Source organism: Rutilus rutilus (assembly GCF_951802725.1).
Source record: "Rutilus rutilus genome assembly, chromosome: 10".
In the NCBI taxonomy this organism is placed as follows: Eukaryota; Metazoa; Chordata; class Actinopteri; order Cypriniformes; family Leuciscidae; genus Rutilus; species Rutilus rutilus.
In genome coordinates, this window is record NC_140215.1 from 33,312,624 (window position 1) to 33,442,650 (window position 130,027).

Here is a 130,027-nt window from a genome sequence, read left to right on the forward strand (position 1 = left end):
TACCATAAGAACATGAATGATAAATTGTGACGTGTGGACGAGCCCTACATACACACAGTGGTGCCCTACGGCATGATTTTTTTTTCTTTTTTTTTTTATAAATCATTTTTATGTTAAGTCACCAACACATTTGACATACCTGCATATTTATAAATTATATGCAAAAACATCTTTAGCACAAAAACACCTTTCCTCTCCATATCTGATGGACATTTTAAAATAGGTACAGGTGTGGCTTATCCTACCTCACAGAAAATAATTTCAAATTTACAGAAATAAAATGCCATTGCCAGCATGTATTTTGCATTCGATTAACTCTGACTTGACACATGCACAGAGCTTTCCTTTAGAAGGCCAGTGGGTGGCGCTACAGACTGTTGTCAGAACAGCAATTCACATCACTAAACCAAATACAATGCAGTAAATGGAGCTTCCTGGCATTTATTTGAAATTCTTTTAACAGGACTGTACAATTTATACCCAAAGTACATTATACAGCGGTTTGAAGAAGAGCAACATCAAAGCAGCAAAATCAAAAAACACACCAGGAAACCAAATTTACAAGAAAAAAAAAAAAAAAAGAAAAGAAAAAAAAGGGCAAAATGTTAAACCTCTGTGCAGGATGAATCTGCTGAAAGTTAATATCTGAAATTAAGGTCCTGTACAACAAATATACATGAATTCTCCAGAGGGGATTCTTTTATTTTGTCCTGCATAGGATTCTGTACATTGCCATTCATCTACATTTGGTTATTTTGTGCATTAAACATTAGTTTGCTGCCTGGGCCTAGTGTGCCAGTAGCCTCTCTGTATGCTAGAATTACATTCTCATAGCTAGTTGAACAAAGCAAGGAAAGCTAACACTGTTGTCTGTACCACATAACATTACTACAGAGTGAAAAATGAAACCTTTGCACGCCAGTTACAGTAACTCTGAATGTATGCTCTTCAAAGAAATCCTTAATTTACTGAAACCCAGCCGAGACCATGGGAATTGATAGTGGTTTTCCAGGACTCTCCTCTTTGAACTTGGAGGCAACCATGGGGAAAAACCAAATGACAGTAGCTGTGCCCTATTGAGTCCTTAGAAGGCATTATTTTTCTTCAATGACTTTATTGTGACATTCTCTAGATGTCTAAATATTCATGCTTTATTTTTCTTCATTTGCTTCCGAAACACTTTTCTTAGTAAACCCAAATCTCGCTGCTGCAAAAGCACAATAATTCATCACAAACTTCCTCAAGCTGAGGGAAGCCAGCTTCTTTTCCTTATGGCTGCCTGGAAACGTTCCCAGCCCTGCTCTCGGGTAGGGAGATCAGACGCTGGCCAGTCGGGCTTGTCAGTCGAGAGCGCTCAGTGCAAGTTGTCAATAGGAGGCTGAGTTTGGGGGCAGGGTTCCTGACGAACTGGCCCGTCTTATGTGAGGCAGCAGGTAGGAGTCGCTGCCCAGCTGGTGCACATCAAACCGGTCCTCTTTCCTGTAGGCTAGACACCGGCGGATGAAGGCCTACACAAAACAGTAACATGCCATTGATTACATACGCAAAAACTCAAGGACACCATGACTTTTTGTACAAAATAATGTGAAAACATGCTGATTAATATAACATTATTATATTTTGCCACAATAGCAATTAATGGTTTCTCAAACAGGCTAGTATGTCACATAGCTCAGCAATTTATGATGAACAGTGAAAACTCTTGTTTTTGTTTATTTAGATCCCACACGTTTTCCATCATTTTTTTATTATAATTTTTTCCAAACTCTTATTAGATGTTAAATATGGTCTGAAAAATCTACAATGTGTTTACAAAGGTGTGGTTTTTTTTTGCTTTTTGCTTTAAAACGGCGTTTACACGGTTGTCGAGGCTGGTATGTTACTGAGCCGTTAAGAGAGACAGCGCCGGGCTGCGTTTCACATAAGCATCGATAGCCTAATTGATCGCAGAAACCATTAGTGGCAATTGTTCTACGATCAACTTAGGCTTACAATGCTTTTGCGAAACGCAGCCCTGGTCTGTTATTGCCGTGTTCTGCTAGCGTAATGTGGGCAGGCATGCCTTCGTTTTCAAAAGTCTCCGTTTTGGTGCGTTGACACTGAAACACAACCCCACAGTTTTCAAACTAAAACAGGGTCTGCAGCGTTTTCGTAAGTATCGCATTCGAGGTTCGAAAATGAAAAAGTAGTGTGGACGGCAGGCATAACCGTAGCAAAAGTTATGCGTTTTAAAACAAAAATGCACTAGTGTAAACAGGGCCTAAATTTCAACTGTTAACATATCACATTCTAACTATGTATGCTATTATACTGGCAAATAATTTGCCAGAATACTGTAGCTAGGGATCTGCTGCTGTTTTGAGTGACATGGAGGCACACACTCGTTCATTTAGTGAAGTTCAAAAGAGACTTGCTTACGGTAAAAGTATTTTGTAATGACTATGTGCCTTGAATTCATTCAGTTGTGTAAAATGATCACTAAACCTTTGGCTGCACTGGCTGACTGCTCCCCTTGGCTTGTATGATACATTTATTTTTAGAAATTATATTTTAGAATTGGGGCAATAGTCTGGAAACATACACTGATGAGCCAAAACATTATGATCAGTCAGAGATGAAGCGAATATCAACAAGGCCACATATTAAGGTCTGGGTAGATTAGATGGTAAGAAATCAATCAGTTCACGTAATCGACGTGTCGGATGCAGGAGAAAAGATCAGACAAGGGCCAGATTGTTATGGCAAGGCGACTGGGTCAGAGTGTCTCTGAAACGGCAAGGCTTGTGAGTTGCTCCTGGTCAGCAGTGGTGAGGATTTACCAACAGTGTCCAAGAAGGGACAAACCACAAACCGGCGACAGAGTGTTGGACGCCCAAGGCTCATCGAGGCTATCCCGTCTGGTCCGAACCGACTGAAAGTCTACTGTGGCATAAGTCTTAATGATGGTTATATGGGAGGAATGTGTCACAACACACGCTGCGTTTGAGGCTGTGTAGATGTCAGAGAGCCTATGATGACCCCTGTCCACCATCAAAAGCACCTACATATGGGCACACGAGCATCAGTACTGGACTTTTACATCACTCGGACGGCCGTGTACATGTGTGCCGTTTACCTGGGGGAGTAATGCACCAGGATGCAGTGTGGGACAATGACAAACCAGTGGAGGGAGTGTGATGCTCTGGGCAATGTCCTGCTGGGAAACGGCCATTCATGTGGACACATGCCACCTACCTAAAGATTGTTGCAAACTAAGTACACCCCTTCCTGGCAATGGTATTGCCTGGTGGAAGTGGCTCTTTCCACAGGATAATGCACTCTGCCACACTGCACACACTGTTCAGGAATGGTTTGAGGAACATGATGAAGAGTTCAAGGTGTTGAACCGGCTTCCAAATTCCCCAAATCTCAATCTGTCAATCTGAGCATCTGTAGGATGTGCTGGACCAACAAGTCCGATCCACTGCAGTTCCACAGCATACAGGACTTGAAGGATCTGCTGCTTAAGTCTTGGTGCCAGATATCACAGGACACATTCAGAGATCTTTTGACAACACACGGAAGACCAACAGCATATTAAGCAGGTGGTCATAATGTTTTGGCTCATCATCGGTGTATATAGCAGCAACACACAGCGAAAAAGCAACATTTGATCTCGTTCAATTTCATAGGAGAAATGGTGAATTCCGGCTGAATGGGTGACAGTGACTGTGTGTGACAGGATGAAGGCAAGTCCAGAGACACAATGTTGAGAAACATATAATTTTATGCAAAAGAACGACGACTTTCGTGAGCGACATCCAATGTGTCAGTGGAGCTCAAACTTCACCTATCTTGAATGCAGATAAGACAGAACAGAGAATTTACGAGCAATTTCACAGTTATATATGATTTATATGATATCTGAAACCAAACACATGGATATAATATAAATATAATTTTGGCAGTCTCAGTGAGTTTGATTCATACATTGATCATTCTTGTTGATTATATGATGCAATGAGCGGTTCAGTGATGATAAAGTTCATATTATAATGTTCATTATTGGGGCAAAAAAAAATATTATTTGTATGATTTGAATGACGTTTCGAAGTTTTTCGGCAGAATGAGTTTAAATAGTATTCTGATAGAGGGTTATGATTTAAAGCACTGTTTATATAGCAAAACTCTCCAAAAGCAGAATATTACTTTTTTTAGAAAACTAATTCCAAGTCAAATCTCAGTTTTACCATCAATATATCTAATTTGGGATCACATTTTTAAAGAGACATGTGCAGTCTACCAAAAACTATTGGAGCAAAAACACTTGGAACGGCCATTTTAGACCCTGTAGTGACAAAGCCCCTGGTGGGGCTGGTGAATGGGGCTTTACTAATCTAGCACAACTGCATGTGGATAATTGCCAAGTAACAAGAGACATGGACATTTCATCAATACTTTAGGTGCTGTAACTGCTAACCATTTCTCACCATTTTTAAAATCACCTTTCAGTGTAGACTAATTATTAAAAGCACTAATATTCAATAGTGTCTCTCAGTTAATGTCAGCTAATAACAACTGCAAGCATAATAATTTATAAAAATTGTTTAGAATAGTTCTAGATCAGTGGTTCTCAAACAGGTGGCCGGGGTTCTCTAGGGGGCCTCAAATAAGACAATACAAGCAATAAAATAGGCAAAAAATAATAATAGTGATTAATAAAATCTCATAACTCCATGGGCATTTAAAAAAAGGATATACAAATTATGTGTAAAATCTATTTCAACAAAATAATCCTTCTCACAAAAGACTGGAAAAGGAAATTCATTGGTTAAAAAGTTGGAAACTGCTGTCATACTATTATAGTATGTCAAACACCCATAAACCTTCAATCATTATTAATTTACTGATTATTATATTACTGATTACCTTGGCTTCGTTGCTGGCAACAGGTTTGGAAGGGAACTGGACCTCTGTGGCTTTCAGGATGGTGTTCTCCTGCAGGATGTCCTGCTGGGACTGGTTATGGCCAAATGGCTAGAAAAACAAAATCAAATTTGCATGGTTATGCTAGCTTGTAATAACATGACCTAGTTCTACAGATGGAAAATTACAGGTATTCCCCCTATTACTCTGTAACTTGTAAATGGTGCTGATAATATTCCCATTTATTCCGAGAATTGCTCCTCACCTTTCTTCCATAGAGGCACTGGAAAAATATGACCCCGACGGACCAGACGTCCACCTTATTGGAGATCTTTGGAGGCTCTTTACCCACCACAAAACACTCAGGGGGGAGGTACCTTACAGCCACAACAAGACACAACTGAGCTACATACTTTAAAAGGCAAAAGCCGGAATATGAGTGTATTTGCGAGCGTTACCAGTAAGTGCCTGCCCCTTGTGATGTCAGGTCCATTCCATCGACTCCGTAGTTGTCGTCGTCCATGATTTTAGACAGTCCGAAATCTGTGATCTTAATCTCTCCACATGCAGTTCCGTCTACCAGTAAAATATTCCCTGTACACAACCACACAAAGATAAAAAACAAGAACATAGATGCGAATTATTTAAAAAATATACGATAAAGGTTTTCAACATCGATAAGAAATGTTTCTTGAGCATCAAATTAGCTATATTAGAATGATTTCTGAAGGGTCACGTGACATACAGGCAGAAAGTCAAGCATATCTGAGTGTTAGAGAGCGAAAGACAGAGAATGTGTGTTCACCAGGTTTGAGGTCATAGTGAATTATGGGTGGCTTGATCTCGTTCAGGTATCGTAAAGCATTAACGATCTGCATGACGATAGAGCGAGCCTCTTTCTCGGACATCAGCTTGTGCTGTTTCAAGTAGAAATCCAGGTCGTTTCCTTCACAGTATTCCAAAACCGTACAAAACCTGCAGGAAACAGACAACCTAATGTAACTTGGGTCCAACCTCACTGATGCGTTTTGATAGTTGACTGGTGAAATTTGCATGGCTGGAACTCACGTGTCTGTGTCCAGTGAAAAGTAATCGTACAGTTTAACTATTCTGGGATGATCCAACTGTTTATGTATTCGGTATTCCCGACAGGCGTGTCTGCGGAGAAGAGAGGCACGGGTTACCATGGGCAACAGAGGTGAGACCCAGGCGATCAGCGTCATGAGAGACAGACGGACTAAATTTCCAGACATTTCAAGTTCTGCACAGAATACCAATAGGCATGGAGAAACACCCTTACATGTGTCCCCACACCCCAATATGAGCCTGCCACATATCAATCGCACATACAAAATAAGAGATAATTGGCTCTAAAAATAAAGCAATCCTTAAAGGAATGATTTGGGTTAAATGCAGCTTAAATATGGCATATCTGAACGAAAATGAGGCTGTAGACGTACAGTCCGTTAAATGTCGTTTCACAGCAGATGTTTTCTGCATCGTTTTGTCGACTGAGAATGTTTTGGAGAGATGTATTTTCCTTTCCATCAAATTAATCATGTCAAGCCTGTCTGTAAAGTTAAAGTGCATAATTCACAATCTGAAATCCACTTCATTTCTTGCGGTGATGCACAGCATGCCACTGATGTATTTAACAAGAACAGCATCAAAGAGGAGGAACGTACTTGTGGTAATTTTCTTTCTTCTCCTCTCTCCAGTTTTTGTTGAGCTGATGAATCTTCACAGCAGCGTACCGTTGCTCAATTAAGTCAAACGCCTGAAGAGCAGAATGATGAATTCAAATGATCCGTTTCTTTCTCAAAGGTCAGCATGAATCAGGCTCTGTTATAAATGAGGGGGTAAAGATACCTTGTAGACCTCACTGAAACCACCCCGACCGAGCAGATGTAACAGCAGATAGCGTTCGTTCAGGGTGGGATGGTCCTTGAATCTAAGAAAGGTTTTTAAAAACAACAACAACAACAGAGAGAAACAGGAGAAAAAGGAAGGGTTGGTGGAAAATAATCATGGAAAACCAATAAATAAATGGACAACATTTTAGAAAATGCAACAAAAGTGTAGGAAACGGGCCCTTTACAGGCAGTGAACTCATGAAACTGCTGTTAATACGAGGAGTCAATGTCCACTTCAAAAGACACAAAATGGAAGGAAATACGAGATCAGAGGCTGATGTCATCAGTGTCGGTACATACTGTGAGCTGTCCTCATTGTTTATTCTTTTCAACTCTCGGATGTGAAGATTTCGCACCCTCTCCAACCTCTCCAGCTCTGCCTGAATCTCTGCCTCCTCCTACAAACACACAAATACACACAAAAAAAGAAAGTCATGTGTGTCATTTTGTTTCCATAAGATTGTCAAATGTTTCTTGAGCAGAAAATCAACATGCTAGAATGATAAAGACGTGATGCTGAAAATTCAGCTTTGATCACAGGAATAAATTACATTTTAAAATATATCCAAACAGAAAACAGTTATTTTAAACAGTAATAACACTTCCCCATATTATTGTTATTTTATTTTGATCAAATAAATGCAGCCCTGGTGAGCATTAGAGACTTCTTTCAAAAACATTAACAATCTTACCAGCCCCAGATCTCAAGTAAATGAATGAATTCTGGCACCTTCATAATTACACATTAAAAGATGACTAATGTCTATATTTTACAATGCAGAAACAAAGACAGGCAGCATCTTTTCTTTTTAAAATGTTTTAACTAGTGCTATCGAATACAAAAATGTATTAATCTAAATTGTTTTGGTAATTAATTGCGCTTAAGCGCACATAAAGTTTTTAATATATTTTATATTTCACTTTTAATCTCCAAATTAGTGTAGAAACAACATACAGTCTATTTTAAATATTTGATCTAACAGGTCGGAAATATCCTAGCCTGACGTCGTCATACTCAGATTCTAGTCAGAATGTGAGTCTGAGACTGCTCCATAGAGATTTGATTATGGGGTGTGTCTCAACCGAACCAGGAAAAAAAAAAACTCTGCACTCAATTGGATAGACCTACAACCAATCAGAGCAACGGAGTAAATGACGCATGTTCTTCATTCATATTTTCAACCAACAAAATGTCGCGGCTCTCTGTTCCTCTTTTAAAATGAATGCGCTGTGAATATCTTCTATAACAGACGCGATGGCGGAATCTACACATGATTTTTAATAAACAAAGTTCGGGAGGAGCACGTACAAATAATCAATCCAATATCAACTTGTCATCAAACAATACCATGTCTAACGTTACCCTATCTATCAGCATGAGGAAGCATATTCACTCTGTAAACTTACCTAACACTCCTTGACAGTTTTTCAGCATCCCTCCACCACCCCGAATCCTCACTCTTGTCTTGTTCTCTCACAACCAGGAATACGGGGGGAGTATGGCTACCGAGCCCACAGCCCTCTCCTCGGACAGCACGTCATATACGCATTTATTCTATCGACTTATTTGTGTGAAATCTTATATACGCATTTATTCTATCTGACTTATTTGTAAATGTGAACTCGTGAAATCTCAATTCTCCAGCAGCAGTCGTCTTTGTTGTAAACTAATTCAAATCAAGCGCTCTTTGGTGACGTGGATGATTACGTTACCGTTGCTCATCTGTCCATCATCGTATAAAGCCCGCCCTGACAATTTGATTGGTCCGAACAATTTTTGTTCGGGCATAATAGCTCCTCAACGGAGCGAGTCCAGACCGAACTTCCCGACCAAAAAATTTTGTGGGCGGGGTTCGGGCTGGCACCCAGGCTAGAAATATCCAGCAATTGAATAACAATTTACGGCACATGATCTGACACATTTGCATGAATAAGAGCGCGCTAAATGCTAGCTAATGGATGACACAAAAAACAGATGCTGCCTCAACTGCGTTAAATATTTTTAACACATTAAATTGAAAAAAATGAATCGTATGCATTAACATTAATTTTGACAGCCCCAGTTTGAACCTGCTCTGAAATGCAGGAGGATCTGAATCATACAGGAGCCACTGACCTTTTTGAGATGGCCGAGTCTCAGTTTGAAGATCTCCTCCTGCTCGTGGTACTCAGCTAATGTTAGCCTGCAGGAACATCAGAGGAACAGGACTTAAAAAAAAGCCCCTCCTTACATGCACTGGGTTAGGATGCTCTGACTGTCAAATGAGTTTGAAACAAATCACACGATTCTGAAGAAGCTTATGAGATCTCGCCACACTGCCCACTTAACAGGCTATTTTTCATATTGTGGAAAGAAATGTCTTCAAACTTACATTTGGCTCCTAATAAATCATGTCCTGCCATTTTTCAAACTATAAACAATACTGCTGTTGATTTTAAAATAATTCAGATTTTAATAATTATCAACAAAACAATTTTCAAGCATTTTAACAGAATCATTTAGATCAAAAGAGATCTTCAGAAATATGTTAGTCAAGTGTGTCCAAACTTTTGACTTATTCTTGGTACATCTGCTTAAGGATCATTTCTAGAAAATCAAATCAGCGACTAGTTCGTGTGAATGTTAGTGAAGCATGTAAAACATGGAAGGCCGTTGTGTGTGTGTGTGGATAACAGAGGTTGTATTGCATCACTCACAGCTGTGGAAGGCTGGGTTTGAGGAAGGGGTCATTGTCAGAACCGTTCACAGCCTTGGTCTTTCGTTGTTTCGGCTCAGAGTTGGTGCTGGGCGACTGTGAGCTGCTGGATGCTGGTGGTTTCCTCTTAGCTAACAATTTCCTCTGTCTTTCGATTTCTTCACGTTGTTGAATGATCCATTCCTGCTGTCTGCATACAAAAGTCAATAAAAACATTTTCATATAGGCAATAGTACAACTTAAATTCTGTAATCAAGTGAAATCTGTAATGGATGGACAGATCTACAAGAGACCTGAGGCCCGTTCACACGAAGAACGATAACAATAGAGATAACTATAACAACTATATTTGCGTCCACACGAACGGACGATAATGTTCTGTTTCTTTGTAACAGTTGTGCTGTTTGTGGTTTGAAATGCTCAAGCTCTTTAAAGGATTAGTTCACTTAAGAATTCATTTATTGATAATTTACTCTCCCCCACATCATCCAATATGTTCATGTTTTTCTTTCTTCAGTCGAAAGAAATGAAGGTTTTTGAGGAAAACATTCCAGGATTTCTCTCCATATAGTGACTTCAATGCGGTCCAACAGGTTGAAGGTCCAAATGTCAGTGTCAGTGCAGCTTCAAAGTCTCTACGATCCCAGCCGAGCAATAAGAGTCTTATCTAGTGAAACAATCTGTCATTTTCTAAAAAACAAAACAAATATATATATACTTTTTAACCACAAATGCTCGTCTTGCACTAGCTGTGATGTGCCACACATTACGTAATCACGTCGAACGATCACGTGTGACGCAGGCGGAAGTACCAACCTAGTGTTTACAAAGTGAACCTGTTTTTTTTCCACCCTACCCTACCTTTTTGAACCAGAACCCAAGTGACCTTTCAACGTGATTACGTAAAGCGTGGCGCATCGCAGAGCTAATGCAAGACGAGCATTTGTGGTTAAAGAATTTTTGTACATTTTTTTTTTTTAAATGGCCGATGGTTTGTCTAGACTATTATTCCTCGGCTGGGATCGCGTAGAGACTTTGAAGCTGCACTGAAACTCACATTTGGACCTTCATCTTCATCAGTTGGACCCCATTGAAGTCACGATATGAAGAAAAATCCTGGAATGTTTTCCTCAAAACATGAATTTCTTTTCGACTGAAGACAGAAAAACATGAACATCTTGGATGACGTGGAGGTGAGTAAATTATCAGGAAATTTTAATTCTGAAGTGAACCAATACTAAGTCAGGTGGATTCTGATTGGCTGTCAATTTTCTTATGGTTCATCAGCTGGAATTTTTTTCAAAAATTCCAACCATGTTTTTTCCTCTGTGTTGTTATCTTTAAAGTTTTGGTGTATTCCTTTTCCCAATGAATAAGACCAATTATAAAAACTTAAGTTGTAGTTTTCGTCCCTGGTGTGAACAAGCATTTACTATAGAGATGGGTGAAAATGTGAGTGAAGACAGACAAAACTGGGGCACTTTAGCCCAAAGTATACTTCTTTTTACAAGTCAAGTTATCAGAGCACAGATCACCTATTAGTATTAGATTATGTGCTTATGCTGTCAAACTTCAGTAAGTGTCTTACTTGACGAGGTTCTGGAAGGCATATCCGTCTGTCCACTGCTCTGTAAACGAGGCTCCGTGTCTCACAGTGGTAAAATGACCCAAACGCAGTCGATCCTGCATGCTCTTCTCCCGACACGCCTGCTTCTCCTGTGTGCTCTGGACAAATACACACACTTTTATAAAGATCTGAACCACTTCTTACTCTTTGTACCATTTTCAAACTATTTAACTTTGAAGCTTTTGGTTAAACGATGCCATTACACAGCAACCCTGTAGGTTACACACAATCATTTTAGATATTGAGGTAATAAGACATGCAAATTTAAATACACACACACATATTGAATAATTGACATGTAATAACAGGCCAGCACTGGGTCATTGTTAGAATGCTACAACACTGATTTCTTAAATATCACAAGGATTCTTCACCTTCTCAATCAGAAGTTTCTTGCTCATGGTGATGCACTTGTTTAAACGTTCTTTGTATTTTTCTAGAAGCTTTTGTTGTTCATCAATTTGTCGTCTAAGATCACAGTTTGCCTGTGGAGAAGAGGAAGAGAAAATGCATTAAGAAAAAAATCTGACTCTGCTAAGCTGAACTACTTTAGCTAAGCTGATTTCTCATAACGTCACAAAAACAATTTGATACATAATTTTTGATGAGATTAATTATTTTGTCTCATGTTACTCCTTCCCATCCCATCTTTTTCTCTCTCTCTCTCGCTCTCACCCGCAGCAGATCGTCTATCCTGCCCTCCTTCTTCTCCAGGTCCAGGTTCTTATTGCTCTCTATAGTGGCCAGTTTTACCACCGTCAGGTCAGTCTGCAGAAGAACAGAATACAAACAAACAAAATTCAAGACAACTACACATTTTTATGTTGTTTTATAAATGTGTTTCTTCAACAACAGTAATTCTAAGCTGCAAGGTTCATTTGTATCAGAACAGATTTCACTTTTTTATTTATTTCTGATATATGAAGATCAGACATAAAACAGTCAAGGAAAATTGACCACACATTAGTCACTTATTTGTTCTACTTTTTAAAATGCCTTTTATGTTTAGATTTTATTATTTTATCATCCCAGAAAAAAAAAAAAAAAAAATTCCAAAAAAAGGCGAAATAAAATGTTTCAACATTTATTGAACTATTTTTACTCTCATTTCTACCACAATCAACACTTTTTGCCCTTAATGAAGCTTTCACCCCTCTTTTCAAAAGTAACCATACTTGTTTAACAAGGAGAGTGTCAAACTCAGTTCAAAATCATCAGATTAATTGATTGTTGTAATCTACAGTTTTATTCTAAGATGATAGCTAATGAGATTCTGGTTTCTTGAGTGCAAGTGCATTATGACAGTCCCACCTGAATACTCTTGACTGCCATCAGTCTAGAAGAAATCACAGAGTCCCCAAAACACAGGCTGGTGGGAGACGAGCTGCTTTGCCGGGTCTGATCAAACACAAGATTGTACATTATTTGATTAAACTGCATAGTAATGAGAGGCACAAGTAGACAGTTTGTATCGTGGCTGAGCTGAAACTATACAAGTGTTGTGACATGTATGTGTGTGAGTCGTGATTGATTATGATACACAATTAGTGAAATGAACAGAGTCAGAGCGAGGCCCAGTTTACACTTACACATCACGGATGCAGTGTTCAATTTGACAGCAAATTTTGATTTAGTTTTTAGTCATAGTCTTTTGGCTTAAAATGCCATTTAGTTTTAGTCATATTTAGTCATCTGAATTGTTTTATTTAGTCTACTAAATACCGCTGTGTCAATATTGCTGCAATCGGGCGCAACACAATCTTCGCACTGAAAATGGGAGAAGAGATTTGAGATGTTTACACTTTTGGATGCAAAATGTGTATTTTAGTCAGAATTATGGCATTCCCTTTCTATTGTGCTCGGTCTGTTTGACATGCATGCGCTCTTTCAGTGAAGGTTGTGAAGTTTAACAGAGACTTGCATGCTTTTATTTTCCTGCCATAGCTCACACTGCGTCCACCGCTATTTTTCAGATGTGTTTGCAGCATAGGGATGGGCGATATGGCAAAAATATCACATCACGATTTTCTTCAGGAAAATCACGATTCACAATTTTATCACGATTCTTTTTCATGTTGGTTTTACTATTTTGCAAGTGACTGAGCATTACAGCCAAACTAATGTCCCTATTTTAAAGACATAGCCTTACAAGGTAACACAATAAAATAATGGCAGACATTTAGGCCAAAGTGGCGAAGATAAAAACATTTGTCATTTTCTTTGTTATTAAAAAATAAGAACAAAGATACACATTACACATTACACATACACAACATACAAATGAAATGTACTGTAGCTGAAAAAATAAAGCGTTGTTTGTGTATTTAATAATAGCATTCAAGAAATTAAATGAAAATTGTACAAATTAAATGAAAAATGATAAAAATAAAACACTATGTGACATATAAAACGTATAAAACACAACTTTACTGTATAAATTATACACTGATTAATTCTTATTAAAGCTACTATTAAAGTTCTCAGTCAAAAGTTTTCTCTGCGTTTTGTTGTTTTATTAACATTAAAGGGATAGTTTCCCCAAAATGTAAATTCTGTCATCATTTACTCCCTCAAGTTGTTTCAAACTTAAATAAGTTTCTTTCTTCTGTTGAAAATGAACGTTACTTTGAAGAATGTGGCTCACCAAACAGTTGCTGGTCTCCAGTGACTTCCATGGTATATTTTTCTCCTACTATGAAAGTCAGTGGGGACCAGCAACTGTTTGGTGAGCCACATTCTTCAAAAATATCTTCTTTTGTGTTCAGCACAAGAAAGAAATTAATACAGGTTTGGAATAATGACAGAATTTTCATTTGTGGGTGAACTGTCCCTCAACCCGTGCGCATCCTTATGGACATTTCTGTCTTTTTCAGTGTTATTTTTTTGATAATTTTGCCCGTGTAAATGCCAACTGCATAAGTGTTGGCACAGGTGTGTATTTTTATTGGAATTTTACTATTTCACCCCCATTTCCTTCAAATCTTTTTTTGCACTAGGTACACAGAATAGTTCTCAGCAATCTCAGCAGCTTTTGGACAAAAATTGAAAGCCATTAAACATGCAATTTTTAATCCCAGGGCCATTTAACTATAAAATGATGCAATATTTGTTAAGAGGCTTTTATTCTGTTGGCCAGGCTTCGAAATTGAAATTTTTACTATTTTTTATTTACCAGATGGTGCCATTTTTTTCAGGTTTGGCCTACAAAGCAAATACTCGCTTTATTCCTGTTTTCTACTTTGGCATATTATAGAGGCAATTGGATAAATTATGAAGCGATAATTGTGTGGGTGTGTTGGTATGGATGTCAGAGTGTGGTTTGTATGTGTGTAATAAAAAATGTTTTGCGTGTGTATGCTTGTAATATTTGAGAGAGAAAAACTCGACTGCAAATCACAAATCCAACCACTGTGTGACCAGTGGAGTTTTGCTGGCATCTAACGGGGAAAATTTGGTACTGCGGCCAAACAAGATCTTACTGAAAGCTCATCTTTTGAGATATCAACCTCAAATTTGGAACACAACTTGCTTAGATTTATGGCTTTGATTTTCTAGCAGTTTTAGAGTTCAACCTGTTTCATAAAATATTAATTTTATATAAAATAATGTTCATGAATCATTTTCATAAACTTAAACCTCTATAACTTTTGGTTTTGGTTTTACTTTTTCTTTTCTTTTTACTTCAACAATAACCTGCCACGGGTCTTCTTTAAAATGAGACCAAACTTAAGTCTGTGCACCCAAGCTTCAAATGTTTATGACAGTTTTTTAACATAGACATTTTTGTCCACTATGGACCTGTGTGTAACTTTTTTTAATTGATGCACAAGGGTTCAGGACAAGCAGCAGCATGCTAACTATAAGGCTACTGTCACTTTAAGACACACGTCCACATTACTCTCAAATGTTTGCGTTTACTTTAGACATAACCAACTGTGTTTATGTAAACCTTGTGTGTATTTGACAGTATTAGCGCAATAAGACTCTAAAGATAACTTAGTCCAGTAACCAGGCGCTGTTTGACAGGCTTTTATTGCTATTTTTTACTGTTTTACGGTTAGAACAGCGCATCAGCATGCGAATGAAATGTTTAACCTGCAAAGCACATACAAATAATGAACTTTTGTGAATTGCAGTGTCCCGTGAGTGTAACTATACTCTTTTGTTAACATGTGATGTGAATGTACGTCGTGTTGTTGAGACGGAGGCACCAGAACTGCAACTGATAGAATGTGCGCTGTAGCACGATACCACAATATTTCTTAAAGCAGATTAAAAAAAAATCGTGATATCGCACACCCCTGTCGCAGCATCAATGTTCTTCTCAAACAGCACTATAACATAATGGTGAAATCAGAGATCCGCCTTTTGAAATCTGATCACAAGTGTTCACAGACGCATGTTACTACTGGGAAAAACAGCCGTCTGTCAGCCTGTGATCAGATCAGTCGAGACAGCTCTTAATACCAGGTGTAAACAGGGTCAGAGAGTGTGTGTGTGTGACGTACGCTGGATCCAGGTGCAGAGTGGGAATGTGAGTTCTGGGGTGAACGGATGACAGGCGGTAAACCTCTTACTGGACTGGACCCATTACCACCCTGAAACTACAGAAAGAAGGAAATAAACAAATCATGTCGCTTGAAATCATGATCTATGTAAGCACATCAAGACACCACTCCACTTAACACCATATGAAGAGGAAGTGGAGAAAAAAAAATGTGCACAAACCTTCGATCTCATGTGCATCGTCAACACATGAGGTTTTAATGTGCATAATATCAATGAGATTTGAGATCTGCGGCAGAAGGCAAGATATTCAGAAGACTTGAAATTTATTGCACAAGGTTGTTTTTTTGGGGGGGAGGGGGTGTGGGGTGGAAAGCCACTGGTCATTGTATGCTTTCACTGCATGGAACAGAGCAGCTTGGACATAGTGTTCAATTTTTGCTCCCAATATAGCAAAACTGGCTCTAATTTGGATCAGACCCATGGCAGACAGGGAGTGAGTTCGGGAAACCTTGTTTGAAAAGTTTGAAATATTTTTTGCAATGCCACTTTATGTTGGTAGCACAAAAATTATACATTACTACACATACAAAAGACAGAATCAAATTAAAACTGACACCATTTATTTCATTTTCAATAAATGTAATTTGACTAATAATAAATTGTTGTTCTTACTTTGTCTGACTCATCAGTTTGTTATTCTAAAGAAATGAAAAACCTTTCATTAATGAAACGTTTCTCCACCTCTAAAATGACTTTTGATGTAACAATACCGCTTGGGTGGTAAAATAATATTAATTGTATTTTAATAATAATAATATTTTTCACAATCCAATCAAATCACAAATATAAATAAAAAAAAAATCAGGTCTACCCTACATTATTTTGTTCCAAATTTTCAGTTTTGCTTGAAAATATGTAAAAAAATTCTACAAATGCGTTCACATTTTTAACCCTCTGTTTGCTGCTCGCAAGGTGGTCAAAAATGTCTGATTTTTTTTTTTTTTTTCAATGAAATGAATGTACTACATTTTAGTTCATAATGTTTTTTATTTACTATTTTGAATTTTTAGGTACATTTTATGATAATTCATATTTATAAAATAGTTTTATTTATTTATTTATCCACTAATAGAAATAGTTTTCATTTCATCAATTTATTACCAGTTAATCACTTCTTTAGTTTGGTCTCTTTAAAAAAAAAGAGATTTGGCAGATTATAGTTGAAAAAAAAAGTTATGGAAATTTAAGTTTATTATGGAAATTGAGTCATAATACTATTTTCCAAAACATATTTACTCTAAAACTGTGAGGAAATCAAAGCCATAAATCTAAACCAGTTGTGTTTCAAATTTGAGGTTGAGATCTAAAACAAATAAAAAGTGCAGTACCGAACATTTCCACTAGATGAAATTCTCTTCCCATTCGTTTCCAATGCGGTCAAGTCAGTACAAGTGTGACTTTTTTTTCAGGACCATTTAACCTTATAATCATGTCAGTGATTGTTGTGTTGTGTTCACATATCAAGTGCCAACACGTTTACCAAGTTTCGTACCATTACGAAAAAGAAGGACATTTTTCAGTCTAAAATGACTGAACAGCATCAGAGGGTTAAAACAATATTGTCCAAGTTGCAATGACTTTATGTCAGTTCCGCTCTCATTAAGCCAATGCCAAAGATGTATCATACGTTTCCCTCAAATTACTGGCAGATACTCACATCAAAATAATCACTAATTTTCGGTCCCCGAATGACGGTCTTCCCTATTAGAGGGAAAAAAAAGACATGAATAAGCATATTGAGCTACATGTAAAGAACATACTAGAAAACACACACATGTAGAGAGAGAGAGAGAGGAGAGAGCGAGAGAGCGAGACAGAGAGAGCGAGAGACAGAGAGAGAGAGAGACAGAGAGAGAGAGAGAGAGAGAGACACACACAAGCATTTACCCTGACTGCTTTCTGATTGGTTGTCAGCAGCTTTCCTCTTCCTGCCCCGTGATGATTCAGAGTGCTTCTTTTCAGGAGTCTATAAATGAGAGATATTACATTCATACGCCATTTGTTATGAATTTATTCAGGTCTTCTTTTGCACTCGATGCACGATAACGCTGGCCTCAGCAAAGCACTGAGCACCACATTTAAATTCATAGTCTCCTGAGAGCAAATCGTACAATCTTTGAGTATCAGCTCATGGTAAAAAGAGACACATTGTGTGTCTCCGAACAGTATTTAATGACTCTCGAGTCTAAATGACTCTAAGAATATCTCTAATGTGAGAGTGCATAATCCAGGGCCTGGACCAATAATCACAGTCTATTTTCTCCCTCACCAGGGATAGGATGCAGAAATATCCTGCTCTTTTCAGCACAGACAAAGAGGGGTGAGCTGCCAAGGGCATCTTTGCATTCTGATCAGAGAGCGGTTCTTGCTCACTGGCTTGGACTGAAACCTCCACATCTGCCACCAAACTCCAGCAACAGATGAGAACCCACACACACACCGATGTAACGCTATTAAGAGATAAACGGTGTCCTACACACGCACTTAATATATAAAAAGAAACGCTGCCTCATCTGTATGTTGATTAAAATGCTAATCTCTTTATAGCTGAGAGACGGAGAGAAAGAGAGTTTCCAAAATAGATGTGGTTAAACTCCGCCCTGTATATTATACATGGCTTCATCATGTTAATTTCACAATCTAAGCTTAATTCGAGGTTATTGTAGAAATGATAAACTCTCATGTGGGCTAGACCACTGCACTTTTGGAAACCACGTCATATCCCTGCAACGAGAGGACTGTTGATTTGACTGAACCGAGAGCCTCCAAAAGCATCAGTTATGTCTCGAATCAATTCTCACATGACTGGGACAGAGAGACTTACTGAATACGCAGGAGAGCTTCCTCTTTTCCCATCTGATCCCTGCAACAAAGAAAGAGGAAGAGAGAATGAGAGGAGAGGAAAAGAAAAAAGAAAAATAGGAAAGGACAGAAATGAACGGAAACAAACATTATATATATATGGGTAGGAAAAGGATAGGAAACCTTTATTTTCCTATAAAGGATAGGAAAAGGGAAAAGGACGGAAAGGGAAAAGGAAATTAGAGAATAAAAGGAAAAGGAAAACAAAAGAGGAGAGGAAAAGAACAAAATAAAGATGAGAAAATAGAATAAGGAAAAAGAAATGGGAAGGAAAGGGGGAAATAAATGAGCGAAAGAACAGGAAATGGAAAAGAGGAAATGAAAAAAAATGAAAGCGAAAGGAAAACAAAAAGACCGAAATGCAAGGAAAATCATAATGATAATGTGAAAATGAGAAGGAAAAGAAGCAAAAGAAGAAAATATTAGGAAGAGGAACATGATAACGAGAAAATCGGATAAAAGAAAAAGGAAATGAGATAATGAAAAGAAAAGGAAAACAAAAGCGGAAAGTATAAGGAAAAGGAAGAAATAAAAAGGAAAATGATAAAGAAAATAATAAGTATAAGTAAAAGGAGGAGGAGGAGAGTGTGTTTCAGATGCGAGTGGGTCAGGAGCTGAAGCTGGTGTTTATAATTAGCCCTCAGTGACAATGACAGAATGTCACGGTGGCCCTAACGAGCTGCACAGCCTCATATTGATGTTCTGCACGCTCACAACTGGCACTTCTGGGTCACAATGGCCACCAGCTCAGAACAAGAACGTACAGAAGCACGCTCACCATCACTGCAATGCAATTACTAAAGCTCAAATTAGAAGAGCCTACAGAGAAACAAAGGCAAATTTCATTCAATGCATCAAAAAAAAAAAAAAAATCCTTCAACCAGAGAACAATCCATGCACTCTCTTCTCTGTCTGTCTTCGTTTGATAGACACTTCTGCGCATGAAATGTTCTGAAATATAAAGATTACATAATCTTCATTCCTGTCACTGAAAATATAATCCGTGATACATATATTCAAATCCATCATGAATATGCAAATCACCCTGCATTAAATGAGTCATGTGCTTCAGGCTGCAGGTGTTGGAGGCTGTGATTAGTGTTCAGGGGATTATGGGTAATCTAGTGTATATAGTCTGAGGTGGGGCCTTAATGGAGGTTTTGGTGCCGTGTTGGGAGTATGTTGCAATGTGAGTGAAAGTCTGACAGTGGTGTGTGTGTGTGTGTGTGCGTCAGCTCTAATGCAGTGAGAGCATGTGTGTGAGACAGGTGTGTGTGTGTGTGTCTACAGTATCTAGGTGTCTGACATCTGGCATAATAAGCAGCTCACAGCCACAAGAGAAGTTTATTCTCAACCTCCCAGTTCACTTTCTCTCCCTTCATAACTCGCTTCATTGGCTTCCTCCTCCTCTTGCTCTGATTTATGTCACAGCAGGTGTGTTGTGCAGGGGGAGGGGAGGACAATTCATCTTACTATGATGCTGTGTGTGTGTGAGTGAGAGTGTGTGTGTGTGTGTACATGTGTAGTGCTTTGCCTGCTGATGGTTTAACTATTGGGGGTTATGACAGATGCCAACCCAGCTTGAGTCTGCTACAAAACCTAAACACACACACACACACACACACACACACATACACAGTGACACAGCATCCTCTATGAGGCAGAAGCTCAACCCTCAGCACACACAGAACTAGAGCTTCATTACAGGGAACATTTCCCATCGGCCTGAGTCACACACACACACACACACACGTGCGCATCAATTTCTCTGTAACGCTTTGATTCAAAGAAAACACAGCAGAACGTCTCTGCACCATCTGCTGAACTATGAACAGAGTTATTAACAACAGCTTTCATCAGGACTCAACCGTGAACAGTTTAGAAAAGCATATCCATTACAGATCTCAGTTTGGAGCAAATGCTTCACTGCATCAATTAACGGTTTACTGATCATCTATTTATTTCTTTGTCATTCACAGTCCTTTTGGATAAAAGCTGTACAGATACAAATCACAGATAAACTTCTAGAGTGGCGAGCTTCACCGATTACAGGAGCAGCGCCACACGTCTTGACTGGCGAGAAGACTCCAACAGCACAAATGCCTACATGGAAATTAGCATCCTGAAGGCTGATTCTCATGATCTAGTTGCTATGATGAATGAAGAGAGACAATATTTTGTGCGCGAGTACTTTGAATAAGTATTTTCTGAGGTGTTCACCAAAGATGAGTAACTTCAAAACAGGATGGAGTCCTTCTTTATTGGGAATATACCTTTTTGACCTGAATGAAAACAAGGCCGTGTTGGATAGAAGTACAGAAGGACCCATATACAGTGCTTGCCATTATAAAGACTTATGGCGCTTTTCCATTACCAGTACCAGCTCAACTCGACTCGCCTCGCTTTTCGCTCCGTTTTCCATTGCAGATAGCCACAATAGTACCTGGTCATCATAGCGACGCCGCAGGAAACTGCCGTGACTTAATCTTCTACGCGACACACACCCGCTACCCACACACACAGGACAATGGAGGAAATCGAGTGTATGCTGTTTTTGTTTTTGCTGTTTTTTTATTCAGGATACTCCGTCTGGCGCGTGCAATGATGACGCAGTGAATAGTGACGATTCTCTCTGACCAATCAGCAGTCTGCCGTGTTTTCACGTCACATTTTAGTATCGCCTCAGCTCGCTCAGAACCTCGCCGGAGGTGATACGAAAAAAAGTACCTGGAAGCAGGTACAGGTAACTCTTTTACACAGTGGAAAACCAAACAAAGGCAAGGCGAGTCGAGTCGAGGCGAGGCGAGCTGGTACTGTGTAGTGGAAAAGCCCCATTAGTCTATCCCTCACAGTCTTATTTTCATCCGTTTCATTCTATATGACGTCAACCCCCTGAATAAGGTCTATTACCAAGAATAAAAGCCATGTTCATAAGCGTTACTCTTGAATGCCAATGAACACTTATTTAACAAATACTTACTCAAAATTCACTAATAAAAGATTCGAAAGCAGAAAACGGCCATCAATTGGCCTTTCTGACTAGGCCAGGGTTTCTCAAACTCGGTCCTGGAGGGCCACTGTCCTGCACAGTTTAGCTCCAACCCTGATCAAACACACCTGAGCAAGCTAATCAATGTCTTCAGGATCACTAGAAACTCACAGCTAGGTGTGTTTGATCAGGGTTGGAGCTAAACTGTGCAGGACAGTGGCCCTCCAGGACCGAGTTTGAGAAACCCTGGACTAGGCCAAATGACCAACTTCTCTAAAAAGTAAAGACAATTTACTCACCCTCACGTCCTTCCAAACCCTTTTGTATATAAATAATATACGGCACGCAACACAAATATAATATTTTTAATGAAACCGGAGAGATTTCGGTTCCTCCATTGAAGGATAAAAAGGTAAGTGCAGTGGACTTTCTAAGACATTGTAAAAGTAATGTTACTCCAAGTCTTCTGAAGAGACCCAGTCACTTTGTGATGAACAGATTTAATTTCATCATCATCATCATCATCACATATGGTAAACAGAAGCTCAACCGTACTTGCTTGACATGAGAACAAACGCCATTGGTTCTTGTACATTAAGCAAGCACGTTTGAGCTTCTGTTTACTATATTTGATGCTACTGATGAAAATAAATCTGTGCTCAATGTATGCGAGTTGATGAATGTTTATATCTAAATAAAAGCCTAAATTTAATCTGTTCATCATATAAAGCATGTCTCTCTTCAGAAGACCGCTCGATTCACATGGATTACTTTTACAATGCCTTTATGAACTTTCTGAAATGTCAGGTTTGGTTACAGACTTTTACTGAAGGGACAGAAATCTCTCAGGTTTCTTTACAATTATCTTCATTTTAAGTTCTTAAGATGAATGAAAGTCTTGTGAGTTTGAAATGACATGACGGTGAGTAAATGACAGAATTAACATTTTTGGCTCAACTATCATTTTAATTGGCCAATAAGTTATTGGCTAATGCTGTTAATCTTAAAGGTATAAAATATCAACAATAACATCAGTCTATCGCTAACTGTAATGAATCATGATGTGTATTGTCTTGTAACATCCAGGACTAATTGTTTCCCAATTAATATTTTTTTGTGGAAATATGCCACAATATATAACAGGTATTTGGTTTAAAGATTACGATCATACATAAAAAAATAAATAAAAAAAAAGCACTACTTACCTCTGACTCTTTATCACTGGAGGAGCCCAGACTACCAAAACTGTGATTGGAACATTCGTTGTTTGTCAAGGTCTGCACAGGAGAAACACATTTACATGAATCAATGAGCCAGCTGAGAGTAAAGGCAGATGAATGTGAGGTATTCATGCAACAGGTGTTATGAATTAATGATTTGACAACTCAAAGGAGAGGACAGTTGTACAAGCAAGAACACATCAAACAGCGAAAGAGAATTGTGTGTTTCAGTGTGAAGTCCACTGTAACCTGACATGAACCTCACGTTCAGAATGTCATTTCTTCAAAAAGCTCATCATTACGAAAGTAGGAAGACATGAGTCTCTTCCATGAACATTTAAAATGCTGCCTTATCAAGCAGAATCCAGAGGAAAGGAGCCACGCCTGCATCCAGATAGGGATGCGCAGATATGAACATTTGGCCTGATACGATAATTCTTTATATTTGAAACCGGAAAACCGATATATTGTGCGATAAATCTAAATCCAAATTTTTATATCATTTTTGAGAGCCTGATTACAAAAACAAAAGTCTCAACATTAAAAAGCATGTCCCAAGCACTTCAACATAAAAGAAACATATACAGTACAGCCTAGTTTTAACCTGTGCAAGTTGTAAAAAATATGGCCAAAAAAATAAGATAAAAAAAATTATTGCCTTACAAATAAAATAATGAAATTTACAATGTTTTATTACAATACTGTTCTCATTATAATGATATGTAATGTGTCAGTCCTGCATTGCTGTTTTGAGCTGCATGAGCTGAAGCTAAAGATGATCACCGGTGCGCTTTACTACCATGTTAATTCTTAACCAAACAAAAGAAGTATATGTTTGTGTTAGGTCGGTTACCTGTGTTGGAAGTGTGCAGTAGACACACCTACTTTAACAATTTCCATATATTGATTTATCCGTTCCGAAAAGACCATAAACATTACAGATAACATCTGAAGTAACAATTCATTTACATGTAGCCTATATCTAACTCCTTTGCGACCGATACGCTGCAAATCGGGTGGTTTTAGGTCAATGTTTTGGCTGTAAATCAATGATGCCCTCTAGGGAAGAGTAAAATAGCCGCTCGAACACTTCTGGAGGCGGTTTAGATCCAGTCATTTATCTAGATCAGTGATCGATACAGATATGTTTCTATTAATCTATCAGTCTGCATTTACATCACGCGTATCTATTTTGACATGCAATTTTTTGTCCCGCTCTAGTTATCACCATGTCAATTGCTATTAGTGAGTTCATTATAATTAGTGTTATTATGTAGATGTCACTTCTGATATTTTGCAGTGTGTAATTGGCCGTCTCTCCTCTTAGCAGCATATATATATAAATAAATCTTCAATGGATTACATATAGCCACGAAAGAGTGCAAATACCGCTCCCTTTACAATCACTGAAAAAGCTGTCACTCATCTCAGTTTGCAATCTCACAAAGTTCCATTAAAATCAATAAAGTAGTCTACACTGCATAATGAATAGATTATTTACGTCTTTGTTTGTGAATGAGTTAATGCGTTTTGAGCGGTGACTGGATTCTGACTAAATTAAACATCTCTGATTGGCCACTGCATTCAAGAGATCAACAGATATGACTGTTATTGGTTACATTTCTCACTGCTGCAAAAACAAAAAAATTGTTTTAATAAATAGAAACATCTGACGTTCTCCAGAGCACAAACACAGTGACGTTTCGCCAGTATGATTTTATGTTCTTTTTTTAAGGGTGCTTATATTTAAATTCGACTTTGTGATGTTATTTTTTACCCATGTATTAATTCAACAAAAGTTTGTGTAATCGAACATTAAATCGACGGACCCCTGGATGAAAACCCTCGGTCTATTATATCCCACAAGGCTGTGTGCACAGATTGGTGAATAAAAATGGTGTCTGAAGAACCAGTTAAAACAATAGTAGTCAATAGGCATTAGTCAATATTTGCTTGGTGAGCTCTAAACTGTCCTTGAATTTGTTCTAGATCAAACACGAGGCATAATGGTGCCTTTCATACGAACACGCTACCTTCTCTTTAGACACGACCATTGTCTGCAACACATATACAGTATAACACAACACATTACCACAATAACAGTCCAGTGATAAACTCGGCTACTAACTTTGGTTCCTCCGCTAGCACTGCCAGTGCTGCCCACTGTGTTTCCACTGACTCCACCCAGAAATCTGGCCTCCAGCAACTCCTGCCGGCGCGGGTCCAAACTGTGCAGCTCCTCCATAGCACCTGAGTGATACACACACATACATAGGTCATTATAGAGGTTTGTAAACCGCTTTCACTTGGGCTCACTTCATATAGGTAGACAGAAAAAAAGCACATGAAGCCATATGTAACAGTCTCCTGGGTCATGTGTTCACAAACACACAGGTACCGCATTCCCCAGAGCTTACATAGTACTCAAAACTAGATCACACAAACAGGTTAAGCCTCATGACCTGTGTCTTACAATCAGAGACACAAAAATATCCAGTCTGTGTTGAGTGGAGATAGTGCATGTTAACATACGTGACTTCCCCGAGGAAGACTATAGTGAAATGCTGCAGCACACCCAACACAAGCACATTAAAACTGACATTTGAACAGAAATACCATTGTTCGCATGATTACTGTCTATGCACACACACCCCATCCCTCTTTACCACTTCTCCCTCTGTTTTTCCCTTCAAATCACCCACTTCCTCCTGCTTGTCACTCCTTCCCTCACCCTCAGTTCTCTCTATCGGCCCCTGAGGCGTGGAGGAGCGAGAGTCGCTGTGAGGTTTCTCTGGGCGTTCTCGTCCGGGTGGGCTCCTCAGGGCTCACCCTGCTGTCATTATCTCCATCTAATGAGATGCCATTATGGCTCGACTTCAAGCACAGCAGCTCAGTGCAGGAATCACACAGGAGCTCTACCACAGGGAAATACTCATATACTGCTGAGAGTAGACCAAGAAAATCCATAACAGTTCATTATAAGGTGAAACTTGTATATTGTTAAGACTGCAATATGCAAGTCTTACATCCTTACAAGTCTTACATCCTCCGCTTCGCGTCGGGGCCTTCATCACCCTGTTGGGGTTTATTCTGAGATAACAACCGGCAGGATATACATTATCCCACTTATTACACGGTTACTTGCCAAGTCAAGTCACCTTTATTTATATAGCGCTTTTTACAATACACACTCTAAAAAACGCTTCGTTGGCTGAACAACCATTACTTATAAAAGTAATTAGATTAAACACAAAAAAACGTAGTATTCATAACTTTTCAACCTCTACTTAACATATATAGTGTGTGTAACACAAAAATATAAGTTACCAGGTGAACTTAAATGTATGCATAAACAAAATGAAAAAACACAAGTCAAATCAACTACTATAACAATTGCGTCAAAATTAAGTAAATCTAGCATAACATTTTAAGTAACGATACAGCCACGTGAAATGCAGTTTCCCGTGATGCCTTTCCAGGCGAAAATTGGAGCCATTTTGTGAAGCACATGTGAAGATGGTGAAAAGGTAAGCTTAACTTTCTATAAACTTAGTAAAATATTAGATTTTGAGGTTGTTTGAAAACAAGAAAACCTTTGTTATATGTACTTATATTTTTAAGTAAAGAATGTTGCGTGAACTGAAATATTTAAGTACATATAACAAAGGTTTTCTTGTTAATTTTAAGTAAAATTATTCCAAGTTGGGATTACTTAAAAAGTGTGATGCAAAAATGGTGCATATATATTTTAAGTAAATCCAACACATTTTTTAGAGTGCAGATTGTATCAAAGCAGCTTCACAGTGATAACATGAAAATAATACAACAAAGTTTGTTTCTAGAAGAAAATTACGTCATCATCCACCTGAAGTAAGGCAGATCAATAATATTGTTGAATATTAAATGTCCCCAACTAAGCAAGCCAAAAGCCAAGGCAACAGTGGCAAGGAACCAAAACTCCATCAGGTGACAGAATAGAGAAAAAAACCTTGGGAGAACCCAGGCTCAGTCGGGGACCAGTTCTCCTCTGGCCAATGAGCGAACAGTGTGTGATTATGATTCAGGCAGCATTACAGGTCAGGTCAGAAGTCAGATTGGATCAGTACATTCAGAATATTTATCCAGTACCATCTGGTTGGATGTCGGAGTCATCGCGCCTGTATGGAGACGAGTTTGTTGAGGATCAGTGCCGATGGCTGTTGTGTCGATGTAAATAATAAGCCACGAAATATTGATCTGAGTTGAAATATTTTATTAGGTCTTTAAACGCAAAGCTTCTGCAGAGAGAGCAAATGCAGGGGCAAGTTCAAACTAGACGGACATTTAAGGGATACGGTACAGTCATACCACTTATTACACAGCATTTCGCCACATAAATAATTATGGAGATAAGAGATATTGATTTCAGATTAAACTTTTAAAATCGTACCTGTTTGTTGCTTATAATCCAACAGTGTTCAAAACAATAGTCACAAAATGGCAGCAGCTGCATTTGAAACGAAACAAGAGAGAGCCAGTCCACGATACTGGATGGCATGATTAAATAACTGTACACAAAATGTTGATTTGACTGAGTTTTAATGTTTTATTAGCTCACCAAACGCAAAACTTCCACGAAGAAAAACCGTTCCTAGCAAGCATTTAGCGCTGCTGACTTCAGTGACCTAGTGTTGTTTTTGGCAGCCTGTTTTAATTTTAGTTTTAGTCTAGTCTTTGTGTCAGGCTGTCATTTTATTTTTTATTAGTTTTAGTCACATTCATACTCTTTTTAGTCTAGTCAAGTTTTAGTCGACGAAAACTGATGACATTTTAGTCTAGTTTTAGTCAACGAAAACTGATGACATTTAGTCTAGTTTTAGTCGACGAAAACTGATGACATTTTAGTCTAGTTTTAGTCAACGAAAACTGATGACATTTAGTCTAGTTTTAGTCGACGAAAACTGATGACATTTTAGTCTAGTTTTAGTCAACGAAAACTGATGACATTTAGTCTAGTTTTAGTCGACGAAAACTGATGACATTTTAGTCTAGTTTTAGTCAACGAAAACTGATGACATTTAGTCTAGTTTTAGTCGACGAAAACTGATGACATTTAGTCTAGTTTTAGTCGACGAAAACTGATGACATTTAGTCTAGTTTTAGTCGACGAAAACTGATGACATTTTAGTCTAGTTTTAGTCAACGAAAACTGATGACATTTAGTCTAGTTTTAGTCGATGAAAACTGATGACATTTAGTCTAGTTTTAGTCGACGAAAACTGATGACATTTTAGTCTAGTTTTAGTCAACGAAAACTGATGACATTTAGTCTAGTTTTAGTCGACGAAAACTGATGACATTTTAGTCTAGTTTTAGTCGATGAAAACTGATGACATTTTAGTCTAGTTTTAGTCAATGAAAATTGTATTTTAGTCTCTTTTTAGTAATGCGATTCTATTTAACCCAGTCAATATAGAATTTCAAACAAGGCTATCTTATAGGCTATTTAGTAGGCCTATATTTAGGGCTGTGACGGTGGCAGGTTTTTTTTTTTTACCACCGCGGTAATGGACCAACTACCGGCGGTGGTTGGGGGGTTATTTAAAAAAAAAAAAAACTTGTTTTATATTTCCACACAAAGACGCGTGATATAGGCTACACTCTGCGCTTTGAGAGGGATGTGGGACACGAGCAGGAAAACACGAAGATATCGATCTCTTTATGATATCTTCGTGTTTTCTACTTGATGTAAATTGGTTTGAAGAGCGAATTTTATCCTCCACAAGGGCGAGATATTTAGGCTATGTTTGAGATTGCGCTGCCAGAGAAAGTGAAACTAAAAATCACCCGCGCGTGTGAAACGCGCTTTACAGCTAAACTCGCGCCCTATGTCTAATATAACAAGCACTGTGTTAAAAAGAATTTGACATGCAAGTACAAATGTAGGCTATCTGTCCTACAGCGTTTTTCTACTTTACCACGGTAAAGAATACGAATATAATAGGCCTAATTAAAAGCGAACCAAGAAACGTTTATAATACCTTTAGAAAATGGGTGAATGAGACTGAAGATTTGGGAAAAGAAACAAGATATTCCATGCAGGGATGAGTCACTATTTTTTGATATTCGATTAGTTTATTTAATTATAGAATATTGAATAGGTTGTGCGATATTCTCTAAAATAAAATCTCCATGTTCTGGTGCTGATGCGATGACGTGTTCATGTAACCAGAGACGCTGCCAATAACATACAGCTTTCACAAAGAACCGGCAAAAGTAATGATTATGAATGTGTCAAATATATCAATGAGACATTTTAATAGAATAACTAATGGAGTAATATATTGTTAAATTCGCTGATCGGGTGACCAGATCGCAATCCAGAATTTAAAGCCGACAAAGCTATGGGTTCACGCACAACTCTCTCATTCGTCGTGACGTTATAACATTTCGTCTCGTCTCGTTTTGGTCAACGAAAATGAAGAGACATTTTAGCATAGTTTTTATTTTTTAAACCACATTTAGTCTCGTTTTTATTCGTCAACGATATTGCATTATGCATGTATTTTAGTCATCGTCACATGACCATGCATTTACGTCTAGTCTCGTCTCGTTTTCGTCAGGTGATAACGGTTCGTTGACGACAATATTTCGTCATAATTTTCGTTGACGAAAGCAACACTACAGTGACCCGGATGAGCCTGCGTTATCTGTTTTCAGCGGTTGTTTTCTGGGAAAAACATACTGTCGGATGGCGAGATTGACCAATCAGAATCAAGTATTCCACAGAGCCGTATAATAATGCTAAATATTCCCAGACAATTGCGCTGTTCCAAAATCTCGTGAGATGCAATAGACAGAACTGTAAGGAATATGAATCAAAGGTACGCTCCTGACATGATGGCTGGTCCAAAAGGCATCTTCATTACACTGCCAAATTCTAAGGCTACGTTGAAAAAGACAAAGCATGTGTAGCCTTACAGTATATTGGATCCATGTGCATCAGGTCTTAAAGTGACAGCAGCCTAATAACCCTGCTGTCTGTCAATTTTAATCACAAAAAGAAAATCACTCACTGCTCTTGAATAACTTTAATTGTAAGGATTAACCTTTTTGTTTTGTTTTTACAATGAAGATTTTGCAGAATTATAACTATTTTACAATTGATTTATTACATTTATTTTAACCTATTCATCAAGTAAAGTAGTCGTGTCTCTACAGTAGACTTAAACTGCTTTATTCATGTGGATTACTGTTACAATGTCACATACTTTAAGGATTCAATCTTGACTGCATAGAAATTCAAAGGATAGACAAAAAATATATTTGTGTATGAAAATATTTGTATGGCAGATATGACCGTTTTTTTCCTGTGATATCGAAAACGGCATAAAATACAGATATTTTTCAAGGCATCGTATCGAAGTTATAAATTCCAGTATCGTGACAACACTGTGCTAAACATTACAGTTGAACTCATTTATTTTGCATGAATTAAGCAACCAGTATTTAAACCAGTATTTAATAAGTCTGACTAAAAATGTCAAATATTGTTACTTATGTGGTGTATTAAAGCTGTAAAGACATATCACTGGTCTGCGTTATATTTTTTAGACTTTAAAATTACGTACATTTTATCATACAAGTAAAAAAAAAATTGCCTGAAATTTTAATGGGCTTTCAATAAAACGTGCCTATACAGTAGAAAGAGAAAAATGTGAAATCAGTGCTACCTGACTAGAGAAAACAGAAAAAAGGCTGTTGCCTTCCCTTTTGCCATCCAAGGCCACTACCAACAGTCTGACTTGGATACAATTACCAGAGTCAAATAGCCTACCGTCTTGTTTTATTTGGAAATACTTCCTTAGCAAACTTTCAGTCATAATGATGTCGACTTGCATTGTTCCCGGGAGCAAGAATTTCAGCATTTCAGCAGGTGTGAGTTGCATCTGGTTTCCAGTAAAGGATCCAGCGTGATGTAGGCAGTGGCTAAAGTCTGCAAAGAATCGTAAATGCGGTGAGAACGCCGAAACGGAAAATCTGAAAATGTTTGTAGTCGAAATTTCAAGCTGGATGACCACGAACACACTGTTTTAGGCCAAACGCAGGGGGAAAAACACTGAAAGAAACTGCCATTCTCCAAGTTCTGCTCAAACCCCAAAGCAAAACACAGTCCCGTACAGTTAAGAAAGCTGTTGCCCAGCCAGCGTTCCTAAAACTGCTTCACTACATTCACCGGTCGGGCAGTTCTACCAGGTGTCAGAAAAGGACAATAAATTTGCTGTTAAAGTTGTGAGATTTTAGTGCATTTCTTTCCTTCACAGCTTTCGTTCCTCCCTAAAAGCTCAAACTTAACGTCCAAATCAGCTAGATCGGTGATGGTCGTAAAATACAGTCTACAGTTGCTAAACTACTTGATAATAAAAAGAGTTATTAAAACAGCATTAAGCCGCAAAAGTGATAGTTCTCCAAGCGGCATTCTATCTTTTTTTTTTATTATTAGCCTATTACTTATTTATTTCACATGAATGCTATATTTGTAAGCTCTAAGTTGTTCCTGATCACATCTAAAAGAGGGAATGGATTGTTGCACATGCCGATAATGAGTTGATAAGTTGATGTTGGATAATGACTCACAATAAATGATGAGTTGTCAATTCATTCTTTCTTATCTCGAAACTGTTGTTAAGAATAGTTGGCCTATTTATTCTGGTGATTGGTATCAGTAATCAGTATCGGCCAATACTGCTTCCAGTGATCGATAATCAGCCTGATTGGAGCACCCTTAATTTCAGTGACTAAAATGTGAGTAAAATATGACTAAAATGTCAGTTTATGTTGACTAGCCTAAATGGTTTTCTTTGACTAAGATAAGAATAAAATGGGGAAAAAACAGATAAGGTTGACTAAAAACTAACGAATAAGGACATTTGATACAAGACTAAATAACAAAATTGCTGACAAAATTGACAATCAAATTTGTTGAATATTTCTTAAAAGGTCACAGATTTTTTGGTAACGCCAGCCTGTTCCACTGGCTCCCACCACAAGTATGTTGTAATACAGGAGTAGAGAATCACATTAACTATCAACATGATCCACTGACACTGGTGGTGACACTTAATGGAGAGATGGGGACGTTCACAAACACAAAGTGTCTCAATACTGTTTGTCTTCATTTTAAACAGCATGACTCATTTAAAACCCATCAAACATCTTTTTGTGAAATGTCTTATAACACTGACCAGTAGTAATTACTTACCCAGTAATTAACCAGCAACCACTATTGACAGTATTCATATTAGTGGTAAAACATTATGAAATGTTCTTCACCTTGGTGGCATCACATCACTCCAGAGTACATCACCCGAGTCAGATAACATCTTTATGAGTCCCCACATCAACCACAAGCTAGAAAATGAAGCAGCGCATCGTTCCTCCACTGGGACTCGTCTACACCCTTGAGTCCTTTTTACATAACATAGATGCCCAAAAGAACACCGTATACTCATTACCATAAAATTCACTTCTAATAATTCACTTATTATGATAGAATTGCTCAGAAAAAAGGTAGGAAGAGATAATTCAGTGAGTGCAATGTCAAAGTAAGCATGAGGTGGAAGTGACTGATGGCACTGCTGAAACAGATGATACATGTTAAAACTGACCAATGAATGACTCTCGTGTGGAATAATGTTAAAATAAATAACCACATCAAGCATGTGAGAAACGGATACAGGTCCTGATGCCACACACAAACATTCAGATTCAGCTTTTCGCTCCTTCTATGAGATCAACACAAATATAATAAGGAGAGAACACACAACACAACACCCCTGAGACATACAGGATTACATCAGGGAACACAGGGAGACACATGCAAGAGAGAAATGGATACAGAATTATGGCCAGTCTCAGCTTGCTACAAACTAAAACACACAAACATTAATTCACTGTGTGTGTTAATGACAAGAACGGTGTTAAACAAACTTTTTAACACTGCAACACATCATGACATAATATCTCCATAAGCCTATGTCACGAAAAAATTGAAGACCGGAAGTACGTCTTTTAGTAGGGATACGGCTCTTCCGGTTAGCTTTTTAGCTTCCGGAGTCCGATAGATACCGCTGGACCAAACCTCTCCGCAACCTGCCTGAAGTTACATATGACGATGTGGTTCGTAAATGAAAACTCTCAAGTGGAAAAGCGTGAAAGCTGAGGTATGGCTGTCTACGTCCTGACGCAGAGCAACCCGGTGCACTACAACAACAGCGGCGGGCCGTTCGCCAGTAAGGTAAACGTTTCTATGGTAACAGCAAGTTGGACCAATCAGCAGACATTGCTGCTACGCTTAGGATTGTGGGTAGTGTAGTTTTTTTTCATAAGATCGCGGATAAAACATGTTTTTCTTAAAACAAGGTTGATTTCATACGAACTGATAGCTTCTACAGGAGCAAAAAACCTTTGTTTCACAACCTCATAGCTCGTGGTCAGTCTACCTCGGATGGTTTAGACATTATGGCTGATAATCTAAATCCTTATCGAGAAATACTGTTGACCGGAAGTTCTGAATCCCTACTCCGCGTTCCGGAAGCAGGAAGTGTGACATAGGCCTATTACTAGTCCTGCTCAGTAACTGGTCTGCAGTGACACAGAGTCGTGACGCTTGGACTGATGATACACAGAGAAACATGAGAAATGTCACATCACACGATGGGACTGAGAACAACATTCATACCTGCAAACTCGGGACCGGCGGCTGACCCTCGAGACGGGTTGGGGTTGGGGCTGAAGCAGGATGTTAAGGAAGGGGAGATTAACTCTAATACTACTAAATACTCATTAAGCCTACAATTTTAATTCTTCTAGACATATACTGGAATCAGCAATTGAAACAATCAGAAAATTCTGATATTAGAATAGAACTACCTGTTGTTTAGGGGTAAGCGTCGTGTATGTAATTAAAATGACCTGAAAAAACATGATTTACAGTTCGATTTAAACGACTGTTCAAAGAAAAAGTTTTATAAAATAAGATATTATACTACATGTACACACTATATGGTCAAAAGTACTGGGACACGCATCTTAATTACTGAATTGAGGTGTTTAAAAGGTGCTGATGACTTTAAAAACATTTTCTTTGAGGAGTCCTCAATCCTCGTACGTGTAAGTGGTATTGCAAGTTTGGTTATGTAAATGACGTTATGAAATTAGGGAATGCAAATTAATTGTACGTCCTATATTAATTGAATATTAATAATTGAATACATCAAAAGGAAAACTAGTGAATTATGGCCGTCTGCGATATCTTTCTGACTATCGTCGATACATGATACTCTATCAATACAACCATATATCCCCCTTTTCTCATCTTGCTCAAATTCTACATAAAATTCTACTTATTTTCAACATTTTTACTTTCCTCATTAAGTACCGAATAAAGCATGCTGGGAACAGATTCAGTAAACAGATAATTTGAGTACTTGATTAGTTTACATTCACCCTAAATAATTTAATCTAATAGATTGCACAATTTAGAGAATTACATTAATCGAAAGAAATGAAAAGTTTAGAAGAGAAACACAATTTTGTTGCGTAGATCGCAAATGATAATAGTAAATGGTATGTTGCTGTGCTGCCCGAAGCTCACATCATCAAGCAAAAGTTTACTCTAAAAGTAATGTCTCAAGGGACTAATGTCGCCCACAGTACAAATGTGTTTAATGATGCTTGTTCATAGAGTTTATGTTTAGACAGGCACGATAAAACATTTATTGCAACTGTGTAAATGACAACTGTTCTGGAGAGACTCCCACCAACTCAGACACTAAATTAAATGAGAGCAGAAACAGACACTGTTGGTATCGCCGCTTACTTCATAAAAATGAGAGATTATTTAATCAGTGTCACTTAGAGAGAGAGAAACTTTGTCACCTTGTAACACAGACTTTTAAACATACAGTAGCCTCAAAAAGTATGTGGACGGTTAAGTCGCATTTAAAAATGTCTGAATGTCATTGCATCATATATAAAATTTATTTTAAAGAAAGGTAGTACAAACATGCTTTAAGCACAACAAGTAGTTTATTGTGTTTTTAATGTATAATGTAATGTAAAACAAATACTACTAAAACTAAAGATAGGAAAATTTTACATTTAGGGCTGTAATCTCCCAGTCGATTAGTCGATTATTTGGTCGATACGTTCTGGCTCGACCAAAATTCTGATTGGTCTATTTTTTGCCGCGTTCATTTCATTAGTTTTGCCCATAGACTGTAAAAAAATATGGACGTAGTGTCCGTGACGTCACCCGTAGGTTTCTGAAGAGCATTTTTGAAGCCTAAAGTGCGCGGAGCCGGCCGTCGCCATCTTGGCCTTGCGTCACTCCCGGATAACAGAAAATAGACAAACAGGCGGGGCGTGAGTGGAGCTGAGGAGCCTGGCCTGGCTATCTGAAATCACCTAGCTCGACGTGATCGAGTTAGCTGATGATGTAAAGCCAATTAAACGTTCCTATTTTTGCCCTTCGAAATATTATAATAGTTAAAAGGCATGGCTACAAGTGAGACTGTGTATTACTTCGAGAGTGTTTGTGTGTGACTGTGACAGTGATTTATGTGCATACATGTCCGTCACTCTTTCATGGTCCGTCAGCGCGGCATTGCTCAAGTTCGTAGAGAGCTTATTCAGTCCATTTTAAATTCTGATTTTGGCCGTCTCTCAAATTGGTTAAACCATAGATATATTGCCTTTGAAGTGCAAGTAAATGCGCTAGAAAATCCGCGCTCATTCATGTTAGGGGTGTTCGGTTCCGGTTTTTTTGGAGTCGACTCCGACTCCCGACTCCTAATTTTGGAGTCGGTGGAATCGACTCCTCGACTCCATTTACTTTGAATTAAAATAGGGTCAGAATTCAGAAGGTGCGTCTCAATATGCTTCCTCGTTTCCTCACTTCTCGCTCGTATGTCCTACGACCCTGAAACCGATCGAGCTCCGCTCTCATGTAGGACATCTAAATTCTTTAATTCCACCGGGAGGAGGGCGAGGAACGAGGAGGCTTCCTGAGGAGTCAAGAGCGAGGATACAAATGTTTCCTATACTAAAATGTTTAATCAACTAAACCTTATAAATCCCCCTCCTTTTCACATCGCAGCTTCTTCAAATCATATTTAAGTGTGCAATATGTTAGTACATGGGCGTCGGAACCATTGTATATGGGTGGGACAAGACCCACCCACTTTTTAAGACCAATGATATTGGACCCACTCACTTTTATATTCAGCGCATATGTCTGTTCGCTTTTCAGAGCATCGTCAGTCAAATCCATTCCACTTGAGGAATGCCCAAATGAATTAAACTCCATTTCCGCTGAATCGCTAAATTATATTTCTCAACGAGCCGCAACTGACGAAAAAAGGGGCGTCACTTCTTTTGAATAAGAAACAATATCAAGACTATAAAACTCGTCAAATCTCCGCGAATCACAACAAGCGTATCAGTGAGAACACTTGATCAAATAGCGCACACTCAAACCTGACTGCACATCACATTTTTTACTTTGATTCTGCTTTTATTCGTAACGCAATGGACCGGTCAACGGAACATAAATTAATCCTTAAAGGATGGGACTTTATGGGACATTTGCACAAAAATAATAAATAACTTACCGTAGCCTATTTTATAAGTCGCTCCAGAGTCGCATATCAGTCAAAAAATGCGTCACGAGGAAGAAAAAACATAGGCCTATAGCTTAAGTCGCACTGGACTAAGTCGTATTTTTTTGAAATTTATTTCACAAAAAAAAAAAAAAAAAAAAAAAAAAAAAAAGTTACAGACAGTTCTCCGCTAAGGACGTGAGCGCTCTAAAGCGGCACTAAACGAATGTTTTAAAACTTTCACAGAGACCTCAAACTGAAAGCATAAAGCCTGTCTTTAAATTTAATTTCGTTTTGTATTAATTGTATCTTAATTTTAATCGATGTTTCATCAAAAAATTGTCTGGGTTTAATAAATAAGAAGGCTATTAGAAAATAGATAATCAGGACACGGAGGCGCTGGCGAACCTGGAGCTCGTCTCATAAATGAACCGAAACTCGGCGTAGGGCTATAAGGTAGCCTATTGCCTCACAGACCTGAGACATATAGATAGCTTGAAATGTCTAATTTTAAGCAGAACAATTCAAAACGAAAGAAAACAGACTGCGCTGCTTATGTAGGCCTAATTCGTATGAAATGTGCATTTCTCTCTGGCGCTGCGAAGATCGCGAGTCGTCAACTTCATCTGTCTAGCCGACACTGACATAAAAAAATAACTGTTTTATTAGTAAACAATTAAAATGTATCCTGCTATATTTTACATATTTGCCTGTTCCTTACAAAACAGAAAATTCCTGTTAAAAAACGGAAAAATACTGTAAAAAAAATGGTCTTTCTTCCCGTTGTTTTTACGGAAAAAAACTGTATATTTAACATTGGATTTCGGTAATATGATATAATGTTAATTTACCGTCCTATTGAAGTATTATTATCTGTTTTTTACACTGATAACCACCAATCACAGCAGTGATGAGAGTCACATGATCAATCAAAGCTCAACATAAGCAGTTCTTCCACAAGAGAGTTAATACTAATATATATAGAAGCTGCACAGTGTCATTCACACAAACATTAAACACCATCATGGTAACACATGAAATTTTAAAAATGCAATAAACATTAATTTAACAACATTAAATGTAACATAAACCCCTAATGTACATAACTGATTAGAAAAAACGAAGAAAACTATGAAGAAACAAACATAGTTATTTCAACAAAAATACATCAAATGTGAAGTGTCACAGGGAATTGTGGGAATGTCAATTTACGTTTTTTCACTGTAAATGATACAATGAGTTGTTTTTTCACTTTCAAAAACTGTAAATTTAACGGTATGTTACAGTAAAATTACATTAAATGTACCGTTAGATCACAGTTATTTACCGTATATAGTACGGAAACTTTCTGTTAACCAATTAACAGTTTTTCACTGTAGCATTTTTACAGTCTTTTACCGTTAAAATTACGATATTTTTTTACAGTGTGTGTTATTATTTTTTTATTTTTTTTTGCAGCTGCGGACAAATTCTTTCGACACACACATAGCCTACACACTGCGCTTATGTTTTAAAAACATAATTTAACATATATAACAATTTTTAAATAGCCCACTTAAAGTGTTTATTACAAATAAATGACTAAATGCTAAAAATTAATAAATTTTAACGAACTAACATATGCGTTGCATTTACAATTCTGTGAAAACAGCACCCCCACTTCCCGCGTCCCTGCGCCCGTTGTACCCTTCCAGTCAAATATTGCGTTGCAAACATCAATAACAGCTTTAAGTTGTCAATGCTGGCAAATGACCATGGTATCAGCAGGTTAATCCACGGATAGCTCTGCATTTAATGCACTACGTGGAGGCGAGTTTAGTTTACTTGTTTAATTAAAAGGCATCAGAATACATGAAAATGGCATTAGTAAAAAAAATTCTGGAGGAGGACCCACCCACTTTTTTTTTTTGCTTCCGACGCCCATGTGTTAGTATTAATCATTAAACTTGTAAAAGCAGACTTGTTTTAGACAGTGTATTTATATTTATTTTGTATATTATTTTATATAATTTTAATGTAGTGAAGCTATGAACTTTAACTTAAGCATGTTTAACTTTATTTTTTAACTTTTTTTGTTTAACATTGAAAAAATATTAGTTATATTATTACCAATAATAACTGTTGTTTAATAATAGTTTTTAATGCACTTGTCATTTAATAATAGAAAATGAATTCATATAGAGTGAGTACATGCCATTTCACTAATGTTAATGTTCACGACGTTGAACTGTTGAATTTTAAACAACATTTACAAATATCACAACGAACTTTAGTTTTGTCTTCGGTCTGGTTGAAATATTTCCACACGGTTGAGGTCGGGGTTGCCATTATAAGTTAACGTTACTGGATTCAAAAAACAGTCATCACTCAACAGTATCACTCAATCCATAGATATCATATAAAGGCTAGATGTCTTAAGGCGGAGTCACTTCCGGCATCACCAGCGGCCATCTTAGGACAGGGCTCTGTGAATTAAGGTGAGTGAGCAGCACGCACACAAATCCTCTTATCTCGCTGAAATCTGGACGGATTTACAAACGGTTTGGTTTCTTACAAACGTTATTAACGTGGCTATAATTCTGAATGCTTAAACATTTTGAACATAATTATTCATATGTATGCAGTATAATAGCTACATCTCTGACGTTTATAACAAACCAAACCGTTTGAAAATCGGTAGAAAATTGAGCAAGTTATGGTTATTTAAAAGTACATGCACCATGTTATGAGTGAGCGAGCACCCTGTCTTAAGATGGCCGCCGTGTGCGGATGTCGAGCTCCATTGGCCAGCAGCGCGGACGAGACATCTAGCCTTTATATGATATCTATGACTCAATCAACCACCACTTACCAATTATGGGCATGTCCCACTCTCACCCTGAGGACTGGTACATGATTGGTTCGTAAAACCTACTGCAGTGTTTTGTGCCAATCACAACCAATTGACTGTATTGAACCACATCATGATTGATTGAGCTGCAAAACAGACCCAACAGAAAAAAACTATCTATACATTATTGTTCTTTGTTTTCCTGGCATTACTTATTTTTTCCTCTCATTTCTTTATCTTTTTGTTTTAATTTTCCGTATCTTTACATTCATTATAATCTTTTCGTTATAACGAACTGTTGCTGTGTTGAACTTGAAAAAAACACTCGACACTGGGAGTCGATTCCTGACCTGGAGTCGATTCCGACACTAGGGCTAGTGAGAGTCGAGGAATCGACTCTTTTGGAGTCGACTCCCCATCTCTAATTCATGTGCATTTATTGCATGGAAGGAGAAAGCGCCGACGCCTGCATGATTTCATCTGACGGTACATAAGCATATTATAATCCATCTGTTCCGTGAGAGCAGAACGAACGAGTATTTATTGACGTTTTAAATTTGAAAACCCCAAAAAGCAACGAAATTGTCAGACATCCATTAGTGCAGGTTCACGGAGGAAAACAACTGAAATACAGCGCTGGTTGTTCTCTCGAACGGTAACGACGGAACCCAAAGACGTGGGCTTTGTACCCAAGTATTAAATTGTATGAAATAATCCCGAAAAAAAGCACAAACACTGCAGAGATGGCAAGTTCAGCAGCAACATTTGCTGAGGTGAAGTGACGGGCCGGCTAGTAACAGCAGACAAACGGCTAGCACCGACAGCGGCAATCCATCTGTCACTCAAGTGGCCACTGGCCACACCCTTAAATTTAAATATTAATCAACTAAACGGACGAGTTATAAAATAATTCACCCCCCTCACAGTTGTTATGAAGGGCAAAATTAGCTGTATAGACCAAAGCCACATAGAGATCCAGGCTGTAAACATATTTTTTTCTGCTGTAAAGTTGGTAATTTTAACATGGGGGAGATACAGATTTGACTCACTTCTGCAGCCAGGCCAAGCGGCCAGTCAACGAATTGCGAGCTGCACAGAGCGGCTGAAATGATAGTGTCTGTCAGATATTATAATACATATGACAAAAACAATGGTCTAAATTATGTTGCATATTCCTCAAAAGTTCTTGTGATATCACTAGTTGACAACATAGTACTATTTTCGGAAATCATAGGCTATGATATTGCGCAGGTGCACGTGATGCAACGCTGCTTGAGCCGACAGACTCGTGTGTCAGACTCATTTCAGTGCAAAATAATTAGGTCAAAAACAACTTAATATACTGCAAATAGCCTACTAGTTTTCTATGTTTATTTATAATTAATTTAGGCGGACAACAAGGCTACCAATTACTGCGCACAGTGCGCAGCTAATTAACTTAACGTTTTTTTTTCTAACGTCATTTTTAGTCGAAAATTTCTGGACTTCAGTCGACCAAGATTTTCTTTGGTTGATTACAGCCCTAGTAACATTGTGTTTGTAAAACGCTAGTGGATCATGTCAATGCGATTCGACAGATGTGTGAACTTGAGGAAGATAAGTGAACATATTCTTGGGAAACTCTAATTTAAGTAGTTGCTCTAATTTAACTCCAAGTTCAGAAGTCATAACTATAATGGCTATGTGTACATGCAACCTTATAATCAGTTCCCCTCAAATTTAATACACCTCAATTCATCTGACTGAGCTTCATATACAAATGTAATTTTGATCTGAATGAAAAGGTTGCCGTCGATCTCAATCAGTTAAATAAGAAAAAGATTTTTTAACATATGTCATCAAGGTAAAAATGAGCACAGATCGTTAACGGCGGTTCCTTGTGGTAATTGCAGTATCTCGGGCAGGACATCCAAATGTTCGCCTATCATTCATTATTCTCAAATCTCTCTAATCATTTGAAACAAATAAGTAGCAACTTTACATGGCTGCTCACTCTAATGTTAACCTAGATAAATGTTTGGCGCACATCCAAGTGTTTGCGCGGAGTGTGAAAGCTAAAGTATTAGCGCACTTACTGCATGACATGGAGGAGCTGGAGCGATCACTCGCAGTTTTCATGACAACAGCGGAATCAAATTAAAATACGCTTACAGATAAGAGTAATACATCATTCAAAACTGTAAAGGGTTTTGTTTGTACAAACTACTTTTATTTGTGTAAACTCACAATAACAAGAAAACTTTGTGCCTTTATCTAAAAAAAAAAAAAACAATCAGGATGCGCTTTCTACCGTCAGTCTCCGTGAACTGAAGCACATAAACGAACGGAAACTCAGTGTGTATAGGCTACATGCCTCACAGACATGAGAAATATATCTATAGAAAGCTTGAATTGTCTACTTTTAAATGAAGAAACACTCTCTGATTAGACCCATGTAATCCTTATGGAAGGTGCATTTCTCTCTATAGGCGCATCCACTACACTGCGGAGATGGCGAGTCAGCATTGTCAAATTCATCTTTGCAGCAGACACCAGCACAGAAAAGACTAGTTTATTAATATACAATTAAAACGCCTCCATGCTATTTTTTTACCCAACACATTCATAATCATTACTTTTGACAAGCGTTATGCGTGCGCTTGAGTGGGTATCACGGTTACAGTATATTAAACGCTCATTATGGCTTAGTATTCTCCTCCATATATATTTTAGTAATTAAATGAATATAAACATGCGATTAGTCGACTAATGGCTTAAATGAACGACTACTAGTCAACTAGAAAAATCTTTAATTGGGGCAGCCGTAAATCATACCAATTTGTACAGTAAAGCTGCATTTTTTTGTTGTATTGTTGGTGAACATTGTCTGTTTTTTTGTACCTATGATGTCTGTCTTTTAGGTTATTTACGTCTGAGAGTTTCCTATCAACTTGTTGACATGACAATAAATTTATTGAATTGAACTGAATTTTGAGAATCACAAATAATTTCTTTTCTTGTTGTTTTTTTTTTACTAGATTTTCCCAGGATTCTGAACTAATCATGCATTAATTGGTGCAGTCTAATTAAAAAAAATGTATATATAGCCTATATATATGAATTGAGCAGTTTGCCCAATTCAGCATGTTGAATCGGCGTTGGGGCCGTCGGTGAGAGTGGGAACTCTGACTGGCAGTTCAGTTTAGCAAACGAGTCAGTGCACGAGAATTAAAGCGAAAGTGATGAAAGAGAGAAAGTCAGTCAAGACGGCACTGATCTAATGTTATCCTACCCGAGCATTCCCAAGTGTGAATATTTTCACAACAACATGAGCTGCTTAAAATGAAGAAAACATAACTGACATTAAAAATGGTAAGCAAGCGCTGCTTTGTTTACAATTTGTATATCTTGTATACTTTGAATGACAAATATAGACTATTGATACTGCTGATATCTATAGTTAATTCCTTACACGCAGACGCAAAACACACGTGCTAGTTTGCAGTCGGCTCTAGTCTGTGCTGTGTTTAAGCACAGCTTTTTGGTCCAGACGCAGCCGACGTGATGCGACAACACCATCGCTAGTTCTTTGAAGTGACTACTTGTCGCCACCTACTGGTGCAACTATGTAATTGATATAATCTTCAATTGAAGCGTCATGTTACTTTTCGATAGGTGATTTACTCTATTTTGATCACTACTGTAGAGAACAGAGTTTATATCCGAACTATAAACTTTTATTCCAGTGATAATCTGAATGTTTGTAACAGAAATAATGAGACTGTGTGGTTGAAAAACTTTTTCATACCTATACATGGCAACTGCTCTCTCTGGATCAGCGGCAGCGCCAACGCAGATTTGTTCCGTTGTGATCGTAATTGTTAAAGGTTTTAAAGACACAGCCGAATCACTGTCATTTAGGAATAAGGTTGCATGGCTGTCTGAATCGAGATTGTGATCTTTTAATGATTAACCATTAGGGGTGGGGAAAAATTTGATTCTTAGATGCATCGCGATGCGGACGTGGACGATTCTTAAAATTGAATATATTAAAATTGTAGAGTAAATATATAAATATAAGTAGTCTAAATACAAAACACAACAAATTTAAATAAATTCACAAAAAAACCTAAGCCACCTAACCCAAATACAATAATTTAACACTAAATAATACTACAGTACTAGTAACAGCAAAGGCTGTATTCGGTATGCTACAAACCAGCTTTAAATTTCAGCAATTCTTTTCACATTGCTTTCCTTCTCTGGACAAATACGACACCTCTCCTGACTAGGTGAGCGTTATTTTAGAACGCATCACCTTAAATGCTGTGAAACGCCGTCATGTTTAGCGCTTATCAGGATCAACTGAAGGCTGGATTTTCAAAAGTACGTGAGGTTTGCAGCTCTATTCTTGCAGTAAACTTGCACAACGTTCTGGAATGAATAATTTATTAGATGTACGCCGGTCTGTTATTGTATGGACATCGACTTTTCACACTAAACATGACGCGGAAAAAAAACGAACAGTGATTGGTTGCGTTACATGTCAGTCAGTCATTGGCTGATATTTTTATTCTTAAATACATATAAAGTGAATGTGTTTTGTCATTTAAGAAACCTTTATAATGATCACGATTCATGTTAGTTGATCTATAACGCACAATGGGCACCATGTTAGTACGCACTGCAGTTCAGAGAATTGAATCAGTCAGATTTAGGCTTACAGCACATTAATTCATCCACTTCTACTGAAATACATTAAAGTAAGTGGCTGGTGAAGTGTGAGAAGAATAGAGTCAATGTTATAGTTACCTACACAATGTGTATCTAAACACGTCATCAATTTATAATTGAAAGGATTGTTATTGCCGCTTCCATAGACATCAGTGTGTATTTTACAAACTATAAAATGTTGTTTTGCTAGTACTTATGTGTATTTAAATGTCTGAAACCTAAAATAAAGCTTGTGTGGTTGAAAACACTGAATAGTTGTGATATAATATGACAGTGCTGAGAGCGAACGCAGATTTGAATTTAGAAGTTGATGATCACTACTAATCTGAACGTTCTAATCACAGCGGTGTGAGCGATCGTACGCATCAAAGGGTTAACTAGCGATCACATGCAGTGATGAGGCTTCTTACGTCCGTTTCGGAGAAACAGAGGGCAAATATTTCAACAGACAGCTGAGGCATTTAAGTGGTACCGAAATGAGGCACCGAAATCTGCGTTTTGATTCGGTCCGGTTACATAGGTACCGGTTCCATATCGGTGCCCGGTTTCGGTACCCAACCCTATTCATAAACACCTCTGATTGGCCATTGTGTTCACAAGCTCAACGGTGTCTGTGATTGGCTACAGTGATCAACGCACGAGAGCGTTTGAGAGAACCACGGAAGTGTTTGAACGTTTTTTGAAAGCAGGAGCGTTTGAAAGCAAAAGCAGGCGTACCAGCGCCAGTGGACCGATCCACTGATAGATGCCTGTTTTCAAACACTCCCGTGTGTATCTGTGCAAGCGCTCACTGAAGAGCGTCATTGATGTATATTTACGTTTTTGAAGCGCTGATCATTTAACTTTTATTTTTTCACAAAAGTGACAGCCCTAACAGACATCATCCGTTGTGGCCGTTCTTAGCAGTTTTTCTGAGGCTTTTATATTGTTCATAGCGATATCGCAATTAGGCTACATCGTATCAACCGAAATTAAGAAATATATCGCGATATAAATTTTGGCCATATCGTCAAGCCCTATATTGAACACTTATGGAACTCTTGTTATCGTTTTATCGAGGAAAATTATATAGCGATAATTATGGTTATATCGCCCAGCCCTACTTGACCACTATTAGATCGACATTTCAGCGGTGTGTTACTGTAAAACTCGTATTGTGTAGTGTCATGATGCTGTGAACAGGACTGATACAACAGCATTAGGAAGCGAGGAGTTCTCTGTAGCAGAAACTGCTGTATGAAACTCTCTCTGGCCGCAGTCTTTTAACCAGGCTCATCCCTCTCTCTCTCTGGAGCACCAAGAGCCAACATGGATGCCCAGCACATTCCCACTGACACAAAATGGCAGTGCAAAGATCAGTGGTGTTATCAGGCCAGGACATAAACAGGACTGCAGGAGAGGTTTATCATTAGACTTCGTAATGGTGGCAGACGGGAGAAGGTGAGGCTATTTTGGGCAGCCTCCGACTCAGTGGATGTGTTTCAAGAGTGCTAAATAATCGATTTATACTTCAAAAACAACACATCTGGGAGATACAGCTACAGTAAACAGATGCAGCTTAATAGCATCACCCAGGCTTGATCAATTAAATTACATTTCCACATCTTAGACAGAAAGTAATGACAGACAACATAATTCGAATATAAAAACCATGTAAAAGTAAAGGATTTAGTAGTTAGCCTAATCCTCAATACTGCCTCTTGCTCTTTGTCCTTTTTGCACTCTCTGGTGAAGAGGCATCATTTCCTTGACATTCTGCACGGGTCTCCTGCTCTCAGGCCCCTGCACTAGCACCCGGGTGAACCCTTACAATGCAGGGATGTCATTTTAGCTTTCTGCTCTTCACAGGCACAGTCAGTGTCCACCTGTTTCTGACACATACTTATACTGTCAATTAAAAACACCTACTTTGGGTTTCATGCTATCACTTTATCTCACCATACATATACACACACATATATACATACATATACACATACATACATATATACATACATACATACATACATATATGTGTGTGTGTGTGTGTGTGTGTGTGTGTGTGTGTATATATATATGTGTATGTATATGTTGATTGATTATTGAAAATTTGTATAATTTATATTTGCATTGCTACGCCAGTGGTTGTTCACAATATATATCCTTGCAGTTAGACAGCTCTTGAGAGTTTCTCACCTAAACATCTCCCCGGGGGAATATCACTTATCTTTAGTCTCTTTGCAATGAAAACAACACATGCAAAAGCAACAGCATGGAAAGAGTACAGTGAAATGATCTCATTTAGGTCTGCTGACAGACAAACACATTAGTATTAGGATGCAATGCTCAGTGACAGGATGAAAGGTCAGCTGTGCAGACTGACACAACTTGACAACTGGCCAACAACTCCAATAATATCCTAAATGCCATGTGTGTGGAAGTGGACAACACCTTAAATAAGGCACCATGCCAAAACAGCAAAACCAAGCCCAAACTGTTAGGAGTAACTCTATATGTGTGATACATTAATGTGCTTTATTACAAATGTGCATAGAAACATACACTGCAAAAAACAAACAAAAATCTAACTTCCCAAAACAATTAACAAGTGACTTAACAATAAAAAAAGTTAATAAAAGGCAGGGTAGAAAACAAAACAAATCCATTTGCTCCATATGCGCGACCCTGTTTGCCATCATGAACCAGAGTCTCCAAGTCTCACTCCTGCTCACTAAAACCTCAAATCTAACCTCAAAATCAGCAGCTTACAGTGTAATCTTAAAATACGATATCATATTGCCAAATATCATAACGCACATAAGTTCTAAAACTGTGAATTAGCAGTTGACGTTTTCTTTTTTTTCTTATTTTGACTTGCTGAAGCTCATTCTGAGCAGTTGCACTGTAGTACAGTATGAGCTTATGATGCTAATTAGCCAAGAGCTATAATGCTGATGCTAAAGTGCTCGCCTCAACTGTATGAGGCTAACATGCTAACCAGCTAAGAAGCTAAATGCTAGTTAGCCAGTCAGAGACCACTTTACACAATTCATTTTGACAGCACAAGCTAAGCGGCTAACTAGCCAAGAAACCAACACGCTAGCATGCTAAGGAGCTAACACGCTTGTCAGCCAATACCGCGCTAGCTAATTAGCAAGAATGCTATCCAGCTAAAGAGCTAGCCCAACCGCAGCCTGCTAACCTCACACTGTAACTCGTAAGCCAAGTCGGTCGAGTAATTGTAAGCTAATTTTAACTCTACACACGGAACCTTGAACCAAAGCCCTTGTACTATCCAAAACTAGAAACTTCTGAGAATAAAACAAGCACACTTTACCTTCTTTGGCTGGTGCGAGCGGCGCGCCGTGTGTGTGTGGAAGCGGCGCCGGGGACGCGCTCGCGAGCCGCTGCTGCTGCTGGAGCCAAGATGGCGTCCCCTCCAAACTTCCACTGTTACTTTGCGCACTCATCGAGACACTTTTAGAGAATCATAGAGCAAAACACCAATCAGCTGTCCACGCAAAACACATCAGACAAAATGTAGGAGGTTAAGTGAATGATGGTGTGTGTGTTTTTTTTTTCATCGGGGGAGGAGGGGCTGTCAACACTTGGGACAGACACACAAACCTTCATCGCCCTCTGCAGTGCGTCTAGAGGCGCCTGCTGCTACTGAAGAGGATCAAGATGAAATGAAGACGTGAAGCTGCTCTCTCTCTCTCTCTCTCGAAACACTATCGCGATACTTGACACTCATCCCATGGAAATTAGCTGGGGGGAGAGACTTGGGGGCCACTTAGAAATTACTGTCCCATCGGTCTAAACATCATATCCATCACACACATGCTTATGTCTGTGGTGTAAATACACTGCCCGGCCAAAAAAAGTCGTTGTTTGGATTTAAATAGGCAGATGCTTAAAAGTCTATGATTGGATCATTATTGCAGTGGTTATTATATTTCTAGCATTTTATATGATTGGCAACAATTCCTCTAACCCTAATTGATGGAGTGTGTAGCTTTTCATTTCTCAATCATGTAGGAAGACACATGTCTTCATGTATTCCAAATGAAATTGTATTTCTACAATGAAATGTATTCCATTTTCATACGTGGAATATACGTGTCTGGACGTATTCCAGGATGACAATGTCCAAGATTCATCAGGCTCAAACTGTGAAAGAATGGTTGGAAGGAGCATAAAGAATAATTTTCACACATAAATTGGCACCTTAAATTCATTTAAAGTCTTTGAGATGTGCTGGAAGAGACTGTAGAGTGCTGGACTCTTGCATTGTCAATACAAAATCTTGACCAAAAATGTATGCACCTCTTGACGGAAATAACATCACAACATTTATTTCCACTCTTAACCATTTGCCTATTCAAATCGAAACAGCGACTTTTTTTTGGCCAGGCAGTGCAGATGGCTATAAATATCAACCTATGACATAGATTCGCTTCAAATCAGTGTGTATCAAAGTAAAAATGAAAGTACATGCAATGTAATTTGTACATGCAATAAATGAATAGGCCTACTGACATTATATACTTGTACATCTTATAATTATCATGACTGTGAAGCAAATTTGTGAAATAAATATCAAATAAACATTTTTTAAATCAAATTTATTTCTTTGGAAACCAATTTGCCATCGCAAACATGTAAAACAATAATATTCAATGTACATCTCAAACAATTGTATAAAAAGCCTGAGCAAATACATGCAATTGTTGGCCCTTCACTGAGAATTAACAGTGTGTTGTAATAACAGTAAAACATTCTTGAATGAAAAAATCAAACACCTTTTTACTTAAATCATATTATAATTTGATGACATGCAATGGTAAAATGGTCTTTCAAACTTTCAGAACTCGTAACGACAATTCACTAAAATATCTAATAACGCAAAGACAATGCATTCATTACAAAATGGGAGCTATTGACAAAGGACAATAGTGGCACATTTAAAAGAAATTAAAGGATTGCTTTCTTGATGTTTTTATAGTGTCGTCTCCATCATTTACTATACTTGAGGTCTGTCACAAAGGTAATGTCCTTTAAAATCTTGATAAGTCTTTCAGTAGCTGAATTTGTGTAGAGCTTAGTGTGCTAGACAGATGCTGAAATCAGATAAGGCTTCCGGTATTTGCTTTGCATCCACACTCTGTGCATTACCACCTTCTTTCCTCTGTTTACCTGCAGTCTTCTGTCTTCCAAATTCTGAACCTCCTCCAAACCAGCATTAGAAAACAAATGATGAACCTCATCTGTAGAGATCAAGACATTCAGCATGAATAGGTGTTTATGCGAGCCAAAACTGCATGGAATACAAAAATAATATGTACGAAAATGGTTCTACCTTTTGTGAAGAAATACACACAGGTTCCGTCCTGTCGCGTATAGAAGTTTTCAGACAAACACTGACCTGTGGAAAGGGGATCAGTGGTCATGCACGGTTATTCAAGAATCGATATCACAATCAAGTTTTGATGCTGTTTTGTTAAATCTACGAGAAAAGAAATTAATATTTTTAACATGAATAAAAAACGTAGGAGTGTCAAAATATTAATCTTGTATTTTTTTCATAATTAGAGGCTTAACACATTCAGTTGTTTTTTTAAGGAAAGAAAACGATAATGTGTTGTATATTGTATTGACGACTTGGAAATCAATTAAAACTGAATCACTGTAGTAATGGACTTTGTAATAATATTAATTACAATGCTAAATTATATCAACTGTGGGTTAAAATGAACATGTTTCTGATATAGTGCAGATAAAAGGGTTCACTAGATAATGCTAATGTGACTGAGCATGAGAGAAAAAGTGTGTGTATGTGCACCTCCATACAATAAAACTGATTTAATGTGCATTTTCTGTATCAGTGTTTTTGTAACATTCACAGCTAACACATGACATATTAGGTAATGAAAAGACTGAGCCGGGGTTTAATGAGTCAACAGAGACAATCACCCTTTTTAAATCGCAGTTGTGACAGATCATATCTGCCATAGTCTCTGAACAGCATGATTCCTCCATGCTTCAGCTGTCCAGCCAAACTCTTCACCACTCCTGGAGCTCTGATGGAGCAAAGCAGAAGGGTTAACGGTGTTTTACGCACATTCATATTTAGATAATAACAGAGATGCTATTAGGCTTCCAAATGGCATCACATGAGTTTGAATAGAATGGCAATTTCTCCATATAATTTGCATAGCGACATTTTTATGGTGCTTTTTTTAATCCTTTATGAATCTTGACAGCCTGAGTTGCTGTTGTATGAGGAAAAAACTCAGAAATTCTGCTAAATAATGAATTTGGAATGACATGAGGGTGAATAAATGATGACAGAATTAGCATTTTGTTTTTACAATTATATAAAATTTAACTTAAAAACAGATTTAAGGTGTTTGCTATAGAAAATGAATTTACAAACTCACTAACACATGTATTAGAATCACTGGGATGCTATTATTAATATTTTGAATTCATTTTTATTTTAAAGTTTTATAAATTTGTCATTTTTATTATTTTTTATTCATTCCAGTTTTACTTTGAGTTATTTTAGTACATTTAACATTGAATTCTATTTCAAGTAATATTTTTTAATGATTTTTATGCAACTGCTCATGTAAAAACAGGGATTCCCTGGCAATTGTGTGTACTGTGTTCAGTTACATTCCCTGAAATGACGGATCTGATTGAGGGGCTGAAGATCTGAGTTTCTAACAGTAAGGTTGTAGATTTAAATCCTATCAGGGTTTATCTATAAGCTATATCGCCATGTAACCTTGATTAAGACACTTCAGCTCTTGGTTCCTCTAGTCTAGAGGGATTGAACCTGTAATAAGTGCACTGTATAAATAACTCAGACTCAGTATTGTGTAGACTATATTTGAGGGAATGTATTAAAAACCCTGTAATTTATCTGTGAATCTGACAAGGGACGAGTAGAAATATTAGTTCAACATCTCTGAGTGCAAAGCAAACGTGAAACACTTTGCTAATGCAAACAAAAGAGAAAATATACTAGTCTATGGTTCTGCGAGCTTCATATGTAAGCGTTTCATGTTTGCACTCAATTCCCTTTGCAAAAAGCCATAGATACTCCAGAGCTGTGGTGAAATATGTAAACTGACAATCTCAAACACTCAATTTTCCATAACATTGCTCAAGAGCTGTCAAGATCATGTTTATGTCTGAAGATATCATAGATAACTTCTAAAGCTACAACACTGGCTTCAACATAAATAAATAATCATGTTTTGACTTAACCTGCCACATAAATCTATGGACCGGTAAATGTTAAGTTTGTATATTAACGCTTCTAAATACTAAAACAATAAAGGTGGTTTAATGATAAAATAAAAACGTGCTTCTAATGCTGTTCTCATGCAATTTTGAAGTATATGAAATATTTTACAGATATTAAATACATGTTGTGATAGGTGGATTTGGCTGAAGGGTAACAGTGAAGTAAACTGGAAATGGCTGCTATAAGTGAGACAGCAGTAATGGATACTGGGCATATAAACACTCTAATGTCAGATGCATGCTGGGCAAGTGCGTTACAGTGTTAACATAATGAATGTGTGTGTGTGTGTGTGACCTTTATTACCGTGCTGGGTGGATGGCAGAGAGCACAAAGACCACCAGAATAACGTCCAAACTCTCAGGGGGGAAGGGAAATGGGGACGTTGGGTCACAAATGTCCCGCACGAATGCATGACACACCGCAGGGTCATAGTCTGGGTGCTCCTGCAAGAGAAAACGTGCAATTGGCTGAAGTTTTACTGAGACATTTTTAACGACTGCCTCATGGGCATTTTTTCATACTAATACAATTAACAAACATTATGAGTTTCATTTATCTGAATATGAAAGCTGTTGACACTTTGGGAATCGCTTTAATCACATTTCAAATTGACTAAATAAAATTACTTTTAGGGTGAATCTCATAATGAAATGTTCAGGACATATTTCAACCCGGAATCAAAAGGGAAAAAAAGCAGAAAAATTAAACCTGTATTAAAAATAACACTAGCATAAATTAAATTCAGTACTACAATGATATATACAACTGTACTTCATATGAAGAATTCAGATGCAAAAGCCTCTAAGTGCCATCTGAAATTTTCTTCTAGAATGATAATTTTTATCAAGCTCGTTTAAGTTCAGTAATTTCACTTAAATGACTATTAATAGGTTATTTTCATTGCCATTTAAGTGAAAGCTTGCTAAAAATGATCATTCTAGAAGAAAATTTCAGATGGCACTTAGAGGCTTTTGCATCTGAACTCTTCATATATTGTATATATTAAAACTACATATTTTTTTTAAATTCAAAATTAATTATTAAAATATTGAAGTAAATTTCCATATATTTATTTTAAGTTCCATGAATTTCTCTTGGTTTAACACATAAAATAGCTGCTTTCTATTTATAAATGTAATGTAAAATGTAATTAATTCAAATTGATTTTCAGCCTCATTATTCTCCAACTTCATCATTCTAATATGCTGATTTGCTGCTCAAGAAACATTTATGCTTTTTATGAAGTCATACTGAGGGTCCAGAACACCACACTACTCTGTGGCTCTTTTGACTTGGACCAACACCCAAGCAACACGGCTGTGACTTTTGCACAGGCAAACTCAAATTTTCTTCACAAAATGTAAAGATATTAGTTTTTATATTAGAATAAAAACCAAAGCATATATGCAGCACTGCCGCTGCATGCTTGATGTCACTTCCCCCGCCATTCAATATGTTCCGCTGCTGGCATTCGATGAAGGTCTCTGCATACCAAAGAGCATCAAGCACCAGGAGACAGAGCCAAACTCCCACACCACTGATCAGCCGTCACTTATGTGGATGGAGAACAGGATATGTTGCCCTCCCCATCTTTATCCGTTCTCAGAGGCTTTCGCTAATGTGTATCTGGGATGTGTGTGTGGGCTCTGCTTGATGGAAAGGTGGCAGGTGTAATTATGCGCTGAGAAGCAGAGACATGTCACTGTGATTTACCTGGATGAGCTCAACAGCTCGAGATGAGAAGTCACAGCAGTACAGAAACGCCTTGCTGCCCCTAAAAATACACAAATAAGCCTGCTTTTACTTGCTACTCCCAATTAGTGTTTCTATTACTTTTTGATTTTCATCTCCTTAACTGTATGGGATAATGCAGCCAGCTTTTGCTTTGAGGTCACCCAGTTAGGGTCTATTTTGCAAATGATAATGACCTGAACATTTCTAACTGTACAATTTCCACTTATTACATGGTTACTACACTTATTACATGGAAAACATTGATTTTATTACATTGCACAAGAACAACTTAAATACTCAAGATATAGTTCCTCACACGAAACTATTGTACGGCTTCAGAAGACTTAGAGCATGAGATCTACACAACTGTTCAAATGTTTGGGTCAGTGAGATTTGATTAAAATAATGGATTAAATTGATTAAAAGTGACAGATTTCTACTTCAAAATAAACCCTGTTCTTTGGAAGTTTCTATTTATCAAATAATCAAGAAAAAATGTATCATGGTTTTCACCAAAAATCATTAAACAGCACAACTGTATTAATAATAATAAATGCACAAATCAACAAATCATCATATTAGAATGATTTCTGAAGGATCACGTGACAATGAAGACTGGAGTAATGATGCTGAAAATTCAGCTTTGACCACAGAAATAAATAAATAGAAAATTATAATAATAATAATTCACAATGTTACAGTTTTTACTATATTTTTAATCAAATAAATGCAGCCTTGGCGAACATAAGAGACTTCTTTCAAAAACGTTTCCAACAGCATCTTACTGACCCCAAACTTTTAAATGCTAGTGTATTTCACAGTGCTTTTTGTCCTTTGCTAGAGCAACTGAAAGACAAACTCCTACATAATTTCTCCTAGTAATAAAAATGAGAAACATAAAGCGGATGCTCTTACCTGATGGTGCTGATAATGGGAAACACACTGTTACCAACACCACAGCCCACCTGCATAAACACACACAAACTTAACTTAAACGCCGATTCACACGAAGAACAATAACTAGTCCTGTTATTCTAAGCATGCTGTCTGCTGTTTTAAATGCTCAAGCTCTATAAAGCAGGATGGATTCTGATTGGCTGTCAATGTTTTTATCATTTATCATCTGAATAAAATTAGTTCTGAAAGTGATTCTAATGATACGGTTTCTCACTCGAGCTGAATCTCTGACCATCACCGCCCACACCCGCAAATATTCTGTTACAGCTTGAAGAAATTGTACAAAATTATGCTAAACATTCAGAAACATTGCGTATTATTAAACTGACATACCATAAGATAAAGTGATGCTGGCACCACAAATGAAAAACACAATCGGCCAGCTTTTTATAAGCCTTATAAAACTCTATCAGCTGTTAAAACAGAACATCACAACTAGTTATCGTTATGGCCCTTGGTGTGAATGAGCCTTCCTAAATGATTTAACACATGAGAAATGATTATTTGGTAATAAAGAACTATTTTTTTGCGTGTCTGAATGGCGGTAACACCTCTAGTATCCTAAAAGCAGCATGTTGTCCAGGGAATGTGTCCGTTTCACTGGTTAATGTGCTGGAACTGCAGGGCTGGTGCTTTTCTCCGTTCCCAGACTCTGTTCCCAGACTTCCCATATACATCCCTGCAGCGTCTGGAGGGAGAAGCTCTGGGAACTCAGTGAAGAGCCAATTCCGGTTTCTGAAGAACTTGCTCTGGTGCATCTCATAAAATCGGTCCCAATATTTATGAGCTTCTCTGTCGTATTTTGCTGATGGGAGAGAAAACAACAAGGAATCAAAACTAGAAAAACTAGCTGGCGACCACTAATGAGTTTTGAATACGCACATTGCTCTTCTACAGGAATCTTCTCTTTCGAGTTCTCCTCTGCTTTCTGCTGGGCTTTCTCCCTCTCTTCTTCAGTCCACTGCACATGATCCCTGAGGCACAGCACACAGTATGAACATTCATTTCACCCAAATGTTCTTTTTCAGTTCTTGCTAAATTGATTAAAATTTAATTAAAGGGATAGTTCCCCCAAAAATGAAAATTCTGTCATCATTTACTCACCTGATGTCATTCCAAACCCCTAAGACTTCTGTTCATCTTCAGAACACAAATTTCATTTTAATGAAATCTGAGAGCTTTCTGTCCCTCCACTGACAGCTACACATCTACCACTTTGACGCTTCAACACGTTCATTAAGAGATCTAAAAAATAATCCAAATGAATTGAGCGGTTTAGTCCAGATTTTCTTAAGAGACTCGATCACATATATGATGAACTGATTTAATTTAGGCTTATACCCACATTTTAACATTCATCAACACATCAGGGGCCGTATTCACAAAGAATTTTAAGGCTAAAAGAAGCTCCTAACTGGCGAATTTAGGAGCAACTCCTAAAAATAATGGGCGTGTCACTCGTAACTTTAGGACTCCTAATTTTTTTGACTAAGAGTAATTCACGAAGCATTTTAGCCCTAAAAGTAGCACCTAAGCCTGGGACAGCTTAAAAGAAGTCGAGAGGACTCCTAACTCACTAAGACCTATTCACGTTGCGATGTTTTGAAATGCGTATGCGGCGGCTACAGGAGCTTCCGATCACGAGGGAACAATTTTGCATTGTAGGCATAACTAGCTGCAATAACGCCACCAACAACAACCAAAACTAGGCTACTCATTGCATGTAAACTAATTGTAACGTTTCATTGTGAATCAAATTAAAATGTTCTTCTCTTTGCAAACGTAGGCAGAGGCATATAGTGACAGATTAATTAAATAATGTTGCAAAGATATTGCATCAATCCATATGTTTCATTAGGCTACTAGGCTATTTGTTTTGCCTTACTCTTTATTCATTTAGGCTATTTATTCAGTTATTCATCATCTTCCGTCCTTCGCACTACTTGTGTAGCGCACGCATTCTCAGACCTGTCACCTGTCACTCATCATCGTAGGGGAGGTGTTTGGAATCATTACCGCGTTACAATCATCAGCCAATCAAGGTGGTCACTTCAGTCAAGCTCGTGCATGAGTAATGACGTCATCCATAGCAACAAAGACTCACTCTTAGTTTAGGAGTTGTCATTTTTCTTTACTAAGAGTAGGTCTGAAAGGCGTTGTGAATAACTTTCAAGAGAAAACTCCTAGCTAAAATCTTTTAGTGCGATTTAGGAGTACTCCTAGTGGTAAGATAAAATGCTTTGTGAATACGGCCCCAGATCTGGTAAACGGAAGCTCAAACATGTTTACTTGACGTGTGAGAACCAATGAGGTTCATTCTCGTGTTACACAGCACGTTTGAGCTTCTGCAATAACCACTGAGGTTCATTCTCGTGTTAAGCAGCATTTTTGAGCTTCAGCAAGAAGGTTCGGTTGAGCTTCTGCTTATGTTCGCTGATAAATGTTTCTGTGAATAAAAGCCTAAATGAAATCTGTTTATCATATAAAGCAATCGAGACTCTTTAGAAAATGTGGAATAAACTGCTCAGTTCATACGGATTAGTTTAACGATCCCTTTATGAACTTTTTGAAGCGTCAAAGTGGTAGTTACGTAGCTGTCAATAGAGGGATAGAAATTGCTCAGATTTTATCAAAAAAATCTTGATTTATGTAACTAAGATGAAAGAAAGTCTTACGGGTTTGGAACAACATGATGGTGAGTAATTAATGGCAGAATTTTCATTTTTGGGTGAATTAACCCTTTAAGCATTCATCTGCTGGGCAATAAATGCAAACAATAGAATCCTTTTAATGTGGGATTATAAATTAAAAAAAAAAAAAAATTATATAACGCTTTACACAATATAGATTGTTTCAAAGCAGCTTTACAGTGATAATAGGAAATTAAAGTAACAGAGATTGTTTTGGCTTCACAGCAGCTCTAGAATAAAGTTACTGTCCAGCTAAAGTTAGTTTTGATTGATTCACTTCCGTTGCAAAGATCATTAGTTATTAACTTATCAATCAATCAATCAAATTTTATTTTTATAGCGCCTTCCAACAGCCAAAAGGTGCACAAGGCGCTTTCCAGTAAAAGCAACAATAGACAACAGAAAATAAAACACAAATATCAGTCAGAGGTTACGTGTTAAAAGCTTGTCTGAACAGATGTGTTTTCAACTGCGATTTAAAAACACTCAACACAGTGATGCTTCGTAGGAGTGTTGGTAAAGCGTTCCACAGATTAGGGCCCTGGACGGCAAATGACCGGCCTCCAAACTTTTTGTATTTGAATTTGGGAATGACCAGAGAGGTGTGTTCAGAGGAGCGGAGAGTTCTGGGTGGTTGATAGACCGTTACTAAATCGGCGAGGTAGACCGGGGCCAGACCATTGATGGCCTTGAACACGAACAGCAGGACCTTATACTCTACCCTAAACCGCACCGGGGGCCAGTGGAGCGAGCGGAGGACTGGGGTGATGTGTGAGCGTTTGGAGGTGTTGGTGAGGAGACGTGCTGCCGCGTTTTGAACCAGTTGAAGCCGATTAAGGAGTGATTGATTAAGTCCAGTGTAGAGGGCATTGCAGTAGTCTATCCTCGAGCTGATAAAGGCATGAATGGCTTTTTCAAGGTCAGCTCGGGACAAGAATGAGAAGCCTTAGCTGGTAAAAGCTCGCCTTAACAACTGCACTAATGTCTTGATTTTATGTGTGGGTGAATTAATAAAGTAAAGTAAAGTAAAGTAAATCTGTTTGTCATACTGCAAATTTTTGTCAAAAATAACTTAGGGGCCGCTAACACGACACCGTTCTAACAGAAAACCCTTAACGCGCTCCGGCCTGCTCATTCGCACAACAACAGTGCCTGGTGGCTCGAGAACGCAAACCCTGAAACAGGTTCCAAGGTGCAAGCGTTGAAAATGTTTGAAAAAAGTTATCATCTTCGTGTAAACTTCAAACAAACTGACGGCGTGCACATGCGTATTACGAATGCACGTTTGAATTTATATGTGCGCAGGCATTTAGTCTTTCTTTACAAATTGACCTCAACAAATTAATTGTCTGGCCTTAAAAATGTATAATACAGAATCTTTTATCGCTTCCGCGTAGCCATGTGAACTGGAAATATTTTGACAAAGTTTATCTGTAGAGAGGTAAAGGGAAGGAAAGGAGGCCTTCACAGGGAAGAGACTAGTTGACACTTCAGGACTGCGTTGCCGTCGTGTCCAGGCGCAGGTGGACAACTGAACAATGTTAGGAAGACTGTTCCAAAGTTTTGGTGCTAAATAGGAGAAGGATCTACCGCCAGCAGTCGATTTTGATATTCTAGGTATTATCAACTGGCCGGAATTTTGAGATCATAATAGACGTGACGGACTATAATGCGTTAAGAGCTCGTTCAAGTACTGGGGAGCTAAAGCATTTAGTGCTTTGTAAGTAATCAGCAATATTTTTTTATATTTATACAATGTTTAATAGGGAGCCAATGCAGTGTTGACAGAACCGGGCTAATATGCTCATACACCCTGGTTCTGGTAAGAACTCGAGCTGCTTCGTTTTGAACTAGCTGTAGTTTGTTTATTAAGCGTGCAGGGCAACCACCCATAAGAGCATTACAATAATCTAGCCTTGAGGTCATGAACGCATGGACTAATTGTTCCGCATTTGTCATTGAGAGCATATGACGTAATTTAGATTTTTAAGAAGGAAGAATGCGGTTTTACAGATACTAGAAATGTGACTTTCAAATGAAAGATTGGTATCAAAGAGCATCCTAACCGATGACGAAGGTTTGACAGAGCAGCCATCAAGTGTTAGTCAGTATAAGTTATTGCGTGAGGACGGTTTTTGTCCAATAGTTATAGAATCTCCTGTTGTTGTTGTTGTTTTTTAATCAAGTAGTAGGAAATTACTAGTCATCCAGTTTTTTATATCAGCTATGCATTCCGTTACTTTTGTGAATTGGTAAGTTTCGTCAGGGCGTGAATAAATATAGAGCTGAGTATCATCAGCATAACAGTGAAAGCTAATGCCATGTTTCCTATTGATATCTCCAAAGGGTAGTATGTACAGAGTGAACAGCGAATAGTGTCATTACTCAGCTCAATTCAGTTCAAGTTTTGTTTTCATCCGGAAGTGTTAGTGCAGTCAAATCAATAATATTACTATATGAATATTGAATATTATGCATCTTTTAACCCCCAATTAAATCAATCAGTACTTACTATTAATCTCATTACCTAAATAAATGAAAGCTTGAATTATCTGTTGAAGTTCTTAATTTTTGGTACATTTATAGAAGTAGATAGTTTATAGATAACGCAACCCAAGGAGGAGGGCTTCCTCAGCCGCATCTTGGTTCCTCTCGAGGTTTCAGGTTTATTTATGTATTTATGTGCCAGTGTTATCATTGGCTTGATCACTGAGGAGCTGTATCTTTTTTTTTTTCTACATTTCTATAAAGCTGTGTTGGTGCTGCTTAATTTATTTTTTTTTGGAACCTGTGGTACTTTTTTCAGGATTCATTGATGAATAAAAAGAACAGCATTTATTCAAAATATAAATCTTTTCTAACAATATAAATCTTTACTAACACTTTCTATCAATTTAACACATCCTTGCTGAATAAAAGTATTCATTTCATTCAAAAAAAGAAAGAAAAAAAATTACTGACCCCAACATTTTTAAACGTAGTGTATAATGTTTCCAACACTGACAACAAATCAGCATATTAAAATGATTTCTGAAGGATCATGTGACACTGAAGACTGGAGTAATGGCAGATGAAAATTCAGCTTTGCATCACAGAAATAAATTATATTTTAAAGTATATTCAAATAGAAATTGTATTTTTTTTTTTGTTTTTTTTCTGTATTTTTGATCAAATAAATGCAGGCTTGATGAGCACAAGAGACTTCTTTCAAAAACATTAAAACATATAAATGCTTCCAAACTTTTGACCGGATATATTCTTATAATAATAGTCCTGCTGTCCCACTGCTTTTACTTCATTTTATGTCAACCATCTTATGTCTTCCTTGGTAAAATACCTTTGTGGTAACAGGTCAGATCACAATACCACGGTACTAAATGAGTACCATGCCAGTTCTCACGTTCACAAGACTCAAGCATCTGTAGACAGTACCACATGTTATGCTGAAAGATGTCATCGGGGTCAGTGAGGATTCTTCCTCCTAACGGGACAGGTGGTCTTCCTCCACTGTACAGCCTCACAGCACAGACGGTCAGCTTCACAATCCTGCTCATTTCTCCATGCTCATCTGAGAACAGCAATTAATGACGGTCATTACCAACCAAACACACTGTCGCCTGGTTTCACAGACGAGGCTTAAGCCTAGTCCCAGACTAAAATGCATGTCTGAGCTGTTTTAATTGAAAGCAACTTTCACTGATAGCCTATATCTTAATATGTCAGTGCCATTGTTTTGTCTCAAGATGAACACCAGTAATTTTTTTCTTTCTAAGGCAAATTTATAAAAGCTACTTAAATGTCCCAATTGAACTAAGGCCTGATCCTGGCTCAATCTAAGCCCTGTCTGTGAAAACAGGCCTTTATCTACTATACTGAATCTGATGTGAAGCATTCAACTACATTTCCCAGCTAGCAACAGCGACGATGCGCCTTCAGATGACGTACACCCGGAAGCTTTTGTAAACACATGTGAGCCGTTTATATACTGTCTATGATGTGAGCAGAGTGTAGGCTGATTACAATTTCAAGCAACCAAAAAATGTCCACTAGAAGCAGACAACTGTAAGATTTTATACGAATGTATTCTATGATTTTGCAACGTTTTGGAAACGGCAGATATGAGGATTTCTGTAAACAATTTCAATGTTAGCTTAGTGCCAAAAATGTCTCACGAAAATACACCTTTACCTTTAACAATAGCAAAATGAAGAAATGTATTTGCGCATATTTCACTATTTAAGTCATAGGAAGCAGATGCTCTTCGGTATATTAGCTAACGTTTACTGCTGTGGTTTGGATATAACTTTCAGCAACGCTATAGCACGAGTCTGCGTATAAAAAAAAAGACAGAGTTGACTTTACCCAGCACTCACTTAGATGCAATTGTGAAGATTATTCCGCTTAGTTTTGTGGTAGTCAGTGCATTTTATTTGAATGGTGTGAGTAGTGTCGTCGCTCGTCGTTCCCCATGTGCGCGCTCCCGTCCCCGTGCGCGCCCCGCACTAGTAAGAACAGCTGTGCTGCCCTGACTTCAAGATCCCGATTCCGTGGATCCAATGACTCTGGCAGATTACTGGGAGCAAACCTTAAGATCCTGAGGAACATCATTCTCCAAGTAAGTATTGCTGTGTTTGATACTGGGGTTTTTATTTTCTTATTAGTCTGATTTAAATGTACAGTGCCAGTCTCATATGCTCGTCAAGCCTGCATTTATTTGATAAACTGTAATACTGTGAAATATTGTGAAATAGCATTACAGTGTAAAATAATGGTTTCCTATTGTAATATATTTTAAAATATAATGTATTTCTGTCATCAAAGCTGAATTTTCAGCATCATTTCTGCAAGTCTTCAGTGTCACATGATCCTTCAGAAATCATTATAATGATGATTTTGTATCAATGTTGGTTGGTGTTGCTTAATAATTTTTTGGAACATGTGGTAGCCTACTTCTTTCAGGATTCATTGAAGAATAAAAAGTTAAAAAGAACAGCATTTATTCAAAATAGAAATCTTTTCTAACAATATAAAGCTTTACTATCACTTTTGATCAATTTAACACATCCTTGTTGAATAAAAGTATGAATTTATTTAAAAAAAGATTTCAATTTTAAAATAAATGTAATTTTACTTTTTATTCATCAATGAATCCTGAAAAAAAAATCGATTTGATTGATAATAATAAGAAATGTTTCTTGGAGCAATTCAGCATATTAGAATGATTTCTGAAGGATCATGTGACACTGAAGACTGAAGTAATGATGCTGAAAATTCAGCTTTGCATCACAGAAATAAATTATATTTGAAAGTATTTTCAAATAGAAAACCATTATTTTAAATTGTAAGAATAATTCACAATATTACTGTTTTTCTGTATTTTTGATCAAATAAATGCAGGCGTGATGAGCATTAGAGACTTCTTTCAAAAAAATGAGTAATATTTCCAAACTTTTTACCTATTTTTTAATAGGTTTTAATTCATTAAAGTATGTCATGACTTTATAGGATGACACAGAATTCGTAAAGGTTTGGAGCAAGACTTCCAAGTCCCTCATCGCTTATGAAAGTGGACGGATATACTTTGAGAATTACAGGTGTTGTTACAGCAGGTAAACTGTCTGATTTTATTAGGTTAAGATACGTAGGAAAAGTATGTTTTCCCAAAATATGACATCTGTTAATATGTATAATGTATTACAAATCACAGCCTTTTGCCCGAGCCAGAACAGCTGTACGAGCTCCCCAAAACTCCCAAAACTGAGAAGATTGAAGACGCATTGTTGTGCCAGTGTCCTCTCGTAAGTCTGATCATCTGCTGCACGTCATTCATTTGCATAAACTTTCTGTGTAATTTATTTTATTTTATTTTATTTTTTTTGCAGGACAATGTTCTACCAAATGCTTCAGAGCAGAAATCCTGTCTGTTGGCTCTGACAGCTCATAACTGGTTACATCGGCTCTCGGCTGACACTGGAGCAACGCTACAGCGGGTCTACCTCTCCTCGCGTTTCAAATTCAGGTGCTGACATTTCTTTGAGTGCTAATAATTTGGAAATGATAACTAGCTGCATGTTACAGTACATTTTCTGGCAAAAGCAGCAATCTCATTAATGTAACATCTGAAATGAAGTGTTTTTGCTGTACTAATATGAGTTTGTTAACAGATCTTTAGGTTGGGACTCCTCGCAGGAGACATTTTATGTTAAATCCATTCAGAGCAAACAGACGACTCTGCAACGACAGGTCAGACTCCACTGAGGCTCATATCTGTGTTGCATGTATTTCATATGCAGTTGGGTCACTCTCTTAAAGGCACAATATGTAACTTTTTTGCTTTAAAAATAACAAAAATCACTATATCTATGTTATATATTTTTTTTAGTTGTGTACTTACATTATCCCGACTGTTTCCAACAACTTTCAAACCAGGAGAAATTTGTAATTTAATTCGAAGACACGTCCTGTTTCTTTATTTCCGTTTTGTCGCTGTCAATGGCGCCATATCCGCGTTGTCCCTGGTTTCCGCTCGTACTGCCATAGCAACCAGAGCTATGAACCAGAGCCAGATAGTAACCAAAGCGACAGACGTGGACAACTGTGTAGTTCGCAATGTCTATTTTGTTGTTTCGTTCAAACATTATGGACCATGGCAAGTAGACTTTGGATAAAAAAGGAGAACTAAAACAAGAATCAATATCAGCGCGGTGTTTTCGAGATGCCGAGAACTCCCATAGACAGTAACGTTATATAAACGAGAGCTCCACGTCCGAGACTTCGACTGCTCCTACATGTACTTTATTAAACAGGTGAGTACATTTACATAAAACTAATCAATGTTATATAGTTCAACAATGATAAAATGTAGAATATGATCTGTATGTTATTCTAATGTTGATCTAGCTTACTGCTAGTCTCATACAGACAAACTAACACATACATTTCAACACATTCAAATGCAGTTTAGTGTGCTAGTGTAATGTTAGACCAAGTGAAACAGCGCTGCGTTACCTCACAAGTTTAATTTGTCTAATAAACTGACCTGTGAGTTGTAATTCTGCACTCGCGTGTAGTTCGGTAGAATGAAATGTCCATATTCCTTTTATATCCGCGGGACTCGCGTCGCGTGTGGAGCTGATAGCTGTCTCTTAGCAATCCCGAACTGCTTCATATCACAGTCATGATAAAAACATTGATGTATTCAGTCATCCATAAACATTATTAGATCGGCCGGCTTGACGTTGACGACAAGATCCATAATTCTTAGCAAATGTTGCGTCATCAAACTACGCCTTTGTTATTGTAAAGAGGTTAGCGACCCCTAGCGGCGAAAACTTACGTATGTTTAATTCAGTTGAATTTTTTTTATTTTTTCATTTAAATGTGCTTTATTGCCATGAAAATTGTTACAATGTATTGCCATAGCATTCCTATTGTTTACAGTGAAGTGTGTAGTAAGATACAATGTCTGTGTCCGAAATCACATACTCTCTTGAGTAGGTACTTATTTTGAATTAGTAATTACTTTGCGAAGTAAACATACTAAAATGTATGTTCTATATAGTATGAATGTAATTCCGATATACTACATTTGCCATGTTGTCATTATCAGCGTCAATTACTTCGCTTCACAGCCATTCATAAATCCTCTTTGTAGGTGTAGGGGAAGGTTGTAGGTGTAGGTGATCTGAGGAATGTTTGCCTACTCTTTTATAGGGGACAAAATATCGATAGGGTAAAATATAGTTGTCCTTCCCCATGCGATATGATAATCCATACACTGGCGCCAGATATTTTAAGGAATAAAATAAGGCACTCTAAATAGATTTCCCTCCTCCCAGCATCACTACTTCATGGCTCCTCGAGGTGGCGCTCAACACATGAACAAGGAAAATGTAAACATAAGTTAACTAGCCTAAGAAAGAGAGGTTTTTAACGGGATGGCAGACAGCAGTGCGAGTAAAATAAAAAGGGATGAACCGATATTAAAAATGTTGCCAATACCGATAATTCTTTAAATTTGAAAGCCGAGAACCGATATATTGTCCGATAAATCTTAATCCAAATTTTTCTATAATTTTTGCGAGCCTGATTACAAAAACAAAAGTCCCCCAAATTTAAAAGCCTTCATTCTCATTATAATTGTATGTAGCATATGACAGAACATTTTGCACTTAACTGAATTTTCCTTTTTTGAAGTGATTCCAGTCATATTTCAAGCAATTCAGAATCATCATGGCGAACATAGCGCATCTGAAGTGTCTCAGCTGAAGGAAATAATCTATTATTTATCAGCTAAACGGCCAAATATTCTTGTTGGGCGGATAAGATAATGTTACAAATGAACATATATCGGCCGATACCGATATGGTGGCCGATATATCGTGCATCCCTAAAAATAATAGATGCCCCAGCCACGTTTAAGTCCAAATACTGGAGAACCTGCACTTCACCTTTTCACTGGCTGATATATTGATTATCGCAGAATTGCTGTATCGTGATATTATCGGTATCGTGAGCCATGTATGGTGTATCGTATCGTGATGTACCCTGTGTCTCCCACCCCTACTCTTTTATGAGGACTGTGAATTCGGACATACTTTTGTCACATACTGTTTTTCGCCTGCTATATAGTAGGGAAGTATGCAAATTATTTCACATTAATTTTCCACCTAATTTTCCTCATAGATAGGGCAGCTGGTGAGAAAGTGTTGCTCTGTCTCAACATCTTCTTGGCTACAGTATGGGCAGATCCGGTGTTCTGACAATATATGCTACCTGCTATATTTGCATGGTTTTAAGGGTAGTATAAGGGCTTGGAGCCAAATAACATTCAAGTTTACTTAGTTTTTCTGTTGTTTGCAGCTTCAGGGCCATCTGAATGAGGGTACTTTTTTCAATGGTTATTTCATGTCTCTCTCTCTCTCTCTCTCTCTCTCTCTCTCTCAGGCTGGTGTTGATAATAACATCCTCATGCGTGTGGCCGTATTTCAAGTCTTTCCACTGGAGCTTGTAGGAATGCTGGAGATAAATAAAAAAGTAATATCTGCATAAGTACATTCATATAAATCTATTTTTGTTGTAATGGAATGTCATACATTTTTATAAATTATCTTTTTAATTCATTTATTTCAATTTAGCTCTACTTATGCTACATAATTTAGTGAAACCTGTGGATTTCAGAACGAGATAATAGTTTCGATAAGTAGTATTTTCTATTGTCTATTTTTATTATTGAAATATATTCAAATGAGCATTGTCAAATGAATGAGTCAATATAAAAGATGTTACGTTATGTTGTTATGTTACGTTGTGTTATGTTACGTTACGTTACGTTATGTTACGTTATGTTATGTTATGTTATGTTCAGGTCTTTGGTAAGTCGGTGGTGGATGTGCTGCTGTCACAGGGAGTCTTAGCTGTATCACATAGCTCAAAACATGTCAAACTTTACAGTTTTGAGTACATAGTTAATAAGGTAATTGAAACAATTCCTTTTTGTGATTGTTTGGTTTATTGGCCCTGTTTGTTTTATCGTCATTCCATATGTGTTCTTTTCTCTTCAGTATAGAATTGAGAAATTGGCTCTGGGACAGCAGTGTGAGTTTAATGGTGAGAAAGGAATTGTGGGAGAGGCTCCATATGGCATCCCAGTCAACATTCACATTCATGGTGGGTGACGTTAAATAACTGCCTTATTTCCCTCAATTTTTGCTCTAAAATGTCTTGAAAAAGTGTTGATTCAGTATTTATTTTTTAAACAAAATGTATCTAACCTTAAATAGGGGATTTCTATGTATACAAATGAGGTGAGGTGAGGTGACATTCTTGACAGGGTTTGTGAGATTCAGACAAATGTTAAAAAATGTGTCAATTAAAATGGCATAATCTATTTAGGTGAAACTCAAAGTTGTGCAGTTATTTTCACCATTAGTTATTTTACATTCAGGACCTCGTTCCTCATGTGTGATGGAATATTTTGTTCCCATTATGTTAAAAACACAGCGCAATCTCTCACTCTGACAGTCCAGGGTCACAACATGAGCCTACAAAACACCCTGTCTTACCACCGAGCTTATTATTACATAGTACATATCTAATCTACAGTCATGTGAAAAAGATAGCACACCCTTTTGAATTCTATAGTTTTATGGATCAGGACATAATAAAAATCATCTGGTATTTAGCAGGTTTTAAAATTAGGCAAATACAACCTCAGATGAACGACAACACAGGACATATTCCACTGTGTCATTGTTTGTTTAACAAAAATAAAGACAAAATGTAAAAGCCATGTGTGACAATCAAAGTACACTTATGATTCAGTTGCTTGTAGAACCACCTTTAGCAGCAATAACTTGAAGTAATCATTTTCTGCATGACTTTATCAGTCTCTCAGATCATTCTGGAGGAATTTTGCTTCATTTCTTCTAAATGCTTTCTCAGTTCTCGTGAACTCACATCAGAGGCCCACACAGAATAAAATCAATAGTTGAATAAAGTCGTTATTTTTGTTTGTTTTTTGCGCACAAAAAGTCTTCTCGTCACTTGATAAACGTAAGGTTGAGCCACTGTAGTCACTTGGACTATTTTAAAGATGTCTTTACTAACTTTTCTGGGCTGGCAGAATGAAATTACCTAGCAGCTTATGAAGGAGTGAGATCAACTCTCAAATTTCATCAAAAATATCTTAATTTGTGTTCTGAAGATGAACGAAAGTCTTACGGGGTTGGAACAACATGAGGGTGAGTAATTACTGACAGAATTTTCATTTTTGGATGAACTAACCTTTTAAGGTCCCGCCGCAACATTTCATTCGGTTTGAGGTCTGGGTTTTGACTGGACCGGTGCATTCTGTTGTAGATTTGCTGGTGTGCTTTGTGTCATTGTCCTGTTGCATGACCCAATATCAGCCTGATTCAGCTGTCGGACAGATGGCCTCACATCTGTCTCTAGAACACTTTGGTATGCAGAGAAGATCATGGCTTACTCAATGACTGCAAGATGCCCAGGTCAGGTGGCTGCAAAACAAGCCCAAGTCATCAGCCCTCCACCACCATGCTTGACCGTTGGCAAAAAGGACATTGTTCCAGAAGTCTTGTTGTTTGTTCAGATGCAACTTTGCAAACCTAAGCCATTCTGCCATGTTCTTTTTAGAGAGAAGAAGCTTTCTCCTTGCAACCCTTCAAAACATGCCATACTTGCCCTGTCTTTGTCTAATTGTACTGTCATTAACTTTAACATTTCACTTGTTAATTGGGGCCTGTAGAGTTTGAGATGTAGCTCTTAGGTGTTTTTTGCGATTTCTCTGAGCAGTGCACGCTCTGACCTTGGGGTGAATTTGCTGGGACGTCCACTCCTGGGAAGATTGGCAACTGTCTTGAATGTTTTCCACTTATGAATAATCTTCCTCGCTGTTGAATGATGGACTTCGAATTGTTTGGAAATGGCCGTATAACCCTTGTCAGATTGATGGCAGCAACAAATACTTCTCTAAGATCATTGCCGATGTCTTTGGCATTGTGTTAACACACACCTGAATGCTCTAGACCAGCAAACTGCCAAAACTTCTGCTTTTATAGAGGTGGTCATGCTTGCTGATGATCAATTAATGATCAATTAATAAGCAGTGTCTGACTGCTACTTACCCTCTTAATTCCTATGGAAGCAGTATGGGTGTACTTAGTTTGTCACACATGGCTTTTCGATTTTGTTAAATAAATAACGACACAGTGTAATATGTCATGTGTTGTTGTTCATCTGAGGTTGTATTTACCTAATTTTAAGACCTGCTAAAGACCAGATGATTTTTTTATTATGTCCTGGTACGTAAAACCATATAATTCAATAGGGTGTCCTTTCTTTTTCACATGACTGTATATGACAAAACTGAGCCTGTGTAAAACATTACTTTATGGCCTGGTTTCACAGACAGGGCTTAGATTAAGCCAGGATTAGGCTTCAGGTCAATTAGGACATTAAAGTAGCTTTTATAAACATGCCTTAGAAAAAACATGACAAAACAATGGCACTGACATATGTTCACAAATTCACTGACAAGATAAGTCAGTGCAAGCTGCTTTCAGTTAAGACAACACAAACATGTTCTTTTAGTCTGGGACTACAGGCTTAAGCCTTGAAACCAGGCATAGATCACTTTTATCTATGGAATATTTAGCAGTAAAATGATCCAATTACTTTCTTAGGCTTTTTGGTGACCAATCATGGTCATTCCAATTCTGAAATAGAAATCTGCTTGAAACGGCTGTTCTACATTTTTCAAAATATCCAAAGATTTTTCTACTTATTTTTCATTAGCCACCTCTATAATAACTATGAAACATTACTGGAAAAAGGTTGCAGACAGTTGAAGTGTGTAAGAGTTTCTGAGGGAATAAATTGAATTACTGATAACTGACTCTCTTTAATTAAGTTGAGAAAAATTTCCAGGTACAATGTGACAATTTAAGTTATGTTGTTAGTACAATTAAAGTACAATGTTATTATTTCTTATGAGTTGTCAACAGTGTTAATTTCGTTAACGAAAACTGTGATGAAAAATGTTCGACGACACCGACATCATTAAACACCAACTGTGATGTAAACGTAACTTATATTAGCGTAATTTAGAATTATTGGAATTACTCTGAGGAATTTCACAGTTGTAGCTTTTGAGAGAAGCTTTTTAGTTTTACCAGTTTTCATAGTGTAGAAAGTATCTTAATTTATTACATGGCTTGGTTGAATTCTAATGTAGAATGTGGTCTGTTATGTAAGGGTTAATGCCCGTCCATTGTCAGGTATTAATGGTTGCCTCTGCCGAAGTCCATTAATACCTGACAATGGACACCTCGAAGGGCATTAACCCGCTTACACCATGGTCACTTGCCAAATAACACATTTTTAAAACATTAGTTTATTTTAATTAGTTTTACAATCGAAATCGAAAGTTTTTACAAACAATAACTTGCTTTCCCTGGTTACGCCTAAGTCTTTCCATTTCACACATTCATTTACTCTACAAGTTTCCTGATTTACAATATTATCATATAAGTAAGGGATACTTATATGATAATATTGTAAATCAGGAAACTTGTAGAGTAAATGAATGTGTGAAATGGAAAGACTTACGAGATACAATCATGAGGAAAAATGTATTCTCGTTCGGCGCCACCTATCGTACAGGTGTGAATTAGCCGAAGGCGATCAATTGTTTCGCGTTAGATGTGAAAGCACTGTTCGCCCGTGATTCGCTTCACTTTATAGCATCGCTCTCAGTGTGAAAGGGCCTTAAGACTAAATAAAAAACAATTTTCTACAAATTGAACACCAGTTGTCAATACTTCTCTCTACAGAGTGTCCTCCCGTATTGTTTGAGATGTCATACTTTGACAACGGGGTTCAGATCGGAGGTCATCCCTGGCACTACATCTACACCCCCAACCACAAGAGACACCGAGGAACCCATCATATCTGCTCCATCACTGACGGAGAGCTGGTGATTACTCTGATTCATACACATATTCATAGTCCTACGCAAAAACAATCCTGTACATGCAGTGAGAGTGAATGTGTGTAACCTTTATGTTGCATTTAGGTTGAAATTATTATCTATTATGGTGGACATATTAAACTTTTGGGACAAGACAAATAGTATTAGGTTTATCTGATAATTATATTACTTATAGAATTACACAGTAAATTAAGACTTTGGTTCTAAGAAAAAGAACACTTATGTTCAATAATTGGCACAAGTGTCTTTTAATTTAAGCTGTTTTTCTTTGTTATGTGTCTATATAATCCAATGATCCGTCATCAGGCTAAGAGCGGTGTTCAGGACATGAAATGTGACTCTCTGGAAGCAGACTGGATCTTTTTTCACCCAGATGATTCGGGCCGAATTGTTCATGCAGGACCCAGCGCAATAAAGTGAGCATAATTATTATTATATATGGCAAAAGAGACAAAGTTGCACATTAAATGTGAGTATATAACAGGAATCTTATTATAAACAGTGTCCTTGGACAATGATAAACAAGTGAATGAGGATCCGTGACTTTGAACATTGTACCATAGGAACAATGTGGATGAACCACTTTTCTCCAGTTTCACTCTTCTCTATAATTGCTGTTTTTAATTTTCTCTGTTACAGTGTTCTGAAGATCATGGCAGAAACTGGATGTGACCGGAAGTGTGAGATAGTCACGGACTTCTCCATCACCGCTGCTCGTGACAATAGTGTAATTGTTGTCTGTGGGTTCATTACCAGCTGTAGTTGCAACAGAATATTATTGAAATTTTGATATTATAGTTTTTTTAACCGACAATCGTAGGATTTTGTCACCATCAGACTCATAATACCAGCTGATATTTATTGTAAAAGAAGATCAATACTGCATAGAAGGCTCTTTTTTTTGGATGGTTTGTAAACGAGGTTCTTCATGCCCACAGGCACCTCAGGTGATTGTGACCTCTTCTGGTCGTACAGTGAAAAGGAGATTCCAGTTGTTAGATGATGACCCTGCACAAGAGGTACATCCGACCACCAGCCCACACACACTCTTAAGGCCCTGTTTTACTGGTATTAAGATGCGTTTTGGTCGATCGGATCACAAGTGGACGACACTAAATACAGGTGTAAACGGGGACTAAAGCGTTTTGAGCTTGTCCACTTTCAACCACTTTTGCGTTTTAGTCGATCGGCTCACAAGTAGACGAGGGAGACACATTCCTGTTTACACCTGGTGTTTTAATCCGTCTCTTTTGTCCACTTTCAACCACTTAGGTCTATGGCGGGTAAATGTATGTTTTTTCTTTTTCAGATCTTTCGATCTAATGGACAAAATAAGAGGGAACTAGCTTTAATTTCTGCTCAGAGTCGCAAGACCAGCCGAACGCTATTAAGTGTGTGTTAGAAATCAGGAATGGTGAGAGAACATTGTGCTTGGTATGTTTTTCATCTTCAAACCAAATTTGGGTCTCCAGCCGACAAAGTTTAAATCCCGCCTGGCTAGCGCTCTTCCCATAATGTTCACCCATTAGATCAGTAGACAGTGTTTTGTGGCTGTTTGAACACATTCGATCACATAAGTGTTTACACTACGAAAGCAATCCGGTTGAATGTGTTTTCGACTACCTCTGGAAGTGCTTGAAAAGTGGACAAGCTCAAAGCGTTTTAGACCCCGTTTACTCCTGTATTTAGTGTCGTCCACTTGTGATCTTAATACCAGCCTTAGTAAAAAACGGTTATTTTAAGAATGGTTCACTGAAAGTTTCTTGGGGAACCCAACATTGTTCTTGTGTGGCATCAATATGAAACCCCCCTTTATTTTTAAGAGTGTATTAAGGGTTTGAAACATGATGAGGAGTAAATGATGACAGAATTCTCAATCATCTGATTGGAAACTTAATTGTTAAATAATATAGTGGAAGAATGAATGCTGATATACGGTAGGTTTTATTGTCACGTGATACAGATGGGTCTGGTGTACTGATGTAAGGCCTTCAAACATAAGCCACTTTTCCACCATCGGGCCAAATAGTCTTTTTTGTTTAAGCGTGCCAATCCAGCCCAGCCAGTACAGATATGGATTAATTTTCCACTGTGTGGCTGATAGTGATAACAGAGCATGTAGAGACTTGTGAGATGTAAATAGCGAACGCGTTTTGGAGGATGATATTTACATTTTATAATTAAATTTCTAATTGTGCCATGCTCTTTTTGGAAATATAACTGGAACCGTTCCTTACCGTACTTTGAACCGTTCGCCCAGACGGTGGAACAGAATTCACTCACTCTAGTGTGTGATTTGTCTCTGAGACGGTCTGTTATTGTTCGTGCTTTGACATAACTTGGAGGGCTTATCTAGACTTTCAGGATGGTGAAGTACGAAGATGAACTTGATCTGTTGGCTGTGATAGACACCACTCACGCTGAAGATGAAGGACAAGCCCATCTTCGTCTACATGACAATAAGAGAGGGATTTTAATGAAGAGAGTTCCTCTAAAAGAGCCATGGGATGTGGTATGACATTTAAATTAATGTTTTTTTTTTTTTAGATATCATTCACTCCATTTGTCATAACCTAACATCCTCTGTGTTTGTTTTTCAGACCTACAGTCATGAAGTGTACTTTGATAGAGACACGATTATTCATATTGTCCAGGAGAAAAATAACACCTTCTGCTGCCATGTTTATAAAATGAAGAGAAGACCCTTAGATGATCCATAAGCACATTTCATATTCTACTAATATGAAATGTGTACTAATGTACTAATGGACTGTAGTGCAAAAAAAAACAAAAAAAAACAAACATATTTGTATATCTGGTACTGTATTATAACTTGTTTATTTTGTGCACTTTTGACATCTTATGAACAGAAAACATTTGTTTTTAAATAGATGGATATTGCACACTATCATTTGGACTGGAAAAAAACTATATACTTTTCTACACTTTTCTATTCAGTTATTTTATTAAAACATTTACTTGTAACTTTATAATTAAAGACCAGTTTGTGACAGATATGCTCTTGTCATCATTATGAAACTTGATGTTGTGTAAGTTTTTAATGTGAGTTACACAAAAAAAGTGTAAAAAGGGGTTGGGAAATAATCCTGTGTCTGTGTCCAAAAACCTAGTGAGCTGCCTATCCGGACAGCATCATAGTCATTTTGAGCATGGATAGGCTAAAGTCTTTTTTGGGATGGCATTGAGCTTCCTACCTAGACAGCATTTATAGGCATCACAGGCACAATCCAAAGCAGCGTTTTGACTCCCGGCAATGTTGCCCAGACAAGCAGCTTCCTAGTATTTGAGACACAGCCTCTTGTTTGGGTGAGAAAGTCAAAAGTGACCCAGCCCCCCGCCCGAAGTGCCTCGTGTCGTTGGTCTGCTGTTCTTCACACTGCGAGGAGGAGGATGGACAACTACAAGCAGTTTTTTATTTTATTCCTTCTGGCGTTGGCGGTCGGTTTTGGGTCGATTGCGTTCGTTTTAACATGGGTTTTGCACTTCAGAGAGGGGCTCGGATGGGACGGAGGAGCGGCTGAGTTTAACTGGCACCCGTTGTTAATGGTGATCGGGTTTATTTTTCTTCAGGGAATCGGTAAGGAGTTTGAATGTTTACATTTCATTCAGCAACCAGAGGTTCACATTCCTGAGTCTTTAATCTCGATTTAAAGTAACAGTAGCCTACATAAATTAGTCCTGTGTTAATCCACAAAAAAATAACCAAAGTAACAATTTTAGGTGCTTTTTCTCAGAGGATTTAGTGATACGGACGACTAATTTCGACTAATAGAAATTGCGTTATGTTCGTGCAACATTCGCTATGCGGTAAAAAAGAAGAAGCGAAAATAATGCAACTTTTTGGACACAGATTTGAGAAAGATCGAGACTGTCTCAAAACATACTGAACTTTTGTTTTCAATTCTAGAAACAGATGCAAATACAAACACCTTGAGCTTTAAAGTAAAAAACAACAACATTGGTATGTAAAGTCAGATATCTAAATGAAGGATATTTATATGAAGAGGACAAATAAAAGACAAGGTATATAAAGAGGAACATAAGTGTACGATATAGGGAAGCAATACTAACAAGAGGCAGATAAATAGAAAATAAATATTCAGTCAATATGAGAGAAGCCGTTACAAAGGACTCGTCAGTATTGATTCAGGAATTTATCAATATTTTTATTGCAAGTTATACAAAAAGATTTAAGCATGAGTCTACCTCAATAAAAATAAAAAAATAAAATGTTTGAGAGAGTGGGAAGTGAGCCTATAAAGTTCTGTTTATGGATGAAAAATTTGCCACACAAAATAAAGTTCTGGGAACGTTCCCTTAACCTAAAGGGAACGTTCTATTAATGTAAAAAAAAACACATTAATGTTCTGTTTTTTGTCTGGTAAAAAAAAAAAAAAAAAAAAACATTTTTGTCCTGGGAACCTGAAAGTAACGTTCTGGGATCCAAAAATTGTTAACTGGTTTAATGTTTCATCTTCATGACCACAAAACGTACTGAACTGCCTACCTACAGGACGTAATGTAGCTCACTTGTTTCCTTTTCTTTCTTTTTTTTTCAGCAATTGTTGTGTACCGACTGCCATGGACCTGGAGGTGCAGCAAGCAGATGATGAAGTTTATCCACGCAGGGCTGCATGTTCTCGCCTTCATCTTAGCTGTCATTTCTGTGGTGGCTGTGTTTGATTTCCACAATGCAAAGAACATTCCCAATATGTACAGCCTGCACAGCTGGGTCGGCCTGGCTGTTGTCATACTCTACCCAGCACAGGTATGCTTTCACACACACACACACACACACACACACACACACACACACACACACACACACACACACACACACACACTGGTGCATCTTCCGTTTCAACCAAAGGGGGCTGTTATCACACACATTTGCAGCATCCAGTCCACTTACATCAAAAACAGTCACAATTACGCAATTTAGTTTAATTTAGACCATTTTCCACCCTTTTTTCACTCTTTTTCCATCCACTCTCTGACTAGTAAAATGAAATGATACAGGCTGTTTTTGCTACAGTGTCTTTAATAACAGTATGTAAATTACATTTGTTATGATTGGCTGACCCCCGTATATCAGCATAGATCAAGGGTTTTCAGTCTTTAAGATGTCCCAAATATGATCATCCTTGTGCGAGGGAATCCCAACCTAAAAGGCAGCTATATATTTTCATATATAAAGTCCAAGTTTATACTGTGATTTATTACATAATAAAAATGTGTAAAATATTATTTAAGGAAAAAAGTTTATTTTGCATTACACTATGATTAGATGTTAGATGCATTATGTTTGCATGTATGTGTATATTTATTAAAATTTTATATTATATCAATTCATTTATTTATTTATTTTATTTACTCTTGTTTTTTTTTATTTTTTTTTTTTATTATTAGTTGTTATTTTGGGTTCCCACTGGTCCTTGAAATCCTTGAACGTTTGTGAATAAAAAAAAAAAAAAAAAAAATTGATTCAAGGCCCTGGAAAGTTTTTGAAAATAAACATACATAGATACAGGTCCTTGAAAGTGCTTGAATTTATTTTGTGCAAGAAGTTTTCTGAAAAAAAATTCCATTATTATTCCCTCCGGTCCGCTAATGTGTTATTACGCCAACACTTTGTGGCCTATGCATACTAGCTTGCTTGATTAACGTTAGTTATGCGCATTTACACGTTATGTTAATTGTTTCCTGCGTGAGGTACTTTGTGTTGTACGTTGCCATGACGTTACTACAATAGTACCTCAACTTTTCACAGACACACCGTGAAACATTGCAAAAATAGTCTGAAACCGCTATAACATGATGCCTGGAAAATGCCATTTTTAATATTGTTTATCCATTCATGGCCTTATGGTAATGTCCCATTTTGGAATGTTTTATACTGTATTTGATCTGCGCTATGTTGTGATAGGCTATGTTTTCAGTGCTTACACCAAACCCAAATATGTTCAGTCAGTGACTGTATTTAGTGTTCAATATATATAAAACATTTGTGAATCTGTAACCCAAATATTTTATTGAATGTAATGTTGAATTGCTTTGCTTGTTAAAATAATGTAAACCCATGAGGCAAGAAAAACTTAAAAGCACATTCATATATCTTAAAACTTCTGGTTACATGAGCCTAAGCTCTTTTCAATAAAATTCATGCAGTTAATATTTATTTATAAATTATAATTAAAAAATGCTTTTTTGCGTAGTTGTGTTTGACACATGTCTGTAACAATGTATCTTACAAGGTCTCCCCACATTAAGTCCTTGAATTTGAGGGTATTGGACCTGGAAAGTCCTTGAAAGGTCCTTTGAATTTGAGGTTAACCAAGGTGTGGGAACCCAATTTTTTATTTTATTTTACTTTGTCATGGATTCTCTAGCACTCCCTTGTGGCCCACTTGGGATCCCCAATTTGAATGTTCATCAGGACAATTTTTTTTTTTCTGTAAATGTTCTGGGTGGCCTTGGGAGGGAGTTTTGTATTGTGAATCTTATGTCTGCAGAACACAACAAACTCTTTTACTTCAAAAGGACAGAAGATCCTGTTCTTTATACAGCCCTTTAAAGGGTTAAATATTAACTTAATTGTTTGTTACTCACATAGCGACGTATCAATATTTTATATTTTAATAAATCTTTGTTACATTTATGTTGTCAGAGCTCTCTGAGGTGTGATGTGTTCTTCTCTCTCATGAATTAGATAGTTATAGGCATCGCCGTCTATCTGATACCTGCAACTCCAGTGTACGTGCGAGCAGCTCTCATGCCGGTGCACATCTACAGTGGCTTGTTCATCTTCGCCAGTGTAATTGCCACAGCTCTCATGGGCTTCACTGAGAAACTCATCTTTGGCCTGTAAGTACAGCTTCACACACAATACAAATGCAAATGCACATTGTGTCATGTGCGTTTTGAAAGACGAAGCAAATTTGCATTTAGTAGAGGTCTTTCTAAGTGTTGTTTGTAACGTTTTCCAGGAAAAGCCCAGCTTATAAAGACTCTCCACCAGAAGCCGTTTTAGTAAATGTTCTTGGGCTGCTTGTTATTGCATTTGGTGGTCTTGTTCTCTGGATTGCAACTCGCCCCTCTTGGAAGAGGCCAAGAGAAGAAATCGCACGATCTGTGGGCAGTAGAAGCACAAGCCAAGAGGACTTCAAAACGGACACAGCCGTGACCACAACAACACACCTAGACCTCGAGACACGCAGACGTAACGGAAAAGCAGAAGAGTCTGGATGAAGCTTTTCTAAGGAAGAGTTTAGAAACAAGTTTGGATTTTACTATCCTTTTAATATAATCTCAAAGCAAACAAAATGCTGAAATCTCTGCTGTTGTGGAAGTCTCTGAAGGGCATTTTAAACTGACAAGTGTTGTGCTGTAGGGCTGTGAAACGATTTATGACGATTAATCACATCTAAAATAAAAGTTTGTGTGTACTGTGTATAAATATTTTGTATATATAAATACACACACATGCATATATATATTTAAGAAATATCTGCATGTATATACTGTGTTTGTGTGTATATATATAATTTATATTAAAAATAAATATTTTATATACATATAAATATGCATGTACGTGCATTTATACAAAATAAGTACACACACATATTATGTAAACACAAACTTTTAGTTTGGATGCGATTAATCATTTCACAGCCCTATTGTGCTGTGATATTTCGTCTGTGAATGAAAAGAGATGCATGTAGCCTACTGTCCCTGCCTGCTGCTTTAAAAAGTTTTTTTTTTTTTTTTTGTAGATATTTTAAAGTATGTAGCCTACTATATTAACATCCAACACACTGTATACATTAGTTCAGTTCAGTGACATTATACTTCATTATTACAGTCATAAGTGTTAATATTACTCCTGATTGGCCCATTTGTATATTTTAAAGATTGTGCTTGAAATGTTCTGTTTTAAGATAGCAATATGCTATTGGTATAGACATAAAAACAAGTAAAACTTACAATAACATTTCTGTATAATAGTTGGGACATAACAAAACCAAGATTTGTATTTTTTATTATCAAAAGTATCATTTGATGGATGTTTTTTGTAAGAGACACTCAAAATCATTAAATATTTTAGCATATTTGACGTTTTTTTTTCCCCTCTGAAATTTAAGTATGAGAGAAACTCAATAAAACAATAAAACCTGCCTTATTTGGGAAGCCAAAAGCATGGTTGGATGAGTGACCAATTAATTATCTGCAAAACATGTCTATTGTATGAATGATCATGTTGTCTTGACCTGCAGTACTGAGCAGTCCATAAGCAATGAAGAGCTGTATCATCGTTGAGGTGTGAGAAACAACTACAAATAATTAATATTCAGTTTAGTCCTTGCAAACCCGTTTGAACGATTAGTTCAAAAGAGAGATTCATTCGCGAATTTGGCATCGCTTGTTGTAATAAACGGCTGATATATATTGAAAAAAATTGTCGTCAGACAAGAATTTATTCTTCACTGTGGGCCCGTGGTCTCGCACAGAGCCTCCCAACCTAGGTTTGAGGTCGTCTGTCGAAACAACTTACCTCCTCAAGACTAGACCCATGCTTACACCAGACTGGTACTAGCTGGTGTTTTTCCAAGGGGCCAGGACTTTGGTACAGTCGTGGTTTACCCTGATCCGTTGGTTGCCTGACCGCCAAGCATGAGCCAGATTAGGATTTGTTTGGCTGTTAGCATCCTGAATGGCCGTCTCGTGAGGGCCTTGTTCAGGTGTCTGAGATCCAAAATAGGCCTGAGGCCGCCATCCTTTTTCGGGACGAGGAAGTAACGGCTGTTGAAGCCTGACTTGCTCTGTGAAGGGGTAACTGTTTTGATATCCCTTTTTGCTTGCAGGTTTAACACTTCGGTGCGGAGGACATGAGCCACGTTGCTCCTTACCAATGTGTTGACCATGGCATGAAAGCGCGGAGGTCTGCGAGCGAACTGGAGCAAGTAACCTCATTTTATTGTGTTCAGCACCCATTTTGAAAGGCAGGAAGTGTCGCATAGCCTGCAAAGACTTCTGTGCTTCAGTGAAAAGCTCAGCGAAGCCCTTCACCGTGGGACCAAAGAGACCGGTGGTAGATACGTGGGGAGTCCAGGAAGGCAGTCTTGTCTGTGTCCTTTATCTCCTTGAGGTTAAGTCACAGGTGGCACTCTTATACTACCAGGCTGGCCATGCCTCTTCCAATGGCCTGGGCAGTGGTCTTTGTGGCGCGCAGGGCCAGGTCAGTGGTGCTGCGCAGATTGCAGAAGGCCGTGGGGTCCGGTCCAGACTCGTCCATGGAGCGGACGAGTTTCGCCTGGAACACTTGGAGGACCGCCATAGTGTGCAGTGCTGAAGCAGCTTGACCAGCGGAAACATAGGCTTGGTCGGCGAGAGGTGTAGTTGTTCTGCACGGTTTGGACGGATGAGCCACTTTAGACCTCCATCCAATGGCCACGCATCTCTGCCCGCCCACCGCTTCCTCAAGGGGGGGGGCAGTTTTTCATATCCCTTTTCCTCTGCGCCGTCAAGAGCTGAGAGCGCTGCAGAGGCGGAAGTGTGTAGGCGGGCCGAGTAGGGGGCACGCCATGACTTAGTTTGTCATGAACTTCAGGGAAGAACGGCGCTGATCACTGATGAGGGGCCTGTTGGCGCCCCGGCAGGAACCATTCTTCTGGTGGGCTCTTCCGGTGAAGACCCATCTCAGAAGGCATCTGTGCTCGCCCGGGCATCACTTTTGCTAGACTGAGACAGGGGGCGGGGTCAATGACTGAGCCCGACCAGTCCTAGCCTTTAGAGGCTGCCAATGACAGGCTGTCATCGTGGAGGTCTTCCTCCGATCCACCAAACGAGATGAGGCCGGCCGCTTCAAAGGAGGGACGCTGGTATGCTTTGGTGAAGAGCACCGGCGAAATCTCTCTCTGTGGAGAGAGTGAGGCACGCGGGGTCTGAGCTGGCGTGAGCTCACTCGTCTCTATGCTCTTGTGTGTCCTCTGACCCCGCCGTTTCTTCCTCCAAGGTTCCTGGGAGGCGGGAAACGGAAGGGCGCTAGGGGCGGGTCACTCTCTAAAAAGAAAGCTAGCCGCGTACACAGAGAGGAGAGTGGACATGTTCTCGCAATGAGAGCTACCGCCCTGTGTGAGTGCAGTTTCTGCATGGTATTTGCCCAGGCAGGAAACGCACCCACGGTGCTCGTCTGTGAGATGCAGAGGAGCTCTGCCTGTGACACAGTCGGAGCGCGGCATTTGAAAGAACGCTGCGCTCCGCTGCTGGGCTTGTTCGCCAGCGAGAAGGCTTTCAAAGCTGGAGAAGATCAGCGACAAGGTGAGTCTTCGCTGAAGGAGAATAAATCTGATGTCTATGGCAAAATGGGGCGCTTATATAGTCAGTAGCTCCACCCATTTTGGCGGGCTCAGCTCGCTGGTGGCGGGACGCGCCCTGATAGGTTCGGTGCAGCTATATAGCTGTTATAGCTTCCAGTGCAGATAAAAGTACCCACACGCATGGAAGTGATAATTTTCAGGAAAAATAGTATGTTGGAGCCTGGTTCTTCTCTGTCTCGCCATTGTGATGTGCCGGTGGCACATGCAGTAACCACTAACATTATGCCAGTTTGTGTTATTAATGTAACCGAGGAAGCCCATACTCTATGTGATGGAATAAAAATTGGGATTTTGTCCACAAATATAGAGAGGTGGGTGAAGGGGTAGAAGAAGTAGACCAGGAGTCACAGAAGCTTCCAGCTCGCAACCCTCAGGTCCCATTGTGTCCTATAATGTCTCGCCCTTATGAGCATGTTGCTCTGGATATCTTGGGTCTACTCCCTGAAACCATGGATAAAAATATTAATAAATATTAATGTTATATTCTGGTACTTTGTCCAATCAAGAAGCACGATCAGTTGCCAAAGTTTTAGTTGAGGAGTGGGTTTTATCGTTATGGGGTTCCTCTGAGCCTCCATTCTTATCATGGCCACAATTTTGAGTCTTCTCTTTTTCAGGAACTATGCCGGCTATTGGATTAATAACACGCATACTTCCCTCTACCATCCTTCCCTCTACCATGTGTGTGTGTGTGTGTGTGTATGCACCTGAGGTGTTGTTCCCCCACGCGACTCTAGGGGGTGCAGGAGCTTCACACTCTTCTGCTGTGTTTCTCTCCTCAACAGCGCCACCCAGCGGCTCCTCCAACACTGCACTGCAGATCTCCTCATCCACTGGGAAGTGTGCAGACATCATGCCCACTGCAGATCCTGAACTGTATCACTGTTTGACTAACTTTGAGTCTTAGTTTCTACACTGTTTGACTAACTCTGAGTCTGGTAAATCGCTGCACTGACCTGAACAATCGAGCCCGGAGCCCTCTCCTCGGACAGCACGCCAAATATGCATACTATTTATTCTAAGTGTGAACTCGTGAAATGGTTATCAGGAGGTCGGGTCACGGAAAAGTTCAGGAGTGTGGGAGGCGTGCGTCCGTGACCTTGGTCTGGTTCTTGCCTGTTTGAACTGGTCAGTGGTCAGTGGACAGATGGACTGTGCATAACCAGGTCTAGACCCATGGGTCTGGGCTTTGGATTTTTTTTATGCCCGTGCCTCCGACTCTGAGCTTCGGGCTGGCTCGGTTCGGGCTTTGGTTGCGGCGCACGACCTTCTCACCTTCTCAAATGCACTACAAACGGGAGAAATTAAGTCTGACACTGCCGAGAACAACTGTCTTCTATCTTTTATTTGTGATATTTTCTCACTTTTAGGAAATGCTAACGTTAATGCTATTATTAGCAAGCAAATGGTTGGTTTTGTGAGCATTCTAGAGTTGAGAAACGACATGATAATAGTCATCATCCCATGCTGATATGTTGTCATGGGTTTTATTTTGCGTGTCTGCTCATATCTATAACTGCTCCAGTGGCATAACTGATACATTCGGTCATCAACATTTTTCACCAGTAATCGTTTATTTTCCCGCCTGAGATTCATCTGACAGACCTCAAAACATTCAATCGAATTTACAGTTACCGAAAGACATGAAAAATAATCTTTGGGCAGTTCATGCACAGTAGGCATCTTAGTACAAAATGACAAGACAAAATAAATAAACTGCATTGTAAAATATTTACAAAGAAAATCAAGACAATCCATTCTTGGCATCTCATGCATCTTCCAAAAATATACAAATGCTTTTTTAAGGGGTGTCATTGCAAACAAAAAGCCCAGAGATATCCAGGCGTTAACAGTCAGTCTTTACCCTTTAGTTACCAGAAACACACGGATGTGTAAAGGCATCTTTAATGTCTCACGGCTCACAGACCGCGCAGAGTTAGACTTCCTCTGAAACTTTTCACAACCGAAGACGCCTGATGGTGCAGATTGTCCACATCAGATGCAGAGACAGTCTCATGAGTAGCTCTCGTTCTCATCCCATGTGGTCATCCATTGCTTCTTCTCAAAGGGATCTAACATGACCTTTCCGTCTTTCAAGAGACGCGTCTCCTTACGAATCCTCACCGCATGATATTTCGGAACGCTGTCCTCATATTTGGAACGTTTGAAAAATCCACACTGACAGAGAAAGAAGAAAACCTCATTAAGAATAATTTAAAAAATGGGCACATTTTAAAAAAAAATCACTCTGAGTGTGTATGCTTAGGAGAACACTGAGAGACGGGACATGCTTGACAAAACAGGACACGTAGAAGCACATCCATCGACACAATACGAAACAAAACTGAGCTTCACACGGAAAGAGCGAAGCACGCTGAGCAGCATGAGTCTTTCCCTTGCTTTTGTCAGAGCAAAAGATGAGTTAGTGAGTTAGGCCACACGTCATGCAGACACCAATCTGCTGCAGCGATCGTGGTTTACCCCGGTAAGGAGAGCTAGGCCTCAGTGGACAGTTTGTCTGAGGGCTGAGTGTGAATCTCAGCTTTGTGAATTGCGGCATCATACTCGTCCTTCTGGGCCCGCTTGAAGAAACCGCACTACAGAGGGGGCAAATTCACGGGTCATTGCAAACATGTCATGAGAAGGTTTGTACTACATTTGCACTGACACAAATGTTCATGGAATTAATATGCAGTGGCCACAAAAAAGCATTTGGGCAGTAAAACCTGAATAAAAATGTGTGAATGTCATTGAACAACTTACCCTTGTGAAAAAGAAGTGCATTTAACTGTTTTTAATGTGCATTGTAAAGTACTTAAAATCCTAAAAGTAAAAAAAACTTAAATAGTTAAATAAAAGGTCACTTAAATTTTAATAATGTCAAATTAAACCTTTTACTTTAAAATAATTTTTTGTCATGTTTTAAAGAAGTACACCTATTTTGATGCGTTGACCAGTTTCAATAGAAAGGACATTCAAGTATGACAAATAACAAACAACTGTCAATAGAAATAGCAAAAGTATATTTTAGTTTAGATGCTTGGCAGTACACTTTACCATATTTCAAAGACAGTATTATTATATAAAGATGTACTTTAAGTCTTATTTAAGTGGCTAAAAGCAGTCTAAAGGTCAGCTAACTGCATCTAATATAAATTTGAACTATAACGCATAATTAAGTGTCCGAAAACATTACATTCATTTTGTACTTAAGTATATTCTTTTAAAAGTATATTATTTCTGTAATAAGAAGCCTACTCTTTTAAAAGTATGTGGTACTTCTTTTTCACAAAGGACACCTGATAAATCAGTGTCACAATATGATTTATATCCATTGTTTTGTCATATAAAACTTTATGTATCTCCTACCTATCTTGGAACATGACCATGACTATATATATATATATATATATATATAGGTAGATAGATAAGATCTATGAAGGCCATGAATTAAGAATTATTTCTCTCATTTTAAGTAACTAGTGTAACGATACAATATGTTGTTCCCTTGATTTTATACATAGTTTTTCCCTGCATGTCTTGTGCGGTGCTACGTATTTTTGTGGTATCTTTCTTGAAAGAAAAAAAACCCCAAAATATTCTATTTGATTTTAGTTTTATTTAATGAAATGACATTCATTCAAGTGTACAGTACAGGCTCGTTCGCATCAAGAACGATAACTATAGAGATAACTATATTAGCGTCCACTCCTGTGATGATATCATTCTGTTTTTCTAAGCGTGTGCTTGACTGTCACTTTAAACGCTCGAGCTCATTACATCATGATGGATTCTGATTGGCTGTCAATGTTTTTATAATTCATGAGCTGGGTAACATCGTTCTGAAAGTGATTCCAACGATATCGTTTCTCTGTGCCATTATCGTTATAGTTGTGCTGTGAACTCTTCTATTCTTTAATTTTGAGAACGATTTTTAGAACTATATCTTTATCGTTCTCTTTATAGTTATCGTCATTGGTGTGCACGGGTCTTAAGTCTCCAAATTCTTTTTTGGGCCATTAAAATAGTAAATATCAGAATAAATAACAGTATAGTATTAGAAAACAAAAACAAATTCAGAACAGAGATGTCCACATATAAGCTTTCAACCAGAAATACTCCTTAAGGAACCTCTTATCCATGTGGCTGATGCCGTTGGGTTTTTGTTAGCTTTATGTTTGGGTGTGTGAGTGTTTTATTACCTTCCAGAGTAACAGAACTAGGAGAGCCAGCATCAGAATCCCAGCTAAAACCGCCACAAGAATGATCCACCAGGGAACTCCTCCGAACGGAGTCGCTGTCGTCTCTGGGAACACGGTCAGCCTCACCTGGGCATCAGACGTACAGGCGTTCAACAAATGTCTTTAATGTCACAGACTTAAATGTTACACTTTAGGAAACTGTGTTACCTGGGTCTCAGCATTTTTAAGGACAATGTTATTGGCGGAGACATCCAGACTTATGGAGGCTTTCACTATTATATCAAGGTAATTGTAGGTCGCATAATCCTGTTGTTGATAGGAAACAAAACAGATTGCTTTAACAACCTCAGACATTATTTCAAGGGAACAAAATAAGCCCTCGTCATTGTCCTTACTTCAAGGAAAGTGGAATTCCACAGCCGGGATTTTAAAACGATGACTGCAGTGCTGTCCAAGCCCTGAAGGGGGCATTTCATCTCCACACATCTGGCATCGCCACTGCATGACTATGAGAAATAATAACGTTCACGTTGTTTTGGTCCAATCATTTCTAAAAATTAAAGTTCACTACAAATATAAATAACTAAATCTCATTACCAGAATCTTGTGCTTGCGTTTGTCAGTGAAGAGGGATATTTTACTCCCGTCAGATGGTCTCCTCTCCTCCAGCTCACGCTTTCTCCTGGTTGACGTCGACTCCTAAAAGAGTCACAGATGTGTCTACTTTTTGTCCATGTTTCCAGCATCAATCTCAGCCAGAAAGGGTAACTCTTAAAAATGTTTTTTTTTTTTTTTTTATCTAGCATTATTTTTTATCAGGGGTCATTTTGACCCGAAACTCATTTTGTTAATTTTTTTTTTAAATATAGTTTTCATCAGAGGGGTGGGTCCAAGACCCTAGGACTTTTGTCGCACTTGAACCACGAATACAAAAAAAATTTAATTAAAAAAAGTACCAAATCCTTCCCCCGTGGGTCATTTTGACCCCCTTAGGAATGAATGGAATGTGAGGAATGCTTCTGTACACATAGAAAAAAATGCTCAAAATTCAAACTAAAAAAAATGCTAAAACTTTACCACATTTTTTTTTTATAATGTCTGTATCTGAATCAAGCGTGCCGCACAAGCCATGAAAAGTGAAGCCAAAACATCTCGATCGCCCCCCGGTGACTGGTCCTAGTATAGGTCATAAACCCCGCCTCCCCGTGTTATTCAACGGGATGCGAGACCAACTAAAACAATTAAATTACACTTCAAATATCTTTTTCCAAAGGTGGTTTCTTTCATTTGCTGTCGTTTTTATCACGCTGATGTAAGTTCAAGTGTCTGTTTCAAAAATAAGTTGGTTTTTAGTTAGTTACGTGATGCGGTGGTGTAACGTCATGATTGACAGCTGTGATTGACAGGTTCTCCGAGCGAAGTAGTCACTGAAGCACCAACGGACATTTTTTTCGGGATCTTCGGAGGACTGAGGTAATTGTATTTACTTTATTTTAATAAGCCTCTTGTCAGTCTGCAATCAATTTTTTAAAAAGTATGCAGAATGCACTTTCCCTGCGCGAGTGAGGGCGGAGCGATGATTTCGCGGCTTTACTTCCTGCTCACTACTGCGCAGGTCTGGTCCCGAAATCGCTACTGCGCAGACTCAAGTTCCAATATGTCAGCGCCATATCGGGACTCTGGCGGCTTCAGTTATCATCAATGGAAGAGAGCGAAGGGGCGTCGTCCATCTTTTTTTACAGTCTATGATCTGAATGCATACCGAAAGTAACTGACTTTAGGACCCAGCGGAACAGCTCATTCGCTCCATATAGAGCTATAAGGCCATCTAGTGGCAAGAGTCATGAAATATCATGAAATATCATGTTATATATATTATTTTTTTTCCACAAAAGGTCGGCAAAGACAAAAACCCAATGAAAGATATTTTGAGCTGACTTAAAAAGGTTATGCATGAAATTATGTGTTACTTTGAATGTGCTTAAATTGCCATTAATGTATTATGTATTGAACAAATCTAGTAATTTAAAGGTAAATAAAAAAAAATAATAATAACACAAAATAGAAAAAATATGTGACCAGATGTGGGCCGGATCTGGGCCGACGTTATGTTGCTGTCTGGGTCAGATGTAAACTAAGACAGGAATATATCTGGTACCTCACTCAGTCTGAGAGGGTTTATCTCTCTCTCAGGTGAACAGGTGACTAACTGCAGGCCCTTGGTGTTGATCTTCATCAGATACAGCAGCCATTTTCCCACAGAACTTTCTTTAGGCCACTGGATGTTTAGGGATGCAGTGCCAAAAGACTTCAGAGGCTTTCCCAAATTAATCACCTGCAAAAAAATACATAAAAAAATCTTAGGCTAGAAGTAGTGCTTTGCAAAAATGGCTGAAGTGATATCTAAAAAGGTGTATAATTCTTTAAAGTTATTTTGGCATTTACTCTGAATTCATATTCGATCAAGCTGCCGACTTCCTCCTCTGTCTTCATGGCACTCATGCCTCTGATTCGACCTCCAAAATAGACCTGAGACGGCTTGGCAACCCTGATACACAACAAACAGCAATCATGTGACAGGACGTAACACAACTAAGACTGAAAAAGAAGGGTGCTTAATTGTGCTGAATGTGCACTTGTGTACTTTCATTTTTAAGTATATTTAAGAAAAATACTTGCATGAAATAAAAGGACACTTAAGTGTACTTAGAGTACACTTTCATGATTGTTTCTTAACAAGTGTGCTTTGTAATATTGTCAAATTCAATGGTTTATTTTAAAGTGCATTTTAAATCATTGTTTTACTGATCTTTTGTTAAACTTTAAAGTGCACTTATTTTGATGAGTTGACGAACATACTAAAGCACATGTAAGGTACTTGATTATAATTTTAACCTTAGTGTGTTATTTGATTTTACATTTAAAGTCAATATATTTTAAATGTACTAAATTGCAACTTCATCATTACAGATGTGTTTTCAAATATATAAAAATATGACAACTTTCAATAGAAAGGACATACTTTGCCATAAATGCCTGTCAGCCATACACTTTAACCATATTTAATACTGTATTTCACAGAAGTAATTATGAAATTACATAAATATATATTTAAGTCCAAGCACTCTAAAATCCAGCTAATTATATGTAATACAAATATAAACTATAATACATAATTATAATTCAGTTTGCCCTTAAGCATATTCTTTTAAAGTATATTATTTCCGTAATAAGTGCGCTCTTTATCAGTATCCTAATGTGTTCTTTTTCAAAGGGGAGTCATTCAACTAAGTTTATGATGGCAGAGACACTAGTAGTTATTAGCAGCTGCTTTTAACCTGGGGTTAAGTGCTTTCCTCAAGAGTTAACTGACATATTGATTTCTGTATTTCTACAGCTTCATGGTAAACCCTGCTTGAGACTTCGCCTTTGTATCAGAAGCCTTGACCCTTAAACATAAGAGTCCCAGAGGCTCTACTGCTGCATGTTCTGGACAAAACCTGATGTTTAATATTACTTTAAAATGCAATGGAAGTCAGAAAATATATCCTTAATGTCTCTGCTCACATCTGCTGCTTCTGTTACTGCTGAAAAAAGACCCTAAAAATCTTCTGCATCTCCTTTCGAGATTCAAAAGAGATGTCTCAAACTGTGCTTAGATTTGCAACGATCCCACATGAGATGAGAAATAAAGTGAAGATACGCACCCTTGTACAGAAAGAAGAAGTTCAATCACCACTTTGGCTTTGGCCTTCACTTTACTCAGGCCCTCCTGTGAACTCGTTCTGTATGTGGATGTCATAAACATCATATAAACATTCATCAAACACTTAGTTCATATAAACATGCTTAAATCAAGAGTGCTTTTGATATTTTTAATATTTCATACGTTTCCAGCTGAAGGTCGATCTCAACTTCTTTGGTGTCGAGTGATATCTTGCCGGTGCTCAATATGATATAGAATTTCACCTACAAAACAATCATTTTTATTAAAATGACAATTCATGAAATAGATTAATTTGGCATCGTTGAAGTATTACTGACCTCTGAATCCCGTTTAAAAGGGTTTCCCAGCTCACAGTCTGCCAGAGAGCCATTCTGATTGGCAGCACAGATCACATGTTTATCCTATAGGATATAAAGTATGGATCGGTGGGAATTGATTGAATTAGCATTATTATTGAAATGTCAAGTTTATGCATTTAGTCTGCTGAATCTCTGACAGAACCAACTGAACAACAATAAGAAAGATAAAGAGTTCATAGAAATATAGCAACAATATTTTTGTATCAATGATGAAATAATGAATAAAACCTTAAAAAATAGTTAAATGAAATTCAGAAGAGTGCCACATCGGAAAGGTTCAGGTCACATGACTCAGATATAGACTTTAGACGTGTGATACACTTACAGTAGTTCTCAGAGATCTGAATCCAGAGTATGAGAGAGATTCATCAAACTGCCCCACCAATTTGGCTTCATGAGCATCATCTCCATTTCTGTTCCTCACTGTGACCTCCAGAGCAATGTCCTTCTGATCACTCAGAGAAATCACCGGCACACCATTCTCCCTGAGAGACGTATTTGAGCATTTAACACACTGCACACCAACAAAGAAACCTTTTATACTGATATGAATCTATCATGCCTTGTGCCTATCATGCCCCATGACATTTAATGTAATAAACAATCTATTGCTATTTGATACATTAAGATTTCTCTTGTGATCGGATCATATTTATATATAGATGTGAAGAGAGCTAGTGTGTGTTGGGTTTATGTTGCATGTATTGCTGGTACACACAGAGGTAGAGGAGGGAACACGTCTTGTTTGGACTCCCTGTAGCAGAACCTGTACTGCAGATGTAGGTTACTCTGACAGATGTTGTCCGTGCCACAACCCTCCTTCAGGAAGTTCACCTACAGGCCAGGAAACAAGGTTTATTATGTCACTTCATTTATCAGCCTTTTACAATTTTCGCCTATGCAAAAATTATTGTTGACATTGATTATATAACATTACATTTACTATATTGCATTATATTATATAAGTTATAAAAAGTACTGTTTTGTAAGGTACTACAATACACTGAGGTGCAAATAATATCTGCCACTAGGTGCAAATATAGTGATAGATCCAATTTACACTAAGTGAAAATAGCAGTATTTTATTTGCACTAAGTGTAAATAGTAGTTAGATGCTATTTATACTAATAGCTATTTATGCAAATAGCGGCATATATATTGTATCGTAGTACATTATAAAACAGTGTGCAATAATAACATATTCAGTGTCTATTAAAATAAAAAAAATGGATGCTTTTTTATTGGGACATTATTTGTCCCTGTGCCAAACCCTATACACACTTTATTCCCTTCCACTTTTTGAACATTTTCTTTATTTTTATTTAAAATAAACACCTCTCTGATTTATGATGGGAAAAACGAAGAAGAATGAGTTTGGAAAAAGGTGGATGCATCTCGGTTCGGTCAGCACGTCCTGATTTTGCCGAGTTAGACGCGTTCCAGGGTCAACGTATTTTGTTGATCCTAGAACAACATTCCTGTCCGAAACTTTAGTCCTAACCCTATCCCAACACTAACCTAACCCTACCCATAACTTATCCCTAAAATCAGAGGGAAATGACAGGCGAATAACACTGATATAGAAGCATCTAACTGTGGTTGTAAGCCTAAACTTGACATAAACTATAAACTTGTTCCTCAAACCTGATTGGTTGATTGGATTGTTGTTCCAGGATCAAGGAGATGTTGACCAAGGAGATCACCGTGATTTTGCCAAGTAAGACATGTTCCTGGATTGACATATTTTGTTGATCCTGGAACAACATTATTGTCCGAAAGATTACATCTTAACCCTATCCCTACCCCTAACCTAACCCTACCCATAACTAATGAGGGGAATGATAGGTTAATAACACTGATGTAGAAGCACCTAACCCTGGTTGTAAACTTGTCCCTCAAATCTGATTGGTTGATTGGAATATTGTTCCAGGACCAAAAAAGAGGCTGATCCAGTAACATGTTGTACTTGTTCTTCGGTTGGTTGCGCCAAAAGCTAAGGCCACTCGCCTTACTCTTCACGCCAGTGATCTGTTATCAGACGGGTTTCTTTTGAAATCTTGTCAGGCTCCTCTAGACAATGCTGGGCGGAGTGAGTGTAAAAGCCTCCGCCAACAAGGCAAGTAAATAGACACTCCGTTATGTTTACAGTGAAGGATCTAAAGATGCATTGACTCTTCATTAGATTTCTGTGCAGTAAACTGAGTATACCTCAGTGATGGTCTTGTTGGGCACAGTGGAGTCCAGTATTGGCACTAGTTGTGGCAGCGAGCTCTGCCGTTTGCCTCTCTTAGCACTCTGAATGGCCACAGACACCTCGATAGGAATCGCTCTGAGCTTATCCCTGATGCCTTCCTGAAAACCAGAGCACAGCAGATCCCACTCAGTCAGTGTATCGACATAACATTTCATTAATGAGAGCTTAGACAGAGGCTGAATGTCATAATAAAAGTCCCTAAATCCAAAAGGAGAATTATAGGAATAGTGTATCCAGAAATGAAAATCTTTTTACAATACTTTTATGGTGTAACTTTTGAAGCTTGAAAAATCCAGTCTCACATTCATTGCACATTCAACACAGAAAAGCACAACCATTACAAAATCCGTTATAATTTCTCATTTTGTGTTTCACAGAAGAAAGTCATATGGGTTTGAAACAACATGAGGGTGAGTGACAGAATAAAACATTTTGGACAAATTGTTACTTTACGAATACGAATCCGTGAAAACAACTAAAAACGCGTAATTCTGCTGCCAGGCCATTAGATGGCGATGAAACACTATAGACTGAACACTTAATACGCATGTGCATGACATCATCGGCTTCAGAGATTTGCGTTTTTGTTGTTTACATGGAGACCGTTTTCAAAAACTTGCACTTTGAAACCCATTTTCAAAAGTTTGTGTTTTCAGGAAACACGCTGTTGTCGTGTAAATGAATGGCCCCTTAGAAAAAGGGCATAATGTGGCCTCTTTAAACTCCCCCCTGCAAGCTCTCATTCATCTGCCTCCACTTTTGCAAAATCTCAACATCCAATCAACAACCGACGAACCAAGCGCCATATACCCACATTTTTTGTTTTTCGAAAAATCTGTTACACTCGGATGTACGTCACAGTATGGAGGAAAATCACTAGGACTTCAAAGCTTTATTTACTTGTAATCTGAGTTTGGTCTTGTAACAAGCTTTTTTGTTTTGTCCTCGTAGCTCCAGAGTGCCGGTCGACTGGAAGTCCTGATCCATCTCGTTCTTCTCCAGAAACACAACTCTAGATGGGAGACCCAGCTTCCTGCGGTGCCACTCTGCCTCCAATGTACAGGAAATGGCTGGAAAACAAACACAAACTGGTTTAGAATGTGTGAACCTTTTGACCTCAGAACAAAGAAATGCACTTATTTACTCCAGTGAGCATATTTTGTCTTCTGTAACAGCATTATAAACACAGAATACATGTGGATTAAATCTTAAAGTCCCCTTGTGGTGAAAATCCAGCTTTTAATGTTGTTTATATGTCTATGTGGTGTTTTTAATATGCTTTAAGACAAACCATGTGTAAATTCATAAGTCGACACCATTGCTGAGTATTTTCTCCTTCAAACTGCAGTGAACCAAAGACAGTCTCAAAAACACGCTTTGAAATCGCTGGTGTTTCTGACGTCACAAACTACCTTGTAACCAATCAGATCAACGTGTGATCGTCAACGAGTGGATCTCTGAGCTGGTGTGAGTGAGTGGAGGCGGGGCTAATTTGCATATTCATAGACTAGCCACGTATACTAAATGAGGCAAGGGTGTAGAGTTATATTCAAGCTATTTTAAGGCAAGAAGACTTTTTTTTTTTCAAGGAAAAAACATTTAAATATGTCATTTTAGTAATAAAAGATGAGTTTTAAGGGATAAAATGATTGACTACAGGGGGACTTTGAGGCACGTTCACACTACGAACAAAAACTATAAAGAAAATGATAACTATATCAGTGTCCACACTAATAGACGATAAAAATCTATCACAGTATAAGCGCGTTCTACCGCTTTAAAGTCCCTTTGATTTCTGATTGACTGTCAATGTTTTTATGGTTCATCAGCTGGAAAAAAACATAGTTGTAGACTGATTCCAACTTTATAGTTATCGTCCTTGGTGTGAACAGCCCTTTAGACTAAACAATAAAAAACTGTAATAGATAAGGAAAGTTTCTCATAATAAGAGCATAAACAGACTTACTGATTTTAGGGCTGTAGGTGTGAGGGTTTGCTCTATATGTGAAACAAGCTTCCACAGTCAAGCTGTGAAGAAACACAAAATTATCTTCACACAGAACAGAGTTCAAAATGTCAAGCACATCTGTGAGCGATGCTTTCTAAGTTCTTGTTTTGTCAGTATCTCACCAAATACTGTTGCCACACGTTTTCTTCATCAAGTCAATTTCCTTCGGTGTCACCTTGATGTCTTGCTTGATGCTAATAACCGCTTTGGACCTGAACACAAGACGGATGTTGTTATAGCATCTCAAAAATCTTCAGGTAACAACTTTGATATTAGAAGTGACCTATCAGCACCTGTAAATAAAAACGGTGTCAGAGAGCGACCCAACGGCGAGATCAGGGTACGAGTTCTGATCCAGGTCCATATTTCCGGCCAGAGAATAGCCAAACATCTTAATATTGTGCTGTTTGCCCTCCAGTATCTGCAAGATAACATTGGATGTCTTAGTGTCCTTACATTTAACATTTATGCATTTGGCAGACACTTTTATCCAAAGCGACTTACATTGCATTTCAAGGTACACATTTTTACATTCTTATCAGTTATTGCTTTCCCTGGGAATCGAACCCATGACCATGACCTTGGCGTTGCAAACGCAAACACTCTACCATTTGAGCTACAGAAAAGCTGTAATCTTTATACTACAAATCTTTATTAATTTGTTTAACAGCAAAGAACACACCATGTATAGACTAAAACCATATTTTGTTTTAAAGGTCACAAAAGACAGAGTTAGTACAAAGTTACATCAGAAGAATCAGATGTTAAAATATGTAAGTATCAATTTTTTTTTCACCAATGTTTTATCCTGAAAATGGAAAACCTTTTAAACTGAATAACACTGGAAAATGAATCAATTTCTCACTGATGTGCTCCATTAAAATGGCAGACAGAAGAGAAAACGGAGAGAGACAGAAATTGGAGAGTGTCTAACCTGAGCTGGTTTGGTATTGATGCCGTCAGCAGACCCGTGGTAGATGTACACGCTACCAAACCCTGAGTCTGCATATGGAGCTCCTACTGCAATATCTGAGAAAGCAAGCAGGAAGAATATTAAACAACCTCGAGCCTGAACAAACCAAAATAATTCAAATATTTTGCGTCCTAAACTAAAAAATCAACTCCTGCATCCGACCTTCAAAAGAATCCAGATTGATGTCTCCAATGTTCTCCACAGCCAGTCCAAACATGGAGTCTTTGGTCCCATTCAGGCGAGTCGGAGTGACGTCCTTCCACCTTCCAGCTTTATTGATGTAAACGTACACAGCTCCACCCACCTCCTCGTCTCTCTGGTAGAACTGGGGTGCACCAACCACAACATCCTGCCAACTGGAGGGACAATACACATGATTTACACAGAGCCCCTAAATGTCAAGTCAAGTCAAGTCACCTTCATTTATATAGCGCTTTTAACAATATAGATTGTTTTTATAAAGCAGCTTTACAATGATAATAGGAAATTACAGTAACAGAGATTGTTTTGGCTCTACAGCAGCTCTAGAATAAAGTTATTGTCCAGCTGAAGTTAGTTTTGATTGATTCACTTCCGTTGCAAAGATCATTAGTTATTAACTTAGGGTTACACTTACCGCTTACACGACACCGTTTTAACTGAAAACAGAAAACCTTAATGTGTTCTGGCCACTCAACTACTTACTTTGAAATAAGTAATAATAAATGGACCTTTTCAAAAATAAAAATAAATATATACAGACTTTTGTGTGCGCATGAGAAACATTCGCGAATTGTGAAAGAATGGTTGGGAGGAGCATGAAGAATCATTTTCATACATGAATTGGCACCTCTGAGTCTAAATGTTGTGATGTTATTTCCATCAAGAGGTGCATCAATTTTTGGTCCGATCTTGTATTGACAATGCAAGAGTCCAGCACTCTGTAAAGTCTCCTCCAGCACATCCCATAAACTTTCAATGAATTTAAGGTCTGGACTCAGAGGAGACGATTCGTGTGTGAAAATGATTCGTCATGCTCCTCACAACCATTCTTTCACAGTTTGAGCCTGATGAATCCATGATGTGTCTTCCTATATGATTGTTTAAGAAATGAGAAGCTACACACTCCATCAATTATGGCTAGAAGAACTGTTGCCAAACATATAGCATGCTAGAAACATAATAATAACTGCATTAAAGGGATACTTCACCTCTGGGAAGATGAATGTGTATTTAAAATAGGTCATTTAAGTAGAAGAAATGTGAAGAAATTTTTGAATTTGGAGCTTTCTAGACTGAGAAAAGCCAGAAAATGTATTTTTGGCTTATGTGGATGAAAGACAACAACTCCCAGAATGCACTTGCTTCGCTGCCTTAGGAGGCCACGCCTACCGGTAAGAGTGCGCAGTTTAAAACAACAAAGCTAGCCTACGTGATGATGAGTTTGCGAGGGATTTCGAGATAGCCCAAAATGTCCGGGATTCGGCTTTTGCGTTCTACAGTCGCCATTCATCATGTTTACTGTGGAGAGCAGGACGAGGCTGACGGCCGCGGGAGAACAGCGCGAGGCCGGTGGCATGATTACTGAGACGCGCCGGGTCTCGCATCTCTCACGGAGGAGTGGGAATTTTTCTTAGCAATGGTAAAACGCACATCAACCGATCACTTGTTTAGCGTTCATGTAAACACTACATTCAAATTCACCAATCGGAATGAATTCAGTTAGATTGAAACAAAAGGTGTGCATGTAAACAAGGAATAGCGACTGCAGAAAGCAAAAGCTGAATCCCGTACATTTTGAACGATCTCGCCCGCCGGACAAGTCCGGGAAAAGGAGGATGGTTACTTACTCAGCTTTCTCCTACTATTCAGCTTTCTCCACAGAACAAGAGCCTGCTAGCTTAGCTTCCAAAGAAAGACGGCTGACACTGTGTACATTCTGTGAGTGAGATCCCACCCTGTATGGGCGGCCTGAAAACATGCGGAACAACGCCATCTACTGGCTGTAGTCTTTAGCCTCTGGCCAGAAAATCCTCCGATGACGCAAAATGACGATTTTTGCGTCATCGGAGGATTTTTTCCAGACAAAAAATACATAAATCTCTTGTCTCAGGGGGATATGAGGGTGGAAAGCATGGTAATTCTAAAATACTACAGGTTTTCTACTAATACAAAGCTTAATGCTAAATCCTGAAGTAACCCTTTAATGATCCAATCATAGACTCTTAAGCACTTGCCAATTTAAATCCAAACAATTACTTTTTTTTAAAGAATATATTTAAGTGCAAACTGAATGCAATGTTTTTAGACACTTAAGTACATGTTATGTACAATTAAATGAAAATGTATTATAGTTTAAATGTATATTAAATTCAATTAGCTGAACTTCAGAGTTCTTTTGAGCCACTTAAGTAGGATTTAAGTACATCTTTTAGTAATTTCATTATTTCTTCCGTCTTTGAAAAAAGATTAAAGTGTACTGCCAAATGTACTGAGAAGCATTTCTGGCAAATTAAGATATCATTTAAAATACATACTAATTTCTTTTGAAACCTGTAGGTCAAGCATTAAATTATATTTTAGATGAAACATTTATAATCATGAATTTACAATTCAGCACATTTAAAATATATTAAAACACACACTAGTTAAATAACCAAGTACTTCACATGTGCTTTTGTATGTTAGTCAACACATCAAAATCAGTGCATACTTCTTTAAAACATGACAAAAGATTAATAAAATAAATGATTTAAAATGTGCTTTAATGTAAAACTTTTAATTTGACATGACAAGGTGCACTTAATAAGTGTGTTAGGAGACACAGTCATGAAAGTGTACTCTCTTTAAGTACACTTAAGTGGCCTTTTATTTGATTCATATTATATTATCTGCAACTATATATATTTTTTTTAAACTATACTTTTAAGATTTGAAGAGCACTACAAGTGCACATTCAATACAATTATTGGTAGGATTTAATTTTACAGTCCCGTTTTGCCAGAACATATGTACTTATTGTAGTAATGACACTAACCGGGTAATAACTAGGTACTAACTCTGAACCTACACCTAAACCTTAACTTAGCCCATGTAATTACCTTATATTACTCAATTCTTTCTTAGGTAAGAACACTGTAAGTACACGTACTGTAAAATAAAGTGCAACTCAATTATTGAGATTGAGCAGACTTCACAAGGGCACTCACAATCTACCCATAATAAACAACATTTATTTTCTACAGATCTTGTATCCCTCACCCATCTCCATTTAGGTCCACCACAGCAACATCATATCCAAACGAGGACGCAAGTCCTGGTCCTTCCAGAATGTGTTCAGACATGAGCATGGTGGAGGCTTCTTCTTGCTTGCGCAGAAACACCACTGCACCGCTGTGATTGGCTCTCGGCGCTCCGGACACGATGATGAGTTTCCCTTTTTCTGTGATACTGTGGCCGGAATCCAGAGAGAATCCTGTGCATATGCAAGATTCAGTGTCACAAAAAGCATGAACGTCAAAACACACACACACACGCACACACACACCTACACACACACCTACACACACACACACACACACACACACACTCACCTAAGTAACTGTTGGCTGGTACTGGCACTAGACTTGGATCAAGGCGGTTTTCATCCCCGACCTCATAAGGACCATCATCAAACAGGCCCATTTCCAGCAGAGTGTTGTTCTTCTGCTCGACGCGCACTACACCTAGAGAACAGATGTGATGGGGTGAGTGCTAAACAACAAGATTATTGTGACACAGGAAAACAAATTATTTGAGTTCTGGTTATAAGAAACATGTATTTAATTGTGCAAATTCCTGCAGAAAAAAAAATGTGGTTAATTGTATTGAATGTGCACTTGTAATTCAAATCTTGAAAGTATGTGTTTTTAAAAACTGTAATGTAGATAATATAATATGTATGAAATTAAAGACCACTTAAGTGTACTGAAAAAGAGAATAGTGTCATGACTGTTTCTTATCACACTTTTAAACAGTGCACTTTGTAATAATGTCAAATTAAAAGTTTTATTTCAAAGTCATTTTTGAAACGTAATTTTATCATGCTTTAAAGAAGTACACTTATTTCAAAGTGTTGACTAACACTGCAGAACATGTTAAATACTTGATTGTAACTGTATGGTGTTATTTGCTATTTTATGAATGCATATTTTTAATGTAGTAATGAAGTTTTAACTTCATCATTACAAATGTGCAATTACATATATTTTTAAATACATAGCATATATATTTCTATCGAAATTACATAAAAGTATATTTCAGTTAACATTATAATATATACTGTGCGTATCAAAAGCATTCAAAAGTTCAGCTAATTGCATTTAATATAAATTTAAACTACAACACATTTTCATTTAATAGCAATTAACATGCTATTAAGTGTCTAAAAACATTACATTCAGCATACACTAAAAAAGTGTAAAAAAGTGTATTATTTCTGTAATAAGAGCTCTTTTTAAAAAAGTATGTTACTTTGGAATAAAATTGTGTGAATTAAGAAAATAGTGAATGAGAAATGTTGCAATGCTCCTCCTCACCAGTGGGGGTCCCTATGCATTTAGAACATCATGCATATAAATGCATATAAAATGTAATTGATTACTCCATCATAATAAATAAATGGTAGCAATATGAGTTGGTCATGAGGTAAGACAATGCAAACAATGACCAGTGAGTCACTTCTGACCTGCTCTCGGCCTCATTCGACACACCCAGACCACACACAGTCTGTTCAATAATGCCTGATGTGTACTCTGCTTTGTTCTGTGAGTATTTCTGTTAGATAACCTGTACCTTTTAACGTTTTGATGGACAAAATGCACATTATTTTTCAGTTTCACAGTTGACCAGACTTTAAAGTTACCACAGAATCCTATCAAAAGTGTGTGTGTGTGTGTGTGTGTGTTTTTTTTTTTACATCGCTCCTAAAACACACAAAAACACAATTTTATGTATTGCATCAAATGTCAGTCCTACCTTTCCAGTTGTACGCCCCTGGTGCTCCAAAGATGACATAATGGTAGTCTTTAGTGAAGGTGGCAGCCAAGCCTTGCTGACAGGCGCCGAATCGTTCATGACCCCGAGTGCGCCCGTCACAGAACTTCCAGTTCCCCCCATCCTCGTCTGATTGGCTGTCGATGCTCAGGTCTTGACTGAGCATGTAGCAGCGTCCAGTGATGTCACGCGCCTCCTGGGGTGTGTTCGGGAACAACAGGCGCTGGTAGCGATGGGCACATGTCTGACACAGAAAGAAAGATAAAGTACATGTCATTGTGACATTGTGTGACACAAATAATACATCTAAAATGTCAAAATGACAATGCAACTAGAAGTCAATTAATGGTCCATTAGCATTCAACTCTGTTCTTGACGTACCACAATCTTGCCTCCAGGTCCTTGGCTCTGAACCGTTACACCCATCCACTGGTTCTCCTTATTCTCCACAAGAACATCAACTGTGAGAGCCACCGTGAACAGAAACCAAGTCACGATTATAATTTCAAGATCTATCAGAAAATCCTGGCACTGCTGACTAGATGAGCATTTAAACCAATAAAACCACAAATTATATTCACGACAGCAGTCAGTGGACATCTACTGCGCCTGGATTCTCATGTGATATTGTTAAATCTCGGGTACACAGATTTTTTTAAGCTATAAGATGATTTTTCTGCTTACCATCATTGTCAAAGTCCACTCGAGTACAGTCATCGGGATGGGTGGTGATGTCACAGCTGTACAACCCACCTGTGATGTTTGCTCCCTGATTGGATAAAGCCCTGGCTGTGGGAGCACCAATCAACAATCTGTGCAAAGAAAGAAAGCAAGAATATATATATATATATATATATATTAAATTATGTTGAAAAATATTGACAATACAGATAAAAATACTCTATATAATTAAAACAGACTATTTATGCTATGCATTTTTTGCATTTGCTAGAATATTGCGTCAATAATGTAGCGCCATGCTAATACAGTAAATGTCTACTGGAAGTCTGGAATTAAAGGGATAGTTCACCCAAAAATGAAAATTCTGTCATCATTTAATCACCCTCAAGTTGTTTCAAACCTGTAAGAATTTCTTTTTTCTGCTGAACACAAAAGAAGATATTTTGAAAAATGTCTGTAACCAAACAGTTGATGGACCCCATTGACTTGCATATTTTGGGTGAACTATCCCTTTAAGGGTGTTGCAATACACTGGTACTGACAAAACCTGTGATATTTAAAACTTAATTACTGATACATCACATATTCTAATATCATAAATAAACCAGCGACAAGTAACTATCTACTTGATCCTCCAACACAGTAGGTGGCGGTACTGCACATGTCGCTGGTTGTCACTCATCATAAAATAACAAAAAAGTCGACGACGAAGTGGCTGCATCCGAAATCGCACTTCCCTACTATGTAGTAGGCGAAAAACAGTATGTGACAAAATAAGATTGTCCAATTTCACAATACTCACAAAAGAGAAGCAAAAAAGTACCCGGATGACCTACTACTTCGAGTGAGATTCTGAAGTGTGCATACGATGGACACGTTACTATCCCATGAGGCCACAGGAGAGGATTTATGATTGGAGGTGAGGCGACGCACGCAGCTTAAAGTCTTTGCACACTGAGTTCGAAATGTTTGTATGCGTTTTTTCGTATTCGTCATTCGGTGGCTCTGAATTGTCAAAACACCTCTCAAAATGCGTACGAAAAATGCAGAGAATCAAACACGATCCAATTATTTTTAGGTTGGACAAAAGTTTCGGAGGCCGCGTATAAACGCGATTGACACAACGTCAGTTTTTTGTTTGTTTTTTACGTGTGAAAATTTCTGACAAGAATTTCGCCAACATGACGAATGTGAACATGACGAATGTTCAGACTATACAGAATGTACTTTTTAGAGATCGTGATGTAAGTACATACTCAAGAGAGTACATTTCAGACGTTAGCCTGTGTGTAACGTTAGCTACTAGCGCCGCACAAAACCATGTGGAGAGCGCCAGTGTGGGAATGTTGTAAATACTGTAAAATAGACGGATTTAAAGTCCTGCAGATTTAAAGTTTGCATTCTTTTAATTCAACTGAGAAATCACACCGGTGGTCACATGATATGAATTTGCAGGGAAGAGTTCACCAAACTTGAACTTTGGAAGGCATGCCGCACAATTCGCATGAGCTTGCGTTTCCTCCCGAATTTGGATGTGTATGAATGAAAGACAATGGACTGAAAAGTGTAGTGTGACAACTCCCTTAGTTGAGTAGCAGCACTATTTAAAGTTGCAGCTACTTCACTAGTTGAGAAGCGCTATTCGCTTCTATAGATGATTTTGGAACAGAGCCTTAGATTGGTAGAAAGACAAAATACAGGAAAGACCTTGTAATTATGACATGATTATCAGTCTTTCATAAATGAGACTGGTGCTTTCTGATGAAGAGGATCTGACAGATTATGTCATCAGCGGGTGTCTTCCTGTTTCCACGGCCATCAGCCAGCTGCAGAAAATCAATTATTTACACACACACTTCTGTCATCACACCACAACTAAACACACATTCATTAGTGTAGATTTTGGGGAAACCCTAATCATGTGTCTTTTTATAAATCAACGTTGAAAAGAATTGAATATGAGATGCTGGTAAATGAAGCAATGACCTCAATATGGTTTCTCATGAGTCATGCCGGTGATGTTGCACTTTTAATGAAATTGTGAAGAACAAGTGCCTGTGAAATCTGAAGAGAAAAAACTGAATATACAGGAAAACAGTAACTGTCTCACTCAATGTCTTCATTGTAGTACAGCACATACATAAACATTATAATAAATATGATCCATCTGCTGCGTAACCGATCCCTTTTTTCCACAATTCATTCCAGACACACCTTTCCTGAGAGAAGGAAAATGATTTCCCTGCCTATTATCACATCCATAGCAGTTTAAGTTTTTCAAAGAGTAGTCTTTAATAGAAAATGTACCAGACAGACATTAAAACGGCATGGCAGTGAGACACACAGTGGCAGTTTGCTCAAGTTCTTCACACACACACACACACACACACACAGCGGTTGAGAACAGCTGGCTCAGCAACTGTTATTCTGATGAAACGCTTCCAGAACATTCTTCTTGTTTGACAGCCCTTATGCATCAACAGTTCTGGGCACTTCAGTAAATGAAAAAATTAATAACTTGGTTCTGTCAGACTTACAGTCAACACAGGGAACTTATTGTAAGACAAATAAAAAAAAATTTAAAAAAAATGTTGGCATCCATTTTTTTCCAGGCAGAGTTCTGAGCATGTGTCTGACTTTAGAGACCGTATTACGGAGCGCCGCACACATGACATACGGGGAAAAAATGGCTGCGTCTGAAAGCTGTAAAACGCTTCTTCTACTGGCAGGATGCAGAGCTAGGAAGGCAGCAAGGCACATCCAAATCCAATGATCGTCCTGAATCCTGAGATTCCTTCATCTGAATGATTTTTGAAGGCAGCATAGATCTATCCTTCGCTGCCTTTGATATCCCACAATCCTGTGCTTCCCATTCTGTGACCGTTGAGCTAAAAAATAAAGATGGTGTCTGAAACAGTCTTCCTAACATTGTCCAGGAAGCAGACACACTCTGTCAGTTCAAATCTAGACTAAAGACACATCTCTTTGACCTAGCATACACATAACACATTATAAACTTCTATAATTCAATGTTAGGCTGCATAGATTAGGTCAGCCAGAACCGGGAACACTCCCCATACATCCTGATGTACTCGTTACATCAGAAGAATGGCGTCTACGCTAATATTAGTCTCTCTGTTTATCCCAAGGTTTACCGCAGTCCGCCGGATCCAGGCCGTATCCAGATCTGATGAAGGACCTGCGCCTGGACACGGCGACAACGCAGTGCTGAAATGTCAACTAGTCTCTCCCCTGTGAAGGCCTCCTTCCCTTCCCTTCACCTCTGTACAGATAAAACGATGTCGGGATAATTCCAGTTCACATGGAGACGCAGAAGCGATAATAATTCTGTATTATAAATTTTAAGGACAGACTAGTAGTTCGTTGAGGGTTGGTTTGTAGGGACGGACTACACATCTGCGCACATATATATTCAAACGTGCATACCTATAGACTAAACACGTAATACGCATGTGCACGCCGTCAGCGTTTTCACAGGTTCCCGTTTTTAAAGTTTGCGCAGAGAGAACTAAAGGGTTTTCTGTTAGAACGGTGTCATGTTAGTGACCCCTAAGTTAATAACTAATGATCGTTGCGACTGAAGTGAATCGATCAAAACTACCTTTAGCTGGACAATAACTTTATTCTAGAGCTGCTATAAAGCCAAAACAATCTCTGTTACTTTAATTTCCTATTATCCCTGTAAAGCTGCTTTGAAACTATCTTTATTGTTAAAAGCGCTATGAAGTGACTTGACTTGAAATTTGCAGTAATGATAATTTGTTCTCTTGTTTTAGTTCAATCAAAATGAGTGAATTAGTTCAACATAACAAAGATTTACTAAAACGAGAGAACGAACTATTAATTTGTGGCCATGATATAGCTATATTTTTGTCCACGTCATGTGCGGGTTCCATATAATATAACTGAAAAATTTACTTAGAAGTTAGCAGGGTGATCGGGACCCTGACACAAAACATGCACAAAATCAGCTGCTTAGCACAACAGTCTAATAAACAGACTGGCAGTCCAGAATGCAGAAATAAATATACGCAAACCAGTGTCATTGGAAAAGCATGCCTGTGGTGAAATTTCTGCAAAATGATGCATTGCTTCTTGCATGCTCCGTGACATTTTGCTCAGGTTTTTCTGAAACAGATGAATGTTAATCTGTCAGTGTTTTATTACATTGGTTGTTCATTCCTTTTATTACATTGGTTGTTCATACCTCGGCAGTTCAGAAATTAAATGTCCGGTAAGTGGCGCTAAAAAGGTTAACGCTCAATCGCATTTGAAACTAAACCTGACCAATAATGTTTGCAAAAGAAAGCGTGAGATAAAAAGCAACCATGCCATTTTGTCTTGCTTCTACGATCAGTCTTATCTTGACTCGTCCCTGAGAGCTTCACATCGCAAGTGCAGTGCTGTACCAGGTGAGCTACCAAGCAAGTTTACCATGTCAGAAAAGCTGTACATATGGAGCTGGTTATGTGATGCAAACCAAATCAGATTTCCAAATCATGCACTATGGTAAAAGTGTTTTGAGGCCATAACATGGTATTGTGCAAGGAACATTATGAAATAAGTCTTTATTTAATCTGCCCCTGTAAGCATAATTTGAGTGAAAAGGAATAAAAGCTGTTGATGTTTTACTGCTACTAGAGTTCATTTCAGCTGCAAACTGCAGTAATTTCTATGAACGTTTTGCAAAAGAATTATGTGAAGGCATGTATTTCCATTGAACCTAGATCAATTATTTTATTAGCTTAATAGTATACCCCCATTTCATTTCCACAAATATGTGGCAGGTGGACCGAAAGGTCTGGAAAGCTCCAGCTTTCCCCTCAAACATGGTTGGGAAATTCAACACGTATCTGATGAACAACACGGGGATTTACATGCCAGAGCTGGAGTTTTTCTACATGGGAAACAGGCCAGCCATTATGGTGTTGAGAGGTTTCATCAGTGTTTCATCTGTGCACCCAGTGCCCCTTAATCTACTTTCCATGGCGAGTCCATTCAGATCAGCATGTAGGCGGACTGTGGGAACACAGGAGACCACCAGTGGCATACGACTGGGACGCTCCACCATACAGATGAATCAAATGTTTCATTGTAATCACAAGATAATAGGCACTGTCACTCAATTGTCTATGAATGCCCACAACAACACATGAGTCTTTAAGAGAAACTCAATAACATCAAACAACATTTACCACAGTAAAATTGTGGTTTAACCCACTACTATCAAAAAAACGGCTAATGTGGACTTTGGTCTAGTGGTCTTCGCTCATGCGCATCTGTGAAGTCCACAAAGTCCCGTTTGTTATTGTAGCTTTCAAAAGTGTGCTCACTTGCAGCACCTTTGTAATCATAGACTGCACAGCAGACTATTACCCAGAACACCATGTGTCAAAAAGTATAGATTCAAAAGAGGTTCATTTTGGTTATCGAGTTATCTTACACTCTTAACAGAAGATTCACAGATTATGGTTTTACAGGATTAAAAAAACTTTTGACATTCCTTCACTGTGACATGGTAAATTGTTCTTCCTTGGGATTTCGTAGAACTGTCCTTTTTGTTGTGATTACACAAATGTTGAGAGAGTTCATGAGACCAGTGTCGCCAAATCCAAGGTTTTCCCATGGAATCGGGCTACTTTTACACTGTTGCTGCAGGTTGTTTTTTTATTCTGTGGGTTAAAGCGACCCACCTATACATTAGGGCTGTAAACAAAAAATTAGAATTTCGAATATTCGTTTAATTTTTAAACAAAAACTGCACATTCGAATGCAAAAACCGTGCATTCTAATTTTTCGTGTGTCAAGAGGCTCACGAGATGATGGCTTAACTGACACGGTTTGTTTTGTTAGTTTATCCAGTATACTTGACCATACCTGACACATCGACACATGCCAGAGCTGAGCGTGTGTCTTCATCAGCTGAAACATTGGCAACAACAAGCGCTTATAGCACTCGCTGCAGATCAAGTTGACCGTCTGGTTTTTGCTGAACAATATGTAGATGTGTAGTGATCTTTGCAACGGAAGTGAATCAATCAAAACTAAATTTAGCTGGACAGTAACTTTATTCTAGAGCTGCTGTGAAGCCAAAACAATCTCTGTTACTTTCATTTCCTATTAATACTGTAAAGCTGCTTTGAAACAATCTATATTGTTAAAAGCGCTATATAGATGAAGGTGACTTGACTTGACTTGCCTTGTAGTGAGTAGAAGTGGATTGTTTCTGAATGGCAAAGTTTGCTATTTTGTGTTCATGTAGTACATGAAGTGTGTTTTCTCAGGTTACTGATGCACTTACACAGTTTTATGCACTATTGTAACCTAATTTTCCTTGCATGCACATTAAGGAAATTATATTTTATTTAAGAACATTTGTTTCAAAAGTTAATGTACTTTAAAAAGTGAATGTCATTTCATTTCAATAAAATATGTGATGCTTGATTTGGTTTATTTTTGATTATTGCGCTCGCTTGCGCCCTCTTGTGGGCATAGGAGACAATACAGTAATGCTAATGCTACCGCTAACCCGGACGTCGAGGTCACTTCCGTGAGTTGAGAAAAGCACGTAAAAGTCCTGGCAGAAAGCGATGCATAAGGATGTAGTGTAACGACGAATTATTATTTTTTCCGAAGTGTTGACAAGTTAGTGTTAACTAATAATTTTTGCAAACTGGTACTACCAACAAAATATTAGTGCATTCCTGGAACTGGGCGTTGTTACACTACATCATTATGCATCGCTTTCTGCCAGGACTTTTACGGGCTTTTCCCAAATCACGGAAGTGACCTCGACGTCCGGGTTAGCGGTAGCATTAGCCATCAGGCAAGTGTTATTTAAATAAACTCCTGATGTACTTACAAACTTTCCAATGCCTCGTTTTATGAGAACAGAACCTATTTGTACTACTGTAGAAGTTTGGTACCATTCTGGGCATTATTAGTAGGGTAATTTACGAGATACAACCTTGGATCCATTAGCGCCTGCACTAAGCCATTCGGCTAATATCTCTTAATAAGCTCTAACTTTAATAATGTTCATCCAAGGGAAAAAAGGCTTCTGGGGGGGGGGGGGTTTAGCTCGATGTCATGGTGCAAAGGACCCTAGGTTGATTTTACTCCGAACCATCCCTTTAAGTCTCGCCTTTAGAATTCGAATTTTGATAATATTTAAGAAAGATATTCGAATTTAGCTTTTCAGCAATTTTGACAGCCCTACTATACACCCTCCCCCAACAAACTCAATTTTTAACGTGATTGTGCTAGTCTAGATTTGGCTGTGATTGAGCGGGTTTTGAATAGCAATTGGGTTGGTTTTGCTACGCAAACCTGTCAACCCTGGCCAGCATGCTATTGTTTTGGCTATTGTCTTGGCTATTGTCATTGGGTTTTTGCCTCTTAGTCACAGAAAGGGTAGAGGAGACTGGCCTTGGGTCATTATTGGACAGAGCGACTAATGACTGAGACAAATCATTAAAGATGAATGTGGAGAATGTGCCCAGTCAACCTGACACTCCCCATTTCCAACCAATGTAAGGAAGGACAAAAGATCTCATTAGAGATATGATGGGAAAACAGCATTTGACTTAAAAAGCCAAAGAATGTTGCTCTGTCTTATTTTCAGGCATGAAAGGCAATTCATTGTTCTGAGAAAGATTTGAGTTTGATTAGTCCAAGCATGCCACAGTAATCAGGGTCGTCAGGTTTTAGTCTGATTGAGCACAATTCCCTCAAACAAACAATGGACATTAAACATAGCTTTCTCGAAGTCAGAATGCGCATCTATGATTATCTTTACTCAATCAACTAAACATTTTGTATAGAAAAGGTAAATACTAATTCTAAATCTACACTGTCAATTCATGCAGTTGGTATACACTAAAATGAAATATTATGTACAAAACAAAAGCATTATTTTTCCTTATTTTATTTTCAGATGTTATTTGGCTTAACTTCTAAGTGTGTGAGTTAACATTGGGTGTGTGTGTGTGGCTGTGTCCTCGATGTCGTAGCAGCTGGCTGCAATCTGTCACACCGTAAAATTGCTTCACCTCTGCTAGAAAAATGTTTTTACTACTAAACTATTTAACAATTTACAATAACTAACTCCCGTGTAATGATGGACAGTTTGACTAAATTCTTATATCACGGTATGAATAAAGTATGAATAAATTATACATCACATTAATGTTATCACTTTTTTTTGGGGGGAAATTTAACCCCAAATTCTTATATATTACATAACTGTAAAGTAATGTTTATTTCTCAATAATATAGTGATTGAATTACCTAAATTATTGCAGGACACTGCCGTCTACTACTACCACCACTACTAATACCAGTACAGTGATACTACGTTCACAATGTAATTCATCCTGTCAGTCCACACAAGTCCAATGATTGAGCTAATACCTGTTTCAGATTTCTGCTTCATCACTGAATAGGGAAAATGACCAGATTCAGCTGTTTCTGTTCGTCACTTTAGTCATGCAGAAGTTTCCATCTTTCCATTAGAAAATAAAGCACAGCATAACCTTTCACTAATTCTCAAAGTGTTACACAGTCCAAAAGCATCCGTGCCAAAGCTGCAGCAGCTGCGGTGTGTTGCAAACTCTGCTCAGCGTGGGTTCATAATCATGAGCTGGGCAACTGTTTTAGAAGTTTATCTCTGTTCAATGAGTCTGCAGAGCAATCACTCCAGTTGTCTGAGATGATACACACTGACAAAGCTTTATTGTGCCGGACGTCTTGTGTTGGGTATTGCACTGTGGTGTGATGTGTGCATTGGGGTGCGATGAGTGTGTTGGGTTAAATTGGATTGCAATGCGTTTGCTTCAGGTTGTGTATTAGGTTTGGGTTATGCTCAAGTGTAATGCTGGTGTGCTGTATTATGTTGGGGTTTGGGGGTGTTTGGGATTGTCGAGTTCACGCGCATAGGTTTAGTACCTATGATCACGCGCGTGAACTCGACAATCGATTACTATGGCCTTCCACCGAAAACAGGATGTAAACAAAGGTATGAGCGCTGGCTGAATTAACTTCATTTTTATTAATATCTCTAACATCTACTGCAGTCAGATCCACTCGTGTTCACTCGGAAGGAATCACTCACATTTTCTGTGCACTTGTAATGACACTTAAAGGATGTTAAGAGGCTAAAAAGCAGGCTTACTACTTGCCCCATTGAAGTCAATAGGGTGCAAATTTTAAAAATAGAATAACTCGGTGTAGGCAACACCGATTTTTGTCGTTGTTCTCTGTATTGACAGCACTCCAAATGTACAAAAAAATGAGCTCAATGTTAAAATTGACCGGAGTTCTCCTTTAATTTTGTTCAGTCTGTGGAGTAAAAAGGTCACATTAGCAATTAAAGAAAAAACACTTAAGCAAAACATGGTCAGGTCAAAGTGTCTGAATCATTTTTGGTCCCAAATTTGTATAAGTTTGTCTGGTAGCCACCGTATGAAGGATTCTTGGGTATAATATGTCACAGTTTACTTTATTTTGCTATCCTCACTTACATAAATGAACTAAAGTGTCCTGCACCCATTAGTAAATTATATCTGGTGTCTGAATAATTTTTGGTTTGACTGTATATATATATCGTCTGTGGAAGGCATTGGACCATAAAATGTTAGTCCAATCATTTGGTCTGAATGCAATGATACGATGTCATCCCTGCCTGTCAGCGTATGTATTTCCACACCTCCACACACCGGCTCTCGCAGACATCACACGTCATCAGAGCGTTTCATGCTATGCAGAGTTAGACAGACATCAGTCACCGAGAGCCACAAACGAAACTGCTGCCGTCTTTTACAGTTCCTCCTGAACCAAAACAACCAGCTTATGCTGCGTTCACACCATAACTACTGTAATCTGGAAGAGATGGAAACCAATGATGTTAAACTCGGAGCGGTTCGTGACTAGAATTTATGTGTTTCAATGGCAACACTATCAACACTGAAATGAATCTACAGCAGTCAGGTGGTACAAAGCTTTTAAGTTGTTTATGTTCATTATTATTGTAATGTTATGTGTCTCTCGTGACGCTTTTGTTTGCTCCTGCTGTACGTGTTCATGTGTTTTAAAGGCGTGGCTTTGGAGACGCTCTGAAGGGAGGGTGCGATCTTATGCTTTCAAAGCTAACTCGCTAAATTGCTAGCCTCTCGGAAAATTGCCTACCCTACATTTAAAGGATTAGTTCACTCCAAAATGAAAATTTCCTAATAATTTACTCACCCCAATGCCATCCAAGATATCCATGTCTTTCTTTCCTCAGTGGGAGAGAAATTATGTTTTTTGAGGAAAACATTTCTGGATTTTTCCTCTAACAATGGACTTCATTGGTTACCATTGTTTTTAAGCCCAAATCAATGCAGTTTCAAAAGTCTTTGAAGTGTTTAAACGGGCTGTACGCGATCACAGCTGAAGAAGAGGTTGTTATCTAGCGAAACGATAGGTCATTTAAAAAAAATATATATCATTTATCGACTTTTTACCTTCAATAGTTTGGATTGAGCTGATCAACAAACGGACAGGGAACTACGTCATCACGTTGAAAGGTCACGCCGGCGCCGGCAATACTATTTGAACTACTATTCATATTCATCAGAATGTTATTCATATACTATTCATATTCATATTCACTGAATACTATTACTATATATATAATAGCAAACAATACTATTTGAACTATCCTCCTACGTACGGTCGCATTGTAAACAGCGGGGCGGTACTTCTGCCGGCGCCGGCGTGACCTTTCAACGTGATGACGTTGATCAGCTCAATCCGAACTATTGAAGGTAAAAAGTCTATACTTTTTTTTTCTTTTTTTTTATGACCTATCGTTTCGCTAGATAACAACCTCTTCTTCAGCTGTGATCGCGTACAGCTCGTTTAAACACTTCAAAGACTTTTGAAACTGCATTGATTTGGACTTAAAAACGATGGTAACCAATGAAGTCCATTGTTAGAAGAAAAGTCCAGAAATGTTTTCCTCAAAAAACATAATTTCTCTCCCACTGAGGAAGACATGGATATCTTGGATGGCTTTGGGGTGAGTAAATTATTAGGACATTTTCATTTTGGGGTGAACTAATCCTTTAACTAGCTATAGGCATCCAACAACCATTTACATTACATTTACATTTATTCATTTAGCAGACGCTTTTATCCAAAGAGACTTACAAATGAGGAGAGCAAAGCAATTAAACTAACAATAGCACAACAACATGCAAATCCTGAGACCCTTCCCAGTTTAGTATAACGCAGTATATGCTTTTTTTTTTTTTTTACCAACTAAAAAACAACATTTCCATTTTCCATACATCAATTTTGCCATTAATTGTAAAGATCTAGTGAGATTTGTGTGAGTCCGGCACCAAATGGTATGATCCACTCAGAGATCTGATCTCACCATCATCGAGTTAGTCAAGGATTACATGAAGAAACAGAAGAAACTGAGACTGCGGCTAAATGTATAAGAACTGTGGTAACATCTCTTTAAGCTGCTTGGAGAAACATACCTTAAAAACCTATTATCTCATCTGATATAGCACACATTTACCATTAATGAGACAAGTGCAACTGTTCTAATCTAATGCATGTGGAGAAATCCTGTAGGTTCAGTTTACATTTGTTTTTTTCCTAATTATACACATTATATATAACAGCATAGAGTTTCAGTTTCAGCCACAAATAAAAAGAAGGCCTCATATATTACTCAAGAGAGTGTTGTCAACCATATAAACACATTGTCTACTGTGTTAAAAATCACAAAATAGGGCTAAAAATATACCCACACCTGAGGAGACCAACACAAACACACAACTAGGAGCCACCATTCTCACAAAAAGAAAGGAAAAGGGGCCTCTAGTGATCCATCTCTCATGTTACATGAGCACAGATGGCCGCTGTACATATTCCCTGATTTCTCCTATTCCAGTGTAAACAAATGCCAACCGATGCTCTAGATACTCACAGATCTCCTTATAATAGAGGAGTCGATGAGAAACCACAGGAAACTGTGTGAATGACAGGAAGGACGACCTTTTGTGTGCATTAAAGAGAAGCTACTAAGTCTAATTGTGTCTGCCAGGAGTTCCAGAGATACAGGAAGCCAAACACAACCACATAGAGAACAGTTCTACATCTGTGCAACTCTGCACTTCTTTAACTTTTAGCACATTTCTCATTTACCTATGTGCATGAAAACTCATACCCTATGTGCATGAAAACTCATACCCTATGTGCATGAATACTGAGTTACAGAGTTGAACTGAGAGAAATGCGGTCATGCAGCACGAATAGGCTTTCAACACCAGAGCCCACTGCGATCTTACCACCAGAGTTGAGCTCCATTCAGAACGAGGCACAACTCAAACTCTGTGTACATGTCAGTATTAAAATGACAAAAATGTTCTAATGCATTTTCATATTAAATATGGGTTCGTCATAAGTGAAGCAGTAAGACAGATCCTCATCAGGCTCTCTGTAATATATTCCCTCGTGTCCTGTCCTTGGTAAACTCCTCTGTGTACCTAACCTTAACCCCACAGAACTGATCCTCTTTTCGGGGTAAACTGAGAAAATACCGTCAAACTGCTGAGGAATTCAGCCGATGCGCTGATCGAAAGCTTTGTGAGTTGTTTTGGTACAACTTTAGGTCTGATCCTTTTTTTTTTTTTGTTGCAAATTAAAAAAAGATTATTGATTTTTTTGTATCTGATTTTTAAGAAGAGAGAATAAATCGGTATGTTTACATCCACTAATTTTCATAAACCTGAATGAATCCAGTTCGATTCTGAACCTTAAACTTTGCAATCCAATTCACATTTTCATTGAGCCTACATAAGCTAACAAATACGTCAGAAGAGCTTTTATATATATTCATTATCTTCCACTAACCAGTTTGTAAGCCATAAACATCATGCACATTCGTAAGACATAAACTGTACATAAACAGAGGTCATATAATAAGAGGGCTCTGGTGAACAACATACGCATCACTGGACGTGTGTGCAGGGTATTTTTAAATCCGATTGAGAAAACGTTTACATGTAGTTTTTGTCTTATTGATCATTGGTCTAGACCATCCCTTTCAATCAGATTGAAATCTCATTTAGATCAAGCTAAATTGGATTGACTAAGGTGTTTATATGAAGGCTTTTCAATCTGATTGATTCATCAATCTGATTACTAACTGATTATTTGTGCGCGTGTATTGATGAAAATATCTAATTCTTGTGCACATCGATACACCTGTGAAAACACAGACAGAAATGCACACACATTACCACCTACACTCAATCGCACATGAGTAGTGATTTGAGAAGAAGGTTGTAGGAAGTGTATCAGATACCACTTTCACCCTGCGTGAGCCATTGTGCTGATAGCAGCGGCCTGGCAAACACCCAGAGATTGAGCACCATTCACATACATTATTCAGCCAACCCCACAAGAATCAACAAAATCCATATCACTGGAAATAAATATGAAAAGCCTTATACAGATATGCACATCAACAGAAGGAAAACAGACAAGCCCGTTCACAGGTGCGGGACATTTTCATGGATGCTGTAAACAGGTGTCTTCCACCACACACAAGAAAACTCACACGTGTTCGTTTGACACAACTGTTTAAACACCCTGTCAAACAAACAAACACACACACAAAATCCCTGTGTGTCCTATTTAGCCAGTGACCCCCTCACACTCAGACTCTAAGTAAATCATTCAGCCTTTCCGTTAATCGCAAACTCTTTTCAGTCTTACTGGTCTCTGCAAAGCAACACTTCATTTCTTTCCATCTTACCTCTGGACTGAATTTACAACTGGACTTTAAGGAGGTTGTTTTTTGACGTTAAACATCAGAAAAAAACTATTTTACAAGATGCAAATTTGTATGATGTGATTAGTACAGAAACATGCGATTTTATTGTAAAGAGGCCACACTTAACCGCACACCTAAACGGAGGAATATGAATGAAATTATTCAAATTTAAATGAATTAGTTTATAATTAATATAGTTGCCATGAGGGTGTGTTGGCTTGTCCTTATATTTCGAACTAGTCCAAAAAGGAGCCCTGTTAGTGCCACATCATGACAGATGTTTTACAGCCTTAGACAATAGCATCCCATCTTTAATTGTACCAGGCCGAATACAGATCTGAGAGAAAGCTTTAAAGAACACGGGTAACACTTTACTTTTTACACTGTCCTTGTTACACATGTTACATCTTAGTAATAACGTTAAATGATGCATAATTACATGCAACTAACACTAAACCACCCCTATAGAAAGTATATGTAGTTAATTATTAGTAATCAGTACTTAAATGTATAATTATACTGTAACACGGACACCTTAAAATAAAGGGTTACACTGTATTTTAAGGTGGCGTAGTCACATTGCACTTATTCAAATAAGTACTGATTAATATTAATTAACTACATGTACTTAGAGTTAAAGTTAGAGATAGGGTTTGATTTAAGGTTAGTTACTTGTAATTATGCATAATTTAGTGTTATTACTAGTAAGTACATGTAGTAAAGTGTAACTATGTCACCTTAAAATAAAGTGTTACCAAATAAAGTGTAACCGAACACTGGAAAAAGCTGAAAACTTGAAAACTATAAGCAAAGTTAAAAGGCTAACTTTATTATAAAAGTTTTCCAGCACATATACATATATTTGTATCTGTTCAGTACAGATTTCCTTCAAGGCTGTGGTTTAGACAAAACCGCATCAACTACTGTTCAAAATAAGGCTCATGTGTTTTAGAGATCAGACACCAGTATGATGATCTGAAGAACCTAATGGTTATTATTGTTGTAATAAAACATCAATAACTTTTAAATCTCTGAATAACCACATAATCAACTCAAGAACCTTTAAAATGATTCTTAGCCTAATTGGGTTCTTTGCTGAGTCTAAAGTGCTAAAAAGAACCAGAGAAGAACCTTTACTTCTAAGAGTGGACTTCGTGGTTTTGCTCTTTGAATTCTTTCAGTGTGAAAGCCATTGTCCTTTGGTGACTTGTCGCATCACGTTGGGCATTGTTAACTTGTGTGTAAGAAAAGCACCAGCCTCTTCAAGCACAAGCCTCCCCCCCCCCCCCCAACACACACACACATCTCTGCGTGCTGGACGCTTACTGGAGAATAACCCTTCGGACATACACTTGCTAACACTTCACCATTCAGAGAGAGAAAGGGGTGTTTATTTCTTTATGAACTATTAGACAATTGAATGCATCTGTTCATGATTTTACAGAGGAGATATGAGTATCACAACTGTTAATAAACGAACGCGGCACAGGTGCAGGATGAACGGAACGGAATATATGCAGGGGTCCGGAGCGCATAAATAAGCGGAGACTCATGATCTCGAATAATCGCACCGATCCTAAAGAATTAATTCTACTCACATTGTTTTATCCGAGGGCTGGAGCTGCCGGTGCAAGGCGAGGGAGAATCCGAAGAGGCTTCCCGGGTGACCATTCTTCCTGAGGACGTTTTGCGTGTCCAGGTTAAATGCACTTGTAGAAGTCCATATGAGCAACGAAAAGATGCACAGGTTCAGAGAGGGCCCCTCCTCAAAGAGCTCCATTACCTGCAATTAATGTGCTCGTATGAATATAGCCCTTGTTTGCTGTAGTTCCCGCTGCACTGAGAGGACAGAGTCTGTAATCCCCACTGCACTGCGCTCAATGAGAGAGAGAGAGAGAGAGAGAGAGAGAGAGAGAGAGAGAGAGAGAGACCCCATGGCCCCTCCTCTCACTACTGTCCCCTCAGAGCCCTACGTCACTACTGAGCGATGGACGGACTCTCCACATCATCTACACGGCTTGATGTTTTATTTTTATTTATTTATTTATTTATTTATTTATTTATTTTTATAAGGGAAAGTTCATATTCATAAGTGAAATCTGCTTACTTAGCTCCAACATTCTTGTTTCAATTCAACTTAATTAGCCTACTGCCTACATCTATAAATATTACTAAATTAATTTACGAAATTAAAAATATAATAATAGCCTACATAAATGCAATGTGTTCCCTAACCCTCATGCATGAAGCATGAACATCTGTCTTGATCTACAATGAAATCTTTTAGGAACAGGATTGAACACCCCTGTGACCACAGATCATTACAGTGGATAAAAAGTCTACACAATAACCCTGTTAAAACAGCTGGTTTTTGTGATGTAAAAACGAAACAGAACTTCTGCATGCTTGATGTAAAAATTGCAATCTATGCAATGCCACTGAGTCAGAAACGGCTTGTTTCTTGCCACCCTGCCCCAAAGCCCATATATGGATAATATCAAAGATGCAAATTTGTGATGTTTGAATTTGAAGGACGAGCCTGTAAGGGTGCCATTTTTGAAAGATCTAGTTTATTATAGGCTATTAGTAGGCTGCACTGTAAAATCATCTCGTAGTAGTATCATTTTTCATGACTTAAATCTGTAAAATCTGCACTTTTTCAAAGTTTACGTCATAATTCTGTTGAAAATAAGAGAAAAATCTACTCTTGATGCGACAAAAACGCCTCTATTAAATTCAACGAATCCGCTTACTGCGGTTTATAGCTACAAGTCTAGTCTAATGAAAGCATTCTCGATTTGTGCATCTTATCATCCGCTTAAATAATGCAGAGCTGTGTTAGTCTCCCACATCTGCCTGGTTTTTAGATTTAAGGAAAGATCGGACACTGTGATCCTGAAATAAGATGCGCTTGAGTCCAGCATCGATCCCGCTGTGTCCATATGACGCTCGGTCGATGAAGTGTGAAGCAAATAATGTGATCCTGATCAACCAGCGCACAGCTGAACATCAACAAACTGTGGCTTTAGTTACACTGGACAGTTCAAACATACATATTTTGTGTTAAAAGAATGTAAAAGGCAACGTTAATTAACTATGCCTAGCCTATCCAATTGCATTCAATTATAGCTAAATAAATAAGAAATAGCTACAGGCTATATGGAAAATATATATTTTAAAAAAGAAATAATTGATTATTCCAGGCGCCCAAGACTTTTTATCCAAAATCTTATTTAGTGATGGAGACCATTCAGTAGGCCTACATGATTCCATAACACTTCCAAAATTGCTTTATATTTGTAAACATATTGGCAGAGAGTATAATAACTTAATTATTGTTTGAAGGTATTTGCTCTTCCACCACTAAAACCCCATTAGTGTGTGATGATGCACTTAACCTGTGTAGATTAGAACATTTTGATTTGGAAAAACTCTTCCTAGTAATGAAACAACATGAGATCACGCACACACACACACACACACACACACATTGTGTTTTTATTATGGGTACCTTCCATAATGATTGTATGCTGTACAAACTGTATATTCCATCCCCTAACCCCAAGCCTACAGAAAACTTTCTGCATTTTTACATTTTCAAAAAGCATTAGGCCTTCGTATGACTTAACTGTTTCCTCTTATGGGGAACAAAAATGTCCCAACAAGGACAAGGATTTTGGATATTGCCATCTTTGTGGGGACATTTTGTCCTTTGGGTTTTATCAGGACACACACACACACACACACACACACACACACACACACACACACACACACATATAGTCATCAGTTCTCATCCAGGATGATACATAAAGTGCATCATCATCATCATTTCACCACAAAGAGTATTACTGTAATGGTCTCTTTCAGGAAATTAATAAACGTCATCCATCACAGGAAAACAATGGCTATACCTCTACTGATCAATACCATAGAATCCTCCTGCGGTTAGGACATGGTTTGCTGGATGATGGAAGAGTCCAAGTGTTCCCTGTGTGATCCTCTTTAACCCTTCGGTTACAGTATAATGACAACGATATCAATCCGCAATCTGACTTGGGATGCAGCCTGGAATAATATTCACACCATTTTGGTTAATTTGTTTATAAAGCCTGTAAACATAATGACTATACTTTGACGTTTTGTCATAGTGAAAACTCCAATTTTTAAACAGTTATGTAATTTTTTTTAAATGTACGTTTTTAATAAGTAACCATAGCCCTCTGGTGCTCTTTGGTCATTTTTTACCAAAAAAAAATGTTTTTTTTTTGTGTGTTTTTTTTACTTCATCGGAATGGTATGAAACTTGTAAATGTTTTGGCACTTGCTATGTGAACACAAAATAAAATCATGGACATGATTCGAAAAGTTTAAATGGTCCTGAAAAGGATTGTCACACTTGTGCTCCTCGCGGTCAAAAATGAGCGTGTTCTAAATGAATGGGAAGCGAATTTCATCTAGTGGAAAATATTGGTACTGCGGCCAAACAAAAACTTACTGAAACCTCATTTATTGAGATATCAAGCTCAGATTTGGAACTCAACTTGTTTATATTTATGGGCAGGCAGTCAAAGACCTCTCCAGGGCTGCTGAAAAGGGGAGCCAGTGGCTGTGGATGAAGAGAAAGGACTCCACCTGGGCCTTCAGGTGAGTAGATGGCACCTAGGGAGTGAACCTGGGACGCTGGGATTCACTGCTGAACCCTCTGGAGGTGTCGTGGGTATATCAGTGAAACACCGATGAAGGAGGGCGCCCACTTGATAACCCAAAGGGTGCCCTCACTCACTTGACCATCCCACGGAGTTCCATCGGTGCCCCAAGTATTGAGGGATATCAACATCTAGTCCTATACAACAGACATGACTTTGGTTTTCTTGCAGTTTTAGAGTAAAACATGTTTTTGAAAATATATATTTCACATTAAAATTGAAAATAGTATTTTTGTGCATTTTTCATAACAATACATGAAAAATTCTGTTAAGTTCACTTTTTAAAACCTTTTTCACTTCAGCAATAATCTACCAAGTGTGGTCTTTAGAGATCTAAATAGATCAAACTTAAGTCTGTGCTCTAAAGCATTCAAGATTTACGACAGTTTAATTCGGAAATTTGAAAAAGTGAATAAATTGAATATTACTATAGCGTAAATATAATCTAGCACCATAAAATCCCCTAAAAATACAAAATATTACATAAAAAACAATATCGAACTAAAATATAGCATATTCATTTCATTGAAATAAAAATAAAAAATCTAGATAAGACAGCTTGGGTGCGGATGTGCACCCAAAAGTTGTAGAACAAAACGTCAAAGTAGAAAGTTTAAGTTATTTTTACCACAGGCTTTATTTTACAAAACCCCATAGGGAAATCTGGAAGGAACCAGTGGCGAATTAGACTTCCGGGTCCTGACGTCATCCCTGCATCACTCTTTGAAGGGTGGCAGGATTTTGCATCCTTCCTGTTCTCAGATCATGACATACGTGTGCCTTGGCATGACCTTAAAGTGGAAAAACAATTCGTTGCCAGCCCGTATTTCTCTGAAACACACTGCATTAAGGAATGCCAAATTATCCAATGCAACATGAATTTCACAGAAAGTCATGAAAAGTCTTCGGACTAACTACTATGTAATTACTTTTCAATAAATCTTTTGATACAATGCATGATTGTGTAAATACATGTTTTTACATTGAAAATACATTACATCTGTAACTACATTCCCTCGCTCACCCATTAACCCATCCTTAAACTTACCCATAATCCAAACCTGTCCCAATCTTACACATGTCCCACCTCAATAGCAGTAATTTGCAATACAACATCAACACAATAAGTGCATTGCACATAACTATAATTATTATTTTTGGGCTTAAGTAGGCCTGCATAGTAGTGAAAGACACCCTAATATGTGACCCTGGATCACAAAACCAGTCACAAGTCGTACGGGTATATTTGTGGCAATAGCCAACAATACATTGTATGGGTCAAAATTATTGATTTTTATTTTATGCCGAAAATCATTAGGATATTAAGTAAAGATCATGTTGCATGAAGATATTTTGTAAATTTCCTACTGTAAATATAAAAAATATTTAAAAAAAGTGAATGCAGCACAACCGCAAACATAAATGGACAACTTTAAAGGCGATTTTCTCAATGTTGTTTTCTCATAGTAATTTGTTTCATATCCTACCAAACCATACATCAATGGAAAGCTTATTTATTCAGCATTCATATGATGTATAAATCTCAATTTCATAAAATTGCTCCATGTGACTGGTTTTGTGGTCCAGGGTCACATATGAAGTGTGACAGAGTCTTCCGAGCCTTGAATGGCGGGGCACGTGTGTGCAGGGTGACTCCTGTCTGAAAGCACAGGAAGCAGGAGGAATGTGAATGACACTGTTGTGAGATCACTGCTGATTCACTGTGTGGGCACTCACAATCGCTCAACATGACAAAAGACTGGAGACCACTAATGTGACCTATGCCGGGAATTCGAGGTCATCAGTGTGTTGGGCATTATGAACAGTCATTGAAAGCAAACACAGTGCATTCACAACAGATCAACACAGTCAAAGAGAATTTCTTTATACAAGAACAAATACCAATTGTTTACTATATATCTTGATAATATCAAATAATACTCTATGCCAAAGAACTGTTACATGTGAACTCAAAGTTTCCATAATCATTACTGGGTGACGCTATAGAATACTGTTCCTTCATTAATGAATAACCACACAGGAACAAATGAGTAACGCAACTTTAACTAACAAGAAACTCTGATTAACAAATTAGTAATTAATAGCGAGTTAACTATTAGCTAATCAGTAACTTCTATTTTTCATACCTCACTGAAGACTAAGAACTACTATATACAGGTTCATAATTAATATTAATAATGCATAATGTATGTAAAAAAACAAAAAACATTAAAAAAAACAATCATTAAAAACACATACCACTTGGTTTGTTGCCCAACATTGTTTGACGCATTTGGGTTCACAGTTATAAATCAATGGTTGTGTTTATTTATTTATTTTATGGGAGGCACAAAAATATATATAAAAAAGAGGCATATACAGGTATTTCTGTCTCTACAGAAACTGATGAATGGTAACATGATGAGAAGTCAGTCACTGCTGTCTTTAAAACCCCCACAATTACACCTGTCATGGACCAGGTGTCAGCTGTTGACAGTTAAACACTCACTTTGGGGGTTTCTGAACCAAAACCTTGTGAATCAGCACCAGTGTCTGTGAGCTGCTCGTATAGAAATGACACATTGTCACTTTGAGGAACGTTTAAAGCAATCAAACAGCCCACCAAAAAAGTGTTTCTGTAACGCAGGTTTATCCATCAGGGACAAGAACGAACATTTGAAATGCCTTTAGATGTTATGGATTGCGTGGCTGAAGAGCATTTTAATGACTATACTGCACTCTCTCGTTCTTTCCCTCGTTCACTTAGACTAGTCTTTTACGCTATTAAGGAATGAGTCAGCAGAGTCTGTGTGGAAATTAAGGTTTAATCTCCATTAGCATCCGTCAAAATGCATGCAGACACCAAACAGACTGATTTCATCAATGTTTGTCGAGTCTTGAGTCGTTTCCATGTGTATCAGATCAGGACGAGGAAACCGAGAATCCTCTGACAGAATAACAAAAGCTGTCACCAGACACCTCCGCTCTGGTTTGACTTCAAGAAAGACTTCTTTAACACAGCCAACTCACTGCAATGGTGTTTCACCTGCTGGTTTTTATTTAAAACTAGGTGCTGATGGGTCATTTGCAACTTTTCCCATGTCTTCTCAAACATAAAATATCTAACAATAATTCAACATCATAAACTCCATTCTAAGTAGGTAGAGTATCAGATGAAAGCAGTGTTTTCCGGATCAAAAAAGGTCCTCTCTGAAAACAGATTGACAAATATACACCAACCAGGCTGAATAATTAGCTGATATTTCAGTCTTTTTAAACAATAATGTTCATTTTTGGGTGAACTAACCCTTGAACTTTTTCTTGCATCAGTTCCTAAAGTTACCCACTGGTTTACCAATGGTTAATGCACATTTTCTCTTTTCATCTGGCTTTTCATATTTGGGTGAACTAACATAGCCAAGTTGTATTGTGTGAGTTGTGTTGACAGTTTTTTGGGGGGAAATCTTTGAGGTAGTGTTCCTTTCTGACTTTGAGAAACAAAAGTAAACTTAGCAACAGCTTCAGTCAACACTGGTGTTCTTCCTCTATATTTTCACGGTATGTGTGGGCCTGTTTACGCCTGGTCACTTTTTTATTGATTGGATAGCTATCCATTTAGTTAAATCTCTTCCATTTACACTTGACAAAATAAACGCAATGCCGAACTTTCAGTTTCATTTGCAGCAGTTTGCACGTGGGCTTGCGGAAGAGAGGCTATGGCGATGCATGTTGTAGTAGCGCTGCCATATCTGACTATAACATGTCATATAGCCTATCACACGCCTTTATTAATTTTTCCCCCATTTTGGCAGGTGTAAATTTACATATGTGGTTTCAACAACCAGATGCATTTACACTTTCGTCTTGAATGCATCCCAGACCGCCTCCGGAAGTGATTTGAGTGATCGGATATAAAGACTTAAGACTTAAAGTGTCTTTAAAGACTTAAAGACTTAAACACTCAGACTTAAAGTGTTAATTTACCCCAAAATTACAATTCTGTCATCATTTACTCACCCTTATTCCTCATTTACTCACCCTTATTCCTCATTTACTCACCCTTATTCCTCATTTACTCAGCCTAATATATTGTCAAGAAGTTTTCAACTGTTTTTGTCAATTCAAGAAAAGTCAGTGGGGTCCAAAACTACACTGGAGCCCTTATGTGGACATGTTTTTCATTTTTCACAATATCTTTTAGTGTGCTGCAGAATTAAGAAAGTCATTTTGAATGACATAAGTGTGAGTAAATGATCACAATTCGATTTTCGACCCCGCTACAGCGAGCTTTTGACTCAACACAAGTGAGCTGAATTCATTTAAGACAGAGAGAAATGGAAGCTAAATGTCTCAAAATAATTATTGTAAAAATGGGAACTCACATATAGCTGCCAACATGTGAGACATTAGGGTGAGAGACTGAGTTTTTTTTTTAAGATGTGTGAAGTTTTTTAAATAATTTAGTTTGTGGTTCAATGAACAAACCTATGGTAAGTTGAAAAGGCTTGTTTGCAGCCTGGAAATTGAATGCATCTTGGAAACAAAACACTTGCGGCTTTTCTCACAATCGGGTACCGACATGAACCAGACGCAGCAAAATACAGCCATGATAACACAGATATAAATAAAACAGCAGGTCAAAGTGTCAATAAAAGCTTGAAAACAGCAAAGGCAGAATCAACATTAGAAACTGGAATTAGCCAAAAACAGTGGAAAATGTCAGCAACATTAATGCAACACTTCTGACTGACACTTTAACACACAAGCACTGTGCAGACACATCCATAAACCATGTGGCCTGTGATATAAGCCCAGCGAAACGACTGAGTCTGCCCGTTTTCCTTGCGTCAGTGGCTTGGTAAAGTGCTGAGTTTAATCTCAGTGAGAGCTCCTGATCGGCCAGTGTTGTGACAGAGTGCAGGCTCTTTTGTGAAGCATGCATCGCTGTAAATCTACCCAACTCCCGCAGCACAAAAGCTCAGCCTTGGTTTACAAGTGATGGGGGTGGGGGTTCAGAACAATGAGGATGTCAGAACATCGGGACATCACCGCATTCTTTCTCAGGCCGCTCCTGCCTGTGACGCAGGGAATTGTGGGGGATCCCCTTTTGTTGCTGTTGCAGGGTGGTCAAATGCGGTCTCTCTTGAGGTCAAACAGTCCTTGAGTCAAAAGGATGAATGTGTGCAGGCACTGAAATGTGTTCTTCATAAGACATGCAGTGAACACTGGAAGAACGATTATCACATGTGATCATGGGCTTCTTATCTGCCTCTGTTCCCAAGATTCCACGCATACTCAAAGCCTGATGGAGGATCATGTGTTAAAGGAATGCTCTGAGATTAATATAGGCTAAGCTCTATTGAATGCCTGACATATTGTTGATTACCACAGAAAATTATTTTGAATTTTGATTTTGAATGTGGGTTTAAAAACAGAAATGTGTTCATGAAAGTATATCAATTCTTCCATAAAATTGGATAATATATATGCATGATTAATTAAATCATCGTTTTTGCATTGAAACTACTGTTCTAGACATATGAAATTCCAAGTTATTTTCTTGTATGCTTGTGCTACTGTGAAAGTTACCTCAATATTTGTTGAGCCAAAATGAGGCATGAGAAAGAGATTCAATTTTCTCTTGTAGTCAATATTAGGTCACAAATAATATCTGGATGCTGCATCCAAGAATGAAGAAGGATTTTGAGGTTTACTTTGGATAATGCTCCAGTAAAACAGGTGGGAACCCTCAGGAATCTTGCCCTGCAGTGAGAGATTAAATAAAAAAAGGCTTGTCCCGGGGCCTGCAGTCCTTTTCAATGTCTTTGCCATTGATGTTTGGAAGTAAGGGAATTCTCTCTGACATACTTTTAAGAATGCATAACTGGTGCATTAATATTATTGTCACTAGTGAACAGGGCTTGACATTAACTTTTTTGCTCACCAGTCACTGTGGCTAGTGGTTTTCCAAAGTTACTAGCACTCAGCATTTTCACTGGCCACAATTTAGACATTGATACCACGAGGAAAAACTGCCATATAGATGTTTTTAATATTATCTCATAATTTGGCAGCCGGATTATTAGGCTGCTGTCACTTTAAGACATGATGCACAGATCCGTTATACTATTACACATGCGTTTTCATTCTCATTACATTCACATAACTGTCTGTGTTTACATCAATACTCGCCATGACCGGCATTATTTTGTGTGTATGTGACTGTTAAGCACAATTAGCAGTGGAAAAGAACTGAATTTAGCACTGAGAGGCGGCTTTATGTGTGCGCTCTTTGGGTGTGAGCACAAAATCTGCGTGAATTAGTAAAATTATGTGCAATATTGTGCAATCCCTCGTCAAAATTCAAGCCCTGTAACACCAACAATATTCATCGGGAGCAAATGAAACGAGTGAGTGAGGAGAGGCGGGTTTGTGTGACATTGTGTATCTATTCTGTGGAAAATGAGTATTGGAAGCGAAATCTATATTTTTTACAACACTACAATGCAGTTTATTATTTCAGATGCCTTTTTTTTTTTTTTTACACAGTTTTTCTGAATTGCTAAAACACATTTCTCAACACCATTACCCACTTTCGTAAAACCTTAAACACAAAACCAAATCTTCAAACTAAATTCAGAGAACCTGACTCTTCTGGCAAAATCAAACAATTGCCTCAAAACCATTTTATCTGTGCTCAAAATCAACACAGCGAGTCAATATTATAAACACTACAGATCATTCATTAGACACTAACCTCAAGGTTGTGCGTGTTGTGGTTTCACAAATGCTTTGCTGCATACCTCGGTTGTTACGAGTGGTTATTTCAGTCAAAGTTGCTCTTCTATCAGCTTGAATCAGTCGGCCCATTCTCCTCTGACCTCTAGCATCAACAAGGCATTTTCACCCACAGGACTGCCGCATACTGGATGTTTTTCCCTTTTCACACCATTCTTTGTAAACCCTAGAAATGGTTGTGCGTGAAAATCCCAGTAACTGAGCAGATTGTGAAATACTCAGACCGGCCCGTCTGGCACCAACAACCATGCCACGCTCAAAATTGCTTAAATCACCTTTCTTTCCCATTCTGACATTCAGTTTGGAGTTCAGGAGATTGTCTTGACCAGGACCACACCCCTAAATGATGTTTTATTAACAAAGTTCGGGAGGAACACGTTCTAATGATCAAACAATCAAGTCATTCCAACCAGCTGTCAGCAATCAGTAATCAACAGGTCCACTCAATCAGCATGATTAAAGGCCTATAAATACTCACAGTCGACTCACCCATTATCCTTGACAGTTTTCAGCATCCCTCCACCACCCCATCTCCTCACACTAACCTGGTTATCTTCCTAACCAAGAGATACGGGGGGAGTACTCTGGGTTCGGGCCCAATTTCTGAGCTCGGAGCCCTCCCCCCGGACAGCACGCCAAATACGCATAACTATTTATTCTCTGATCATTTGTAAGTGTGAACACGTGAAATGCATTGAAGCAACTGCCATGTGATTGGTTGATTAGATAATTGCATTAATGAGAAATTGAACATGTGTTCCTAATAATCCTTTAGGTGAGTGTATATATACACAGTGTATGTGGCATTTAAATGGCAGTGTTTCCCAAATGAAACAAAAGAGCTGTTAGTTTTGAATGATGTATGTAATGTAGAGAACTGTGTTTAGAGTTTAGCAAAAAGTTTGTTTTACAAAAGCATCTGAGTTTAAAGCACATAACGTGCTTGTAGTTTTGCAGACTTGGTCTAAAGGTTAGGTATATGTGTTAATGGTTTCACTGAGTGACCCTGAAGTTCCACTTTTAGTGTTTAAGCTGTAACTGTAAAAAAAACTGTAAAAACTGCAAGCTTGCTCCTTTCTCTCCTCAGAGTCAACATTAGCAGTTCAGTTGTGTCTATGTGCGCTGTAAACAGAGGCAAACCGGCATCCTTTGCAAACACAACATTTCTCTCCCAGATTTCCTCAACAGTAACTGGGATCAACAAACATTAACTAGCTGTGTACTTTCTAATTTGTCCCGCTCCACACGTGGTCACCATGTTTGAGTGACCTGGAGGAATTTAACTGCGCCTTTGACGCTCAGGGCAGGTTACCATGGAGATGAATAACTCAGCGAGATCTGGTGCTCTCTGCAGGACAGATGAATATGAGCTCTGAAAGTAATGAAATTACATTTAAATATGCATCTGTCACGATACAGAGGGAAGCAGACAAGGAAGTGATTTGTAAACAGTTTTATTGAGCAGTGGCAGATCTGAACAGGTGTGCAGACAGGTGAGCTTGTGGCAGAGAGACAGAATGGATGAAGGACTTAGCTGGATGATAATACAGGTCTGTGTCTTGTAGATGAACAGAGAGAGAGCAGCTGGCTGCAGGCGGATGACTGAAGACGGAGTTTGGGTAAGGAATCCTTGAAGCGGGTAAGTACAGGTATAGGTATCAGGATAGAGTCTGTATGCGTTCGTATGGACAAGACCAGACAAGGGAGTGAAGGAGAAGAGAGTCTATAGTCTGTGCTGATGATGATGTGCAGGTGCAGGAATCAGAATTCTGGGCAGAGTGAACGAGTGGGCGGAGCGAGCTGATCTGGTGACTCCGTTACAGCATCAGTGCATTATTTTATGTTCATTCTTTTCTGATGCATCTACATGATGTAAAAACAAGAAGAAGAACAGTTAAAGGGTTAGTTCACCCAAAAATGAGTCATGAATGACTCACCCTCATGTTAGCAGCCATATCACCCTGTAGCCCAAGACTGGTTGCCCACTGAAGCTAAGCAGGGCTGAGCCTGGTTAGTACCTGGATGGGAGACCTCCTGAGAAAACCAGGTTGCTGCTGGAAGAGGTGTTAGTGAGGCCAGCAGGGGGTGCTCACCCTGTGGTCTGTGTGGGTCCTAATGCCCCAGTATAGTGACGGGGACACTATACTGCCAAAAGAGCACCGTCCTTCGGATGAGACGTAAAACCGAGGTCCTGACTCTCTGTGGTCATTAAAAATCCCAGGATGTCCTTCGAAAAAGAGTAGGGGTGTAACCCCGGCATCCAGGCCAAATTTGCCCCTTGGCCTCTGTCCATCATGGCCTCCTAATCATCCCCATACACTGATTGGCTTCATCACTGTCTCCTCTCCACCAGTAAGCTGGTGTGTGGTGGGCGTTCTGGCGCAATATGGCTGCCGTCGCATCATCCAAGTGGATGCTGCACATTGGTGGTGGTTGAGGAGATTCCCCCATCTATGTAAAGCGCTTTGAGGTCTCAGAAAAAGCGCTATATAAATGTAACGAATTATTATTATTATTATTATTATGTCGTTCCAAGCCCGTAAGACCTCCGTTCATCTTCGGAACACAGTTTAAGATATTTTAGATTTAGTCCGAGAGCTTTCTTGTCCCTCCATTGAAAATGTATGTACGGTATACTGTCCATGTCCAGAAAGGTAATAAAGACATCATCAAAGTAGTCCATGTGACTACAGTGGCTCAATCTTAAGTTTATCAAGCGACGAGAATACTTTTTGTGCACAAAAAGTAAACAAAAATAACAACTTTATTCCAATATTCATTTTCTTCTCTCTGGGCCTCGAGTGAGTGGTGTATTATACGTAGTGTAATAGCGTAGCGCTTCTGTGTTGTACGTCACACGTAGGCTCACTATTGGCCAACGCTGGTCATGTGTGTGATGCGTGTCTCCATGTGAGTCCGAAATTTCCGCATGCGCTTTTTCGTATTCGTCATTCGGTGGCTCTGAATTGTCAAAACACCATTCAAAATGCTTGCTACGGATGCGAAAAACGCAGAAAATCGAACACGATCCGAATTTTTTATGACAGACAAAAGTTTCGGAGGCAGTGTGTAAGCGTGATTGACAAAACGTGAGGTCGTATTTATTTTTTAATGTGCGAAAATTTCGGACGCAAATTTCCGACTCAAGGTCCTTGCACACTGAGTCCGGAATTTTCACATGCGTTTTTCCATATTCGTGATTCGGTGACTCTGAATTGTCAAAACACCAGTCAAAATGCAGAAAATCAAACCTGATCCAAAAAAAATTATGACGGACGAAAGTTTCGGAGGCAGTGTGCAAGCGTGATTGACAAAACATGAGGTCATTTATTTTTTAACGTGCGAAAATTTCGGATGCGAATTTCTGTGTGCAAGGGCCTTCATTGTGCAAGGACTTTAAACAACAAAAACTCGAATCTCTGACGATGACGTCATGCACATGCGTATTACATGTTCAGTCTATAGTGTTTCATCGCCATCTAATGGCCTGGCAGCAGAATACAGTGTTTTTAGTCGTTTTCGCCGGATCCGTGTGAATGGGGATTGTTTTGACAATGATGTCGTCAGTATGCAGAAAACTCACAGGAAAAACTTCTCCGTTATAAACATATCATTGTCATGTAAACGTATGTCATGTAAAAATTGTTCATGTAAATGTTTTTACACACAGACACTTACAACTTTTACAGTCAGCTCATGAAGATGGTGGTCATGAATGATTGTGATTTCACCCTTCTCATTGGTTAAATTGACAACCTATTCTTCCCTATTTTGTAAATCAGTCTTAAATGTGCTTGTGAAACGTTATTCACAGAAAATGATGCATGGCAAATTATGTCATAAGTAGAGACTGCATGCTGTGTGATATGCTAAGCTTTCTGGGCCCCATCAATAGCGTGGTGTTTGAATTGAGTGTTGGTCTGCAGGAGGGACCGGGGGCCCACAGACAGGTCACAGAAGTCATATCCTACACTTTCACCCCCTGCATCCCTCACACAACAGACATCGTTCAGCATCTGCTCATTTCAACTGTGCATCTTCACATAGACAGCCTGTAAGTCAGTCCAAGAAATAAAAATAACAAGAGGAACAAATACTCAGCTAAGCGAGATTGTTCTTCAACATAAATCTTAAATGTAGCCCTTACTGTAATAATTTTTTTTTACAGATACAGAGATTCTGTTAACACATTTGACCATCAGCAAGATCATCATTGGCAAAATGTGTAACTGTTTCAGATGGCGAGCTCCCGCTCCACACCTCCTCAAATGTGCTAAAAAATTGTGCTTTAAATGTCGTTGTGCATCTGCTCATGCATGCTCATTTAAAGAGGCAGTAAGCGATTTTTGAAAAACGCTGTTGAACAGTGTATCGGACCCAAGCACCAAAACACACTTGTAGCCAATCAGCAATAAGGGGCGTGTCCACTCATGAAGGGGGAGGGGAGAGAGCTCAGTGCAAAAGACAGACATTAGCAGAACGACTTAAGATAGAGAGAGATTGTAGAGAAAAAACAAAAGAGGTAAAAGCCAGGGGAATATACTGTAACTTTATAAGGAAGTAAAAGCCAGGGGAAAATAAGGAAGGGTTACGATCAGGCGAGTGTGAGACCCACATTAATATCGGAGAAGCTTTCCAGAGCTGGAGAGCCCTTGAGGAGCGGGAAGGCCTGAAAATGGACGCAGAGGATGCTTTATTTCTACTCGACACGTGTGTGACGTTGGTTTTGCTGTGTTTATGCTTGAATTATGCTGTCTTTTGCTTGAATATACTTGTGTGTCATCTTTGCCTGTTTGTTTATTTGGATTATTATTATAAGCCTGGAATGTCTAAACCTCATCTGCCACCTGTTTCAAGCATCAGCTCCCAAAGTGTGTCCGAAAAGTGAGATAACATACTTTT

General features: G+C 38.2%; 5 protein-coding genes across 15 annotated transcripts; 2 read left to right on the forward strand and 3 right to left on the reverse strand.

Annotated features, from left to right (window-relative positions):
• Positions 1-425: 425 nt before the first annotated feature.
• On the reverse strand, positions 426-47,777 carry tlk1a (tousled-like kinase 1a). Of its 8 annotated transcripts, XM_084421785.1 has the most exons (23): positions 47,571-47,673; positions 47,281-47,420; positions 24,910-25,031; positions 22,767-22,838; positions 18,535-18,573; positions 17,598-17,676; positions 17,368-17,411; positions 15,650-15,745; positions 12,453-12,539; positions 11,817-11,909; positions 11,516-11,626; positions 11,103-11,239; positions 9,516-9,704; positions 8,935-9,001; positions 7,119-7,216; positions 6,775-6,856; positions 6,591-6,682; positions 5,974-6,063; positions 5,711-5,880; positions 5,364-5,499; positions 5,171-5,282; positions 4,909-5,016; positions 426-1,508 (listed from the first exon to the last, which is right to left on the reverse strand). In XM_084421785.1, the coding sequence occupies exons 2-23, from the start codon at positions 47,411-47,413 to the stop codon at positions 1,368-1,370; spliced, it is 2,298 nt and encodes a 765-aa protein (XP_084277911.1). In that variant the 5' UTR covers positions 47,414-47,420; positions 47,571-47,673; the 3' UTR covers positions 426-1,367. The 8 variants fall into 8 exon arrangements, with proteins under 8 accessions (XP_084277911.1, XP_084277912.1, XP_084277915.1 ...); XM_084421786.1 differs by lacking the exon at positions 18,535-18,573 and having other exon boundaries at positions 47,571-47,777; XM_084421789.1 differs by lacking the exon at positions 15,650-15,745 and having other exon boundaries at positions 47,571-47,609.
• A 781-nt stretch (positions 47,778-48,558) lies between these two features.
• mettl8 (methyltransferase 8, methylcytidine) lies at positions 48,559-61,132 on the reverse strand. 2 transcript variants are annotated; one of them, XM_084421796.1, is made up of 10 exons: positions 61,013-61,132; positions 60,072-60,207; positions 54,832-54,923; positions 54,501-54,754; positions 53,908-53,957; positions 52,972-53,032; positions 51,562-51,701; positions 49,917-50,023; positions 49,303-49,368; positions 48,559-49,210 (listed from the first exon to the last, which is right to left on the reverse strand). In XM_084421796.1, exons 2-10 carry the CDS (start codon positions 60,191-60,193, stop codon positions 49,053-49,055), a joined length of 1,050 nt encoding a protein of 349 aa, XP_084277922.1. In that variant the 5' UTR covers positions 60,194-60,207; positions 61,013-61,132; the 3' UTR covers positions 48,559-49,052. The 2 variants fall into 2 exon arrangements, with proteins under 2 accessions (XP_084277922.1, XP_084277923.1); XM_084421797.1 differs by having other exon boundaries at positions 61,002-61,110.
• Positions 61,103-73,163, forward strand: dcaf17 (ddb1 and cul4 associated factor 17). Of its 2 annotated transcripts, none has more exons than XR_014628978.1 (14): positions 61,103-61,254; positions 62,145-62,248; positions 62,347-62,437; positions 62,522-62,658; positions 62,804-62,882; positions 65,586-65,675; positions 66,007-66,114; positions 66,203-66,308; positions 69,992-70,134; positions 70,456-70,565; positions 70,789-70,889; positions 71,088-71,168; positions 72,506-72,661; positions 72,750-73,068. XR_014628978.1 is itself a non-coding variant. In XM_084421792.1 (14 exons), exons 1-14 carry the CDS (start codon positions 61,108-61,110, stop codon positions 72,867-72,869), a joined length of 1,560 nt encoding a protein of 519 aa, XP_084277918.1. In that variant the 5' UTR covers positions 61,103-61,107; the 3' UTR covers positions 72,870-73,163. The 2 variants fall into 2 exon arrangements, 1 of the variants encoding a protein (XP_084277918.1); XM_084421792.1 differs by having other exon boundaries at positions 70,789-70,876; positions 72,750-73,163.
• A 317-nt stretch (positions 73,164-73,480) lies between these two features.
• cybrd1 (cytochrome b reductase 1) lies at positions 73,481-78,278 on the forward strand. The gene is made up of 4 exons (XM_084421798.1): positions 73,481-73,747; positions 74,730-74,938; positions 76,880-77,034; positions 77,157-78,278. Exons 1-4 carry the CDS (start codon positions 73,561-73,563, stop codon positions 77,416-77,418), a joined length of 813 nt encoding a protein of 270 aa, XP_084277924.1. The 5' UTR covers positions 73,481-73,560; the 3' UTR covers positions 77,419-78,278.
• A 3,820-nt stretch (positions 78,279-82,098) lies between these two features.
• Positions 82,099-115,497, reverse strand: itga6a (integrin, alpha 6a). Of its 2 annotated transcripts, XM_084421563.1 has the most exons (26): positions 115,217-115,497; positions 99,767-99,894; positions 99,464-99,543; positions 99,065-99,326; positions 97,642-97,773; positions 97,310-97,523; positions 94,232-94,425; positions 94,031-94,125; positions 93,390-93,517; positions 93,219-93,308; positions 93,055-93,116; positions 91,989-92,158; positions 91,043-91,186; positions 89,553-89,668; positions 89,160-89,319; positions 88,793-88,876; positions 88,638-88,717; positions 88,456-88,533; positions 87,194-87,296; positions 86,907-87,083; positions 85,346-85,447; positions 85,144-85,254; positions 84,956-85,054; positions 84,749-84,874; positions 83,028-83,143; positions 82,099-82,724 (listed from the first exon to the last, which is right to left on the reverse strand). In XM_084421563.1, exons 1-25 carry the CDS (start codon positions 115,396-115,398, stop codon positions 83,042-83,044), a joined length of 3,219 nt encoding a protein of 1,072 aa, XP_084277689.1. In that variant the 5' UTR covers positions 115,399-115,497; the 3' UTR covers positions 82,099-82,724; positions 83,028-83,041. The 2 variants fall into 2 exon arrangements, with proteins under 2 accessions (XP_084277689.1, XP_084277688.1); XM_084421562.1 differs by lacking the exon at positions 83,028-83,143 and having other exon boundaries at positions 82,110-82,724.
• Positions 115,498-130,027: the final 14,530 nt, after the last annotated feature.

What these genes read in the sequence shown, in the direction of transcription:
- tlk1a (XM_084421785.1), bottom strand. Translation starts at nt 47,413, where the DNA reads ATGAGTGCGCAAAGTAACAGTGGAAGTTTGGAGGGGACGCCATCTTGG. An exon ending in AAATTAGTGATTATTTTGAT is followed by an intron (nt 15,746 to 17,367) that starts GTGAGTATCTGC and finishes TTCTTTCTGTAG; the next exon opens with TTTCAGGGTGGTAATGGGTC. An exon ending in TGGCAGTCAAGAGTATTCAG is followed by an intron (nt 11,910 to 12,452) that starts GTGGGACTGTCA and finishes GTTCTTCTGCAG; the next exon opens with ACTGACCTGACGGTGGTAAA.
- mettl8 (XM_084421796.1), bottom strand. Translation starts at nt 60,193, where the DNA reads ATGAGCAGGATTGTGAAGCTGACCGTCTGTGCTGTGAGGCTGTACAGT. An exon ending in TCTGCCATCCACCCAGCACG is followed by an intron (nt 50,024 to 51,561) that starts GTAATAAAGGTC and finishes TTGCTCCATCAG; the next exon opens with AGCTCCAGGAGTGGTGAAGA. An exon ending in TGTGTATTTCTTCACAAAAG is followed by an intron (nt 49,211 to 49,302) that starts GTAGAACCATTT and finishes TGATCTCTACAG; the next exon opens with ATGAGGTTCATCATTTGTTT.
- dcaf17 (XM_084421792.1), top strand. Translation starts at nt 61,108, where the DNA reads ATGTGCGCGCTCCCGTCCCCGTGCGCGCCCCGCACTAGTAAGAACAGC. An exon ending in AGACGACTCTGCAACGACAG is followed by an intron (nt 62,883 to 65,585) that starts GTCAGACTCCAC and finishes TCTCTCTCTCAG; the next exon opens with GCTGGTGTTGATAATAACAT. An exon ending in GCAGGACCCAGCGCAATAAA is followed by an intron (nt 70,566 to 70,788) that starts GTGAGCATAATT and finishes TCTCTGTTACAG; the next exon opens with TGTTCTGAAGATCATGGCAG.
- cybrd1 (XM_084421798.1), top strand. Translation starts at nt 73,561, where the DNA reads ATGGACAACTACAAGCAGTTTTTTATTTTATTCCTTCTGGCGTTGGCG. An exon ending in TATTTTTCTTCAGGGAATCG is followed by an intron (nt 73,748 to 74,729) that starts GTAAGGAGTTTG and finishes TTTTTTTTTCAG; the next exon opens with CAATTGTTGTGTACCGACTG. An exon ending in GAGAAACTCATCTTTGGCCT is followed by an intron (nt 77,035 to 77,156) that starts GTAAGTACAGCT and finishes AACGTTTTCCAG; the next exon opens with GAAAAGCCCAGCTTATAAAG.
- itga6a (XM_084421562.1), bottom strand. Translation starts at nt 115,398, where the DNA reads ATGGAGCTCTTTGAGGAGGGGCCCTCTCTGAACCTGTGCATCTTTTCG. An exon ending in AGACCAAACTCAGATTACAA is followed by an intron (nt 91,187 to 91,988) that starts GTAAATAAAGCT and finishes TCTGGTTTTCAG; the next exon opens with GAAGGCATCAGGGATAAGCT. An exon ending in AACGCAAGCACAAGATTCTG is followed by an intron (nt 85,255 to 85,345) that starts GTAATGAGATTT and finishes TATTTCTCATAG; the next exon opens with TCATGCAGTGGCGATGCCAG.